Here is a 144,179-nt window from a genome sequence, read left to right on the forward strand (position 1 = left end):
CTAATCACCCTTTCTAGAACACGAATGGGGCAGTGCCTATGAGTGTAACAGGATTCATCTGCGACTGAATAAACAAGAGATGCTTTCAGCTTAGCCTGCAGCCGAGAACTGATGCTGCCAAATGTGCCCAGCGGATGACAACTCTCTGGTGACCCGATTGCTGCAGTTATCATCTCTGATTATTTAATTCATGGTTCTCCAGTAAGGTGCCCAGAACTGTCACCATAATTCTTTCATCACCTCTTTTTACATTGTTCATGCCAGAATTGAAGCAGTTTTGTTCCTGGCTGAAGTTCCAGGTTCTGAGGATGAAAGGAACTGCATCAGTACCCTGACTCTGTTTTAAATCAAGAAATTTCATGTACTCCTTTTATACAAACAAGTTACAAATTTTCTGTCAGCTTCGGAAGCTGCATGTTTGAAATGTTTCCTCAAACAATCGATCATTTTCTTCTAAGTAAATGACTTTCTGTAGAGCAGCAACAAAATGTTCAACTCTTATAGGACTTCAGTCCAACTTTCCCGCAGTCTCAATTGTTTTTGTGTCAGATTGACATAAAATCTACTGGCAGAAATTGTGGATATTATATAATATCTTTTGGCAGATGTATCCGTTTTGAGATCCACACAGTTCCTCATTTTGCTTTCTTTCAAGTGACTTGCTAATTGCTCCAGGTTTCCTTCCACACTGGCATTGGATCTGTGGGTTAAAACAGAGGAAAACAAAGGATCTCCAATCTACATGGGATAAAATGGACCTGGTCTCTTGGATTTCAATTAAACCAAGATTAGAGCAAAAAGCATTTAGCCTTCTTCAGAAATGTCGGTCTTATTATAGATCCCTGTGAACATATAGACAACATTTCTACGATATGGTGTGAATTGCACATTGCAGTTAGCATTATCTCAAGCAGAACGTAATATGTACCATTCTTGGCTTGCATGCCCATTGAGATGGACTTGATCATAGTATCTCTGAGGCCACTTAGTAACAGTCAGCACCTCTTAAAGATTGGACAGGCCTATTTTTACTTAAATGAGAAATGGCTGAAACAAGCATCACGTTGACACCAAAATTCTTGAGTGCTGCTTTGCAGATTTTGGTGAAAGCTAGAAAAAGGAGGAGAAAGGGACAGCCTGTTTCTGCCAGGAGACAAGACCCACCAAGCCTTAGTTGCGCTGAGAAGGGGAGAAAATTACAGAGAATGTCAACGCCAGGAGTTTAGAATCTGGATTTGGTAGAAATAATAGAAAAGTTCGATCACTATCGTTGTCAGGATGAGAAAATGCCTCTTATTCACTGCTCACCCTTTACTAATTACCCTCTCACACTTTACAAGACTCACAGCAGTCATAAGACTCCCCTCCCTGCACCCCTTAACTTCCTTATGACCATTAAACCACACATCAATATACTTCCTTCATCCCTATATCAATCCAAAGTGAATCCTTATACGCACAACTCAAAGAGGAGTGAAATGCTATGGAGGAGAAGCAGCAAAATGGACCTGAGCCAAGATCAGCCATGATCTTATTGAATGGCAGAGCAGGTTTAAGGGGTCATAGGGTCTAATCCTTTTATCTCTTATGTTCTTATCTCTTGCACATGGATTATCACGGCAGGCACATTCTCATTAACAAACTCCATTCTTGAGGTAGATGACTGCAGACAGCTCAAGGCAGCAGTCTCTTCCTTTCATCCAAGTCTGCTGCCCTGAGTTGTATGCAGTGATCTTCTGCAAACCTCCTCACTGCAGAAGGTTGATTATTTTGTTCCATGATAGCCAACAGAATAAAGGGTAGGAACAGAACTGAGGTTGAGCCAACCAGAAATGTTGAAGGAGACATCACACAGGACTTGTTGACACCTTATCCTCATTATTAAGGAGGTTACAAGCAGGTTAGACAAAGGAGAGTCAGTGGGCATAACTTAACTGGATTTTCAGGCAGCTTTTGACAAGGTGCCTCACACAAGGCTGCGAAACAAGATAAGAGCCCATGGTGTCAGAGGCAAGGTACCAGCATGGATAGAAGATTGGCTGACTGGCAGAAGGTAGAGAGTGGAGATAAAAGGGCCCTTTTCAAGATGACCGCTGGTGACTAGTGAAGTTCCGCAGGGGTCAGTGTTGGGATCGTCACTTTTCGCGTTGTACATTAATGATCTGAATGAAGGAACTGATGGCATTGTGGCCAAGTTTTCAGATGATACAAAGATATGTGGAGGGACAGGTAGTGTCACAGAGGCATGGAGTCAACAGAAGAACTCAGACAGGTTGGGAGACTGAGCAAAGAATTGGCAGCTGGAATACAGTGTAGGGAAGTGTGGGGCTATGCATTTTGGTGGGAAGAGTAAAGGTGAAGACAATTTTCAATTGGGGAGAGAATTCAGAAATCGGCGGTGCAAAGGGACTTGGGAGTCCTAGTTCAGGATTCCCTTGAGGTTATCTTACAGGTTTGAGTCAGTAGTAAGGAAGGCAAATGCGATGTTTTGAGAGGACTAGAATATAAAAGCAAGGATGTACTGCTGAGACTTTATAAGGTATTGGTCAGACCACATTTGGAATATTGTGAGCAATTTTGGGCCCTGTATTTAAGGAAGGGTGTGCTGATTCTGGAGAGAATCCAGTGGAGGTTCACAAGAATGATCTCAGGGATGAAAGGCTTAATGTATGAGGAGTGTTTGATGGTTCTGATCCTGTACTCAATGGAGTTCAGAAGGATGAGGGGGGGGGGGGGGATCTCTTTGAAACCTACTGAATAATGAAAGACATTTCCATTAGTAGGAGAGTCGAGGATCCAAGGGCACAGCCTCAGAATAAAGGGATGTCCCTTTAAAAGTGAGGAATTTCTTCAGCCAGAGGGTAGTTAATTTTTGGAATTTGTTGCCACAGAGGACGATGGCCAAGTCATTGGGTGTACTTCAGGAAAGGGTTGATAGGTTCTGATTGGTAAGGAGGTCAAAGGCTACAGAAGAAGGTGGGAGAATGGAGTTGAAAAAAAATCAGCAACGATTAATGGTGGAGAAGCTCGATGGGCCAAATGGATAATTCTGCTCCTATGTCTGTTGAGTAGTATGGAAAATATCAGTGTAACTTGACATAAAATTTTACTCAGAATGTAGTAATCTTTCAGTCCTACATAAATCAAGTGTAATTTCTATTAATGCAACTGTTTCGCCTACCATGATGCAGCCTTTAGTAACAACTTCAACATCTAATGCAGGTTATCACTTTTTGGCATTACAGGACTCCCTGATGCATTACAGTCATCCTATACTCTGCTCTTGCACAGATCCATACAAGTGCTAGGAGACCATTCCAGGACTATGGTCTTGGCTCCAAGTATGAAAAACTTGAGATCCCACTCTGGATGAGAACTTGTTCACTCTCCTGTCAACAACTGATTCCTTGTTAGTGCCACATATCTACCAGCCCAACCTAGCACCACTGTTTCAGTCAGGCCTCAAGTCCCTAAGCTGCTTGAGGCAGCCTGTCATAGCTGACTGAAATATCATTGAAGACTCCAGTGTCTTCCACCTTCCATACTGTTACAGTAAAGGAACTTTAGGGGAGGAAAACATGCACAGGCTTGCAGAAGGATATTTGTAAATTATTTCTGTTAACTTCTGTTAGAAATCAGTTCACATATTTGTTTATTTTTTCCCCAATTTAATGCAGCTAATATGTAAATATTGCAGAGAAACAAGAACGAGCTATGATTTTGGACTAAAGCAAGAGTAGGTGTGGGAATAAGGGCTGTGGCAAGGACTTTTTGCGTTGAGTTGCTGATGTAGAAGTGACTGTCAGTGAACTTTGGCAACCAGGGATTCTTCCTCTCCTCCTCCTCCCCTGATTCTTGCTCCATTTCCTGCACATGTTGTAGCCTCATGATGTTAACTTGGTGATTAAGAGAAGACAAGGCAATAATGGAGTAGTCAGTGGAAGGTTGGATAATGAAAAAGCACGTGAGTTAAGTCTACTGCTTGTTGTCCTATGTGTCCATTCATAAAGAGATAATGTGGGCAACCTTGTGATCCCCCGATTAGGCAATCCATTACCAGCTGGGATAGGTTAGTAATGCTGCATGCAGAACCAAGAAAGGATGAATGCTAAGGGCCAAGGCCATTGTAAATTGTCCCTAGTGTGTAGGTGAGTTGTCGAATTGATAGGACTGAGAGGAGAATAAAATAGGATTGGTGTAGGATTAGTGTAAATGTGTTCTTGGTCGTCAGTACAGACTCAGTGGGCGGAAGGACCTGTTTTCATGTTGCATGACTGACTCTGTGAGAAGTGCTCCATGAATACTCACTATGAATACTCTACAGGCAGTGCCTTTCTGCTCTCTCTTCTATCCTCCAGCCCAAAAGGCTGCCAAATGAAAGCATGATTGAGAGAAAACTATTGTCAAGGCAGCATTCATCAATGCATCAGCAGCAGAAATGAATGAAAAATCACGAACTGTAGCAAAGTTCTTGGTGGATGAGATTCCCTATGTTTGTAAAAGTTAATCAATCATGTTTATCAGTCATGTTAATTGGGAACTATAAGGCTTAAATTCTCCTGAATTATAAAGTTTTCAACAATTTTTATATGCCAATAACGCACTTCAACTAAAAATAATGCATTGGCTTATTATAGTTTGCAATGTGCTCCTCTTCAGCTTGCAGACTTGTATAGAACTGTCAGCTAACATCATTGATTGTGTCAGTTCAATTCAAATACTGTACCTGTACATTGCAGCATCAAAGTATGGAATGCTTTAAGGGTCATATGACAGAGCATCCTTCACGAGTGGAAACAGCATAGAGGCAAGGGTTGGGGGCTCTGCATTTACAGCCCCTCAGCTTGTCATCAGCTGGTGTGACCCCATTTATTTAAATTGGGATTGCCAATTTATATGGAAAAGGCAAATATGTTAAGCGGTTTGGTCTTTTCCCCCCTTATTTTACTTAAGATTAATGCTTTGTATTAATTTACATAATTTGAATTGCTTTTTAATAGATATATTACTTTTGAAGAAAATGTTAATTGTTTTAATTATTTAAATCTACTTTAACCACTTTAAATGCCCCTGATTATCAAAGCCATTTAGAAACTATCAAAAGGGCCTTTGATGGCATCAGGGTAGTTTGGGTCAAGACCTCAGGATCTGTAGCGTGAAGCCTAGTCACTGCTCATGGCCCACTCAGCTTTGTGCAACCAGAATGGACCCACAAAAGGATAGTGCAGTCACAGGGATTGAACAGGAGTGGTGACAAGCATGAGGCATAAGCATGAGGCACAAGACAGGTCAAGCATGATCTAACTCCATGTGGACTATTTTATGAGAATATTGATTATTTAAAGGAAACAATTAGAATCATCCAATGCTTCGGTTCAGTTTTGTTTTGAATGATCAAAGATTTGTAAATAAGCACCCTGTGGCAAGGTAGTTGTGATTAGGCCCATTCAAAATAAGGAAAGAAATGTTATCAAGAAGGTAGTTAGCTTTGCAAAGCTTTGAGTAACAATGTCCTTTCTAGAGGAAACATCTGCAAAGCTAGATTCATACAGCCAGCTTTCTGTCTCTTAATATACCATTTTGTTTGCTAAGCCTTTTGTGTGTTTTTTTTAATCACATGGTTACAAAATATTGCTTATATTAAGTTGTAACATTATTTGTATTTCTATTTATGAGTGGTATAAGGAAAAGGTTAAATTAGCCATAAGTCTAATTTTAAAATATTTTCATTTCAGGTGGTTAAATCAGTTTCTCTGCCCACTGCAATTTGTTCTTTTGTAATCTTTAGTTTTAGTCAAAGCTGTTAAGAACTAAGTTGGAAATTGTAAAATAAGAACAAAGTGGTTTGGCTTTTACCCCATTATATATCTTGTTAGGTTAACAAACAAACAATATAGATTAAATATTTTGAGAGAAAATATCTTTTAATATAAAAAAATTATAAATGAAGTATCTCCTAAAACCCCTTCATTTGATATAGGCAACATGTGCTATAATATGCAGGCATGCATGGGACATTATGATTCACAATGCATGTGAGTTAGTGCTTATTACATAATACTGTGATCACTGATGCCCTCTTGAGTTTAGGACACTCAATTACATTTGACTTCTCAGGACTAAAATATTAACAAAATATTTTTGCAAAATACATTGTTTCCCAGATTGTTAATCCCAGGGGATTAACTTTGTTTTACTAAAGTAAAAATCACTGATGTACTCATTAATGCAAACTTGCTGGTGTATCTTCCACTTAATATGATACCCACAGCAGAAACTACATGTTTATTAAAAGCCAGTCTGGCGAATTCTGTCCCAAAGTGGCAAAGAAGGACCACCACCAAGGCTTTTCTCCACGTGAAGTTGAATATTCATCATCTTCATCTTCATATCTCCCCTCAGTCCTCTCAAGATGATCTAGCAGATCTATTTCATCCATGTCTTCCTCCGAAGGCTCAATTTCAATATCAGGCTGCAGGCGACGCAGAACAAAGTCCACATGACCAGCCCCTTCCATCTTAACAGGTAAATATATTTTCTTCAAAACCCGCGTGTGACCTTGAGCATATGCGCTTACGTAGTGTGTGCCTGGAGGGAGCAATCTCCAGTACTCTCCATTGGCAACTGCAACCAAAAGGAAAAACAAACTTATGTGAATGAAGTAAAAACCATGAATGTGTTACAAGTGAATAGTTTGAAATATTGAAGAGGAATTTCTCCAAAATGTAGTTACAATGGGCAAGAACTCACTGGAAAATGCTGCAATTCCGCAACAAACTACTGGTATATATTGGGAATTCTGAGCTCGCTGGCTGAGCTCTGCCCGGGTTTCCTGGTTTTGCTCTGATGTTGTACTCCTCAAGGACTCAAATGCCAGAGCACCAGCTTGCTGAATTCCCCCATGGTAATGCTGTTGAGCCCAGGCCAGGCTACACCAGGAGCAGCAGTAGAAGGCCCACTCATTTGAATGGAAAGGCGCAGATCTCAGCGAGGTAGACAAATGCAAAGTAATTCTGTTTTTGAATTACATAAATTTGCTTTAATAAGGTGTTTTGTGATTTCCTTTTATCACATTTTTAATACCTAATCTTTCAACTGATGTTTCATAGTATTTCAATGCTTTTGAATGTGAAGTAGAGACTAGGGGTGTAGCTGCACTGGTCGCCAATACTTTTCTCATCCATTTTGTGGATGTGGCTTGAGGTGATGAAATAATCTTACACAAGACCTTGCCACTATGCAGGGCCTTAACATTTTAGATCTGAGCTTTAATTACCAACAAGGTGGTATCACAGTCCTGCAAAAAGTAATTTATACATTTTCTATGTTCGAAGCAAGTGTGGGCATCTCAGTGGTACTTCCTAATATCACTGTCTATGGGCAATCAAAGGAACCACTTTCCCCACAACTTGTTCCAATTTTCCATTTCTACCTGAAAGGATATCATGTCGGATCCCTCTAACTTTGATTCGTGCTCCTTTAATTCTTCTTCCTCTGTCATCCATCACGATCCCTTTTATTCCTTGGTGCACCTACAAGAACAACATGGTGGTGTGAGTTAGTCCCTGCCCAATAGGAATGATTCTCATGTCTCTGGAAGTTCATGTGGAGGCGTTTTAAATGGACATTCACCCACTTTATGTTCCATTAATAGACTGGGATCTGGACATTGGAAATCCAGGCCATAGTCTTGCACATTAATTTTGTACAACAGTGGCCAACTCTGGAATCCTAGATCCCCACCTGCAATTGGTGGGGCACTACTAAATTTATACAGATGAGAGTCTTCTCATTTCAGCTTATGGTATGGTCATTTTGACTGGTAGGGCGGTCTTTTGAATTGGCTGCTGTGGCTGATGTTGCACTTTCTCAACAACATATCTGACTGAACCTGCACTAGAATTTTCACTAAAATTTGTGTCAAACTTCAAGCAAGCATAAATGAGGTTAGTACAGATCTCTGCTATAAATTTATTGTTTTTTTTTGGGGGGGGGGGTGGTTGTTGGTGTTGCTGGCAAGGCCATTCCCAATCGCTCTTGTTTGGTTGGTAATGAGCTACCTGGAACCACTGAAGTCTTTTTGGTCGGGGTTCTGCCACAGTGCTGTTGGGTACAGAGTTCTTGGATTTAGACTCGGTGACAATGAAGAGATTGGTGATGCACTTCCGAGTTAGGATGGTAAGTGGATTGGAAGAAGAACTGCAAGTGGTGGTGTTTTCATTATCCTGCCCTTCTTGGTGGTAGAGGTCAGGGGTTTGGGAGGTGTTGTCAGAGTAAGTTTGATGAGTATTTCAGTATGCCAGTGGTGAAGTAAGTAAATGGGTAGGGTACTGGATGGGATACTAATCGAGTCGGCTGCATTGTCCTGACAATGTTGAACTTTATGGATGTTGCTGAGACTGCAGTTATCAAAGCAAGTGATGGGTATTCCATCATGCTCCTGATTTTTGCATTGAAAATAATGTTAAAGCTTTGAGGTGTCAGAAGGTGAGTCACTTGCTGCAGAATATCCCATCCTTGACTTTCTCTGGTAGCCATAGAGTTTATAAGGCTGGTCCAGTTGATAGTCAATAGAGACCCTGAGGTTATTAATAGTGGGGGATGCATTAACGTAATGCCATTGAATGTAAAAGGGAGGTAATTATACTCCCTGTTATTGGAAGAAGTTATTGCCTGGTGCTTTAGTAGCACAAATGTTAATCTTCATTTAACAGCCTATGCCCAACCATTGTTTAGGTCTTGTTGTATGCAGGCATGGACAAATTCATTTTCTGAGGGCTTGCAATGGAATTGACCACAGTACGATCATCAGTGAACATGTCCATTTCTGACCTTATGATGGAAGGATGGTCATTGGAGGAGCGGTGAGGATAGGGAATCAAGTTGCATATTAGAAGTGCAGACACCCACTCTAACTCAAGTAGCACACTGTCCATCATTGTCTTTGGATAGGCTCCAACAACGTATTGGCAGGATCAGGACAATAACCATACCTGCTACAACTGCAGCATTCCACTAAACAAGAAGCCTTGAAACCAATCTGTAATTTTCTATGGCCTCCAGTATTTCATTCCCCATTTCCTTCAGGATCTCTGGATATATCCAATGAAACCTTGGCATGTACTTCTATAGCTTTACTTTCTTTTTTTGTTACATATTATATCTCATTGTAACCACTTTCAGCATTTACCTCTTTCCCAATACCTTTCCTTTCTGTAAATTGAAAAGAAGCTCTGTGGAATTTCTAAAACAACATGTTTATTAAACTAACAATTTGAAGATATATCTAAAATATAGGTGACAATCTTACTACTTTCCCAGGGCTACCCTAATGAATATTATAAAAACTCATCTGTTTTGCAACAACCTTCCCACAAAAACAATATTAAAGGCCAATGCTAATAGACTTCCTTGTCATATCCACTACTTTACCATACCCAGAGATAAAGAGAAGACAGACAAGCTGAGTTTACAGGAGCTTATTATAAGTAAGTTAATAATGAAAAAATATATATTTAAAAATAACTCATAAATAGCAACAGGTCAAAGTTAAAAGTAAATAAAAATGATTGTTTTAAAGTCAATCTTAATAAAATGTTATTTTTGGTAAACAATCCTTCAGTATCCTTACAGGATTCACTAATTAAACTTGAAAAAAAGTACCATTTCCATGTAGGTCAAGAGGGCCTCCTTGTTTTGTTGCCAGGCTGTTTGGAGATCCTCATCAGCGGGGTACTTCTCACAGCCAATTTCTAATGTTATCTCAAAACAGTTTGTGTGCAGGTAGTTAAAATCCTGCATCCCTGAAATTGCAAAGTTAGTATGAATGCTTTAAAGATGCATTATCATATACAGAAGCTGCATTGTTTTATGAGAGTCTTATAATGTTTATAGTATGGCTACCCAGGACCAAATGTTTTAAGGATTAATTACATGTGAATTCAGATGACAGAAGCTGTGGGTTAAGTTCAGCAGGGCAAGTATATTGATAGTCTGATGGTTGAAGATTGGTGTCCAGAGTTGCAGGGGGGTCAGACATACTTTTGTCAGCATTTGTCACCAAGGAAGCTTTTCGTAACTTGCCTTCATTGACTGCAGTGACGACAGCTAAACTTGATAGGGTATTGGCAACAACTCTTTATCAGGAATGCACTAAAATCACAGATACACTGGAAAAGGAGCTGCTCCATTTTAACTGCTCCTTCACTGTTAATTTGGGATGGTGAAAATCCTCCACTTTATTAAGCATCTGAAAAATATAGTTTGCTTTCATATTGCTGTCCAAGGTGTTTCTGAGGTCAAAAAATGGCTCAAAAAAAGTAGAATGGTTATACTGCTCCCTGCTTTTCTCGTGGAGTTGTCACGCAATGAAGATCATATTCACTCGGCCTCGAGATGGACAGACTCCACACTGTTATTCAAGGAATTGCTCTTTGGCCCCTGGGAGAAATGTTGAGGCAGAAAACCAACAAACTGCAGATGCAGAAATAAAAACAGAAAATGCTGGAAACACTCAGCAAGTCAGGTAGCATCTGTGGAAAGAGAGACAGAGTTAATATTTCAGGTTGAAGACCTCTTGTCAGAACTAGGAAAGAGAGAAACCAAGTGCTTTTGTTTACTAAATTGTTTTCTCTCCTGAGTTCAGACAAAGGGTCAACATACGATGTTAACTCTGTTTCTCTTTCCACAAATGCTGCTTGATTGGCTGAGTGATTGAGGGGGACCATGGAGACGACTTGCTCTGCAACAGAAATTGAAAACTTAAATTGAAAACAGAACAAAACAGCCACTTAAATTGAAAACAGAAGAAACATATTATTACAGGGACAGGTAAAACTGTGATACAATAAAGTTCTAATTTTAAAATCTAAGCAGTAATGAGTGCTAATGTAACATAACCTTACTGTATTAATTCATAATGGAATGCACATAAACCTTCCTTTTTCTATGGAATAAGCAAGGTTTATATGTGTTTCATTATGAATTATATTCCAAACTCTAACCACCCTCTGGGTGAAAAAATCTTCCTTATATCACCATGCTAGACCTATGAAACTGTACTACCTCCAGCAAAACTGTACCACTGTGCTCCATTTACAATGCCTCCTTCTTCAGCAAAGTTCCCTCCACATCTTTCCTTTAACGTATCTGACATCACAGGATGTGCATCTGCATAGGTCTTAGCCAACAACTTGAACATCTGGAATCATAAATACAACAATGAATATGGTAAATCAATTTACTCATCATCAAAGAATGACTCAAATGTGGTAAATAATGTACCTGATCATCTGGAGTGGGTGAAAAATACTTGTCTTCTCCTGGAAGTCTTGATGCATCAAAGGGATAACTAGCCACTAAATCTCCACCATGAAAACTTGCTGACAGAACAAAAGGTATTTTCTTCATCCATTTTATCACTGCTCGTGTCTCGGGTGCTATCTATAAATATTACAAAAGAAATAAAATATAATCAAACTTTATATAAAATTTAAATACATTTTATTATTTCATTTAATTTTATTCATACACGGTCATAACTACATATATTGGAACCAGATTAACATTCAGCCAGGAGGAAGAGGCAGAGGCCTGGATCTTTGAGTCATAGAGTCATATAGCACAGAGGCTGTTCGGCCCACCAAGCATCAAGTAACCATCTACACTAATCCCATTTACCAACACTTGGTCTTTATCCTTCTATGTCTTGATGATTTAAGTACTGACGCAGATACTTTGTAAAGGTTGTGATATGACCTGCCTCTACTATTCTCTCATTCCAAACTCTAACCAATCTCTGGGTGAAAGGATCTTCCTTATATCCCCTCTAAATCTCTTACCCCCTCACCATAAACCTATGCCCTCTGGTCCAAGACAACTCTGCTATGGGGAAAAGTTTACCATTGTCTACCCTATCTATGCTCTTCATTATTTTGTAGACTTCTATCAAGTGACCCCTCAGTCTTCTCTGCTCTGAAGAAAATAAGCCCAGCCTGTCCAGTCTCTCCTTATAATTGAGAAATTGCAACCCAAGCAACAAACTGGTGAATCTCCTCTGCACCCTCTTCAGAACAATCACAAACTTTTCATACTGTGGAAACCAAAACTGCACAAAATATTTCAGATGTGGTCTCAACAATATCTGTAAAGACCAATCATAACCTCACTGTTCTTATATTCAATGCCCCCGCTAATAAAGGCAAGTATCCCATACGCCTTCTTTACCATCCTATCTATCTGTGCTGCCATCTTCAGGAATCTTTAGACTTGTACACCAGGCTTCCTCTGTTCCTCAACACTCGCTAGGGCTCTACCAATCATTGGGTGTGACCTATACTTATTTGACCTCAAAAGATTACTTTGCACTTATCAGGATTAAATTCCATGTGCCAATGCCCTACTCACCTTACCAGCTGATCAATATCTTTCTGTAGCCTGACTATCTTCCTCACTGTTCAAACACCAAATTTTTTCTGTCATCTGCAAACTTACTTCCTACATTAACACCTAAGTTGTTAATGCATATAACAGTAAGGGTCCCAGCCCCAATCACTGTAGTACACCCCTCGTCACCATCTCCCAAAGCAACCCTCCCTCATCACTCTCTGTCTCCTATTACCAAGCTAAGTTTGGATCCAATTTGCCATGGATCCCACAGGCTCTGACCTTTTGGACCAGCCTTCCTTGAGAGACCTTGTCAAATGATAAAGTCTGTGTAAACTACCTCAACTGTCTTCATCTGTAATACCTAGTTACATCTTGTGTCACATTAAAGCTAACATCAAGCTGGTTTCCATCATGAAAATGAGCCTCCCCTCCATAGACTCTATCTACACTTCCCACTGCCTTGGGAAACAGCCAACAGAATCAACGACCGCTCCCACCCTGGTCATTCTCTCTTCTGCCCTCTTCCATCTGTCAGAAGATAAAAAAGCTTGAAAACACGCACCACGTTCAAGGACAGCTTCTATCCCACTGTTATAAGACTCTTGTATGATAAAGTTGAACTCTTGATCTCATAATCTACCTCATCATGGTCCTCGCACCTTATTGTCTACCTGCTCTGCACTTTCTCTGTAACTGTAACATTATATTCTGCATTTTGTTATTGCTTTGTACAACCTTGATGTACTTATGTTTTGAAATGCTCTGTATAGATGGCATGCAAAACCAAGTTTTTCGCTGTATCTTGGTACATGTGACAATAATAAACCAATTACCAATGGAATACATCAACCAGCAACTTTTGCTATTTGCACATCTACAATTAATCACAGAACTTGGAAGTTGCCATCAGAGATATTCATCAGAGGAAGAGGTCAAACAGCAGCACACCAATTGACTCATTAGTAGAAGCAAAGCAATGGCATTAATTTGCTGCACTTGTCAGAAATGTTGAAGTACATTCTAGACAATATGACTTTTCAATTTGACTAAAGTGGTTATTTCTGCCAAATATCCCATTGTGAGCACGGTGTCTGACTCCTGGGGAGACCACTGCATTGGAAGGGTGGAATAAGCAAATCAAGTGGAATGTAGGCAATAGATTGCATAAAACTGATTATTTCAAGTTTCTATGGTTTAGGTCATGATTGGACGTATACATATGTTTTTGAATACTGATTTGTTTGGGAATTGTTTGAATAATTCTGGTCAAGTGGACGCTGAGATGATCAGTGACAGAGGAAAGGAAATATGAAAACAGAAGCTCACTCATGAGAAATAGATGTTGCAAACCTCAGTTTCCCTTGAAGAAGTGGCATTAAGATGTCTCTTTTTTTAAAAATTTTATTTACAGCGTGGTAACAGGCCCTTCCGGCCCAACAAGTCCGCGCCGCCCATTTTAAACCCAAATTAACCCACCCATACGTCTTTGCAATGTGGGAGGAAACCGGAGCACCCGGAGGACACCCACGCAGACACGGGAGAACGTACAAACTCCTTACAGACAGCAACTGGAATCGAAACCCGATCGCTGGCGCTGTAATAGCATCGTGCTAACCGCTACGCTACCGTTTCTAAACTATTGCAGTCCCTAAGATAAAAATAAAATTCTGAAAAAGAGTTCTATACAGCCACGATGAAGGTGCACTCATATATTTCTAAGTCAGATTAAAGTGTCCTGTGCATGGGTATGTATGTATCTATGTTGACTTCCTGCCCCTGTTCTGCTATGGCTTGCAAGTTTTGGAAATGATTTTGAAGAAGCCTTAGTGGGTTGCTGCAGAGGGTTTTGTGCACCATGCACACTGCATGCACAGGTGGTAGAGCAAGTAAAGGTTTAAGGTGTTGGTGGGGACCCAAACAGTATGATGGATGGTATGATGCTTCCAGACTAGTCTCAAGAGCCACGTGTTCTGTGGCTATCCCTTATCCCCAAGTAACAACCTTTTGGCCTGGCACAGTGGTTCAAAATTACAGAGCACACCGGATGATCAATTCATGACTGATCCCCCAGTACTGGGGATTGGTCATCATAATTTTGGGAAAATATTTATGGCTCAGTTTCACATTCAGCGATATACAGCATTTTCTATACATCTCTCCTGGTGCCCTCAAGGAAATGTGCATACAGTCGATGGCTCCTTGTACCCTTGGGGAGCATGTAATCTTTGACGGCTCCAATGGTTGTCTTCCTAGGGAAAAAGGGATGAGCTTGGATCCCCCTCATATTGAGTTTTCTTTACATCTCTAATCCAATGCTGTGCTGATATGTTACTACAGAAATGTTCCTTATGTTTCCAGCACCAAGCTGGAAAATCAAAATAATTCATAGCCACTATTACCTTCAATACTGTTTATAGTTTGGGTATGGCCTTGTCCATTGGCTGCAGTTGTGCGTCCAGCATGGGGCAAATCCTTGAGCACTTCCTGCACATTTCTCCTCACTCAGATGACTTGCATCACTTCACAATTCTCCACATTAAACTTTATCTGCAAGGTCTCTGCCTGTTCTATCAGCCTGTTAATATCTTGTTGTAATCTGTCACTATTTTCTTCACAGTTCAGAATACTGCCAAATTTTGTGTCATCAGTAAACTTAGAAATTGTGGCTTGCATCCCCCATGTCTAGGTCATTAATATAGATTTTTAAAAAATGGCTTCAACATCAGTCCCTGGGGAATGACATATTAACCTTTCTCTGGTCCAAAAAACAACCATTCACCACAACCTTCTGCGATCTGTTACTTAGCCAATCTTGTAACAATGATATCAATGTCCCTTTTATACTAAGTGCTTCAATTTTGTCCCTTCATACCAGGAATCAATCTGGTGAACCTTTTCTGCACTATCTCCATGGCAACCACATCCTTAAATGAAAAATGCTGCCTGACCTACTTAGTTTTCCACCATTTTCTGTTTCTATTTCTTCATACATATCTAGCCTGCTGGACAATTCCCAGCACCTTACCATTAACAAGTCATTACATAAGCCAAGTAGATGATGTGCTGACAACTGTCCTCATTAAACCATTTCAACTCATCCTCTCATAGACACTCCTTTTGTTCTAACTCCCAACTCCCACTCTCGCACTTTCCTTCCTACTGAAAACCTACTTGCTTCTATTTCTTTCCCAATGCTGATGGAGAGTCACAGACTCGAAACCTCAACTGCTTCTCTTTCCACAGATGCTGCCTGACCTGCTGAAATTTTCCAGCATTTTTTGCATTTATTCCTATTCTCCATTTTCTGTTGCTTAATTCGTCCCCTTGCCATATTACCCTCAATACTATAAAGGCTTAACTTATTCAATACACTTTTATTTGGCTCCTTATTAAACACCTTTGAGATATCCAAATACACCACAAATACTGGATCCATTTTATTCACATGAGCCTCAAAGATCTTTCGTAAATTTGTCAAACTCATTTTTGCTTGCATAAAAGTATATTGAAACTGCCTGATCATAAGTTGAATTTTTAAATATCCTGTTACTGCTTTCTAAATTATGAACTACAGTATTTTCCCAATGGCAGATGTTAAGATAACTAGCCAATGGTATCGCTACCTTCTATCTCCCATCTAGAAACTGCTATTCTACATTAGGCTAGACAATCCACAGTATGCTTGTTACAGAAAATAGCGAACTGAAGCACCTTTCCACAAATGTTGTGGATAAGCAAAGCTTCTTACTGGAAATTAAAAGATGGAAACAGCCCATGCAGTCTTAGTAAGCAACTTAATAGCAGTATATGAAAACAGTAAGAGTGGAAATATTAGGAAAAGGACCATTGATTTTGTCCTCTGAATGAAAATCCAATTCATCATCAAATGCAACAGAATAGGCTAAGCATGTCTAATTTTTTTACAATATGTTAACAGCTCATACCTTACCATTCCAGTATGACCTTGGAATTGGAATGTGATCAATGCGACCTCTCCTTTTTCTTCTTTCTCGATAAAACTGTGATGTTAGATCTGGAAAATTTCTGTTCAAGTCGATGCTTTGAAGATTTGGCCGTCCAGTAGCCCATCCATTATACCCAGGGCCCTGAATTATTAGAATAAATACATAAATGTTTCCTTGGTGTAGTGATAAATGAATTTCATCAATTGTGGTATACATTGAACCATGTTATTTACTGAAGTGTTCTCCTGATTGCTAGTTTTCTCCCCCATCCTTCTTAAACTTCAGGTCATACAAAGCACTGATGCCATCAATCCAAGCCAAGCTAAATCCTACTCAATCATTACGCAGTTCTCCCTGGCCTATGTTTTCTCCAGTCCTTAATTCTCCTAATTTAAATATAAAATTCCCATTCATTTCTTCATGAAAAAAAATCCTCTTTGACACCTGTCCCTGGTGATGGAACTCTGAACTTTGCCAGAGGTTTAAAGCCAACGGCAGCTACAGTTCATTATATTTTCTATAAAATAAAAGCAAATCCAAATAATTATTAAAAGAAAAATCAAATGATATGCATAATGGAATGAAAATCCTCTTCTATCAGTTTAATATCCTTATCAAGTCGGTTATTCCATCCTACAATGGTAAATTACATCAGCCAAATCATTAGTAAGATCATATTTTACTCCATTAAAGCCATTATTAACGCATCCCTCAATGATGCAAAATTCCATTCCATCCTTCATCTTAAAAAACAACACCCCTTAACAAATGCTTTATTGCCTTAGTCTTGAGACAGCATCTCTACATTATGGATGCTGGATACATGTCAGTTGTTATCGGATTCTTGGATTATCATACCTTCAAAATCACGTGTCATTGTTTTTATGTATTTTTGTATTATCCATAAAAAAACAATGGTGAAATTGATGAATGGAGAGAGAGAGAAAGTTGTGCTTAAATATAATTGTCCCACCAAACTTCCTTTAGGTCAATCTAGATGTTCACATCTCAGTGGTGGTGTTAACTACACCAACATTTTTAATCCCAGTGGCTCTATGGCTCCATTTCAGTTGTTCAGAATGTACCATTTTCTTTACGGGTTGTTTCAAAGTATTTACTGTGAATCAATTTTATTACACCCACCCCTCCCCCCCCATCAGAGCTACATCTTTTTATAATTTATTCTTATGTGCTCTATTGAATTAGTAATTATTTTAACTGGAGTAATCTTGTAATTATTCTTTCTTTTATGCTTATTCACTTCTGCACTGGCAAAGTATCAAGCATAACATAAAAATAATAAGGCATTGTATTTATGTAGAGCAAAAATGAAATATAAACTAATGCAGAAATTACAAAGTATGCAATACAACACAAACACAATGATTGATAGATAGTTACTTTGAAGTCCTGGAACAACATCTTGACATCAAATACAAAAATTAGCATTTCTGACCACTATTCTGATTCAATCACCAGTTCAAAGAAAACCTTTTACGGTATCAACAATTTTGGATTTAAAAAATATTTTCAAGATTAGTGCTTCAAACTAACTGCACTTCTGTCCAAGCTCTTCCCTGCAGTCCACTCTCAATCATCAATGATGAGTGGTGCCAGGATCTTTTAGAAAATGTGGGCATTACTGGCAAGGCCAGCATTTAATACCTATCTTTAAATATCCTTAAGAACATACTGGCAAGCAGCAGCCCTGAACAGTAACCATCCTCTTGCACTGCATTTACAGAGAAAGTTCCAGATTTTAGCCCAGCACCAAAAAGGAATGCATTTCCCAATCATTTGCAAGGTTGTTGTATTCCTATGCATTTGCTATCCTTGTTCTTCAAAGTATTAGAGGTCATAGGCTTGGCAGATGTCATTGAAAAGCAGCTGGTGAAGTGTTGCTGGACATTTTCAAGATGGTAACGACTGTAGCCATGTTGTATCAGTGATGGTGTGCATAAATGTTCAAGAAGGTGGATAGGAATGGTGAGCTTCTTCAGTATTGTTAGCATGGTTTCAGTTAAGTGGAAAGTATTTTGTATTTGGCAGATAGACTTTAGAAATCAGGAGGGAGGTTCACTTACTCCAGGATAAGTAGCCTCCAACCTGCTCTTATATGCACAGTGCTTATTTAACTATCCAGTTAATTTTCTGGTCAATGATGACACCAAGGTGTTAATCGTGAGGAATTAGGTGATGGTGATATCATTGAATGTCAAGAGGGGATAGATAAACTCATTTTTGCTTAATAATTAATGCTTCTTTTGTAGAATGAATCTTAATTGTCACTTAACAGGCTATCCCTGAATGTCACCCAGGTGTTACAGCATGCAAGCATGGGCTGCTTTATAATTAGGAGTTGCAAGTGAAATTGAACATTAAGCATTCAGTGAACATCCTACTTCTGTCCATAGGATATCACTGGCAAAACAGATGAGGATGGTTATGCCTTTGCAAGTACCTTGAGAAGTCTCTTCCCCCTCCCCCACCCCCACCCCCAAGATGAAGAAAATTAGTCTACAACATGCATAAGCATCCACCTTTCGCTGTATATGACTCTATCCAGTGGATTCTTTTCTCATTGATTCTCACTGAGTTCAATTTCATCAGGACTCCTTGACGCAACAACTGGTCCCATGCTGTCATGATATTAAGGGCAGCCATTCTTACCTCCCCTCTGGAATTCAGAACTTTGGTTGACATTTGGATCAAATTTGCAATTTGGTTAAGAACTGAATCCAAATCAGGTATCCAAGAGCATGTTATTGAGAATTAAATACTGCTTGATAGTACCATTGATGACTCTTTCATCACAATGCTGATACTGGAGGGCAGACTGCTGGAATGCTGATTAGATGGACTGCATTTCTCCTACTTTTTGGGGAGATATTTCATTATGTGGAAAATTCCAGTTTTTCATTTTACTGGGAAAAATATTGTTACATCTTGATTTTCTACATCCAGAACAGTGTTGGGACTGCTTAAAACACCTTGTACTAAATTAAAATATAAATATTTAAACTTATTTACTTTCAGAAAATTACTTGAGCAGACAGCATTTCATTATCAGAGACTCAGCAGATATGCATGAGGTAGTAGGATGGAAATACTTATCTATTATTAACCATAGAACCATAGAACAATATGGCACAATACAGGCCCTTCGGCCCACCATGTTGTGCTGCCCTTCAAACCACACCTATGACTATCTAACCCCTTCCTCCCACATATCCCTCTATCTTAAATTCCTCCATATGCTTCTCTAACAATCTCTTGAACTTGTCCAATGTATCAGCCTCCACCACCACCTCAGGCAGCGCATTCCATGCACCAACCACTCTCTGGGTGAAAAACCTCCCTCTGACATCACCATTGAACTTCCCACCCAATACCTTAAAGCCATGTCCTCTTGTTTTGAGCATTGGCGCCCTGGGAAAGAGGCGCTGGCTGTCCACTCTATCTATTCCTCTTAATATCTTGTACACCTCTATCATGTCTCCCCTCATCCTCCTTCTCTCCAATGAGAACAGCCCTAGCTCCTTTAATCTCTCCCCATAATCCATACTCTCCAATCCAGGCAGCATCCTGGTAAATCTCCTCTGCACCCTTTCCAATGCCTCCACATCCTTCCTATAATGAGGTGACCAGAACTGGACACAGTACTCCAAGTGTGGCCTAACCAGAGTTTTGTAAAGCTGCATCATCACTTTGCGGCTCTTAAACACAATCCCACGACTTATGAAAGCTAACATCCCATAAGCTTTCTTAACTACCCTATCCACCAGCGAGGCGACTTTCAGTGATCTGTGGATAGGAACCCCTAAATCCCTCTGCTCCTCTACACTGTCCAGAATCCTGCCATTTACCTTGTACTCCGCCTTGGAGTTTCTCCTTCCAAAGTGTACCACCTCACACTTCTCTGGATTGAACTCCATCTGCCACTTGTCAGCCCAGCTCTGCATCCTATCAATATCCCTCTGCAAGCTTCTACAGCCCTCCACACTATCCACAACACCACCGATCTTTGTGTCATCTGGAAACTTGCTAACCCACCCTTCCACCCCCTAAGTCGTTAATAAATATCACAAAAAGCAGAGTTCCCAGAACTGATCCCTGCGGGACACCACTAGTCACAGCCCTCCAATCTGAATGCACTCCCACCATCACAACCCTCTGCTTTCTACAGGCTAGCCAATTTTGAATCCACACGGCCAAGCTTCCCTGGATCCCTTGGCCTCTGACCTTCTGAAGAAGCCTACCATGCGGAACCTTGTCAAACACCTTACTAAATTCCATGTAGACCACATCCACTGCAATACCCTCATCAATCTTCCTGGTCACCTCCTCAAAGAACCCTATCAGGCTTGTGAGGCAAGATCTTCCCTTCACAAAACCATGCTGGCTGTCCATGATTCTCTGAATGATCATAGATCCTATTTCTTAGAATTCTTTCTAACAGCTTACCCACCACAGATGTAAGGCTCACCGGTCTGTAATTCCCTGGACTATCCCTACTACCTTTTTCGAACAAGGGGACAACATTCGCCACCCTCCAGTCCTCCGGTACCATCCCTGTTGATAATGAGGACTCAAAGATCCTAACCAACGGTTCAGCAGTCTCCTCCCTCACCTCACAAAGCAGCCTGGGGAATATTCCATCAGGCCCTGGGGACTTATCTGTCCTAATATTTTCTAACAACTCCAACACATCCTCTCTCTTAATATCTACATACTCCAGAACATTACCCTCACCTACACTGTTCTCAGCATCATCAAGACCCCTCTCCTTGGTGAATACTGAAGAGAAGTATTCATTGAGAACCTCACCCACTTCCACAGCTTCCAGGCACATCCTCCCACCTTTGTCTTTAATCGGTCCTACCTTTACCCTAGCCATCCTTCTGCTCTTTACATACAAGAAAAAAGCCTTGGGATTCTCCTTAACCCTGCTTGCCAAAGCCTTTTCATATCCCCTTCTCGCTCTCCTCAGCCCCTTCTTAAGTCCCCTCCTTGCTACTTTATATTCCTCACGAGCCCGGTCCGATCCTTGCTGCTTACACCTTAAGTATGCTACCCTCTTCTTCCTAACTAGTTGTTCCACTTCTCTCGTCACCCACGGTTCCTTCACCCTACCATTCCTTCTCTGCCTCACCAGGACAAATTTATCCCTAACATCCTGCAAAATATCCCTGAACATTGACCACATCTCCATTGTGGGGAAATATTGAGGAAAGTGGAGAATTCCAAAACAAGCCTTCAGTCCCACCATTCTGTGTCAACTATTTTGCCTACCTACACTAATCCCATTTGTCTACATTGGATCTGTAACTATCCATGACTTGCCTCTTCAAGTGCCTGATAAAACACCTCTTTGGACTACCTCCATTGTCAGTGCATTCTTCTTAAAATAAGGAGACTATAACTTTGCATAGTATTCCAGGTATGGTCTCAACAATACCCTGTGCAATCATAAGAATACTTACCTATTTCTAAAGCTACAACCTTTTTGAAATAATGCCAATATACCACTAGCCTTCCTAATCTCTTGCTACACCTAACTGCTAACTTTTTGTAATCGATGTACAACACCCCCCACCCCCCACCAGATTGCCAAAGGATACAGCAGGATATAGATCAGTTGCAGATATGGGCAGAGAAATGGTAGATGGAGTTTAATCCAGCCAGTTGAGGGGTGTTGCTCTTTGGGAGATCAAACGTAAAGGGACAGTACACAGCTAATGCCAAGATCCTTAACAGCGTTGATGTACAGAGAGATCTTGGGGTCCAAGTCCATAGCTCCCTGAAAGTGGCTGCACAGGTTGATAGGGTGGTAAAGAAGGCATATGGCATGCTTGGCTTTATTAGTTGAGACACAGAGTTCAAGAGTCAGGAAGTTATGTTGCAGCCTTATAAAGCTCTGGTTATGCCGCATCTGGAGAATTGCATTCAATTCTGGTCACACCATTATAGGAAGGATATGGAGGCTTTGGATGTGCTGCCTGGATTAGAGGGCATGCGCTATAAGGAGAGGTTGAACAAACTTGGGTTGTTTTCTCTGGAGGCTGAGGGGAAACCTGACAGAAGTTTATAAAATTATGAGAGGCATAGATGGAGTAGACAGTCAGTATCTTTTTCCCAGAGTTGAAATGTCCAATGTTAGAGGGCATGCACTTATGGGGTGAGGGGGAAAGTCCAAAGGAGATGTGTGAAGCAAGTTTTTTTACACAAAGACTGGTGAGTGTCTGGAATGTACTGCCTGGTGTGGTGGTGGAGGCAGACATGAAAGAAGCGTTTAAGAGGCTCTTAGGTAGGCACATGAATATGCAGAGAAAGCAGGGATATGGACATTGTGTAGGCAGAAGTGATTAGTTTAGTCAGGCATTTAATTACTAGTTTAATTAGTTCGGTACAACATCATGGGCCAAAAGGCCTATTTCTGTGCTGTACTGTTGTATGTTCTGACACCTTCATGCCTTTGTTCTTTGTTCATCTGCAATCTTTTCCCCTTTAGATAACAGTCAGCCTTTAGATTCCTCTTACCAACAGCACAACTTCACACTTTCCTGCATTAAACTCTATTTGCCAAGTTTTGCCCACTCATTCAACCTATCCGTAGCCAGTTACAGAGTCCAAATATCCTCAATGCAACATGCCCTCCCACTTATTTTTGTGTCATCAGCAAACTTGGATTCCTCATACTCATGAATAACCTGGAATATTGAACTCCCAGTCCTGCTCATCCTGCAACCACCTCTCTATAAAAGCTGCTATATCGTACTCCTTTGTTTCTACTGTATTTGTGCTGTTAATTCATCTACCTTGTTGCAAATGCTATCTTCATTCAGATACAGAGCCTTAAGCTTTGACTTTTTACGATTTGTACTTACTCCAGAGTTACTTTCTGCCATACACCTTTTGCTTTATATTTTTGAAGCTATCATTAAGGAAGAAAAAGTGAGACATCCGGATAGAAGTGGTTCCATCAGCCAGACACAGGACACAGCATGGATTCAGGAAGGGCAGGTCCTGTGACAAACTTACTGGAGCTCTTTGAGGATATATTGAGCGCAGTGGATAGAGGGGAACAGGTGGATGTTGTATACTTGGATTTCCGGAAGGCGTTCGATAAGGGGTTGCATAAAAGACTTATCCATAAGGTAAGGATGCATGAAGTTGGAGGTAATGTATTGGTATGGATAGAGGATTGGTTAACCAGAAGGCGGAGGGTTGGGATAAATGGGTGTTTCTCTGGTTGGCAATCAGTGGCGAGCAGGGTGCTGCAGGGGTCGGTACTGGGTCTGCAACTGTTCACGATATACATTAACGATTTGGAAGAGGGGACTGAGTGTAGTGTATCTAAGTTTGCTGATGACACTAAATTAGAACATAGAACATAGAAAACCTACAGCACAAGTCAGGCCCTTCGGCCCACAAAGTTGTGCCGAACATGTCCCTACCTTAGAAATTACTAGGGTTACCCACAGCCCTCTATTTCTCTAAGGTCCATGTACCTATCCAAAAGTCTCTTAAAAGACCCTATTGTATCTGCCTCCACCACCGTTGCCGGCAGCCCATTCCACGCATTCACCACTCTCTGAGTAAAAAACTTACCGCTGACATCTCCTCTGTACCTACTCCCCAGTACCTTAAACCTGTGCCCTCTTGTGGCAACCATTTCAGCCCTGGGAAAAAGCCTCTGACTATCCACATGATCAGTGCTTCTCATCATCTTATCATCATCATCTATCAGGTCACCTCTCATCCTCCGTCACTCCAAGGAGAAAAGACTGCGTTCACTCAACCTGCTTTCATAATGCATGCTCCCCAATCCAGGCAACATCTTTGTAAATTTCCTTTGCACCCTCTCTATGGCTTCCATATCCTTCCTGTAGTGAGGCGACCAGAACTGAGCACAGTACTCCAAGTGGGGTCTGACCAGGGTCCTATATAGTTGCAACATTACCTCTTGGCTCCTAAATTCAATTCCACGATTGATGAAGGACAATACACCATATGCCTTCTTAACCACAGAGTCAACCTGTGTAGCTGCTTTGAGCGTCCTATGGACTCGGACCCCAAGATCTCTCTGATCCTCCACAGTGCCAAAAGTTTTACCATTAATACTATATTCTGCCATCACATTTGACCTACCAAAATGAACCACTTCACACTTATCTGGGTTGAACTCCATCTGCCAATTCTCAGCCCAGCTTTGCATCCTATCTATGTCCCGCTGTAACCTCTTACAGCCCTCCACACTATTCACAACACCTCCAACATTTGTGTCATCATCAAACTTACTAACCCATCCCTCCACTTCCTCATCCAGGTCATTTATAAAAATCATGAAGAGTAAGGGTCCCAGAACAGATCCCTGAGGCACACCACTGTTCACAGACCTCCATGCAGAATATGATCCATCAATAACCACACTTTGCCTTCTGTGGGCAAGCCAGTTCTGGATCCACAAAGCAATGTTCCTTTGGATCCCATGCCTCCTTACTTTCTCAATAAGCCTTGCATGGGGTACATTATCAAATGCCTTGCTGAAATCCATATACACTACATCTACTGCACTTCCTTCATCAATGTGTTTAGTCACATCCTCAAAAAATTCAATCAGGCTCACAAGGCAGGACGTGCCCTTGACAAAGCCATGCTGACTACTTCTAATCATATTATACCTCTCCAAATGTTTATAGATCCTGCCTCTCAGGATCTTCTCCATCAGCTTACCAACCACTGAAGTAAGACTCACTGGTCTATAATTTCCTGGGCTATCTCTACTCCTTTTCTTGAATAAAGGAACAACATTCGCAACCCTCCAATCCTCTGGAACCTCTCTTGTCCCCATTAATGGTGCAAAGATCATCGCCAGAGGCTCAGCGATCTCCTCCCTCACCTCCCACAGTAGCCTGGAGAACATCATCTGGTCCCGGCGACTTATCCAACTTGATGCTTTCCAAAAGCTCCAGCACATCCTCTTTCTTAATATCCACATGCTCAAGCTTTTCAGTCTGCTGCAGGTCATCACTACAATCATCAAGATCCTTTTCCATAGTGAATACTGAAGTAAAATATTCATTAAATACCTCTGCTATTTCCTCTGAATCCATATACACTTTCCCACTGTTACACTTGATAGGTCCTATTCTTTCACATCTTATCCTCTTGCTTTTCACATACTTGTAGAATGCCTTGGGGTTTTCCTTAATCCTGCCCACCAGGGCCTTCTCATGGCCCCTTCTAGCTCTCCTAATTTCCTTCTTGAGTTCCTTCCTGTTAGCCTTATAATCTTTCAGATCTCTAACATTACCTAGTTCTCTGAACCTTTTGTAAGCTTTTCTTTTCTTCTTGACTAGATTTATTACAGCTTTTGTACACCACGGTTCCTGTACCCTATCATAACTTCCCTGTCTCATTGGAACGTACCTATGCAGAACACCACGTAAATATCACCTGAACGTTTGCCGCATTTCTTCCATACTTTTCCCTGAGAACATCTGTTCCCAATTTAAGCTTCCAATTTCCTGCCTGAAAGCCTCATAATTCCCCTTACTCCAATTAAACGCTTTTCTAACTTGTCTGTTCCTATCTCTCTCCAATGTTATTGTAAAGGAGATAGAATTATGATCACTATCTCCAAAATGCTCTCCCACTGAGAGATTTGACACCTGACCAGGTTCATTTCCCAATACCAGTCAAGTACAGTCTCTTTTCTTGTAGGCTCATCTACATATTGTGTCAAGAAACCTTCCCGAACACACTTAACAAACTCCACCTCATCTAAACCTCTTGCTCTAGGGAGATGCCAATCGACATTTGGAAAATTAAAATCTCCCATCACGACAACTCTGTTATTATCACACCTTTCCAGGATCTGTTTCCCTACCTGCTCCTTGATATCTCTGTTACTATTGGGCGGCCTATAAAAAACACCCAGTAAAGTTATTGACACCTTCCCGTTCCTAACCTCCGCCCACAGAGACTCCATAGACAATCCCTCTATGACATCCACCTTTTCTGCAGTCGTGACACTATCTCTGATCAACAGTGCCATGCCCCGCACCTCTTTTTCCTCCCTCCCTGTCCTTTCTGAAACATCTAAAACCCGGCACTTGAAGTAACCATTCCTGTCCCTGAGCCATTTAAGTCTCTGTAATGGCCACCACATCATAGCTCCAAGTACTGATCCACTTTGTTCACAATACTCCTTGCTTTAAAATAGGCACATCTTAAACCATTGGTCTGAGCCCGTTCCTTCTCTATCACCTGCCTATCCTCCCTTGCACTGTCTACAAGCTTTCTCTGTTTGAGAGCCAATAGCCTCTTCCCCAGACCCTTCTGTTCGATTCCCACCCCCCAACAATTCCTGTTTAAATTCTCCCCAGTAGCCTTAGCAAACCTCCCCACCAGGATATTGGTCCCCCTGGGATTCAAGTGCAACCCGTCCTTTTTGTACAGGTCACACCTGTTCCAAAAGAGGTCCAAGAATTGAGTGGAAAAGCAAATCATGCAGAGGATGCAGAGAGATATAGATAGGTTAACTGAATGGGCAAGGGTCTGGCAGATGGAGTACAAAGTTGGTAAACATAAGGTCATCCACTTTGGAAGGAAAAATAGAAGATCAGATTATTATTTAAATGGTGAAAGACTGCAGCATTCTGTTGTGCAGAGGGACTTGGGGATGCTGGTGCATGAATTGCAGAAGGTTGCTTTGCAGGTTATCAAGAAGGCAAATGGAATGTTGGCCTTCATTGTTGGAGGGATTGAATTTAAGAGCAGGGAGGTGATGCTGCAACTGTACAGGGTACTGGTGAGGCTGCACCTGGAGTACTGCGTGCAGTTCTGGTCTCCTTGCTTGAGACAAGATATACTGGCTTTGGAGGCTGTGCAGAGGACGTTTACCAGGTTGATTCCAAGGTGAGGGAATTAGCCTATGAGGAGAAATTGAGTCACCTCGGACTGTATTCACTGGAATTCAGAAGAATGAGAGGGGATCTTATAGAAACAGATAAAATTATGAAAGGAATAGACAAAATAGAGGCAGGAAAGTTGTTTCCACTGCTAGGTGAGACTAGAACTTGGGGACGTGGCCTCAAGATTCGGGGGACTAGACTTAGGATGGAAATGAGAAGGAATTGCTTTTCCCAGAGAGTTGCGAATCTGTGGAATTTTCTGCCCAGGCAAGCAGTACAGACGGACTCGTTAAATATATTTCAGACAAAGGTGGATAGATTTTTGCATAGTAGGGGAATTAAGGGTTATGGGGAAAAAGGCAGGTAGGTGGAGCTGAGTCCACGGCCAGATCAGCCATGACCTTAATGAATGGTGGAGCAGGCTCGATGGGCCAGATGGCCGACTACTGCTCCTATTTCTAATGTTCTTATTATCCTTCCTGCAACACTTTGATTTTCATCTTCTCCTTCAGTATCCTTTACCACTGCTCTCTTATTTCTTTTCACTTGTTAAACTACCCATCACAAGAACCCTCTCCCCTACCAAATTAGTTTAGAGCCATCTACAGCCCAATGTATATGATTGGCCAGGATGCTGTTTCCAGCAAACCTCAGATGAAGTCCACCCCAATGAAACAGATCCCTCCTTCCTCAGTACTCAGTGCCCAATAAATCAGAACCTATTTTTCCCATAACAATACATGCAAAATGCTGGAAGAACTAACTCAGCAGGTCAGGCAGCATCTATGGATGGAAATGAACAGTCGATGTTTTGGGTTGAGATCCTTCATCAGGACTGATGAAGGAAGAGGGCAGAAGCTAGAATAAACAGGTGTAAGGTGGAAAGTGGAGGGTGGGGAAAGGCGGGAGGGGGAGAAGCATGAGCTGGCGGGTGGTAGGTGTCCAGGTGAGAGGGGGAGGTAGGTAGGTGGAGGAGGGGGGGGGGGAAGTGGGAATGATGTGAGAAGCTGCAAGGTGGTAGTTGTCCTGTCTATGTGGGCTGCATCTTTCCAGTCCTGATGAAGGGTCTAGGCCCGAAACATCGACTGTTTATTTCCCTCCACGGATGCTGCTTGACATCCTGAGTTCCTCCAGCATCTTGTGCATGTTGCTCCAGATTTCCAGCATCTGCAGTCTCTCTTGTGTCTCTACTTCTCCCATAACTTCTTTAAGCCACATATGTTTTTCTCTCATCTTATTTATCCTCTTCCAATTTGCATGTGGTTCCGTTAATGATCTGGAGATTATTATCCCTGGGGTCCTGCTTTTCAACTTTGCCCCAAGTTGTTCATTCTTCTTCAGCAGAACCTTCTATCTAGTCCCACCTATGTCATTAGTGTCTATGTGGGCTACAACAACTGGATCCTCCCCTTCTCATTCATAGTTCTTCACCAGCCTGGAAGAGATGTCCTTATCCTCAGCACCAGGCAGGCAACACAGCCTCTACGACTTCTTATGTTTGCTGCAGAAAATAGTGCCTGTTCTTCTAACTATGCTATGCTCTATGACTCCTACATGAGGGGAGAGTGTGGGCTGGGTGTGGTTGAGTGGTGTGACACCAAGACCGATGAATGACTATGAAAACACACAGCAAGCAGCTCTCTGAAAGTAGGTGGCCAGGTGCAGCTGCTCCCACTACACACTTGCGCCTACTGCACATGCACCCACACTCACTCTGGCGAGGCCTGTTGCTATAGCTCTGAGTACTGCTTCAGTTTGCCATACCTGTGCCATTCACTGTCACACAAGTGAAGTCAAAATGAGCAATGCATGCTTATTGATACCACTGAGCCAAATGAGCATATACAAATGAATCAGATTATATTCCATTAAGTGGCATACATTGTGCTCTGCAAGGGAATTTTATATCACTACTCATTTTTGCATGTACAGGGGCAGGCGCTCAACATTGAAAGAGTGGAGCCGGAATGAGTGCACATGAATGTAAACTCAATATAGATATAAATTGTCAAACATTATTGAAAGTACAAAGGTTCCAAAACTTTCAAATACAATCTTTGAATCATATTATTTCATCTGGTTTGCCTGATTTTGTTTGTGAATGGCATTTGCTTTGTCAAAAACTCCTAATTATGTTCTACACATTTTCTAATATGTGAAGTAAGCTGCTAACTTGCAATAATATGTTGAAACAGTAAATGATAACAGCAAATATATCAGAGTAACTGCATTGAGTGTGGGTGTTTTGACAACATTGGGGATTATTACAGGTTGAATAATGAAGATGTAGTAAAGAAGATGCAGTAAAAGAAATATTTGCACAAGGAACAAAGCAGAACAGCCAGTAAAGCAAATCATCAAATGAAGGAGATGGTTAAATAATATTGCAATTGGCAAAGCTTGCACTTTGCTGTAATTGTAGGTGATGAGGTATATGGCAGCAGAAGCATGAAAAACTGGTGAACCATTCATTGGCTCAGGAGCCTGAGAGAAAAAAAAAGCTGGTAATTTCCAAAGGTGCGGTGTACGAAGTCAGCATTGTACTTTCATGGAGGATTGTCATCCAAGCATCAACACAATTCTTTCTCCAACTCTATCTCACCCTCCCTCTGTGCTTTTGGACAACACACCCATCCCATTTCGCCACTTTACCAGCAGTCACTGCCAAGAGAAAATAGTATCTTTAGTTAAACTGGATGTTATTAATAATAGTAGTAGGGACAGATTGCCAAGCACCCAGGATTGTCCAAGGCTTCCAGAAATTAAAATATTAATCATCTGGAGATTCCCATGCTTGACCCAGGAACAAAATCGTAGAGTCCACACTGACCATCAATTTACATTAATTCTACCTGGTCACGGGGGGAACGTGCAAACTCCACGGATATAGCACTGGAGATCAGAGTTGAACACAGTCACCCAGAGCTGTGAGACAGCGTCTATTAGCTGCACCACTGGGCCACTCCTTATGGGCCTTTTTAAGGGGTATTTCTAGGGAGTTTTTTAAAAAAATATCTTTTTCATCTTGTTTAAACATTTTCAGATGATGTTTTGAAGGATTTATCCGACCAAAGTTAACATCACTAGCCAGACTAATTGACAGAAAAGTTGCTGTTTCTTGTTTTTATCTTGAACTTTGGTAAAACAGTGAGAATAAAAGTAACAAGTGGCAGGGATTTGGGGATTACAGATGTGAACAAAGCAGAGACATTAGATAAAGTGGACAAATAACTGAATGTGCTCAGGGTGGAGTAGAAGGGACCACATGGAAGCACCAAGCAGCAACTTCTCTCTCACCTGGATGAATTGCTATGAGCCCTAATTAATCATGCAACGAGAATGATATCTGATAACAGGAGTAGTGGAAGAACAAATTACTTACTTGGAAAGCGAAGAGCAAAGGGAGTCAAGAGTTTTGTGTCCAATGTTGAAAGAGAGTTATTGACTAAGTTAAAAGGAGAACATTTCAAAATCTTTGGCATTAAAAGGAGATTCAATAAGCAGCTGAAACACAGATAGTAGGACAAAGATAATGGAGTCATTTAGAAGCATATATCCAAGTAGTTTTGGGAGTGGGTAGAGTTATATTTTAGTCGACATTGTAAAGTTCTGCATCAAAGAAAATAGATGCAAGTCTGGGAAGCGAGGGAAAGGGGGTAATTGTGTTGTGAATATTTGAGGCAGAATTCACATAAAAACAAAAAGAAACCATAAATCATTGGCCTCTAATAAAAAGGAATCAATACGTGCTACAAATAGACAGGCACAGGGAGTTCTTGTATTCTTTACATTCGGAGTGGGTTCAGAGAGGTGGGAAGGTAGGGACCCATTGGGTTGTTGCTTGAGAAAGTCATTCAAAGGCTGCAGGTCGTCTGAGGAGGGTAGAATATGTAGTGAGACTATATATCCAGAGGGAAGAGGAGATGGCTAGGGCTGGAAAAGCAGAATGTGTTAGATAGTGGAAGGTGAAATCACAAATGATCCAGACATAAGTGAGCATGTAATAGATTAATAGAGGGAGTTGGTGTGAGGTGATGATGGGGGACAGGGAGGAATTAATTCAAGGCAAAAAGAATTAAATTTAATAGGGCAGGAGCAGGATTGGTCCGGCAGCTGACATCTTCAGTTAGTTTTTGTAGTCTTACCATACAGGTTAGCTTACATGAAAATAATGCAATCTGCCTCACATGATATGATTGATTTATTGTGAGCAATTACACAAGAAATCTGTTGGTATTTGTTACTAGGAGCTCAAAAAGAAAAAAAAATGAAAGCAATACCTCTTCAGATGCTATTTCATAGCCATCAGGATTCATAGAAGGAAAAAGATGGATTCTGGTGTTATTGATTAAACTCTGAATCCTTTGGTTTCCACTTAAATACTCAGAGCACAAATATTGTGCGAGATAAATCAGCAGCTCTCTTCCCAATGCTTCATTGCCATGCATATTTGCAATGTATTTAAATTCTGGCTCAACTGAAAAATAAAATGAGATATCTGGTTAATACACCACTTATAAGGTTGTTTAGATTTCTTTTGTCAATGAAAGGGGTTTTTTGAACTAATTTCATGACAGAAAATGACAGGATCTGTCTGGACTCCTGTTGGTACCAGAAGTCAAAGAAAAGTAAAATCAGGCCCTTTCTTAAAACACATGACATGATCTGACTCTATCAGTTTCCTTCCTGACAGGTAGGTTAATTTTGACCAAAGTGATCTAAATAATTTAATTTTATATGGAGCCTAAATTATTTCATGTAAAATTTACACACGCTGATTTTCAGCTCCCCATCCTGCAAGAATGGAATAAGGGTTTTAAAAATTCTACATTCAGGTTCTAAAATATCATTTTATAGGCCATTAAATTATTACTTCCTCCCAAGTGTAGCCCTTGACAGCCTCATTCAAAATATATGTGGAGGGTCAGGCCAATATTCAGAAGTTGCATAAGTTAACTCAATGAGAGGGGGAGGTCCCACTGTCAGCTGCTCATAGCTGATTTAAGTCAGGTTAGATACATGCCTTGAAAACTTCTTGTTGGCAGGAAGCAGTAGAGCTGCCCATACCAGAGACTTGTTGCACCTACCCATCTCTGGCCATCCCTCTGATCCTGCTGGAGCCCTGATCTCCTGCAAAGTCCTTCATGCACTGACTGTCCAGGACTGTTTTCATAAGTTCTTGGCTGTAGCCTGATGTTTCTAATTTCTATTCCACAGCCTCCCTTGTTGTGAATACAAGTGGGTACCAGACAGGAGTTATTTAAATGTTGCACTGTTTCAGCACTACTGTTAACACCAGGCACTGGGTTCAGGACACAAATGCTAGACACTCAGGTACAATTTAATAAAATCCATCAGGGCTAAATAAGAGCAGCAATATGTTCTTGACCTTTTGTCAGGTTTGATTAAAATTGCTCCAACAAAGATACTGAGAATAAAGAGTGAGAAGAGAATTGGCAAGATGAACAAATGAGTTACTTACGTATTTCATGCTCCCCAGGATTATCTGAGAATTCAATTACATGAAGGTCTTTGCCTTCATAACTACGGCCGATACTGTACAAAGTTGATATCTCTGCACATACGGATACAGTCTGTTTCAGCAGCTTTGTCATCTCCAAGTAACTGTGGTGTCTGAATTCTAGTGCGGTAAGTAGCACATCAGGCACCTCTGTCAAACTTGCATCTGTCAAAAAAATGGCTGTGGTTTATACTCCAAGCACATATACCTGTGTAATTTTGACAGATTAAACAAATAGTTCTTAAATGTACGGTGAATTAGATGTGTTCCACTATATCACCCTTGCTTTATTTTCCTTTAGGTACTGTTCAATATTACACATGAATTTAGCGAGAAAAAATCTGCTCCTGATTTTGTTCAAATCAAAAAATCTGGAGAACCTTACAGTAATGTCTGATCTGGCATTGTCCCACCTGTAGCTCCACACTAGTTGAGATGAACTTGAAATGCCTTCAGACCTTTCAGCTGGAAGAAATGTGAGATGGTTTCATTGGCAACTTGACCAGCCAATCCTAAACAAAGATTGGCTCAAATTCAAGCCAGCTAGCTTCCACTACTGACCAAAAAGCAGGGCAACAATATTCCAGCTCAGTTACATACAAGACAGAAAGAGGAAGTTTTCAAGACCAGAGAAGCTCAAAAGTGAATATTTAGATGTGAACAGTTTTTAATTATAGAATAAAGTAGTTTGGAGATTCACATTTGGCTTGATCTTACTTGGTAGCACTGATGCACGAAGTGGTCAGGCATGCAATAGCACAATACATTTAACAAGGGAATTCATTGACACATTACGGGATCAGGCTGTCACATAAATAGCATTGAGCAGTTACAATGTGCTCATGACCAGGAGTGACTGCTGATACTGCTGAATCTGAGAGAATATCCAATGCAGAGTGAAAATGTATAAATTGTTTATCAGACTAGATAGTGTTTGCGATAACTACAGCATTTTGATTGTTGTTAATATAAATGAAAATTGGGGGAGATAAATGACAGATGGCTGAATCAATGTATTTAGGCATGCATTTCCATTCAAAGTCAACATTTCTTTAAGGGATCAGATCTATCTTTTACATGTCACATTTGCACAACACATGCCTGTTCTGATGCTGTCTGACCTGCTGAGCATTTGTAGAATTTTCTGTTTTTAGTTCAGCTTTGTAAAATGTTGTGTGGAAGCTGGAAACAAATGCTATTTCACAATTATTTGTCCTGTCTTAATGAAAATATACCCACCTGTGTATTTTCCTATAGGATCATAGCAACCTTCTTCCTCACTTACAAAGAACCGGTCGCAGTCCATGAAATATGGCCATGCCATTTTTATCATTTTAAATGTATGCTGACAGTCTTTTTTAAGTGCTTCGCAAGAACGTCTGCAAGGTTTCAGAATCACATTGTTTTCACATCGTGGCGCTATGATGGAACAGCCCAGCAACTTGAGGTCGAAAGTGCATTCTCCATTCAGCAAGTTGTCCAAGACACTAATAAGGACATACTCTGGACTTAATTCAGCTTCTGATCGTGACGTTTGACCAATTAGGTTGGGAAACATAATCTTTGAGTAAGACACACCAGTACAGTAACTTAGATGGTTGTTTATACATTGTGCTGTAGAAACATAAAAATGGAATATGCTACTTATGTTAGCCATTCAATGCCAAGCTCTGAGTTAAATAATGGAAAGAGATTGACTTAATCAGGTCTAAATGATATTATTAAAATTAATACATTATGCATGTACAGCATTTATCAAACAAAAAAAATCAGATTAAGCAGCACTTCACTTGGTTTGGTGATTTTGCATGTCCTGTTCTACATATTTTTACTTTTCGTTTGACAGAACCTGATGTAACTGGTAATGAAAAGCACCATTAAGGAATTAAATAACTGGGGATATTATTAAATGATTAGAAAAATTATTTATTTACACGTATATAGAATAGAATTATAATAATATTTCTTAAAAGGGTGAACATCAAGACATTTCAGTCACCAATATTGTACTGTAATGGCATTTTCTTCTGAGCTTTAAATGAAGCATCTGAAGTTGGGTCATGATTTACATAGTCACATGACTTATTTATGTTTCACTGAAATTTTAAAAACCATCAAGCTGATAAGATAAAAACTTGTACCCTTACCTGTCTCGACAGGCTGGGTCTGACATCGTCCTGAAAGAAATAAAGTGGTGTTTAATATAAATGGATAAAAAGCCCACTGCCAGACATGGGAGAGGTTACTTCTGATTGGAATCCGTTGAGATGAAATCTGGGAGACAGTCGAATTAACACACGTGCTATTCGTGAAGTAGTATCTGCTTTAGAAAGCCACAAACTGGCAGAGTGTAATTAAGCTCCAACCTCTGATTTTTCTTGATTAAGATAAAGCAGGCACTGCACATGCAAACTTAAGTCAAACGTATAGGCAGTATGTCCTTCCTTACAGACTGCCCCTGATCTGCCCCCTGCTGGCCAGTTTGTCTTCAGCTTCCACTTCTTTGCACGGATGCAGCCCCGAGAAAGCAGTTATCCTGCCAGAGACACAAGAGTCTGCTGTTGCTGGCATCTGGAGCAAAAAATAAACTGCTGAGAGAACTTAGCGGGTCAAGCAGCAATCTGTGAATGCAAATGGATGGTCGACATTTCGGGTTGAGACCCTGCAACAGGACGGAGAATGTCAAGGGAAGAGAGCCAGTATATAGAAGTGGGGGGGGGGGGGGTGAGACAGAGGCTGGTGGGAGATAAGTGGAACCAGATGATGGGGTTCATAATGTGCAGTTGGAGCCAGGTAGGGAAGGGTAGAGGTAGAGGCTGGTAGATAATAGCTGGAGCCAGATAAGGGAGGGGTGATAGGCAGATGGAACCAGATGGGGGAGGGGAGAACTCCAGGTAATGAGGGGAAAGGGATGGAAAAAGTGCACAAAGGGAGAGAGATGCTGAGAGGACTGGTGAGAATGGGAAAGGAAAACAAAGGATGTGGGTTACCTGAAAATGGAAAATTCGATGTTCATACCACACTAGACCACCCAAGTGGAAAATAAAGTGCTGTTCTAGTTTGCATTTGGCCTCAATGTGGCAGTGGAGAAGGCCAAGGATGGACAGGCCAGTGCGGAAACGAGAAGGAGAGTTGGAATGAGGTGCAACTGAAAACTCAGGAAGGTCATTGTGAGCAGAGTGCAGGTGCTCTGTAAAACTGCACCTATTCTACTCTTGGTCTTGCCAGTGTAGAGGAGGCAACATTGCAAGCACCGAATGCAATAGGCCTGGTTGGAGACGGTGCACCTGAATCTCTGCCTCACCTGGAAGAGCAGGCACAGTAGTGTAGCCATTAGCATAACATTTTACAGTGCCAGCAATCTGGGTTCAATTCCGACCACTGTCTGTAAGGAGTTTGTACGTTCTCCCTGTGTCTGCGTGGGTTTCCTCCGGGTGCTCCAGTTTCCTCCCACATTCCAAAGATGTACGGGTTAGGAAGTTGTGGGCATGCTATGTTAGCGCCGGAAGCATGGTGACACTTGCAGGCTGCCCCCAGAACACTCTACATAAAAGATGCATTTCACTGTGTGTTTTGATGTGCATGTGACTAATAAAGAAATCTTATCTTATCTCTTTAGTTCCCTGGCTGGTGGTGAGGGACGGAGCTGTGCAGGGGAAAATTCCAGATAACCGGAGAATTTGGTGGGAAGGGAGTCATGGAGAGAGTGGTCCCTGTGCTGGCCTTCATTAAAATTGTAAATTTAATCTGCTTTTGGTATATCCATCTTTGTTCACTGAATATTTATGTTGTTCATTACAGTAATGTAATGAGTTTTTGATTAAATTTATTACCTTTTTGTTGTTAATTATTTTTATTATTTTAATCAATTGTTCTTAACTGCCTCGGAGAAAACAATGAAAGATCCTTTGATCACAGTGAGCTGGGGGCAGGACCTCAGTTTTCACCACTCGAGGCCTGGTTAATCTGACAGCCACAGAGTTGAAGCCCCCAGCATGGCCCTGTCCTGTGTGTGCCGCAGCAGAGAAGTGCAGCTATGAGATTGGTGCATGGGTTGAGTGCAGCTTGTGCATTGGATGGCAAATGGCTCAGCTCAATATCCTGCTGAACAATGATATTTTCATGAAAGGTCAATAATCCCATCAACTCTTCAGTAAAAGAGGAAATATACATAGTCACCAGTCAGGTAGGGTTCTAGTTAGGGGTGTCTGCATGAATTTAAGTTTGATTACTTAGGCAGGGCACATTAAACACACATTTTGCAGATGTTTACATATACATACCCATTATTATCCTGATTATTGATAGCTGGGTGTATCATGTTTCTGGTGACCCACCTCTGTGCAGGCTTCTGGTTGAAAGCAGCCTCTACATAGATCTCATTTTATTTTAGTGCTGGGTTATTGCATTTTAATGTGTGTGCTGGTAAAGATTCAATAATTAATCTTGGTTCCCCAGAGCTACGGAGATTATTAAACAGTAATCTCTCAATTCCTGCAGGAATTTCATTTGGCTGGGATCACATAGTTAAGTATCACTTGGGCATCAACAGATAATAGGGAGCCTGGCAAATCCAGGGGTCAGGAGATCTTCCTAATCTTCATGTCTCATTTAAAGAAATATATGTGGTATTTCCAACAGTCAAACAGACTGACAGGCTTACTGGTGCATTGGGATAAGAATTTAGCAGCAGAAAGCTGCCACCCAGGAGCTCCCAAAAGCATTGCTCATCTGTCAGAGCAGGAGCAGGAAGGCTGAAGGCATGCTGGAGATAGAGGAGGCCTGAACAAGATCAGCTGAAAGGCAAGGCTGGAGATCGCAGAGATTTTCATTGGTAGACAAGAGTTTGGTGGGAAGGTGAAGGAGGGACAGAGTACTGAATATTTTGTCTTCTGCTGGCCCATTAGGACTTTAGAGATAAGCAAAGCTGGAAAATTTACAGAGATCCTTTTTAGCTAATTGGTTCCTCCAGACGCATTTCTGTTCCAGCCAATGGATAGATCAACGTTCTGCTACTGGAGGTGTTAAAAATATTATGGGGTTGATGATGTAGTCAGGCAACAACTACTGAACCTTAAATAGGTTCCAATTCGACTGGAAGGCACCCTGAACTCATGAAACCTTAGAAATCAGTTCCACCTTCAGAGTAAATGGCAAAACAAGTAAAACGATGACATTTCAAATTAATCCCAAAATGTTTGTGAGAAAGTTTTTGATGTATTTTCCTTTTTTTTAAATTATTAGTCAGGAAGTAAGAATAACTAAGGAAAGGTATACCACTGTACAGCTGACCAAAGAGAAATGGAGCATTCTGGGAAATAAGCTACAACTGCCAATTCAGATTACATAATTCACCTCACAGAATCATTACTTAATGACATTTATGTGCAAGGCTTTGAGAAATGATGAGACCTTCAAGTAAAACTTTAATAAAGAAAACTCTTAAAGGAGGCAAAAGCTAATTCAATAAATTCAATGTTATTGTGAAATGCATATTTTTGTTACATTTTGTTGAAAGCGTCATTTTAGATTTTAATTATTCTGAGACAGAAGTAACAATTGGTGCTAATTTTCAGAATACATTATGGATAGTGCTTGTGAGCAGATTCAGCAATTGTCAGCAGGAATACTTTCACAGTGGAGTGGTACCAATTTGTCAGACATGCCAATGCATTGAAGCCAATGTGTTTTCTACATTACAACAGTGTCTACATTTCAGAAGTACCTCATTAGCCATTACACATCATGGGATGTCCTGAGATTGTGAAAGACATAACCATGGCACAATGGCAGAGGCTAGCTCCATTGCCTCACAACTCCAGAAATGATCTTCATTTCAAATGCTGACTATGTGGAATTTGCACATTCTCCCTGTGACTCTGAATGTTTTTCCTGGATGTTCTGGTTTCCAAACACATGACAATGTTGTGCTGGTTGGTAGGATAATTTGCTACTGTAAATTGTAGGTCAGGAGAATTGGTGAGTTGATGAAGATGTGAGAGGAAAAGTGGTGCGGGGATTATTAAATATGGGTGCTTGATGGTTGGTGCGGACATGGTGGGCTGAAGGCCTACTTCCATATTGTATGACTCTGTAGATAAAAGAATTTCCTTTTTTTTCTAAACAGAAAGTTAACAGATTATCTTTGCACAGGGTATAATAGGGATCTTAAAGAAGTTCCCAAGGGAGACCATAAGGCTAAGGTATCTTTTTTAGTCACATGTACATCGAAACACACAGTGAAATGCACCTTTTGTGCAGAGTGTTCTGGGGGCAGCCCGCAAGTGTCGCCACGTTTCCGGCGCCAACATAGCATGCCCACAACTTCCTAACCCCTATGTCTTTAGAATGTGGGAGGAAACTGGAGCACCCGGAGGAAACACACACAGACACGGGGAGAACATACAAACTCCTTACACACAGCAGCTGGAATTGAACCCGGGTTGCTGGCATTGTAGTAGTGTTACACTAACCACTATTACAGTAAGGTTGGGCATTATTGTTAGATTGAAGATACAATGAGTTAAATTCTTAGGGTGCAATGGAATCTACTGGGAAGATGGATCCATTTGAAAAAAGATAGGCAACTCGAGATAAATGTCCTTTTCTCAAACCATTGTATTTGGTACAGATGTGCTAATTACGGCCATGTTAAATTATTGTCACAAATTTTATTGAGTACACTGCCAAAGACTTATCAGCATTAATGAAATCCCACGTAAAGTGTTTCTTTTTTACTGTGAATTCCCTGAACTTGTAATGTAATGACGAATTTCGATATTTCCTTATGACATAGACTGAGGCCATTTCAGCTCATTGAAAGTATCACAGAGCAATCTCATTCCCCCAGCAATTTCCCTGCAACCTATTCTCACCATATTCCCATCAATTCCTCCCTAGATTCTACTGTGCATGAGGGAAAGTTTACAGTGGACAATAAACTTATCAACCTGCATGTCTTTGGGATGTGGGAGGAAACCCAAGCACCCAGAAGAAAGCCAAATAGTCACAGAAAGAGCATGCAAACTCCACACAGGTAACACTGGAGGTCAGGATTGAACCAGGTTGCTGGAACTGTGAGGCAGCAGCTCTGATTACTGCACTACAATGTTGCTAATAAGTAGCCAAATACTTCATTTCATACAGAAATAATAAACTTTACAAAAAATAATATTGTTTTCTTACATTCTAGCCTCATTTTCACCTGTTCCAGACTAATTCTCATAGGATTCACCCTATATAACAATTTCTGCGAACATAGTCAGTATATTATTCAAAAAATGTAAAAGAAAATTAGATAATTATTGAACTGGTGTTATAAGTCTTTATATCAGAAACTATAATGCCACTTTTCTTCCTTAAACCCCACAGTTACTTCTGAAGCCATGGATGAATATTGACTCACTATCCTAGCTTCACTTATATTAATTATAGAAGATGCCCACTATATGTATGAATGAATCACAAAAAGGTAGCAAGCAGGTCCACCAAATAGTTAAGAAGGCAAACAACATTTTGTCCTTCATTGCAAAGGAGTTAGGGTTTAAAAATAGGAAGGTTTTGTTGCAATTGTTCAGGATGTTGCTGGAGGTTTGTGTACAGTTTTGGTCCCCTTAACTAAAAAAAAGATATGGTTATATTGGAGGCAGTATGAAGGAGGTTCACCAAACTAAATCCTGGGATGAGAGGGTTGTCCTACCAAGAGAGACTAAGTAATTTGGGCCTGTATTCTTCAGAGTTTAGAAGAATGAGGGGTGACCTTATTTAAATATATAAGATCCTTTGGAGGCTTAACACAGTAGATGTTGGGAGGTTCTCACTAGCACGAGAAATCCAAACAAAGGCATGTAACTACAAGATAAGGCCTGGTTATTTAAAACTGAGGCATGTGGAAATTTTTTCTTGCAGAGGGTGGTGAAGCTCTGGAAGCTCTGTCCCTAAAGTTGAGGTGGATAAATATTTGATAGATCAAGGAATAGAGGAGTGTGGAGAAATGGCATAGAAGAGGAGTGGAGGCTGGCATAGATCAGCCATAACCATACTGAATGGCAGGGCAGTCTTGAAGGGCCTAGAACATAGAACATGGAACAGTACAGCACAGAACAGGCCCTTTGGCCCACAATGTTGTGCCAACATAGCTAATCCCTCCTCCATACAAAATGCCCTTATCCCTCCATTTTCCTCTCATTCATGTGCCCATCCAAGACCTTCTTAAAAGCCCCCAATGAATTTGCCTCCACCACCCTATCAGGCAACACATTCCAGGCATCCACCACTCTCTGAGTAAAATACTTACCCCTCACATCTGTTCTGAACCTATCCCCTCTCACCTTAAATGCATGCCCTCTGGTATTGGTCTGGTGACTTATTCCTGCTCGTATTTTCTTATGTAATTGTATACGTACATGCACTGGAAAGAAGAGCTAGCTGCAGTGGAAATCAACTTATTTGTCATACCAGATTTGTCTGCTCCTTTCCTACATGTCAGTGGTGGAGTTGACATTAGTGCTTTGGATCCCTAAGCTCCATGTCAGTGTCTAATGTTAATCAGAGTAGATAAGGTTCCTCTCCCTCAGTTCCATCCATGTGATTCTTGTTGTTCAGTGATCACCGTCTCAGCTCATTGTAGGTGAGGATCTGCTTTTAAACAGCAATCTCCATCCTTTGTAACCAGCATTGAACTAAGCAGAACTGTATGACGAGGGAAGCAAGTTGGATGAAAAGCAAAAAATAAAATAATATGGAAGGGGGAAACTGTAAAGTGGATAAGGGGATGGCAATAAATGAAGTAGACAGCAAAGAGGAAGTAAAGCAAGTTACAGGAAAAAGTGATGTTTATTTAAAATGAAGATTAATAGGAATTTCTTCTCTCAGAGGGTGGTAAATTCTCTACCATAGAGGATTTTGGAGGCTACGTATTTAAAGAAGAGGGAGACACATTTTTGAAAGATTGGTGAATTGTCCATTATGGGAGCTGGCACAGGAGTTGAGTTCTGTGACAGATTCGCCATGATCCCCTTGAATGATGAGGCAGGCTTGAGGGGCAGAGTGGCCTGCTCCTGCTCCTATTTTCTTGTGTGTTCTTGGAATATTATTGGGAGCTGTGACAATCTTTGTGAAGCTATTAGTCAGTTTTGCTAGACATTTAGGTTGGTTATTTTTAGCGGCAGTCATGAGTTAACAGATAATAAGTTGTCATATTTTTCTTCTGGGGGTCATAAAACTAATGCCATTTCTCCGAAAACCTCAATGCTGTTCTTGTTCTGATGACCAGATATAGGAAGCTTGAAGCTGGACTTCTACAAATATACAGTACCTACGTAATTAAACCATTAACCTTTTCATGCAAAGGCATCTGCCCATTTTGTCAATAATCATGTCTGGACTGCTCACTGTTCATCTGGGGGTTTTGAAAGGGATGTGTAATGCAGGAAATTACTTTCATTATAGTTTTCCCATATGTATTCTTCCTTCAATCCATATGGCATAAAAAAAGTTTAAATAAAACTTAAACCCTGCAGCATTGTTCTTAATTCAACAGAGATTTAATCCTGATAAATTCAGCACCCCTCCTCTCCCAATCCCATCCCCACCAAACTGTGTTCAACATATTAGATCTTCCTTTGTTTCATCTGGAGCCATTTTAAGAGATTTGGTTTCAGAATGACTGGGGTGAATTACAGCGAGCAGCTCAAAGTGCTGTTCGGTCTTGGCTTGGTTGCTGTTCTGAGATACTTCAACTGAGAATACACAGTAGCAATGCCCACTAATTGGCCTCTTGTCACTTTGGGAGAGATCTAGCTATATGGTAAATGCAGCTCAACACATGAAGGAATGATATAATGTGTTTGATATATTGCTCCCAATCCATGCTGCAATTTTTTATCAAGTTTTTATCAATGCTTTCAGGATGCTACAGATGAAGAAATTGTGCAGAATCAGAGAACACAAGCATGTTATTTCTTGAAGGAACAAAACTAACTTCTTATAATTTTCTGCAGTCTGTAATATTGATGGTCACTGAGAAATTCTCAGCATTTTTAAGGAGACTGTTCAGCCCACTGAGTTTATTCAGGTTCTCAAAGAACTCTCATTAGTCCTATTCCCAAATTTATTTCTCTGCAACCTATTCACTCTAATATGGCTGTCAATTCTGACCTGATTTTTCTGCCACACACTTATACTAAGGAGTAATTTGCAATACCCAACTAACCTACCATAACAATTTTGGAATGTGGGAGGAAATTGGAGCCCACATTGGAACCCACACAGTCACTGGGAGCATGTGCAAACTCCATCCAGACAGCACTGGGGTTTGGACTGTATCCGGGTTGCTGGAATTTTGTGGCAGTCGGCCTAACTGCTGAGCTACTGTGCCATCCAAGTTAATTATTAAAGAAAATTGACATAATTTCCCAGCATTGATATGTTAATATTCACCTCCTTGAATGGGATTTAAATAGTGTAACTAGTGTAATAAGCTGTTGAAACGATGCTGAATTGTTAAATTGTTCAATCCTTTAATGTCAAATGTGTTTACCTCAAATGATTTTATGAAATATTTAGTAATACATTTCCCAATTAATCTGATCCAGATGATATGATGCTTCAAAATACAAGATTTTGAACTCAAAGGATCTTTCGTAAAACAGTGAATTGATACACTTGTTCATGATTGTGTACTTTATGTCATTGTTAAGTTAAGACTTTTGTGTTTGTGAGCTACAGAAAATATAAAGTGTGAAAAACTCAATGCATTGTAATTAAATCAAGCAATCATTTCTCTTGGGTTTCTCCACAGTGTGTCCCAATGATATAGTCATGTATTCAGCTACAGTCTCACACGCAAAGCTGACATGATACCTCCCGAAGTAGTATAAAATTATTACGTGTAAATTATGTCGACCAGAAAGCAAGTCTCCTTGAGCTGGTTACACAATCAATCTGCATAATGTAACACCCTGCCTTTATCCATCCTTTCACAAGTGCAGATGTGCATGCGATTCAGAAGAGAATCTGCATGTACCATAGCAATGATAGGTAGTATTCCCAATTTTGAAAGCACCCAATAAACTAGATATTTAATGCACCTCCGCCAGCTTTTTGTAACAAGACATTAATCAATCCTGAGTCCGTTATTCCAGTATGAATTCCACGTATATTTATTCATGTTTTCAGTAGATAACTCACAAATTGCCACTTTTGAAAGCCCCCTATTTTACACCAGGGTTCCATTGACTCACAGAAGGCAAACAAAACAATTTACTTATACCAAGAGACATGGCATCTTTTGTTATTCAATCAGGACACACTGGAATCCGACAGTTCTTCAAAATGTCAAAGTAAGAGCTACATGACCTTTTGTAAGAATTGTGCTGTTTCCATCTGCACTTAGGTGGAAGCTGATAGCACTCGAGTCAGAAATTTAGGGATTTAAGGGTGATACAGAGATTTAAAACATAAAATCTAGCCTGCAACACAGTGCCATAATGAGAATGCAGGAATGAATGTGGGAACAGGGAGATGGCAGATGAATGAACAACAACATTCCAGAAATAACAGTAAATCAGGAATTGGAAGGGAGGAACTCAGAAAATAAGAATCACTAGGGCAATGGTAGTGAGCCTGATTTGACAAATCCCTGGGTCCTGATGGACTTCATCACAGGTCTTAACACAAGTGGCTAGTGAGAAAGTTGATACACTGGTTTTAACTTTCCAAAATTCCCCAGATTGAGAAAGGACCATTAAAGTGGAAAATAGAAAATGTAACTCCTTTATTCAAAAAGGAAGTGAGACAGAAAGCAAGAAACTAGAAGCCAAACAGCTTAATATCTCACAGAGGAAAAATATTAGAAGCTGTTATTAAAGACATTGTAGAGGTCATTTAAAAAATTCAAGGTTATTGGCGAAGCCAGCATGGTTTTGTGAAAAGAAAATCATACTTTCACGAATCTATTATTCTTTGAAGAAGTAACGGGGCTGTGGATAATGGGAAACCAATGGATGAACTTTACTCTGATTTCTAGAAGGCATTTGATAAGGTGGGGCATCAAGGATATTGCAGAAAATGAAAGCTCCTGGCATTGGAGATTGATTGTCCAAGGTGAAACAGAGAGTTCACAAGATGTAGTGCACCACAGAAATCGGTGCTGAGGGCTCAATATTTTTTTACAATTTACAGAAATGACTTGACAGAAGGCACTTATGGGATGTTAGCTAAATTTGTTGATATCTCAAATGTAGTTAAAAAAGTAACTTGTGAAGAGGACATAAGGGATATTCATAGTTTTATAGATTCATGGAGTTATGCAGCCCAAAAACAGGCCCTTCTGCCCAACTAGTCCATTCTAACTAAGATGCCTAACTAATCTCATTCCATTTGCCTGCATTTGACCCATGTCTCTCTAAATCTTTTCTATCCATGTACCTGTTCAGATGTCTTTTAAACAATGTAATTGTACCTGCCTCTACTATTTCTCTGCAGCTCGTTTCATATACTTACCACCCTCTGTATGAAAAACTTCTCCCTCACGTCTCCTTTAAATCTTTCCCCTCTCACCTTAAACCTATGCCCTCTAGCTTTAGACTCTCCTACCCTGGGAAAAAGACTGTGACCCTATCTATGCCCCTCATAATTTATAAACCTCCATAAGGTCATAAGGTCACCCCTCAGCCCCCTTCCTTCCAGGGGAAACAGTCCCAGCCGATCCAATCTCAAACCCTCCAGTCTATATTGAAAGGTTACATGAGTGGGCAAAGATCTGGCAAATGGAGCATAATGTGGGAAATGTGAAACTGCCCATTTTGACAGAAAAAAAATTTAGAAAAAAGAATCATTTTATCTAAATAGTGAGAGACTGCAGACTTCTGAGATACAAAGTGTTCTTAGGTGTCCTAATGCATGATTTGTAAAAGGTTAGTGTGGAGGTTAATATGAACCAAAGGCTTAATTCTAGATGTGAGGTAAGAATAACTGCCTTTGATGTCAAAGCAACATTTGACCGAATGTGGTATCAAGGTACACTGGTAAAACTGTTTAATGGGCAGCATAGGGGAAAACTCTCCAATGGATGAAGTCATACCTCGCACAAAGGAAGGTGGTTGTCGGAGATCATCTCAGCTGCAGGACAGCACTGCCAGAGTTCCTTAGGGCAGTATTCTGGGCCCAACCATCTTCAACTGCTTCATAAAGACTTTTCTTCCACCATAAGTTAGAAGTAGGGATATTTGCTGATCACACAGTTCAGTTGTATTTGCAACTCCTCGGCAATTGAAGCAGCATGTGGCTCAATGCAGCAAGACTCAGACAATATTTAGGCATGAGCAGATGCAAATGGCAAGTAACATTCATCCACAAAAATACCAGGCAATACTATTTCCAACAAGACAGATTCTAACCACGCACCATTGACCACTTCCGAGTCCTAAACCATCAATACCCTGGGAGTCACCAATGACCAAAAACTCAGCTGGATGAACCACAAGACCAGGTCAGGGGCTGGGTATTCTGCAGTGAGTGACTCACTTCCTGAGACTCCAAGACTTTTCACCATCTACAAGGCACAAGCAGGAGTACAATGGAATAGTCTCCACTTGCCTGGATGTGTGCAGCCCCAACAACTCTCACAAAGCTTGACACTATCCAGAACAAAGCAGCTCGCTTATTGGCATCTTAAACATTCATTCCCTCCACCACCAGCAGACTGTTCACCTACAAAATTCAGCTACTCACCCAGGCTGACAGCATTTCCCAAACCTGTGATCTCTACCAATAAGAAGGACAAGGGCAGCAGGTGCAGGGGAACACTATTACCTGCAAGTTTCCCAGCCAGACGCGCATCATCCTATTGAAGTATTTTGCAGGTCCTTCATCATTATGGGGTCTACATCCTGGAACTCCCTGTGCAACAACATTGTGGGAGTACCTTCACAGAAGGACTGCAGTAGCACATTCCACCTTCTCTGGAGCAATTATGGATGGACAAAAATGCTGGCCTTGCTTATCCTGCACACATTCCAGAAATGTGTGTGTGTATATATATATATATTTATGTTTGTAAAAAATACAGCAAGTAAAAAGTAGGGAGACTATGCCTCAGTTACATGGGGCATCTGATGTTGAGAAAGGCATAATATAAATGGGGTGAAATTTATATTTGGTCACCAACCATTTACACATATACAGGTATTGGCCACAGATTGTACTCACTTCCATGCATTTAGATCCACTGAAGTCAATGAATCTCAGGACATGAACAGAAGCAGTGACCAACACATACGCTGATTTTTATCTGGACGAATAATGATTTATTCACAAGTTATTTAATTTCCATTGAAAGCCAATAAAAGAAAACAGGTGAATTAGATCAACAAATCAGACAAATATTTTGATGAATGCTTTATACAGAACAATGTTTTCTATGTGTTTATTGTGGGCTATAATAATGGTCTTCAGCATTGCATTTTCTGATCTAATCAGTCGTGTGATAATGGCATAACATTGTGCTTTTTTCCACCCTTTTTTTCTAATGCAAACTATAACCATGTACAACTGATATCTATTTTTTAATTTAACAGTTACTCTGAATAACTCCAGAGATAAACTTTTTTTAAATGAATCACTTAATAAGTTATTTTCAGCATGTCACAATCTGTAATTGGGTTAAAAATATTCTCATAACATCCTGATCTGAGAGCAAAATTTGAATGGTGCAAAACATGACAGTGGCTTAATCTATAAAGAACTTGTAGTGTAGCAGAAGATTGATTTTCTGTGGCATTTAGAAATGGCAGAATTTAAGTAGTTGACTGGTGCCAAGTTTATAAATAGCACAGCTGACAAGCAAAAGTTGTGTTCCATTAATGTTTTATATGGTCTGCAAATGCCTGCTTTCTTTGGGATTGTATAGTCAGGATGCTTCAACCATCATGGTCTGAAGCAAACTTGATGGGTGGACGGCCTCTTCAATTTTGTCTGTTTTTATGCTCAAGATCAAGGGCAAAAGAAGTCAAATCAAATAAAAACAAAAAGCAGCAAAATCTTACAAAGTGTAGCCAAGAAATAAAGACAAAAGCATGATCCACATGTGGGAACAATAAATAAAAGAGCTATAACATTACGAAGTATTGAAATATAAATATTATCATTTATATGCACATGGCATGAAATGTAGCAGGAGAACTAAGAAATATATGTATTGCTTCCAGAATATATAATACTCTGCAATCCTGATAATGAAGTCAGAGTGGAAAAAGCTGAGGCAGTAAATTGGCCTCTGTATTAAAGTACTAATCAGGAATCAAAAGTTCTTTCTACCCTCAATTATTCTGTTCATTGCTGATAGCAGATATCCTCACAAAATTGTCCAATGTGAGTCTCATATTGTGCTTGTCCTAGAGACAGGAACATTGCTAAAGTTGGAGAACGTATTAAAAGGAAAGTCTTTGAGCATAATGGGAAGGGCTAGAAAAAGATCACAAAAAGTGTTGCTGAACCACTCACAGAACTTTTACATTAAAAACTACGAAAGATACCAAGTGGTATTTCTGTTGAATAGTATAAAGTATTCATGAATATTGCTTTCAGCCTGTGAGAGATTTTTGGAGCTTAACTTTCAAGAATTTTAAAAATAGAAAAGCACATTTTATTTGTCTGTGTGGGGAATTGGGTTGTGCCTTTAAAATGTTATAAACTATGTCAGGTTTAATTGAATTACTTATTGAGCAGACCTCAAAATGGACCCACATCATTGCTCAGACAACGAACAGCTGGACTATATTTCCCAGAATCTACCTTTAATCATTTGGTATTCAACAAGGATTAGCTAACAGACAGGTAGTTGAGCCTCTTTATTCAGGCAGGCATACAATATATACCTGTGCCTCAGCTTTTTCCACTCCATTTTCATTATCAGGATTGTAAACTGAGTATTATATATTCTGGAAACAATACGTATATTTCTTAGTTCTCCTGCTACATTTCATGCTGTGTGCATATAAATGATAATATTTAGATTTCAGGTTCATGTGAGGGCAGGCATGGTAGTGTAGCGGTTAGCGTAATGCTATTACAGTGCCAACAAACTGGGTTCAAATTCGGCCACTGTCGGTAAGGAGCTTGTACGTTCTCCCTGTGTCTGTGTGGGTTTCCTCCGGGTGCTCTGGTTTCCTGCCACATTCCAAAGACGTATGGGTTAGGAAGTTGTGGGCATGCTATGTTGGTGCCAGAAACGTGGCTACACTTGCGGGCTGCCCCCAAAACACTCCACACAAAAGATGCATTTCACTGTGTGTTTCGATGTACATGTGACGAATAAAGATATCTTTTAAATTTGAACACATTAATACTGTAGCTTCGGGTGACAGAGAGTAAAAATTTGCAGAAGTTTTTTAATGTAAAATTATAATTGAAGACATAATTTTCTTTATTCAACATCAGTATGTTCTATGTTATATAATTTAAGTTTAAATATATTCAAGTCAGTCATAACCAAGATTGAAATTTCTTCAAAACAAAATATTAGGGCAATCACTTCAGTTGGTTGCGAAACAAAATATTCTTATGGATAGTAATCCTTCATTCTGATTGGCAACATTACTTTCAGCAAGGCAACATAATTCATTGGAAAGATTAAGAACATTTAAAATTTTTTTTAAATGTGACAAACTTAATTGAAGTATGGTATTCTGATTTGAATTTTAATTTTCCAGCTGTACACAAGCCTTAATTAAAGAGACATGGGTTTATTCTATCATATAAACCAAGCCCATGGAAGGTGGTTGAAATACAATTCATTGTCTATCAAGGCCCACAATCAGAAGGATTTTTTAGGGTTTTGGGCCCAGTGCCCACAATGGCAGTAACGGTTCCTAATATTCAATGGAATCTGATATTGAATGGAAAAAAAACATGTGAAAGAAACAGAAACTTTACACCGAAGCTGGTTTGGTTTAAGTTATATAGTTTAGATAACAGTGTTGTTCCGCACCTGGTTATATTAGGAACCATTTGCACAAATACTGGGGGTGGAGTTTAATTCCCAATATCAAGTTTCATTTAAGCATAAATAAAACTGAAAAATTCCATTACTTGGTTGGAACTGGCAATATTTTTTCCTCAATGAGGAAATAAGCTATGGGAATGGGACTTATGTTGTAAGAAAACATGAGAAAACATGAGAAAACAAGGAATACTTTGTTCCTTATATCTCATAAATGTAATCACAAAGCCATTTCATAGTTTTTGAAGAGTCCACCTCAAGTCAACTCCATCTACATTGGCCTTCACTGCAAATGGAAATCCTGTATTCCTTTCCCAAATCCTGATAGAAGTAATGTCCCAATGTTATTGTTGCCTTCAAGAAGCTCAGTTTTCACTTCATTTACAGCTTAACAACTCATACTTTCATATAATCTTGAGTCAGACTGAGATTTCAATAGTGCCTCCATATCTGGGAAAGCTATTTTAGCAACTCTCTTGTACTCTTGGATGTCTTACAAGAAGAACTAATCAAATAGGTCCCCTTCACTCACATAGAATCATAGAATCATAGAACAGTACAGCACAATATAGGCCCTTCAGCCCACAATGCTGTGCTGACCTTTAAACCTTGCCTAAGACTATCTAACCCCTTCTCCCCACATATCCCTCTATTTTAAATTCCTCCATCTGCTTATCTAGCAATCTCTTGAATTTGACCAATGCACCTGCCACCACCACCACCCCAGGCAGCGCATTCCATGCCCCAACCACTCTCTGGGTAAAAAACATGTACTCGCCAGTCTCTTTTCCCTACTGCACTTTTCTCTTGTTTGCAGTTGTTCTATTTACTCACTCTCAACTATAAAGGCTTGTGTCCCATTTCTCAGCATTTTACCTCTGTTCCATTGTTTACTTCTTAAATCCCTTGCTTCCCAAGAACTCAAACTTTAAAAATGTTCATATTCGATCTCTGACTTTTCTTAATTGTACCATTCTTTCATAGCAACAGTGACAACTTGTATTTATTTAGCAGTTTCACTATAGCACATCTCGCACACTATGCATGAATATTAATCACTGAAATCTCACACTTCACATATCGAACTTTAAAGATTTACACTTTGCTTCATAACAACATACCTCAGAAGTGAGGGAGAAAGACCATTATTTCTTACTGCTTTTTCTGATCTGAAGGAACTTCCAATTGGATCCAGAATGTTCTAATACAGAAATAGGCAAGTGGCTTTAAAAGAATATGGCAGAAGAATATTCTATTGTCCAGAAATTTTAGTGCGCCCTAGATGTGGTGGGACTGCACCATTTCAGTTACTGTCTCAGCTCATCAAAATTCAGTTGTGATCTAAATCCATATTCAAAAATAAAACCCACAGAAAATTGGCTGTGGTTCCAATCAGGCTTATGACAGGAGGGTGGTGGGGTTTGTTGGAAGGTTGGGAACTAACTGGATGTTTTCTTACAGTGACTGGTGACCCTGCTACTCTTACTGTGAGGGATAGAGAGAGGGAGATTGGGAACAACAGCACTCCTGTGGGGTTAGGGTCAGAGGCTGGGACATTGGCTGAGAGAGACTTCCAATGTTGGAGGGGCGGGAGTGGAGTTCATAGGTTTCGGTGCTTACAGATTGGAAGCGGAGAACTGCCAGGGAATTGCAGGATGTTAAGGACAGCTAGTCTTCATGTGAGATGGGAGAGGGGACTTGGGTGTTGTAAAGAATTTGTGTATTTTACTTACTGTGGTTTCCTGGGTTTTCACTCTTTAATTGATGCTGTCCCAGTAATGGTCAAAGATGAACATTCCCAGAACAAAGTCCAAACTCCCCTGCAATGCTCCAATAGGAGTGTTACATGGGGAGCATCATCCATTGCAATTTCTGCATCAGGTGTACAAGGCTTTGAATGTCACAAGTGCCTGTATGAATCTTTGAGGTGACATGAATAACCCAGAAATGGTTACTATCATGCTTCATGCATGGAAAAACCTGATTTCCATTTGCATTATGCTGAAACAGTGTTAGCAAATTGAATTTCCAGGCTACTGTATCACCCTTACTGCATAGTTCTGAATTTCTGAATAATTCTCTCATTGATTCTACTGGAATGATAGTATAATCCAGGAAAAACTGATGCAAGCACACATATTGCCTTTTACTTCACTGTTCGCTGATCTCCCATCCAAGAATCACTACAGAAATCCAAGCTTTGCATTTATACTGGCCAAACCCAGAGTGTAATTGAAACCATTGGTTTACTGTCTGTTTTTTTTAACCTAAAGCATTTTCTATCTCTTCACGGATGCTGGCAAACATACTTTGTATTTCTGGGATATTCAGTTTCTTTTATCAGATTTCCAGCATTTGGTAAGGATGTTTTGTTTTATTTTGTGCGTGTTAATTAAAACTTCTATGCAAGTTTGGTATTACAGAAATCAGCAGAAGCTAACAGCTGGACATTATAATGCACTATTATTTTGTTTAATTAATAACTAAGTAGGTAAATTATTTAATAAAACTAAAATATTGACTTATCTAAAAGTAATTGAGTGTATAAGGCAAGGTTTGTAATGGATGGCAGGACAGGATGTATGTCAAATCTGGAACATTTTGAACTGTGCAGAATGTTTTGCTGCAATTGTGATTGTAGGTGAGCACACCTGGAGTACTTTGTACTCTTTTGTTTCCCTTCCTAACTAAAAATATACTTACCTTGGAAGTGCTGCTTGGTATGTTCAACAGACTGATTGGTGGAATAAGTCTCATGAGACTGCAGATGCTGGAATCTGGAGCAACACACCAGATGCTGGAGGAACTGGGTGGGCCAGGCAGCATCTATAGAGGAAAATGGACAGTCGGCATTTTGCGTCTGGATGCAAAACGTCGGCTGTCCATTTACCTCCATAGATGCTGCCTGACCCGCTAAGTTCCCCCAGCATCTCCCATGTTGCTGGTGGAATGAGTCTGTTGTCCCAATGCTACAGATTGAGTAACAGTGACCTAAACTTGCTAGAGTTTAAGAGAGATGATCTAATGGACAGAGGCAAGATTCTGAGAGGGATTGCCAGAAGAGCTGCTGAGAAGCTGGTTCCTCTGGAGAACCAGGAACCAGCGGCATAGTCTCAATATTATGGGTTGTCTATTTAAGGCCTGTGATAAGAAAAGTCTTTGAAGGTTGTAAATCTTTGAGATTGTATGGACGCTTAGTCATGGAGTACATTCCAAGCTGAGATCGATGGAGAGAGTTTAAATGTGGCTGAAATGGAGAAGGTATGGGATCGGGTGGAGCATTGAACGGTAGAACAGCGTGTCTTCCTTTGCTTCTGCCTCTCTGGAATTCAAGTCGGATCAAGCTTACAAATTGCACAATGGACACCAGGTGGCAGCAGAGACTATGCCCGTTTAGGAAAACAAATCGGCTACCGGGACAACTAAAAATAACGTCGTGAGCAGTGGAATAAACTTCTGGAACTACAGTCTTTAGTGATCAAAATAGAAACAGGACGATTTGGGGATAAAAGAGCCTCAATGTGCCATCTGGTCGTTTTGTTTTCTTCCCTTGATTTAAAAATCCACCCTCTGCCTTTGAAAAGATGAAGAAACCAGCATCTGCTGGAAAATAAAATTGGTTCCACACGCGACCCAATGGAAACATTTATTGGCACCCTGCGTATAATGTGCGATTAGCCTGTGTGCAATTAATTCGGAATTAATCTCTTAAGTATTTCCATAAAGGGTTACTGTACTTCACTCAAAAGCAATCAAGAAATGATAGCCTTCAGTATTTAATATAGATATAACGTAGTCAGTTCAGCCATTCTCAATAGATTGCAAAGCGTTGCTAATTGAATCCTGAAGGCACTCTCAAGCTGTTGATATTTAGTGCTGACTGAGAGAGACGGTTCCTCAGGAACCTACTTTCGCCCACGAACATCTGGTGGAAGCAACCGGGGGGCGGGGGGCGAAGTCTTTCTATATTTCCCCCAGATGAATTTGAAAATACGCCCGCAAGATGTTAGCAGATATCCACTGACAATCTCAGTGGTGATGAAATGCTGACCCGAGTTTCGAACACTAGCTCTCTAAACTACAACTATCGTCCTTTCAAAATGGCCAAAGTATGGACAATAGTTAAAACTAAGAGATTCACATTCCTTAGCGATAAGGGCACTGTTACATCGATCTGGTGGCATGAGGCAAACGCTTTAGTTTTAGACTTGTTTCATCGCGATTTAGGTGCAAACCTCACGCATGTTTTGTTTATAAGTTTTTTAAACAATATAGCAGATTGTCCGCAGAACTGTGTAACCTGGTGGTCGTCGTATGGTTCCCCTGAGGAGCAGAAAAGTTTCGTATTCGGTGTTGCTTGATTGATGGGAACAGTGGCAATCCTTGCCTGAGATTACACTCTCTGATTTAGCAGGGCAGCGTCTAGTGAGAGATGCTTTCTAATCCATCAAAACATGAACTGAAGTTATATAAATACGCCTACAATATTTTGTTTTAAAAGGAAGCATTCGGCAGTGTAACTGCAGTATCGAGGTACGGGGTAGCACTTAAGATGGCCAGTTCTTTACTCCCGGAATGCGGTGCTAAATCAGACATGTATAGAGTTGTTTGTTTTTCTTACCTAGTGCTTGATCGACGGGCTCACACCTTGGAGCACAATGTACTATTGTGACAAGCAGGACGTGCAAAACAAACGGGACCAGGTTCATTTTTGCTCCGTTTGTCTGCACTGTTCTTTGATAACGCCGCTAGACGACAGGCTTCTATTATGTGTGCGTGCAGCTTTGCGAAATAAGATCTGAAAGGCAATGTGCATGTTTTATAAGAAATACGGTGGAATATCATGTTACCGTATTGCCACGTGGAAGTCCATTACAATGGTGACATTACAAGGGGGAAGCAGCCGTTGGAAAAGCTAGTAATTGCAAACATTCAAGACTCCAACTAAGTCTTCACTTAAACCAACGTATAAAAAGGTCGTATAACTGTAAGCTTATTCACGTGACATTTTTATGAGGTCGATTATTTTCCTCAAACGACCGACTAGTGTTTAAATAAAATTCTGTTCGACACACAGTGTTCTCATGAAAATTTATTGTTGCTTCGATTATCTGTCGTGAAGCTTACATAGAATGTAAACACCGTAAACACATTCAGAATTAATCCCACACCTCCACCAATCTCTCACACACCCAGTCGTCCTGAAATCTTGTCTAAATCAACTTTGATTTTGAGCATACGTTGCGGACTCCTTTCACTTCAAACGTTTGGTGGAGTCGCCCTGACCCATGACAAAGTTTCTTTTTTTGTTGTTTTTATTTAAACAGGAGTACAACTGTTTTACCCTTTGGCACAGGACCTGGACAAATTAATGAATACTTTCTCCTTCAGGAAGTTTATTAATCCGGTAACAGCTCTATAGAAAGCCTTAATGAAGTTTAAGTGATACAGTGCAAACAGATAGTTTCAATTTACAACTCCCCTCCTCAATATACAAATACTCAAGCTTGATAATAATTTGCACAAAACTGCGAAAATACAAATATTTACGGAAAAAGACAAAGAATTGACCATATTACATTCTTTCAATAAAATATTTATCATAAAAAGACGCTTGCCTTTGGCTCTAGTTTTCCTCGTAACACTGGAATGATCAAAAAGTGCATGTAGTCTCGCGTGCTTCCGAGTGGCCAAATTTCACTTACAGTGGGTGAAAGGGTCACTGCACGGCTGAGGTGGCTCTCAGGTTCTCTGTAGGCAGTAGTCGTTCTCGGTATCCAAGGAGCTGTTGTGTCCAGAAGAGGGGTATAAATCCCTTTTAAATATCCGGTTGACAATGTTGACTAGAGCCTTCTTGTACTGTTGGCGCAACAGCGAGTAGACGAAAGGATCAGCAGCTGCTTTGCAGTAGGCGAGGCACTTACTCAGAACTCCCCAGTGATAGTTTATAGACACAAAGGACAGTAGCTCTATCAACCTGTGTGAGGGTTGGGTGTGGGGGAGGAGGAGCAGAATCGTACAAGTTTTATTAGTATTAAAAATCTTTTTAACGCCCTGTAATTTATTTGTGGTCAAAACAGCAGCGGACCATTAAGATGCCGTCTTCCTATTGCACAGACTTTACAACAAAGAAGCAGACCGTTCGGCCCACATAGTGAAATATTCTACACAAATGTCTCCCCACCCTACATCTATCAGCCAATCACCACGTGGTTTTCTCAGCTGGGGGACTGGGTATTTGTCTGCTCTACACAAGCACGCTTGGCTAGAGATAAACGTATTCAACTATTTGAATAGTTCCGACAAGAATTGTCGAGAGGCTGGACAAACTTGGGCTCTTTTCTCTGGAGCGGCAGAGGCTGAGGGGTGATCTGTTGGAAGTGTATAAAATTATAAGGGGCATAGATAGGGTGGACAAGCAATATCTTCTTCCCATTATTGAGAGATCCAATACCAGAGGGCATGCATTTAAGGTGAGAGGGGATCAGAACAGACGTGAAGGGTAAGTTTTTTTTTACTGAAAGAGTGGTGGATGCCTGGAATGCGTTGCCTGATAGGGTGCTGGAGGCAAAATCATTGGAGGCTTTTAAGGAGGCATGAATGAGCACATGAATGAGAGGAAAATAGAGGGATATGGGCATTCTGTAGGTAGGAGGGAGTAACTATGTCGGCACACCATTGTGGGCCGAAGGGCCTGCTGTGTGCTGTACTGTTCTATGTTCTATTAAGAATTGAGTCAGATGCAACATTCGGGAAGGTACAACTTGCTTGTTAATTTGTGACTGTGTTTGTGTTTGTCTTGCTTTGATTTTAGGGGAGCGGGTGATGTGTGGTGCACTTCGACCTTTCGTGTGCATCAATTGAGTCTGTCTCGCTCTGCTCCGAAGCGAAGTGCGAAATGGGTCACATCAGGAGGCATAATTTTAACGCGATCGGAGGAAAGTACAGAGGGGAATGTCAGAGGCAATTTTTTTTTTACACAGAGAGTGATGGGTGCATGGAACGCACTGCCGGCAGAGGTGGTGGGGACAGACACATTAGGGACATTTAAGAGACTTTTAGATAGGCACATGAATGATGGAGATAGATCTCTGAGCAAGATAAAATGCCGGCACAACATCGTGGGCCGAAGGGCCTGTACTGCGCTCTAATGTTCTGTGTTCTTTCTCCAGCATCCCCTGTGCACATTACAAAGGCGCTCCCTGGTTCATGTACTCACAGCTCAAGAGTTACCACCTTGGGCACTTGGCCTACGTAAATATCACCTGGACCCATTGCATTTTTGTTGCGCATGTTGCCTGCATCCTAAACACCGACACATGCCCACACTGTCAACAAGTCTTTTGGAATGAATCTGTTTATTTTAAATATCTACAGGGGAGGAGTGGCGGGGCCTTTTTCTCTTTCATTTGCACTTCTTGCGGAGGTTGAGAAGCGTTGGATAGTGCTGTGATTTCACGGGTGGAGAGAATAATGAGGCACCCTCCCTCATTAATCTGCAAAAACATGTAGATATACATATTCGTGCGTCTAATACCCCCTCTCGCCAACAGCGATCGAATTTAAATTCCTGCTCACGCCCCTGTGATCTTGGCGAAGTAATGAAGTTTCAGTAGATCAGCGTCGGAGATTTTAACTATCATTAGTTGTAACGAGCTGACAGGGTTTAAGGAATGGAGGCATTTCTCCCAGCTCCTTTGATGGTTTAAGAGAATATTGTCTCTGCATTCTGGACAGAAGAAAAAAGGACCGGTACTTTCTGTGGGATGACTGCATGACTGAATTTTCCCTGCCGTGGGCCATAAACCAGAACAAAGAACTTTAACCACAAAATCAGATGGAACATTCTGATAGCGTTCCTAGGACATTTTGCATTAGTTTAAAAAGCACTGGTTAGAAGCTCTCCACCTCACCACCTTCCCAAAGACAAACACTCACAAAACTGCTTAAATTAACCACTATTGCAAGTTTCAAGTAAAATCCATCCATTCATGAACCTTTGAGGTGTTTCTGAAGTTTCACTTCACGTTCAATGGCCCTGACAGGTAGCTATTCCGAAATAACGAATTTAAGAAACTAACCGGTGTGCTGGTAAATTGCTTTATATGGTTTTATTCTTAAGTCAACCTTGTATTTGCAATGAACTTAATACATGCTTTGTGAGGTCTCTATTTTCAGCAGTATTAATAAAACTATAGCATGTTACCACTTAATTATTGTAAGGCGTGTTTTAAAGCAGCGGGAAAAGATCCATGTACTGAAACATGGCACTGGTCCGAAATCATGTTTTCGGTTATATTTTGGAATATGCAAGTGAATTTGAGCGGAAACTTTAGCAAAGCGTTTGATTTATAAAACCAGTGCATTTCGAACACGATATTTGATTTGCTCACAAAATAGAAACTGTTCTTTGTCCATTATTGTTGCCTGACCTGCTGAGTATTCCTATTATTATCTGAGTCTATTTTATGCTCTCTTATCTATACAGTCAGAAAACCACCCACAATGGCTTGCCCGCCCCTCTCTGGATGTTAAATGTTCCCAGGCCTCCTGCTAGTTCTCATCTGTATGCTGTCTGTGGGATATTACCTGAGAACACGGTGTCAGTTGCCACTTGTATAGTCACGATAATCATCTAACCTACCAGAAAATTAGTCATTCAAAATGGTGCTACCCCACTTTCCACTAATCCCCTTCATCCCTCTCTGTCTGGAGATCGACGTTGAAGCAGGGAGAAATAATGCCTCCATTTTAAATCTGCCACCTCACTTTTCAAATCCTTGCAAAGCTTTCCCCTCATTCCCCCTCATTACCTCGCAATCTTCTGCAGCCCTGCATCTTTAAGATGTCTGCGCTCCTCCAAGACTGTCTCCCCAGAGCATTTTAGTCACTCCATAACTTAAGGCCATGCCTTCAATTGTCAGTGGCCTCTCTGGAATTCCTTCCCTAAACCTCTCCACGTCTTTTACCGACCTTGAAACAATCTTAAAACCTTTCTCCTTGGCCAGCATTTTGATCATAAAATCTTAATGAAGCGGCTTAGTGCCATATTGTGATTATTTCTGCTCCTGTGAAGCCTCGTGTCTTTTCGCTACTCAGAGGAACTGCATAAAGACAACTTTATAAAGACAAATAGTTGTTGCTTCTTCCGTCTTATTTTACTCCCTAATCGTTCTCAGCTTGGTGAGATGGAGCGTAAGGGACCAGGTTATAATAAGACAATCCCGTGGATGTTTCCTTCCACATTTTTGATTGAATTCAATGGATGACTACGAAATTCATTCCCGAATCTCAGGTTACAGCGAAGCTCTCTGTTCTTAATTAAGTCAGTGAAGGTCTGCACAATAGAAAACCTGAAAACTTGGCAGAACAGCTGTGAGTTCGGTGAGCGAGGAGGACAGCCCTACTTCAGTGATAAGGATTTTCATGTGGAGGGAGCGGTCTTATTAGTAATATTGTCTTCTGTCAATGTCCTGCACAGCACTGAAAGCATAGGTCTGCCATCCAGCCTTGCCATCTCACAGTCTTAATTATTTCAATAAGGAAAATAGTCCTTGTCATTTAAAAATGGAGGATCCCCATGCAGATAATCTTTACTTTTCTATAGAACTTTAACGGTCTGATTGATAGCTCCTTTTAATGAGCTTTTCATGGAGAATACTTCCAAAACTCAAGACAGTTAAAAATAGACGAGGAATTGTAGGCTTGGAATAACTGCCCAAGGATATTACTTCCAGGCGCTTCATTGTTAAAGTGAATTTTACGAAGCTGAAACTGCACCTCCATATAAAATGGGGCCACAATGGCTTTTCCCTAGCCAATGTATGATAGTCGTTTGACTAATGACCGGTGCATAACAGTAGCGCTGTGTGGCTCATGCCCAAGATCCCTTCCAATATTAGAAATTAAAACCAAGTAATGAAACTAGTGGTAGGAGTCAAATGATCCACCCCAGGTGCATCTTAATTTAAGTAGCAAAAATTGTGAGATATTTAATATGCGAAATTACATTACAATTAATGTTCAAGATTTTTAAGTTTATGACACATTCTTAAAGCAAAGATGCAATTATGATGCAGTGGACTTCTACAAATTGATCCTGAACAGAGGGCCTAAGACCTCGAGAAGTTTGCTCATAGCCTCAGACACTACTACCTCGCCAAAGTTTACTTGTTATTTTAAGCGTGGGGCTGCTTCTTTCCGCTGAACTCACGTATCAATTTCCTATCAGTTGAAGTTTCTCTCCGTGTGTGTGTGTGTGTGTGTGTGTGTGTGTGTGTGTGTGTGTGTGTGTGTGTGTGTGTGTGTTGGGTGGGGGTGGAGCATAACAGTACGGCAGAGGCTCAAAATAGATAACTATTTTGGCCTTTCCGGTCGGCTGTCACCACATGCTTGGTGCGATACGATGATCTATGAAGCTGTTTGGAGAGGGCTACTGCTTGTGTAAAATACTGATGCGATCAATCTTTATGGGTTCGGGGGGGGGGGGGGGTTGGGGGCGGTCATCTCAATTGCCCATGTATTATCACCTTACAAGAAATTTTCCAGCGCATTTTTTCGCAATAGGAGACAGCAGGAAACCACTCGTTTTAGACCCAGCGCGGTAAACTTGAATCTGATTTCTCTTTCCCGACAGCCCCTTCATCTTAATGTGAGCCAAATATCATATTTGTACATTTCAATATTTGCACCCACCATAGAAAACATGCAACATTCATCATGTACTCATCCGAAAGTTCCATTGATAGACTGCGAAGGACAGAATGCTGCATGCATGTTCGCCGAGATGTTACGTTGCGGATCATATAACACATGTAGAACGAAGATGCAACCAGCATTTGATACGGACAGTCTATCGGTCTCTTCAACTTCATGGATAACAACGGACCGAGAATAAGGCATTCAAATAATTTCACCATTGTGATACAGTAGCGAGGTGTGTTAATTGGCAAATATGAAGGATGCCACCTCCAGAGTAAGGGGTGGCAATTGACCCGTCATTAACAGAGACAATGAATTACTAGCCCGCACGAGAGACGCAATGACCTAAATGCTGCTACCAGATGTGAAAACATATTGCAGTTAAACTGAATATACTTGAAGGTGGTGGACACGTGCAAATGTTAGACAATCCAAAGTTTGAGCAACAGCTGTGATTTCAGCTTGTGACTGTGTTCTTTCAGTAGAAACTACCCCATGACTGCCCTCTCCTGAACTTGTACCACAGCTAGCAATGCAAACGAAGTGGATGTTTCATGCGACAAGAGCACTTTCAATAAAACACCACCACCTTCTGATTTTGGTTTAACACTCTCAATTAATTATTGCATCATCGTTCTCTTAATAAAATAAAGTCCAACTCAGTTACTTTGCAAACTACCGAAACCCATGGAAGTTGAATGGTTGAGGTACTTTACCTGGTTATAACATAAGGAGCAAAACAGACAATAAACGACCCTATAAAAATGCTGATCTTCTTGGTTGCACGCTGTCTTCTGCTCTTTTGCTCCGCGATGCAACGCTGTTTAACACTGAAATGAGAAATCCGACACTTAGTTCCATGGCGCAGCCGTGAGGTTAGGTCCGACCATCTTATCAGCCAGGAACATAATTACCGAGTAAATGTTACTGCAAAATGTTATCTATGGAGAATGATTGGATGGACTGGGGTATTCTGGTTTGAACAGATGAAGCTGAGGCGAGACTTAATTGAGATGCATAAAATTATGAGGGTCTGGCTAGAAATAAATGTGAATAACTTATTTTCCTTATGGAGTAAAGCCAAGAATCAGGAAGCACGGATTTAAAGTGATTGATATAAGGACTGAGGGATGATGAGTTTCTTTTTTGGTAAGGATCACTGTCTGAGCTCACTGTTTGAAAGGACGCTCTCACCACATTTAAAAAATGCCTGGATGTATACTTGAAGAGACCTGACGTGCAAGGCCATTGCGTGGTACTGGGGAAAATGGATGGCATTAAGTGTTCTCCTTCGCCGGCACAGACAGGATGGGCTGAATGGCCTCCTTTGTCGAAGTTTTCCTACCATACGTTTAGCTACTTAATTTATTAAAACAATCAGTTAGCATGAAAAGATGAACAAACTTAAATGATTCCATTTCTTAACCTTTCACGCCTGCTGCATTCATGTAACGTGCCTTTGTTTGTGAACAGGTCATTTTGCAAGGTAATATTGCCCAAGTTAACAACCCGGAGACCCACCTTAACCCGTCATTTCTTTCCACGTTTCTAAAACAAAACCAGTGGTTTCCCAACCTAAACTTCGTGAAAAAGCGGAAGGAATAAACCAAACCGATGTACTGTCTGTAAACTGCATTTAGGATACATGTTAATTCTAAGTTCACACAAATGGCGTTCATTTCACTCAAAATGTGCTCGGCAACACTTAGACCGTGCATTGGCAATACAAGGTATTCAATAGTTAGGATGGTAACATCATTGAAAACCTGTTGCAACAAACTTAAAACATGGTATTACCTGGGGTGGATATCCACCAGTAAAACCAAAGTCTGCATGGTGATAATGTCTATTCTTTTGCAATGAAAACGAGCAACCTTCAAAACCTTCAGGTATGTAAAGCATAATGTAACAAGGGAGAGCATAAAGCTGGTGGAGTGAAAGACGACGGTGAATATTGTGAACTGTCTTCTCTCCATCTCTTGCTGCAGGTGCAAAGTGCACGATGCGTAAATGTTATTGAAACCGACCCAGGTAAAGAACATTGCGACGGCGGGGAAAGAGAGAGAATGGAGCCAAGTGTAGCTTATCATGAGTACGGCATCCTTGTATCTCATCTTACTGACATAACTTAAGGGGAACACCACGGCAATCCACTTGTCAATGCTTAACGCTGCCATACTCAGCATAGTGTTCGTGGCGAGAAAGGTTTCCAAAAATCCAACGGTTTGGCAGATGCAGTCACCAAATGGCTGTTGCTTTTTGACAATCCCCAGTAACGTCGCTGGCATATTCAGAACCGTGATAAGCAGATTGCAGAAAGACAAGTTAACTATAAATATGCGCGGCACCTGCTTACGGATGTCGGAACTGTAGATGAAGCATATCAACACCAACAAGTTAGAGAGCAAGGAGACTATCAGCACCACAACGATGAACAGCACCAGAAGTACTTCTGCCAAGTCCATCTCTCAAAGGGTAGCCTTATACCAGTAGGTCAGAGCCCATCCTCTTGCCTTGACAAAGATTCAATGGAAACATCAGTCCTGGCGGTGATAATCTTCTCTGCTACCTATTGCTCTTGTTCTCAGCAATCGCACTCAAGCGATACCCAAGAAAGCTTACGGGAAGCGGAGCTGTCCAAAGTCCCGGAGCCCACTCGGAGAGAAGAATGGAAAGTTCAAAAGGTCCAAGCGGTGTTCGAATGAAGTAGCATAAATCTCGGTCCTCGGAGATGCCGAATGCCTTGAAGAATGGCTTCAGCACTGCAGGACCAACCAGCCCCTTTCTCCACAAGTACCCCACCCCCTCCCAACCCCCGCCCTCAGCAGCGCTCAACGGAGCCGACGGGCAACGCCGATCTCTCTCTCTGAGACAGACGCCGCTTGTCACCTCCTCAGCACCAGCTCCCTCCAACAACAGCGGCCGAGTCATGCGCACAGGGAATCCTGGCAGAAATACAGACCACGCTGAACGGCATTAAAGGGAGATAAACGAGGCAGGGAGTGAGAGCTGGAGACCTGTCCAAGTCCAAAACACTGGAAGGGAATCTTCCGAAGGCAGTGAGCTGGTCATCAAGGCGTTGTGTTATTTCTATTTGTTGAAGTTGTTTTATTTCCGTGCCAGCTCCAGTTAAGCTCTCCTGTAAATTTTGTAAATGGTTAAGTCCTCAGAACAGGTCGAGCTTCACAGTCTGAGACCGCTGCTGAAGTATCGCGCCGCGTTTTTCAGTCATCAACTTGAACTGACTGGAACTCCAGCGGAGTTTAGTCTCAGAGCCTGCTTTAAAAGTAAAAAAAAAATCCATTACGGGTAGTTCAGCAAAAGAGAAAGAAAGACAAGCTTACAATGCCCACCTGCTTCTGTTGCCTCTGAACTGGCGGAGGAAGATGAACGCTAAACTGCTCTATAATTGAAATCAGTCTACACTCTCACAACATACCCTGACGTGTGGTGTCACCTCATTGACTGTAACACGGTTGCTGCTTTCAAACATTCCAAATTAAAGCTGCTTCACAGAGAGGCATTCCATATATCCGACCCCGGTTATTTATACACCCATGAAAATGTACTGCTTTGTATTACAGTACTCTGTACAATATCGATTTCATTTGAGTACACTGTTATACTACGGGATTAATGGTCTGGTTTAGGGTCCGACGAGTGGTTGGTTAATCTGAAATCCAGAGCAAGGTCATAACAGGATGATTGGCTGCACCAGTTGATGCAAAATTTTAACGGAACCATTTTATTAGGGGCCAATGATTTTATTTTCCTTATGCCCAAACTCTTAAATTGTGGCACATGATTCCAAATAAATTAATGGTCACAAGGAAGAATCTTTAGCCTCGTGTCTCTACCAGTAATTAAGCCAATCTTTGTCTTTAAATTTGTTGTTTAACGTGTGAAAGGCAAAATTACCAATTGAAGTTGATCCAGAAGAAAGCACAATTCCATTAAGTTTTAATGGGAGAAAAAAACTAATTGAAATGCGCAAGTTTAATGAACAAATTAATATCTGCAAATAATATAAATATGAAAGTGGGAAACTTAATGATGAGTTTCAGCGAATTTCTTTTGATTAATATTGTCACTATTCTAGACGCAACTCCTAAATGAACCATGGGAAAAGTAAATCAAAATTACTCTCAGTTTGCGAGATAGTAAGTGAGCAATGTATATCGGAACCAGCAAAACAATTTTCAAAAAAATTTTTTATTTCATTTTGCGATAGATCCAGTTTTAATATGGAGAGAGAGAATCATTTTGTGTGAAAATGTTTGTAGTGCAGGTCGGTTTTAAAATGAATGTTTAAATATGTGTTTTTATTCTCAATTTACTTATTCTATCTATCTATCTATCTATCTATCTATCTATCTATCTATCTATCTATCTATCTATCTATCTATCTATCTATTTATTTATTTACAATAAGAACAAATTGAATTTAAAAATGTCCCATGGTCCACTATAGGGCTCTTCTCAAACAGAAGTTGACACTGATTCACATAATGAGATATTAGAAAAGAAATCCAAAAGCATGATTAAAAACATGTCTTTTTTTAAAAGGTGTCTTAAAAGATGAGAGATCAATTGAGAAGCAGAGTTAGAGGGAGCAAGCTCTGCAGCTTAGCACTTAAACATCTGAAGGTATAGTGGAATGGAATGGTTAGTATAATGAATGTGAATGTGGTCAGAATTGGAGGAACATAGAGATTGGCAACATATAAGTATGCATGCATATATGTATTTGCATAGTTATGAAAATATTTATGTCAGTATGTCTGCAGCTATCTAACCAATTATGTATTAATTTCTTATATTTGTTTTACATTTAGAATGCAATTTCTATGCACATATGTTATTTCAATAATTTCTTGACACTCCATAATACTATTTCCTTTTCATGCCACAAATATCTGCCTTCCTAAGGTGGCTGAAAATAAATACAGCAACCAGAGTTCTAGAGGTAAGTGATATAGGTACAAGTGTTGGAGTTGGATTAACCTTTTTTTAAAATATGGAACTAGCCTGCATTTAGATTCCCACTGCCATTTTCACAGTGGTGAGTTTCATGGTGTGTGAGTACCTTGCCGTTGACAGAACAGTTCAGTTTTATAATTGATTCAGAGTCCTGTTGTTCAGTTTGGAACCTATTATAATCCAATGGTTAAATGCAAGGGGGATGCAGACACTGTAGCCATGGTACAGCAGTAGTGGAGGGAGTGAAAGTTTTGGGTGCCAGCTAAGTGGTTGCTTTGTTCTGGTTGATGTTGAGATTCTTGTGTGCTATTAGAGCTGCGTCATTCAGCATCATCCCTCAATCACACTTGTGACTGGCAGATGAAAGGCTCTCGAAGAGTCAGAAGTCAAGTTACTCACTTCAGGATACCTGGCCTCTGACCAGCCATGTAAGTCATTGGACTTACGTGGCTGGTTCATTTAAGTTTATGATCAAAGTTGATCTCAAGGATATTAATGCAGGGGACTCAGTGACAGTTTTAGCATTGAATATCAAGGGTAAATGGTGGATTTTATTGCAAAATAAAATTACTTGGCTCTTTCGTGGTATGAATGTTATTTCCATATCAATCCATTGAGGCATTGCTGCACATAGGCTGGGACTACTTCATTTTCTGAGGAGTTGAGATGAAATAGAACATAATGCAATTGTCTGTGATTGAAAGGAGCTTATTGATGAAGCAGCTGAAGATATTTGGGCCTTAGACATTGCATGAGGGACTTTGGTAGCAATGCTCTGGGCTTGTGGTAGTTGACTCCAAAACTACAACTATCTTCCTTTGTCCAGGTGCAATTGCAGTCAGTGGAGAGTTTTCCCTTTGACTCAAACTGATTTGCATGTTACCAGCTCCTTGCTGCAACACCCAATAAAATGCTGCATGTGGGAAGGATGTGATTGCACTGGAGTGGAGATTCAACAAGATGCTGCTTGGATTGGAGGATTTTAATTATGGGGAGAAATTGGATAGGCTGGGCTTGCTTTTCCTGGAGTAAAGGAAGCCGAGGGGTGACTTGATAGAAGTATATAAGGCTATAAGAAACATTGATAAGGTAGATAGTAAAAATCTTCTTTTTTTCCATGGTAGGAGTAATCAAAAACAAGAGAGCATGAGTTTATTATGAGGAGAAGGAGTTTTCAAGAAGATCTGAGGGGTATGCTTTTCACACACAGGGAGTGGTTGATATCTGGAAGGTACTGCCAGAGGAGATGCTGGAATTAGATACAGTCGATATGTTTAAGTGGCATTCAGACAAATGGATAAACAGGCAAAGCATAGAAGGATATGGTCCAAATGCAGGCAAATGGGATTGGTGTAGCTGGCAAAAAGGTCAGCAAGGATGTGATGGTCCAAAACATATGTTTCTGTGCTGAATGGCTCTAATACTCTATGTCAAGGGCAGTCACTCTCACTTTGTTTCTGGAATTCAGCTCTTTTGCATACATTTGGAGTAAGGTTGCAAGAAGGATTGCAGTTACGTATTTCTTGCAAACACAACTGAAAACGAATGAACATGTTCTTGGCACCTGATAGCACTGTCAACAAAACTTTCAGTAATTTTCTAATGATTGAGGGTTGACTGATGGGCAGTAATTTGGACTGAATTTGTCCTGTTTTTTTTCTCGACAGGATGTTCCCTGAAAGTGCCGTCACAGGTAGACAGGGTGGTGAATAAGGCTTTTGGCACACTGGCTTTCATCAGTCAGGGCACTGAGTAGGGAAGTTGGGATGTTATGTTGCAGTTGTACAAGACATTGGTGAGGTTGAATTTGGAATATTGTGTTCAGTTTTGGTCACCCTGCTATGGGAAAGATGCCATTAAGCTAGAAAGAGTACAGAAGAGATTTACCAGGATGTTGCTGGGACTCAAGGGACTGAGTTATGGAGAGAGGTTTAGCAGGCTAGGACTTTATTTAATGGAGTGTAGTAGAATAAGGGATGATCTTATAGAGATGTATACAATCATGAAGGGCATAGAAAGGGTGAACATACACAGTCTATTTCCCAGGGTTAGGGAATCAAGAACTAGAGGACATAGGTTTAGGGTGAGAGCAGAGAGATTTAACAGGAACCTGAGGGGCAACATTTTCACCTAGAGGTTGGTCCGTATATGGAATGAGCTGCCAGAGGAAGTGGATGAGGCAGGTACATTAACAACATTTAAAAGAAAGTTGGACAGGTACATGGATAGGAAGGGTTTAGAGGAATATGGACCAAATGTGGGCAAATGGGACTAGCTTAGATGGGAATCCTGGTTGGCATGGACAAGTTGGGCCGAAGGGCCTTTTTCCCTGTTGTCTGACTCTATGACTCTCTGACTCTATGATATAGTTGAACAACTTTCCACATTGTCAGGTAGATAGTAATGTTGTAACTGCACTTGCACTGTTTATCTACAGATACGATTAGTTATGGAGCAAAACATTTCCATGCTGCAGCACCACATTAAATGCAATGACATATTACTGTTCATAACTATAATCAATCAATAAAATCAGGAAATTATTCAATGAAATCAATGAATAAGCTGACAGTTCTTCACTGCCTGTCATTTTCTTCTCACAATATTGAATGCTTAATCTCCTGTAAAGTACTGTGGCAAGACAATTTTAAAATGTATATTTCAAATTAACATGCTCATATCTAAATTATTTTTAAAAAGTCGATGAATATAAGAGAGCACTTTGTGGTAACATTCTCTCATTAAAGTGACCAACTGTTTATTCAGACAAGGGTGTTAGCTGAGAGAAAGATTGAGATGGAAAGAGAAAGAGATGATTAGGGTCCCTTAAAAATGTTTTTCTCAAGCAAATTTGAAAATTTGCATAATTGTGTACAATATTTGAATAATTCAGATTGTTCCAAGCATTTCAAACAAGATGAAACATGATTTTCAGAGGTCTTCTGGCAGTTTTTTTTGCTTTGTTGATAAAGAGGATTGTAATAGATACAGGCATAGAGGGCAATAAGGTGGGTGAGGTAGATGCTAAAATGCCTATTATTTATTTATTTCAGTCAGAATTTAAAACTTATGATTATTTATATGAATATTTGGATGTAGGGATCCAGCTACTAAAAAATACAATTTATTTTGCAGGAGCCAAACACGATTTCAATTTCCTGAATTGATTCTGGGCCAAAGTCTTAGGTAATTATTTCTAAAATCATCCACCAATGATATGCTTCCATGCCCAGCACCAACAAGATAACAGCTTTCTCTTCTTGCAGGTTTACTGTGGCAATTACACTGATGCATCCTGTGGAATTTCTGATTATTAGAATAACACATGTCTCCTATATGTCTGTGTCTGCAAAAATGGATTCATTCATTTCCAAGAACTGATCATTACTTTAGTACTTCTTGTATTATTTCTTACTGTATTTTTCCAGAGCTTTCAGTCATACAAGGTTGTTATTTTTGTGTGGCAGATTCTTCTCATCTCCTTCCTAACCCAACCTCTCACACACAGACACACACACACATGGGCATTCATGCAGGCAAACACAAATACAAACAATACATACAGCAGGCAATGACACAAATGTGCAGACTCATGAGCATTACAAATGATTAAGATTTCCTTTTTATATTGTTGCTTAACCTAAGTAACCTCCCTACAGCCAACACCAAAACAAGTCATTTCTCATTCTCCTAAACATGAGGACATGCACCACAGTGCAGAGTCCAGCTCATTAATGACATCAAACTTCACAATGTCTATCTCATGTTATCAGTCTCAATGCCAGTACTGACAAATCTCAGAACAGTGTTAGAAAGCAAAAGACCTCCATTGCCAACTTCTTGATGCCTTGTACTACTGTGCTGCTATAGTACAGTTACACTTACCCTAAATCTAATGGATCATACTTGCTTTCTTGTGGATATATTTTTTTCAGAAGAAATAAACCTACAGAATGCAAAAGTAAACAATTTTAATAAACCATTAAATAAATAACAATCTTAATTCTGGGTGGCACGGTAGCATAGCGGTTAGCACAACGCTATTACAGCGCCAGCGGTCGAGGTTCAATTCCCTCCACTGTCTGCAAGGAGTTTGTACGTTCTCCCTATGACTGTGTGGGTTTCTTCCAGTTTTCTCCCACATTCCAGAGATGTACGGGTTAGTAGGTTAACATAGGTGTAATTGGGCGGCGCAGGCTCTTTGGGCCGGTAGGGCCTGTTACCGTGCTGTATAAATAAAAAGATGTTTAAAGCTAAGGACAACAATTAAGGCTTTCATAATGAAATTGACAGGATCATTGAATGTATGTCTAAAACGTTTATCTCAGAATACTGCAAAATGTTATCTTAATTTTAAATCATCTTAAGTCAGTGACATTTGTGTTACATAATGTTAATACCAAAGAAGAGCAATTACAGCAAATGGGCAACTAAATCAAGTAGCAAGAAACAAAAAGAAAAATTAATCACAAAAATCAAAATAAGTGGAAAAAATAGTAGTGATTACAACTGTTGCAACTACAAAGGATATGGTATAATCAATCAAAACTCTCAAAATATGTTTTTCAAAATGCCTTTGGCAGCATACACTTCTTTCTAGGTAACCAAAATCACTAAAAATAAGGTTAAATAAGATTTGCTCATAATCAGACATTAAAAATATATTCACCCAATGGATTAATTACATTTGTTGTTAATATCTTTTGAGTTGCTGAGTGTGAAGAGATTGAAGCGGCATTCATTTCAGGCCCTGGCAGCTGAGGGCATTTAACAAATAAAATCTCAGCAAACATCTGTTTCCAGCATTCCCAATATGTCACAGTCTGAGTGTCTGCACTGTGGAGCAATTCACAGCATGCATCGGTTTCATTTTCAGCAGCTAAATTGTGTCGTGGTACTGGAAGTCTGACACTTTAACAGTGATAAAAATGTGTTTGTTTTGGGCATCCAAACAAACACAAGCATAAACTTCAAAACTTTTCTGAGGCAAGTTTTGAAAGCAAAGCCATTTTAAAAAATATATTTTTACCTTTAACAGACCATGGATGAGGAGAGAGAGGGAAAATGTAGGTAAAGACAGAAATGGAGACAGAGACAAGCGACTCAAGTGATGGAAGCAGGGAGCAAATAAACAACAGTCAAGAGAAACTTGGTCAAACAGGTATAGTACAACCATGAAAGTGCTGGCTCTCTTTTTTTGTGGTGCTTCACGGGAGACCTTGGAGGAGCAGGTAGAATGGAGGAATGACACGATCTAACCTTGGAAGCCAGGACTGCAGTTAAGTCTGCTGCCGTCGTGGCTCTGGATTCCTTCTGACAGCTTTTTGTATTCCAGTAACCAACCATTCAACTAATTCCTTGATTGCTAGGTTGTGCCTCAGTGTAATGTGAATCTACTGACCACCCTGAGATTAACAGTGATTATGACACCACCACTGGCATGCTGATCAGTGTCCTCGATGGGGTCTGTCTAGCAACCCAGAGTATCGCCCCTAATGCTAAGAAGGTACAGTCTAATGTTGGATCTTCTCGGCTCAGAGCTGGTTGGTGTCTGCTTTCAAGGTCATCAAGTTAGGAGCCTTCTACCTGCCATTACAACCACCTGAGGGAGCACCAGTTCAGAGCAACAAGACAAGCATAAGCATGCAGAAGATAGCTGCTGTGGAAATGCATGAGTGTTATTAATTGCTGTTTGCGTGCTATTTACCACACCATGATCATTGCAGTAGTTTGGTATGATTATCTTATGCTGGCCGAACAGATGCTGCAATAATCAACAACAGCACAGTGGAGATAAATGGAGATTGGGGAATGGCATTGATCAGATAGTTGTTCCAGAAAGTGGCTGTCTCTTTCCTTCATCCTCCAGCCCTTCCTCCTCCCTCCTTCTCCTCCTGCCCAGCAAGCTATATGTCATTTGTCTGGTTAAATGAGATATACCCATGGTAGCATCGGCTTCTCAGTCATCAATGGTACATTACATCATTGGAAAATAACTATATCACAATATCCTCCAGGATACTGGGAAATGACAAGCATCATCCACTATTATCATTGCGCACCAACTGGACACATAGAGTCAAACCCCTTCTGGTTGTGGTACATCTCCATTTGATAGAATGTACCCTCAAAATGACAAGGGCATTGTTAACGGCATCCTGCCTCATTATGAAGCTCACCAGCCCAGCAAAACACATGATCCTTTTGCTTGTTGCTTTCCTTCAGTCTAGAGAACTTTTCCCAGAATATTAAACTCCTTTTGAAGAATTTCAGCATCCCACCCACTAAAGTCTGAAACCTTCTCATCTGATGTCAAACCATCTCACAGATGCACACAAGTAGATAACTAAATGAGATTATTGCCAATCAAATCTCTTGATATATTACAAAGGTCCAGTTTTAAATAGTAAATATGTTCATTCAACTGGCTTATTCATCAAATATCCTGCTTCACATAAGCCAAACCACAACATTCCACCTTATCCATGTCCATGTCTTAACTTTAAAAGGAGACTTGTCATAAAGCTGCAAATACAAGAGAGACTGCAGATGCTGGAAATCGGAAAGCTGGAAATGTCTTGATTGAGAAATGTAACAAACAGATTCACACATTAACTCTGTCCCTGCTCAGACTAGCTGACATTGGATTTCTCATCCAAGCCCTTGTTATATCCAGATGTGACTAACCAGAGCCACTCCACAGCATCACATTTCCTAACCTCAGAGATCAGCTAAAACTCTTTTGTCCATGTCCTATCTTGCCCTAAATCCCCTTCACCCTTCTCCATAGTGGCTTCTGGTTTAAAACAATATTTGACCATTTTCCTTTACACATAGGAGGCCATTTTAGTCCATTGATTCTGTGCCAGTTCGCAGGGCACTAATATTCTTTGCAGCTTATTCTCCCCACATTCCCATCAGCTGACCCCAGATTCTACCACTCGCTTACACACTGGGACCAATTTGCAGTGACCAATTAACCTACCAACCGCTCAGCTTAATGATTATTATATTTGTTTTTAAATCTTTCCGTGCTTGCCTCTTCAATTGCAATATCTCTTCCAGCCATACAACCTCAAAGATATCTGCACTCCTCCAATTTTGTGCTTTTGAGCACTTCTGATTTAATTGCTCCACGTCAGTGACCATCCCTCAGTTGCCAAGCTCCTTGTCTATCCTCTCTTCAGGCACTTCTTAAAACCTACCTCTTGACCCAAGGCCCCACCCCATCATGATGCTCTGTGTTAAGTTTTGTTTAATTACGTACTAATGGGCCACCTTGTGATGTTCTACTTTACCAAAAATGTTATACAAGTACAAATTATTGCTACAGAGTCATGGAGTTATAGAATTGTACAACATAAAAACAATTCTTTCGACCCAGCACGTCCATGCCGACAATCATGTGTATCTATACTAATCCTATGTGCCTGAATTAATTCCATACCCCTCTATGCCTTGTTCATTCAAGTATCTGATGCAGATACCTCTCAAATGTTGCTATTGTTCCTGCCTCCACCACATCCTCTGACAAGTCATTCCAGATACCAACTACTCTTTGTGTGAAAAATTTGTTCCTCAAATTCTCTCTAACTTTCCTCCCTCTTGCCTTAAACTTCCACTCTCTACTTTTAAGATAAGATAAGATATCTTTACTAGTCGCGTGTACATCGAAACACACAGTGAAATGCATCTTTTGCGTAGAATGTTCTGGGGACATCCCACAAGTGTCGCCAAGTTTCTGGCGCCAACATAGCATGCCCACAACTTCCTAACCCGTACGTCTTTGGAATGTGGGAGGAAACCGGAGCACCCAGAGGAAACTAACGCAGACTCAGGGAGAACGTACAAACTCCTTACAGACAGCAGCGGGAATTGAACCGGGGTCACTGGTGCTGTAATAGTGTTATGCCAACCGCTACACTACCGTGCCTGCCCATACCATGGGAAACAGATACTGGCTATCTACCCTCTCATAATTCTATATACCTTTGTCATGTCATCTGTCAGCCTCCTTCAGTCCAGGTAAAACAGACCCAGCCTATCCAGTCTCTCCTTATAACTCAAGCCCTCCAGTCCAGGCATCATCCTGGTGAATCTTTTCTGCACCCTATTGTTGCCATTGCAATATCTGAAACAGCTCTTGTGTGAATATTTAAAGGAAGAGGCACCTGGGAAAGGGGTGAATGTTTAGGATAGGCAGATAATCAGAGTGGAAGAGTGAGTAATCATATAAGAGGAATAGAAAATTATGCCAAATGAGAAGACAGAGTGAGGATGTGGAGGGAAATGGGTTGCTGGGAATGAAACAATGGTCTGCAGTGACCTATGTGCGGTAGATAATTCACTACTTCCACTTCTGGATTCAGGTAATCAAACTCGAATCTCTTTAGTCTGTGCACTAGTCTCCGAGGAGGTATAAAAAAAATCCAACTCAAAATTTGTGTTGGTGAAAAATAAGCCAGGTAGCATACTTCTGCTGGCTTCCTGCATATTGAATTAAAGACTGAGGTAGCTGTGTATTGCTCATGTTGCTCTAAGCCTTAAATTAAAGTCTAATGACTCCTATTGTTGCCACTTCATGATATGCTTTCCTTCAGAAACCAACTTTTATCCTGAACATTTATGGGTTAACACTGCATCTGTTTAAAAAGCGTGTTCTTCGGTGCATTTGAAGTTATCAGAGATCAGAAATGATCACAACGTTTCTAAAGGTCACTCTATCTGAATGGCCAGATTTTGAAATGTTAGATTTTTGTGTGGGTAGTTCTTACTGGAAAGAAGTAGAGTTTTGAGAACTGTCAAATTCAGTTTTAAATATAATTTGAATTTGAAGCTTTAAAGATGTTAATTGCTGTAGTAATATATATTTGAACTGAAAGTTACATCAGTTGTTGTATATGCCATTAGTTCATGGATTGATGCTCAGAACTGTGCACCTCAGTGCTTGGGTGCATTGCATATTATTGTGCAATTTGTGCAATATGCAAATTATCTGAAATGTCACAGGCCTAGAGGTTAATAATATCACTACTCAAAATAACAGTTGTACCAAGGGTTTGGAATTATTTCATGCAAATACATTCAAAAGTGCATCATGTTTGCAAAATTATGCATCATTAATTCAGCAAAAAATCCAAATTTTGTGATGGAAATAATATCAGAATCTATGGTAATAACTATGTCTAAATTTCATACATTTACATACATTTAAGTTCACATAACAATATTGTTATCATTTATTGTTTTTAATTTGCAATATTTAATATATGAATATCTATATCTAGACTATAATCAGCCACCTATATCTTCAGCCAAATTGAATTTGTACCTCTAACTTTGTTTCCTTTTTCACAATGTTGTTTAAAATCTATCTCTATGAACAAACACTCAGTCATTGGTTCTATTACCTCCCTATGTGGCTTATTGTCACACTTTGTTGAATAGCGCTTCTGATAGTACAGTAAAACAGCATGGGATGTCTAACTGCATTAAAGGTGCTATATAAATCCAAGTATTATTCTCAGTGGGTGCAGTATGATGGATAAATAAGTCAATGCAATGTGTCCAAGATATTTTGCAAATTAAATCAATAAGATATGGTTTGCAAACCTTGTTACAAATGAAAATGAATAAAAACAGTAATATTTACAATACTAGATTAAATTGTCTTTTACTTAATTATCCATTTTTCCTTCACAATACAATGATTGGCAGTGTGAAAATCAAGAATAAATAAGAAATAGCAGCACGACATGGTGCTTGCTTCAGTCTCTGGAGCAGTAGCATGCTCATGCATGCTTGGTGTGTACTAAGGTCAAGCACTTAAGAAGTATTGGCTTAGGAGCTAAAATAGTTGTTGATATTTTTCAGAATTAACCATCTGCTGATATTAGACTTCAGTTGTGATACGAGTGAGGAATTTGAAGGGGGCTCAGGCTGCAAAGCAGCTGAAAGGATTTTATTTCACACATCAAATTTAGCTGCAAAGGTATAATTACTGTACCATAGAGTGTTTTGGGAGTTCGAAGGGATTATAAGTTTAGACGAAGAGTAACAAGGAGCTTTTACGGTGTCTCTGAAGCTCCAAATATTATGGTGAAACTACACTCTTTGTTCTTACATGCTTACACTTCCTCTGCTTCCCTGACTAGCCACTTACATTGCTGAGCAGTTTTAGATCACCAACCGCTTTGTTCGTAGAAGTAACTGAATACTGGATGAGGAAGAAGGGAACCGAACTGTAACCTTCAGGAGGACCTGTCCTTTGTTGGCGAGAGACTGCATTAATGGGCAAATGAGTTTGCCATTTATAATTTTCAGCCATAAATCATAATAGTATCATGTGCACACTTTGCCCATTTGAATTAAGGTTTGTGACTGAGCACCAATACTTAAAGGGACCAGTGGAGACTTCTCAATAAACAGACAGGGGCAAGTTTAACATATTTTTTGGGACTACTGTATTGTGCAACTCACTGGACCACCTTCAAACTCACTCTTGCAACCTCCTGCATCCACTTGAGGATCACAATGTCTCCTCATCCTCAGGCTTGAGCTGTCATTTAGCTCAATATTGGATCTAGCTGGCAGGCATGGTAGTGTAGCAGTTAGCGTAACGCTTTACAGTGGCAGCGACCCGGGTTCAAATCCGGCCACTGTCTGGAAGGAGTTTGTGCGTTCTCCCCATGCCTGCGTGGGTTTCCTCTGGGTGCTCCAGTTTTCTCCCACATTCCAAAGACATATGGGTTAGGAAGTTTTGGGCATGCTATGTTGGCGCCAGAAGCATGGCGACACTTGCGGGCTGCCCCCAGAACACTATGCAAAAAGACGTATTTCACTGTGTTTCGATGTACACGTGACTAATAAAGATATCTTACCTTATCTTTTCATATATCATCTTATCTTACATATAATTACGTAGAAAGAGGCCATTTGGTCAATCAAATCCATGCCGTTGCCAAGTCCCATTCCTCCTCCTCCTCAGTTCCCTGCACCCTTGCAACTTGTTCCCTCTCACACTTGTCCATCTCTTTCTCTTTGATTCCTTAATCCTTCCACCTACATTAGTGAGTACTGTACATTGGACGATTATCTTAACAGCACTTCTTTGGGACATGGGAGGAAGCAGGAACACCTGGAGGAAACCCATGAAATCATGGAGAGAACCTGCAAATTCTGCACAGGCAGCATCCGAGGTCAGGATCAAACTGGAGTTGTGAGGCAGCAGTACTAATTGCTGTGTCACTGTGCCACACTCACTGACACCAAACTAGCACCTGTGGTTCATAATTAGCACCTCAATCAGCCCAAATCATAAACGGCTTGGGCCTCCCATGTCTACCTTGAATGTCAGTACTGCCACTCTATCAACTTTGTTCCCATTTTAAATGGATCAAGAGTGATCCCAATATCACCTAATATAATATCATTGACCCCATAGGGTGTCTTTATTACAAAATATTGGTGGTGCACTAATTATAGGGATAGAAAGCATTAAACTAAACATTAGTTCAGAGGCATATATTTTTGTACCATCCAACTTTCAATAATTCTCTATATTGAATTGTTAAAGCATTGAGTATTAATATTTCCAGTTTCATTTTGAATGTATGTTGCCTCTCAGTGTTGCTCAAGCATCAAATTGTCCTGTTCTCCTGCATCTCCATGATCCATTCGTTTATTCTGGAGTTAGAGCACAGATGGCCAGAATTTCCTCGCAGATAATACCAGAAAATTGCTGTAACCCTAGTAGCAGGGGACAGAATTTGGAACAGAACAGGCTTACACTGGATCCCTGTCTCTCAGCCACCTGTCAAAGTCTCCAGCTCTTTTAAGGACAGTCATAATATGCCCACCCACATATGGGTGAATGTATCCTGATAATATGCAAATGAGGGAAATTCAACATTCTCTCAGTCTAAATCCAAGATCTGAAATGCTCAGTGGTGCAGTAATTGTACCTTTCAGCTAAATTTGATGTGTGAAATAGAATCTTTTCAGCTGTTTTGCAGCCTGAGCCCCTCTCAGATTCCTCACTCGTACCACAACTGGTCTAATATCGGCAGATATATATTTTAGCTCTTCAGCCAATACATTTTAACTGTTTGGCCTTGACATTTATGTGCAGTTGACATATATATACACTAATGTAAAGTTGCGCTGTTATTTATCTTTTTGGTTTGCACATTGTCAATCATTGCATTGCGAAGTAAGGAAAGGAAACAAAAGAGGATGAAATGTGATGGTGTAAATTATGAAGTTGTTAATGATCATATATTTTCACACCGATTTTGTAAACCTTTTTTGGCATCTCTTCTTCCTTAATTTATTTTACATAATAGCTTGGATGTCCTACATTGAATTGTTCATTTTTCATAGTATAGCCTTTGAGATCAAGAGACAAAGGAAGCAAGAGTAATGTTACTTCAAAAGAACACTGCTATGCTAATTGCCATAGGTTGAATTGTCAGCTTTGGCTCATTGTGGCAATCAGTGTCAGTTGTCCCAATCCAGCTGACAAGCGTTATGGCACTGAGTATCACGAAGTAGGAAGTGCTGTCTTTTTGAATGAGATGTTAAACCTTTCCTCTCAGGTGGATTTTAAAGAACCCATGACAGAATTTGAAGCAATGAGGTGATATTCAAGTTCCCTGTGCAGCATTTATCTGTCAGCCAAAATCAGTTTATTTGATCATTTATCACATTTGTGAGACTTTAGTGTGGAAAAAAAGACTGCTTGAGGTTACAAGATTGAAAGCCTTGTAGTTATACAGGCTTTATTGGCTGTGAAGTGGTTTGGGATATCTTGAAACTGTATAACTACAATTGCAAACCATTTATTTGCATTTGACAACTGTTCTATTTCACTTTTCAAAACCTTAGGCCTGGAATGTGGCCTTATCAGCAGATGTCACAGTAATTTTCCCTTTTCCACAAAAGGCAACCCATGTTGAAGCAAATAAAGCTATAGGCACCCCTGGTGAAATATTTACATTCCTCTGCCTCCAGGAAGCGAGGTCAGGTTGAAGGTGCATCAAGTAGACTTTGTTTACTGTGGAGCAGAATAAGAGGAAGTTCATAATCTGCATCTGAAAAATTGGGATATTTTCCCACTTTATTGTTGCAAAGTAATATAAGCTGTTGATTTTCTTTTCACTAGGATCATCTGGATTCATTCCATTTAGTTCACTTTCTCTTTCATAATAAAATCCTCCCATTTTTTTCTTATTGACCACATCTTAATTAATCCTCGTCAGACAAATCAAATAATTCCATTAAAATGGACGTCTTTCAATGTTTTGTATTTTTTTCCTTGTCTCCCTTACTAGGGTACAAGTGGGGACAAAGCAGCTCCAACACCCTTAAAGGTATCATTGCCGACTTCTTCCAAACTTACTCCTCAGTCCTTGCTCAATAATAATAGCTGATGGTTGAGGAAGAACAGCACTTACCTCCCAACATGAGCTACAGGAAAACATTTTAATTAGCAGGTATAAAATGCTTTTGAAGTGTAAAAAGTGTTTACAGTAGTTTGTTGTTTCTCTCTTCAAAACAGATATGCCTTAATAGCTTGTACAAATCACAGCTAATAATAAAATCTCAGTTTAATTTTCAGTCTTATCCGCAACTCAGCCACAATTTTTTTTTGAAGTTCATCCCATAATTTAACATTGGGTTCCAACTGACCAGTCTCAAACACAAACAACTGTAGGGGGTGCAACACTTGTTCCCTTCCCACACCACTTCCCTCACCACCATGCTGAGACTTAAAACAGTTGAGGCAGTGATTCATTTGCACCTTCTTGTCTTCGTTCACCTTGCCTTTCACCCACACACCTATCCACCGATGTTTCTTCCCCCCTGGCCTAACCTCCTTATCTGGTTTCATCTGCCTGTCATCCTTCCTTTATCCGGTTACACTTATCTCTTTAGCCTCTGCCTCTACCTTACCCTTCTCACCCCCACCTGGCTCCATCCATCCATTATTTTTTGTTCTTTTTTATCTGCTTCTACTTTTCACTCATCAGCCCCTGTCTCTAAACTCTCCCCTTCCCCTGGCTCCATTTGCACTTCATCCCCTGCCACACCTGATTCCACCTATCACCTACCAACCCGTCTCACCCCTTCCTCTCACCCCTCTCTACTGGCTAACTTTCCTCAACACTCTCAAGCCTAGTGCAGGGGCTTGACATGAAGCGTTAACCATCCCTCTTTCTTCACAGATGCTGCCTGACTCACTGAGTTCCTCCATTGTATATTTTTGTTTGCTTCCAGAAATAAACAGTGCATGGTTAGGGGCAGTGGTGCAGTTAGTTGAGGAGCTAAACCACAGCATAAGCCATTGCACCAGACCTGGCACACTTAGTATTAATAAGACTGGCAATCTGGCTGGAGCTCACTCGCAAAGACTGTTTATCATCCATCTGAGAGCCAGAATGTGCACATTTTATCTGATCATATTGTTGGCAAGGTTGATAACTTCTGTTTTTCTATTGGTGAAACATGGATCCAAATTTTAAACTATGTAATACTAATCTGAATATGAGCCAACTATTATTTAAAAGGAGTTTCTTAAACAGGGGCTGGCTCATGTTTATTTTACAAGATCAAAAACAATTATTTTATTCTACAGTGAGACTGTAAAAGACAGGCTATATCTAAATTATTGTAATGAATCTTTTTGAATAACACTTGGCAAGTGGTGATTATGTTAATAAGGTTCTAGAATTCTACTGACTTCTCTTAACCTTGTTCTTCCTTGCACCAGTAGAAATCTATTGTGGTGCAAGGTCATGACCTGAAGTGCCAACTATCCCTCTGCCTCCACAGATGCTGCCTGACCCATCAGCAGTGTTTTTGCTCCTGGTTACAACACCTGCAGTCTATTGAGTCTCCAGAGAAATAGCAAACTTGGCTAAAAATTGAGTTATTACAGGAAACAGGGAGAATCCTAATGGAACTTCCAGGCTTGAATATCCAGACATTCTAAAGTCATTTGACAAGCTGCAATGGAGACCTGTTTCTAAAATGAAAGTCACTGGAATAATGGTTGAATATAGTATATGAGAAATTGGTTCAAGAAGCCAAGTGACATAGATCCATTGTCATTGTCTCAACAGGACAGAAGTGATCAGCAGACCATCCTGGGGATTAGCTCTGGGGAAATGCTGCTCACAAAGGACAAAACTCAGCAAAAGTGATAAAACAGGGACCAAATATTCCTGAGCTGCAATTGGTGGAGTGGGAGATTTATATGTAGAAAAGCAAAGGATCTGGGGCAGTATCCAGTTAATCAGTTTTCTGTCCCATTTCATCCATGTCCAAAACTCTATCCTCTGTTGGGGGAGGAATCACCAGCTATCCCAGTCAGAATCTTTGCTTTTATCCAACTGCACCCAAGCCAATCCTCATCAACTGAAAACTAACAAGAGTTCCTATCCAGGCCTCAAAATGCAAAACGTTTTACAAGACTAATTGTACAACATTCTGCAGGCCTATACTAACCATAAATAAAGAGAGTAAGTGGATCAACCCAATGCTGACATTAACATTTTTGGAATATCCTGTTGGTCATTGTTGTGCTTTCGCAATAAACAATGTATTTGAACAGCAGAAATCTCAAGCAGTTTGTCTTGCCAGCATCAACCCCCCCTACTCTAGTCCTTATACACTCACAACTATGTGGCCAGATTCTGCTCTAACTCCATCTACAAGTTTGCAGATGATACCACCGTAGTGAGCCGTATCTCAAATAATGATGAGTCAGAGTACAGGAAGGAGATAAAGAGGCTAGTGACATGGTGTCATGACAACAGACTTTCCCTCAATGTCAAAAAAAAAGAGCTGATCATTAGCTTTGAGGGTGGGGGTGGGGGTTGAGTGGTGGGAGTGGAGGAAATGCACATGTTCCTCTTTACATCAGTGGTGCTGAGGTCAAGAGGGTTGAGAGCTTCAAGTTCCAGGAGTGAACATCACCAATAGCCTGTCCTGGTCCAACCAAGTAGACACAATGGCCAAGAAAGCTCACCAGCGCCTCTACTTGCTCAGGAGGCTAAAGAAATTTGGCATAGTCCCCTTTCATTCTCATTAATTTTTATTGATACATGATAGAAAGCATCCTAACTGAATGCACACAGCTTGGTACAGCAACTGCTCTGCCCGTGACTGCAAGAAACTACAGAGAGCTGTGGACACAGCTCAACATATCACAGAAACCAGCCTCCCCTCCATAGACTGTCTATACCTCTCGCTGCCTTGGTGAAGCAGCCAGCATAATCAAAGACCCCACCCACCCTGGATATTCTCTCTTCTCTCCTCTTCAGTCAGGTAGAAGATACAAAAGCTTGAAAGCACGTACCACCAGGCTCAAGGACAGCTTCCATCCCTTTGTTATAAGATTATTGAATGGTTCTCTAGTACAATAAGGCAGACTCTTGACCTCACAATCTACCTCATTATGACCTTGCACCTTATTGTTTACCTGCACTGCACTCTCTGTAGCTGCTACACTTTATTCTGCATTCTGTTATTGTTTTACCCTGTACTACCTCAATGCATTGTGTAATGAATTGATCTGTATGATTGGTATGCAAGACAAGTTTTTCTTTGTACCTCAGTACAAGTGACAATAATAAACCAATTTAGTTCAAACTAATTAACAAAGTGATGGAAGGAGCAGTGGGGGTGGGTGGGACTGGTGGTTAGTGCGAGAATACTGTTCTTTACTGATATGACCACCTTTACACCCATGGAATCAGATCAGCACTTGGACTCTCCTGACTCCACAGAAAGGCTTAAAAATTTTTGTTTTAAAACATTTGCCTTTCATTGCTGTGCATGGTGCAGTGGGGAGATTCCAATACCAAACCTGCTCATCACTTTCCAGTAACTAACTCCTGGGTCCCCATATAGAGCTGCCTGATGTTGGTTGGTAGGTTAATTGGATTCTGTAAAATCACCCATAGTGTATTGAGCGATAGGAGAACAGTGGGGGGGGGGGGGGGGGGGGGGGGGGAGGAAGGTAGAAGTTGATGGGCACATGAGAGAGAATTGGTCAGAGGGCAATAATTGGGGAAATGGGATTGACGAGATTGCTCTAGGAGCTGGCATAGATGATGGGCCGAATCACCTAATCCTATTAGGAGAAATATGAAATATAAACGTGAACTGATATACTTTGTTAGAGAATAAGAAACAACTCAGTCTAAGTGATGCAGATCGAAGGGGAGTGCAGGAACACATGGACCTGAGTGCATTTGTGCACAAACCTCTGAAAATGACAGGCCATGCTGATAGAATGATTAGTAAATCATAAGGGATCCAGATAAAGGCATTCCAATCAAAAGCAAGGAATTTGTTGCTGAACATGTAAAGAATATGATTAAACAATAACTGGAGTAGTGTCCAATTTGGGTCACCTGACTTTAGGAAAGATTTGTAGGTTCTGAGGGGACAGCATGGGTGCGAAGTAGTTGCAGAGTGGATTTACTGGAATAGTTCCTGTGATAAGTGATATTGGCTATAAGGTTAGATTAGAAAAGCTGCAATGTTCTCCTTGATGTAAAGAGGTGTAAAAGATAGCTGGGAATGCAAGGGTTAATGACTGGCAGTGTAAGAGTATGCTTCTCATTGTAAATGGGTTCCCAAGGTAAAGAATGATCTCACATATGGTGTGATTCAGTTTTGTCTAGTTTCAATGCCAGATGCAAGTGGGAAAGTAGTAGTTTTTTTTAAGACATACCTTGTTATACTAGAAACTTTATGTAAACAATTGCCTGTGTAAGTGTAACTTCTCACCTAGTTTTCCCACAAAAATGAGTATAAAGGTACGCTGTGGCAGAGTCTGAGTGGGTTTCAGTATCGAGTTAGGGTTACATGGTTTACTCTCTCTGTATTCCCCCACTCCCACTAGCAAAAGCTAATAAAGCACTTATCGTAAGTTCTTTGGTTCTGCTGTTGTCTGATTTTGTTTTTACAGAAGCACAGGTCAACTTTGACAGAGGTTTGAGAGAGAGGAGATTTGATGGAAATGTGCAAGGTCATAACCAGTTTCGATAGGGAAAATAGAGGAAATCCACTCCTACTGGCAGACAGTTCAAGGAGCAGAAGGCACAGATTTAAAATTTTACATAAGAAATAAAAGGAAGATGCAAGGTAAAACTTATCTACAGAGATTCCTCAGTTATTTTTTTCAGCTTTAAAATGTTTTTGCTTGTCTTCCAAAAACTGTTTTAAAAAGCTCCAGAAAGATTGCAGTGTTACACAGTGGAGATTTGGAACCAACTGACTGCAGGGTTGGTGGGAACAGAATCAGTCAGGGATTTCAAAATGGAATGAGAAATGTATTTTGCGGCACATTGGTGCTGCAGTTAGTTCTGCTCCAGGGATGCGAGTTCAAACATGACTGTAGTTTGCACATATTCCCAGGAACCATATGGGTTTCTGCCTGGTGTTCCAGTTTTCCCCCACTTTGCAAAGAAATGCATGTAGCTTACTTGGCTACTGTAATTTGCTCTTTAGTGTCAGTAATTGGCAAAAGAATCAAAGGGGAGTTGATGGGCATGGAGGGAGAATAAGTTGCAAGGCAACAGAGGAACAAATAGAAGGGAAATGGGACTGATGGAATTGTTCTGTTGGTGTGTTGAAAGTTGGCATGGATCTGATGGGCCAAATGGCCTCCTTCTGTGTTGTAAGTAGTAAGAAAGACTTCCTTTTGAGGGGGAATAATTTGGAGGGCTATGTAGAGGAAATAGGACTGATGGCATTTTTCTACTTGGGCTGAATAGCCTCCTGAACTCTGGCATTTCTACAATTCTATGAATCTAATTATACTTTCAAGGAAGCAATTATTGGATACACCAAGGCTGGGAGGAGAGAGAAAGACTTATGGTAAATAATGTTTTCCACAACTACTGGATATTTCAAATGTTCTACAGCTAGTGCAATGCTGATAGAATGTTGTGATAGATGAAATGCAACAATCGATCTGAGCATCGCAAAGTTCCACAAGAGTAATGATAAAATCTGTTTAAACAACCTCTGAAGCAACAGAATCTTGTAGAAAAGCTAGCAAAAAATTGAATTATGAATTAATGCATAAGATAACAGGCTGCCAAGGTTATTTAAGTGCTGCTGCCTAGTCTTTGTTGTGAGTGTGTGATTCATCTTCATAGACCCAGCATTCCTCCTCTTACCGTCGTTATTTACTTTGAACCTGGTTCTTTTATTGTGCAGTCGATTTGATCATTCCTTCACTTTGAGAATTTTTTTATGCTGTGGTAACCTAGTCGCCTATCATTTTACAATTGAATTTTACAGTTGCCTCAACCAATTTGGTTTTAATTTTGTTTGCCTTCGTGGCTGCAGGAATCTGCAAATTAATAGTCTGTGACATTAGAGTTAATAACTTTGATGCTCATCTATTTTTCTGACTTAAAACTAAATTGTTCTTTTCTGAAATTGAGATTATTTCATTTGTCCAGTTTCACATTTGAGATATCGGAACCTTTCACAGACCACCACCACCACCACCCCCCCCCCCCCACCCGAGTTCATGTTAACTGGTGCAGGTTTTGTGCTTCGTGTCACCCTTTGTTATTTTATGATGGATAGAATTTCATAGGACTGACAGTTTATTTTATAAAATGACCTTAAGCATTAACATTGAGCTTTTCATTTCCTTCTAACAATTCTCATAATTAAAGGCATAGTGGTTAGAAATTTCTGCCCTCTGGAAACCTTGTGCTAAAATGGTGATGCTCAGGGAACACATGTCATTTTGTCCCAGAGCTGCTTGCATACAATTTTGTGCACACAACTTTGTGCAATTATTTTTATATACCATCATGATATTGTTTCTCACATCAGTACACAAAAACAGAGTAATTTGCAATTCATTTAGCTGAAAGTAATCTGCATTGATTGAAATCATACCTGCACTTCCTAAAGAGGAGCTCATCATCACAGCCACTGTCGGAGGTCACAATGCCACTTGGAAAGTAACAGGCAGAAGGATATCAAGGCAGACATGTACAGGGCACCTCATGCACATTCTTGAAGTGAACAGCAGGCAAGAGGTCCTACGTTCTCAGGAAACCAGGACGGAGGTGGAACAGCTGTTGCAGGGAGGAAATTGTAAAGTGATGCTTCTAGGAATTGGTCCCAGTGCATTAAGAAATTTAATGACCTAACATATTTGGTCAAGTTAAATGTGGTGACAAATTCCATCGACTAATAACTAAACAACCATACTCAAAGTCTGCTCCATTTCTACCAACACCCTACCTAGCAATCGTATACCCAACAGGGAGTCACAAATTTACTGCTACTTCAACATTCACACGCACATCTAATCCCTTAAACAAGCTTCCAGCTATTAAGCTATGACAGGCATATCACATTGTAGCACACTCACTGAGATTTCCTTCTTTCAGGAGGAGGTGAATAACAACCATTGAGTGCAGCAGCAGATAGTGTATGGGCAGGTAGATAGATGGGCAGGCACGGTAGTGTATGAGCAGGCATGGTAGTGCAGCAGTTAGCGTAACACTTTACAGGGCCAGTGACCCAGGTTCAATTCCAGCTGCTGTCTGTAAGGAGTTTGTACGTTCTCCCTGTGTCCGTATGAGTTTCCTCCAGGTGCTCCAGTTTCCTCCCACATTTCATAGACATATGGGTTATGAAGTTGTGGGCATGCTATGTTGGCACCAGAAGCATGGCAACATTTGCAGGCTGCACCCAGAACACTATGCAAAAGATGCATTTCACTGTGTTTTGATGTACATGTGACTAATAAAGATATCTTATGATAGGCAGGGCATCTTACCATTTGGGCAAACTTAGTCGCACTTAGGAAAGACCTTGTTATCACAGACCCAGGGAAATCATGGGTCTCAAGGATCATTGAAGATAACAGTATGCTTACATCTAACAAGAGTCCTGATGAAGGGTCTCGGCCCAAAACGTCGACTGTTTATTTCCCTCCATGGATGCTGCCTGACCTGCTGAGTTCCTCCAGCACTGTGTAATGCTTACATCTAATCTGTCTTCTCACATACAACTTCTTGCTCATTACATCCCCCCCTCCCCAGGTTTATAAAATGCAGATGGTTTAGTTGTGCCTATTTGTGATCCCATTCCACAAACCACCCCCACCACCCCCCATGACTATTCTCTTGTTCTCTATTTCAGGCACTTAAGAAATCCCACCTGTGGAGACAATGGCTTAGGAAGTTATAGACTCAGAAGACATTGTGTAAGCTGATTTGACATGCATGTCCATCAACTTATGTACACTGATGCTCTGGAGGATAGTTTAGAGGCAGGATCAGCAGGTGGTGAGTCATTAAGAATGAACAGGCTGTGACCTGGTAGGAGAAAAATATAGTTCATGAGTCATGGAGTCACAGCTATATAGCACGGATGCAGGCCCTTCAGCCCAATGAGTCCATGTCGACCATGGTGCCCAATTTCCTGAGTTCGGCCCATATCCCTCTAAGTTGTGCTCCTGCGTGTACCTATCCAAGTGCTTCTTAAATGATACTATTGTATCTGCTTCAATCACTTCCACTGGCAGCTCATTCCATATACTTACCACCCTCTATGTGAAAGAGTTGCCCCTCAAGTCCCTTTGGTTTTAAACTCCCCTGCCCTGGGGAAAAGACTGCTACTGTCCACCTTATCTATGCCCCATGATTTTATAAACCTCTATAAGGTCACCCCTCATTCTTCTGGGCTCCAAAGGAATAAAGACCTAGCCTGGCCAACCTCTCCTTTACTCAGGCCCTCTAGTCCTGGCAATATCTTCATAAATCTTTTCTGCACTCTTTCCAGTTTAATCACATCCTTCCTATAACAGGGTGACCAAAACTGTGCACAGTAGTCCAAGTGCAGCCTCACCAATGACTTATAATGTCCCAAATCCTATACTCATTGCCCTGACTGATGAAGGCCAGCATGCTAAATGCCTTTTTCATCATCTTGTCCACCTCTGTCACTGCTTTCAACAAACTATGCACTTGTACTCCCAGGTCCCTCTGTTCCATTACACTCCCTTGTGCCCTAACATTCATAGTATAAATCCTACTCTGGTTTGACTTTTCAAAATGCATCACCTCACACTTATCTGTATTGAAATCCATTTGCCAGTCCTCAGCCCACTTCCCTAACTGATCAAGGTCCCACTATAATCTACAATAATCTTCTTCATTATAAATAACACCTAATTTTGTGTCATCCACAAACTTATTCATCAAGCTTTGTGCAGTTATCATTAAATTATTTATATAAATAACATAACAAGGGTCCCAACACCAACCCCTATGGCACACCATTCATCACCGGCCTCTATATAGAGAAACAACCTTCAACCACCCCCTCTGCTTCCTAACTCCAAGCCAATTTAGAATCCATCTAACTAGCTATCCCTGGATACCACAGGACCTAACCCTTCAGACCAACCTACCATGCTGGTCCTTATTGAAGGTCTTGTTAAAGTCTGAAGAGACAGTATCCACTGCCCTCCCTCATCTACCTTTTTGGTTACCACTTCAAAAAACTCAAAAAGGCTTGTCAAGCGCAACTTTCCATGCACAAAACCATGTTGACTGCTCCTAATCAGACTATCTACCCAAATGCTGGTTGATCCTGTCCCTCAGAATTCCCTCCAGGAACTTCCCCACCACTGATGCCAGCCTATAGTTTCCTGGCTTGTCCTTGCTACTCTTCTTAAACAAGAGAACAACATTAATCACCTTCCAGTCTTTGAGAAATTCAGCATTGACTAACGATCAAGCAAATATCTCCACAAGGGCCTCCGCAATACTCCCCTAGCCTCCCATAGTCTCAGGATATACTTGGTTAGACCCTGGGGATTTATCCATCTTAATGTGCTGTAAGGCTGCAAATACCTCCTCCCTGGTAATATGAATGTTCTCCACAACATCTCCACTCTTGAGCAACCATGATTTTCTCCTCCATAAATAACAAGGAGAAATATTCATTAAAAATCCCACCCGTCTCCTGTGGCTCAAGACATAGGCAGCCCTGCTGATCTCCAAGGGGACCTGCTCTCTCCCTAGCCACCCCTTTGCTCTTTATATAGCTATCGATCCTTAACCTTACCTGCCAGATCCATCTCGTACCCTCTTTGCCCTCCTGATTTCCCTCTTAGGAGTGTTCTTAATCTTTTTATAGTTATCAAGGGATTCACGTCCCCAGCCTCCTAAATTCAATGTGTGCTTCCTTCTTTTTCTTGACCAGAGCCTCAATCTCTCTCATAAACCAGGGTTCCTTAAACTTGCCAGGTTTACTTTTCACCCCAACAGGAACATGCTGCCCCTGGACTCTTGATATCACACTCTTGAAAGCCTCCCACTTGCCATTCATTCCTTTCCCTTCAAACAGGTTCACCCAATCGACTTCTGCTAGATCCTGCCTAATTCTCCCAAAATTAGCCAATCTGCAGTTTAGGACACTCACCTGTGGACCTGCCTTATCCTTTTCCATCAGTTTCTTAAAACTAATGGAATTATGGTCACTAGAGCCAAAGTGCTCCATCACTGCCACTTCAGTTACCTGCCCTGCCTTGTTCCAAGAGAAAGTCCAGTATTGCATCCTCCTGAGTAGGGCCCTCTATATATTGATTCAGTAAACTTCCATGGACACTTTTCACAAATTCCACCCCGTCCAGGCCCTTAATATTCTGGGTGGCCCAGTCAATATCGGGGAAATTAAAATCTCTCACTAATACAACCCTATTACTCTTACAACTATGAGCAATTTCTCTACACACCTGCTCCTCAAGTTCCCACTGACTGTTGGGAGGTCTATAATACAGCCCCACTAGAGTCACCCTCCCCTTCTTGGTTCTAAGTTCTGCCCATGTAGCCTCGCTGGACAATCCCCCAAGAATATTATCTCTAAGTACTGCTGTTATGTCCTCTCTATCAAATAGACAACAACCCCTCCCCGCTTACAGGTATCTCTTTCACACCTGTAACATCTGTATCCTGCAACATTGAGCTGCCAGTCCTGCCCTTCTCTCAGCAATGTTTCTGTTATGGTTATAACATCCCAGTCCTCAGAGCCAAACCATGCTCTGAGTTCGTCCACCTTGCCTGTTAAACCTCGTGCATTGAAATAGATGCAGTTCAACTGAGTATTCCTTTCCCTGCCTTTACTGTGCCCCTGGCTATCCTGATTACTAAACTTGCTCCCGCAGGCTACTGCTTTAGCTCATGACTTGCTCCTGCACAGAGTCCCACCCCCCTGCCAATCTAGTTTAAACCTTCCTGTGTAGTACTGGCAAATTTCCCTGCAAGGATATTGGTCCCTTTCTGGTTCAGGTGCAACCCATCCTTCTTTTATAGATCGCCTGTACCCCACAGGAGAGCCTAATGGTCCAAGAACCTGAATACCTGCCCTCTGCACCAGCTCCTCAGCACCAGCTCCTCAGCCATGAACTCATCTGGCCTATCCTTCTATTTCTGATCTCGCTGGCACGTGGCACCAGGAGTAATCCAGAGATCACTACCTTTGAGGTCCTGCTTCTTAACTCCTTACCTAACTCCCTATACTTATTCTGCAGAACCTTATCCCTTGCTCTACCCATGTCATTTGTACAAACATGTACAATGACCTCTGGCTTTTTGCCCTCCTGCTCGAGAATTTTGTGCAGCTGCTCAGAGGCATCATTGACCTTGGCACCTAGGAGGCAACACACCATTCTGGCATCTCTTCTGTGGCCATACAGTCTCTTGTATGTCCTCCTCATTATCAGTCTCCTATCACTATATCTGACTGCACCCTTTCCCTCTGAGTCTCAGTGCCAGAGTCCTGACTGCTGTTGCTAGCCCCTGAAAGATCATCCCCCCAACTGTATCCAAACTGGTATACCTGTTAGTGAGGGGAATGGCCACAGGGGAAATTTGCACCGACTTTCCTGCTGGTCACCCATCTTTCTGAAGCCTGTATGTTGGGTGTGACCACTTCTGTAAGAGTCTCATCTATGAAGCTCTCAGCTTTCCAGATGATCCTGAGTATATCCAACTTCAGCTCCAGTTCCTTGACCCAGTCGTTCAGGAGCTGCAGCTGGGTGAACTTCCCGCAGATATAGCCATCAGGGAGACTGTGAGATTCCCTGACTTCCCACATCATGCAGGAGAAGCATTCCACTGCCCTAACTACCATCCTGCTTGCACTGAATCAAGTACTAAGGATCAACAGCAAAAAACCTTACCTGTGCCTCTTCACTAAAGCCCTTTTAAAGATCTGTTCCCACTCCCAACACCTGGGCCACTTACTCAGCCTCCCAAAGCCAAAGCCAAAGCCAAAGCCTCAGCTCCACACTCCTACACTGGCCACTGTCACAATGGCTGCTCCAAAATGGCCACTCCACTTGACCTTAGCTTCTTTTCATTGGTTGCTGTTAAAATGAGCTAATTAGCCAATCAACCATTAACTAACAATTAGCAAACTTGCCTCTTTTAAATTCCTATAGAGTGAAACTCATAAGCAAGCCCCGATACCTACCTCTTTTAAACTCTCCTGCTCTTACTCCAAGTCCCGAGTCCTGCAAAAGTGAAACTTACAAGCAAGCCTATGGAACTCACAACAAGGGAGGGCAAGATCACTCACCAGTTCAGTACTGGAGGACTGAGGGGACCATAAAGAGGCAGCAGATAGAGGAAGGATGATGTTCATGTACATCAAGATGCTTAAGGCATTGATAGGACTGCCTGAGATTCGGAATACTGGAGAATTTAATTCCAACATCAGACATGGCTTCCTGTGAAGCCTTGACCCAGTCCTTACCAGCATGGAAGTGGTGGTCAGGAAACCCATTCATGGTATGTCATCTATAACAGATGGTTCTTTAAAGTGCTTTTAGCGTGGCAGTTAGCATAAATGGTCAGCACTCCTGGTGAGACAGTGCAGTTGGACCATCATTTTATTTATGATCTATTTATGGGATGTGCACTTAATGGCAAAGCCAGCAACTGCTACCTATCTTGAATTGTCTTTAAGAAGATGAAGGTAACTACACTTTCATAAGATGTAAATAAAAGGTGTGTACATTCTGGGGAAAAAAAGGATGTTAATGTTACATGTTGAAGTTTCTGTACACTTGCTTTTTTGACGCAAACCTTTCACATTTTAGACTGTGATCTTTTGTGCAACATGCCTCCCTTTGTCCACAAACAGTGCTTTAATTTACTGATGTACCTAAGTCAGGAGGGGTTTCCAAGAATTAGATGGTGAAATGGCTTTTGAATGTCAGGGGATGAGTCACTCACCACAGGATACCTCATCTTTGACTGGGTCTTGTAGCCATTTATAATTTTGTGGCAGGTGCAGTTGAGTTTCTAGTCAATGGTGACCCCCAAAATGTTGACAGTGGCAATTTGGCGATGGTAATGCCATTGAATATCAAGAGTAGGTGGTTAGACTTTCTCTTATTAGACAGGTCATTGTCTGGCACTATTTTAGCAGAGTGTTACTTGTCACTTATTAGCCCATTCCTGAATGTTGTCTGTGTCTTGCTACATGCAGAAATAAACTTTTTCATCTGCTTGGGGTTGCAAATGGAACTGAACATTGGTGAATCATCAGCGAACATCTCCATTTCTGACCTTATGATGGGAGGAAGGTCATCAATGAAGCAGCTCAGATGACTGGACTTAGGACACTGCTCTGAAGAACTTCTTCAGTGATGAGCTGGGACTGTGATGATTGACCTCAAGGAACCACACCACCTACCTTTGTGAAAATCCAAAAACTGCAGACTCTGGAAATCTGAAGTAAAAACAGAAATGCTGGAAACACTCAGCAGGTGCACAAACCTAGCTTGTTTTCTCATTCTGACAATGGGTTTTTGACCTGAAATGTTAACTCCGTAATTCTTCCTACAGATGCTGCTTTCCCTGCTGAAACTTTCCAGAATTTTCAGTCTTTATTTCTCCTTCCTTGTGCAGGTTTAACTCTAATCATTAGAGCTCCCCCCCCCCCTTTAATGTTCATTGAAGCCATTTTTATCATGATTCCTTCATGTCTTTCTTCAACAATAGCTGCCCTGATATCAAGGGCAGTCACTCTCGCCTCTGGAATTCAGTTGTTTGATCCATATTTGGAATAAAACTTTGTCTATAGACAGAGTCATTTTTCTAAAATGAGAATCTGTGAGCAGATTATTGATGAGTAAGTGCCACTTTGGCAGCACTGTTGATGACACCTTCCATAGCTTTACTGATGATTGAGAGCAGTGATTTGTGGTAATAGTCTGATTGGATTTGTTCCCTTTTTGTGGACATTGTCAGATAATCAACACTATAAACTGCACTGGACCAGCTTGGCTAGAAGTGTTCATCTTCAGTAGCACAGCTGAGATGTTGCCTGGTCCCAGAGCCCATGTTGTATCCTGTACTCTTGGCTGTTTCTCCATATCATATGGAGTGAATTGAATTGCCTGAAGATTGGCTTCTGTGATGATAGTGATCTCAGCAGGAAATTGAGTTGGATCATCCACTTGGCACTTCTGGCTGAATATAGTTGCAAATGTTTTAATTTTGCCTTCGGCACTCACATACGGGGCCCCTCCATGGTTGAGGATAAGGACATCCTTGGAACCTCCCATTCTGGTTATCTGTTTAATAATCTGCCAACATTGACTGGATGTGGCAGGACTGTAGACCTCGGATCTGATCTGTTGATTGAAGGGATTGCTTAGGACTGACTGCTATATGCTTCTTTTCCTGTTTAGCATGAATATAGTCCCATGTTGCAGTTTCACTAGATTACAATTTCATTTTAAGGTACATTTGGTCCTCTTCCCAACATGCCATTCTGCACTCCTCATTAAACCTTGGTGGTAATAGCAAAGTGAGGGCTGTGTTGGGCTGGAAGGTTGCGGATTGTGGTGATGGTGGTTGACAGCACCTCATAGATGCCCAGTTTTGAGTTGCCAGATCTGTACTATGTCTTTCCCATTTAGGAGGATGAGAGTATCATTCAACATGATGGATAGTGTCCTTGGTATGAAAACGGGACTTTGCCTCCACAAGGAAAATGCAGTTGTCATTCCTGCCAGTGTTGTCATGGTGGATGCAAATGGCAGCTGGGTGAGGATCAGGCCATGTAAGTTCATTCCATCCCCTTACAACACTCGTTGATTCTTCCAAATGATGTTTAACATGGAAGGACACTGATTCATCAGCTTAATTAAATGGCTTTGGAATGATTTACTCAATTTTATTCATATTTTCATGGCTATTAAGTTCTTTTCTCATGTGAATAATTGTCTAAATGTTTCTCTTTTTGCCGTGATTTCTGGTGAAGTTATGGTAGCAACTTTATCCTTTGTAACAACTAACCAAACAAAAACACTAATGGAGCTTAAATTCTAAAATATAAGAAAAAAACAATGTATGCCTGTTGATTTATTTCATTTGTTAGCATTACAGATTCTGCAATTACTTTGAAAGCTATTCTTCCTAGTTCTCTCTGCTGATCTCCCACAGCAGATCTATTTGGAGACAGGGTGATTCCCAAGGTTTCTGGGCAAGAATATCACCAAGATTTCAAGAAAGGTGTATTTTTTATTCTTAGTTGTACATGATATAAACAAGGCAGTAATGACCAAGGAGTTTGGATTAAATTCAAGAAATGATTCTCTTTGATAATTTATTCCATTAAAATTGAAAGAAGATCATTGCAAGAGATTTTTGGTTGTACATTATATGAATGATGAAACAGGAGGAAAATTCCCTGATCCATTGAAACTATCTTCTCACTTCATTATTATAGAGGATATATCATCTTTTTACACTTTTAGCAGTCTTTTTTGGTTGACAAATCCCAAAATGTCTGTACAAAGATCTGCAATTAATAATGAATTCTGGTCCATATCATTGTCTTATCCAACATGTTTGAAGCTGAGGAACAGGATTAAGACCCACAGGAGCCATCTATTCTTAGTCTGCTGATTACAGCATTACCTTTCTCTAATTGCCTCTGCCAACATTTCAGCAAATTATTAGCATCTGTTCACTGGTATCTAGGAATTTGACATAACTTGGTTAATTTTTTATTCCCCCACAACAGGGGTCAAGCATGTCTTGCAAATAATAGAGCGCTATTTCATTGTATTGCTGGGGAGGAGGGAACATATTCTGAGTCAGAAGCCATATTGCCTTCAATCCTCTCCTTTTTTGTAACCCGAGGAGCTGCTCTCTGGGGTGGATTCTTCTGTTTGTGCGTGTTGATTTCTCATCGAAGGGGCCCACACTGCACAGAATAAAATACCTTTAGTAGTCAAATGTACATCGAAACACATAGTGAAATGCATCTTTTGCAAAGAGTGTTCTGGGGCAGCCCGCAAGCGTCACCATGTTTCCAGCACCAACATAGTATGCCCAAAACTTCCTAACCCATACATCTTTGGAACGTGGGAGGAAACCGGAGCACCCGGAGGAAACCAATGCATTCACAGGGAGAACATACAACTTCCTTATAGACATTGACCGGATTTGAATCCAGGTCACTGGCACTGTAATAACGCTGCGCTAACTGCTACACTATTGTGCCTTCCCTCTACACTACCATTAAACCATTGCTCTTGATTACAGAGGAGTGAATGAAAAAAGTATACTCCCCTTTCTCTTCATTCTGATCTTGAAAGGCATCCCATTTTTCCATGTTAAAATGCCTCAATGGATTCTGCAGACCTCTTATGCAGGCCTGAATCTTTAAATAACTCTTTCCCAGTGTTTTATGGATGTGTCGGCAACAGTTGCAAGATTTCCAGGACAATCTGTCTTGTTTTCATTTGCTTTCTGATTGTTTTTCTGTAGTCATTTTATTTAGAATAATACTTTTCATGAGTGTTTCAGAATTGTCATATTAAACAATACATTGTATTTTAGGTTTGAGTCAGAAGGTTACAGCTTCAAGAGTCTCCGGAGATTTCATAATCTTGGCTGACACTTGATGCAGTACATAGAAATTCTGTAACCTCGAATGTTCTTTTGTATCAAGCTAAACTGTCATTCCTATTTCCTCTCATGTGGGCATAAATCATTAAGTGGTACTATTCAACAAGGAGCAGGAGGCTTCTCCAGAACATACTTCTTGAGCAATGTTACTGAAACTTATCTCCTGGTTGCTTTTCCCTCTAAGAACTTGATGGTCAGATTTTGCATCATTAGAACTGTGCTCAGAACTCAAGGTATGTCATTACTGATGACGTGTTTTAGGACATCAATAAATTAAGGAAATATTTTATAAATAATAACTTATCTCATACTTACTGTGTTGGAATATGCAGGGAAATGCCATCATTTCCTCATGAATACCAGCAGGTTCATATTCCATAGAAGTCCCAAACATGCTAGATTTATAGTCACTTTACACATCAAATGGACTTTGAATCTGCCCATGTAGCGGTTGCTACCGCGGAATAAAACAAGACGCTAGTCGGAGGATTGCCGAACAAGAACTGGTTTATTTTCCCGCCTTGCGCGGGCCCTTTAAGGGAGACTGTTCCCGCCCAATGAAACCGGCAATGACGTAAGTATTACGTCATCAAGACTTTCCCACTCGCGGGTTCTCCCCGTCACTCGGAAAGACGAGGCCCACCGCCATCTTGGGCCTCGTCGCTCCGACGCCGCGCGACCCGACTGCCGAGCCGGTTCGCCCAACTAAATGGTGAGTCGCCACACCCAAAACTTTGTGTACCAGGTTGAATAGAATAAGTGCTTTTTATTGATAAAACCAACCTAAATTTCTCCAATGGCCTCTGCCATTTGGACAGAACTTTCAAATCTTTTAAAATGTATTTTATTGACTGTTTGACTTTCTGCAATGAAACGGCTGCTTTATTTCTGAAATGACTTTTTGAATATGAATGACTTTCTAAGCTTTTCCTGTGTGCTTGGCATGATGAAAGAAAGAGCCTGTGAGGAAAAAAAATGCTCTGGCAGATCTGATTCAAATCACGTATGGTATTTGTATGCTGAGACCTACTCAATGATTCTGTGATATTTTAAGTGATGACCTTGATGTCCCATTCTATTACCTTGTCCAATGTGATGAAAGTGACAATAGCATTTAAACTTTATGCAGGTAGGTCATTTCATTGGAAACTCATTCAATATTACCCAAAGTGTGGCAAGGATCTGCATTCACCTCCATATTCTGAAGGGTGTTGGATTTTGTCCATTTTGACATATCTTCAGTTCCACCATGTAGGAAGTCTGTCACATTCCACATGAATGTTCTTTCCTCACAGTCCCTGGGGCCTCTATGGAGCCTCCTTTGCATTGAAGGTGAATCTGTCACATCTATCAAATGCAGCTTGTTCCATTCATCAAATGTCATGATCACTTGTGAGACCCAAAGACAGATCTTCATTTAAATGTAGTTCATCAGGGAAGTATCTGTAATGTCTTTGTCCTCCTGCTCTTAGAGTTGCATGATATTGAAGGATCAAGGTGAATTTTAAGAAGCATGGGATAATCCCTGAGATGGAAGCTGTTGACACCCTCCTTCAAGATCAATTAGAATGATACAATCATTCACAGATGTCCAAATACAACAGGTCAGAGTGAGCAATTGGAGTACTGAATTCCCACTTCTGCTACCCATACAGATCACAGACAGGGGGGTTATTGTAAAACTTGCCTGCAACATTTATGAGGATTGTGGGCCTGCTGGTCGTCGAATAGTTATGCTCTGAGGGAAGGACCCAGGACATAATACTTGTATAACTGGAGAAGTTGGTCAAGGATGATCTCACTGATGCTTTGCCTTGAGGAGTGCCAGAGGAAGGAATTCCCACAGTAGGAAGGGCAGTTCTGGTGCACTTGGTGGCTGGTGCTTTTAGATGCTGAGAAATGGTTCACGATCCTTCTGTCTCTCCCCTGCAAACTTCCACCTCACCATTCACCCCTCCCCCTCCTTGCCAAATCCCCCATCCCATGAAAGCACACAAAGGAAAACCCAAGTCAAAGAGGGCAACAGTGAATTTTATTGAGACATGAAAGCAATAATTCTAACCATACTTTTCAGGAGCTTGTCACAAAAAATAATTGATTTAAATTTGATTTAAGTGCCGATTGTCAGCTATAAAAATTGGGTTGAGTTGCTTCTTGCTGACTTATAAACAGCTGTAATATTTACATGGTTGAGGTCAATAAATAATTATACAAAGCTGAAAAAACTTCCAGACACCAAGTTCTAATTCAAAATTAGTGGCAACTGAATTGATAGAAGTACAACAAATAACAATAAATAACACTGCCAGAATTTCAAAAATAACATAAAACTAAAAACTGACAGTCTTGCCCCATCACAAACAGGCATGAGGTTCAGTGGGATGTAGTTTACAGGCATCATGTTGGTTTCTGGCCATCTGCATTCTCTTTCCCTGAAATTTGCCTCCTCTTGTCACAATGTCATGGGCTGTATGACGTTCAGGTGCAATCAGAGCTAAAATGTGACTGCTGAAAGATTTGTTCTGTCATCCAGCTCCTGGCTCCTGTATTGTGTCTAAGCTGGAGATACAAAGGTTGGAGAGGGCTGTGCCATTACGCTTGCCATTTGAACTACTGCTGTCTTTGCCTCATGATCCGCAGTGGCTTGTGAAGGTGCCCGCCTAGAGTTAATGGACTGATTGATCAAGCTGAGCTGAGTGAAAATAGTCACACTTTGGTGGGCCTACCCTTAATATCTTGCATGATGGAGGCAATACATTGAACGTACTGGCCTCTGAGCTCAAGAATCAACTGCTTCGATTCTTCAGATAATTTTGACCTCCAAATGAGTGCCACAGGGGGATAATGTCTTCACTAACTCACTGGGGTCTGAGTACATCTACTGCAATGATTGCAGAATCCCCATTCCATCCCAGGCCAGTGTCATCCGTCATACCTTCAGTTACAAGCCTTCTTTAGCAGCTCGCCAGCTGACAGAGTGAGAAAGCTAAAGAGGTGGATTCAGCTCAGGCACGTAACAGTCGAGTGTCCCGTAGCTTCAGTGATCTCAATGTACATCCTTCTAACAAGAGGAGTGATGACATCACTATTAATTCCCCCACAGCAAGCATCGCCATTCTCCTCTCCAGCTGGTCTTTCAGACTGAAGTCAAGCAGGAAAGGACTGTGTGAAAGTGCCATCTCTTTCTCCTGTCTTTTTCTCATCCATGACCATCCGGAATGCGACATCAACTTTGGTTTAGGAACTTTAATCCTTTAGTACACTGAACCTCACCACCTTCTCTGAACACTCACATATATTGTGGACCATCTTGCTCTTAGCAGAAGAGGAAAATAAGTAGTTAAGCTTCTATCTAAGTACAGGATAGAAACAATATTTGAATGCCTTGGAGACCGGGAATGAGTCTAACTGAAATTTCACTCTCCATATTAAAGCAATATTGATGTAGATCTTTGCAAACAATTTGTCTCCAATGACAACTGAATTTTATGACCACTTGACTTTATTTTGATTGGTGACCACTAACTCAATGGATAAACAAGCTTGTCACTTTTCATTGCATCAATAACATCTGAAGAAATTTCAGCTTTAAAATGTGACTTTAAATCCTTAGTAGTATGTCAAGTCATTCATTTAATTGTGGCATTGCTTAGCACTTAGTTTTACAGCACAATTTGCACACATGCCCTAAACATCCCTCCACAGCTACGTGCTAACTTTTCAAGTAAGCCTGAATTTCTCATTTCCCAAGTGCAATGCTCTCCCTGCTGCCATCTCATTGGGAACTATCTTCACGTCTTCATCACTAAAAGCATGATCCCTCCTGCAATCATCTATATTTGACTGTTTTGTCTATGTAGGAGGATGTGTAGTACAAAATTTCTCAAAAATCACTTCATCCCCTTTTGAAGACTTGCCTTTCAGAACTTGTTCAGTTTGCAACAGTGGTAACATTTTTACAACCTTGAAAAAAATTGCTTTCCCTCAATTATTACTTTTTTAACATTCAAACGTAAGTTGACATGGTTGTAGGCACCTCCAGGCAGGTAGACATTCACATTTATACACAGGGAAGCTCAGCTGTAGATGCCTGTAGAACCCCTCATCCTTTCTTCCATCTCCCCATCCACCTTCCTCTTGACCCCTCTCAGACTCTATCCTCCCTGTTCCTGAATCTCCATCATTTGGGTTGGCAGAGAGGTACAGCTGCCTCACTGTTCCAGTGACCTGGGTTCAATCCTGACTTCCAGTGTGTCATCTGCGTAGAGTTTGCATGTTCCCTCGAGACCACATTAGTTTCCTCCGGGTGCTCCAATTTCCTCCTTCATCCCATAGATGAGTGCATTGATAGGTTAATTGGTCATTGTAAGTTGCTCCTAGCGTGTAGATGAGTAGTAGAATTTGGGAAGAGAGTTAATAGGAATATGTAGAAGATAAGAATGATTAGGGCACATTCAATGTAAAATGGGTGCCCTATGGTCATCAAGGAATCTGTGGGCTGAAGGACCTGTTTCCACGCTGTGTTTCTCTATAAATCTATTATCTCTGCTCTTGACCTCCTGCCACTCTCCTTCAAAACCCCAGGCCAACTATTTGGCCCCCTCCTTCCTTCTCTCCATCAGATAATCCCCTCTCCTTCCATGGGCTCGCCTCATCTTCCTCCTCACCCCTGACTCTTCCATGTCCATGTCATGCGCTCCAGCTCTGAGGAAAGCCCCACTGGCTGCAGTAAGCAATATTCCCGTAATAACAGGCTGCGCTGATAGCAGCTGCCTCAGTTTGGCAGAGGGGCATTGAGGTGGGCCCTGGGGGTGCTGTTGTAGATAGTAGGGCAGTGACATAAGTCCACAGAGGGAGACACAGACCGGTGGAGTCCATCCCTCTCTCAGCCCCTTCCCTTCTTTTCTTCTTAGACATAACTCTCTTCCTTTCCTTCTTCCTCAGCTCTCTACCTCCCCTCCCACCCCTAATTCCCAAATCTCCAGCTGCCGGTTGCTCAGACATCGGCCCAGACCTGCTAGTCTGGAACCTCTCCTAGGAAACCCTTGGGAGAGTCCTCAGGTATCTCCTTGAAGCTGTCTAATTTTTATAGATCAGGATTTCAATGCTCTGCAACAGTTGGTGGGCCCTGGCGTAAGGTAAATCATCATCAGTGATCAGCACTATCCCTGAAACTCAATGTAGATTCTGTCCATCTAGAGGCACAGTGGCCGTGGTCTCCACTACATGCCAACTTCAAGAGAAATGCTGGAACCGCCAGTATAATGTTGCCTTTTTTTTGACCCCACTAAAGACTTTGGCTCGGTTAATTGAAGGGTATCCTTCTCAAATTTGTCTGCCCCCAGAAATTTGTTTCCATCTTATATCTGTTATATGATGGCATGCCAGCCATGATCATACCTGATGGATCCTTAACAGAGTCCATTCCAGTGCAGACCAGTGTTAAGGTAAGGCTGCGCATTGCTCGACGCTTTTCTCAAACTTTTTCTCTGTAATATTGCACTTCACCTCTAACAGGTTAACTAGTTCCTGCTGGAGTGGAAATAATCTACAGGATAGATAGGAAATTGTTCACCCTACATTGCCTCCGTCTAGAACCAAGATCACCTAAACTTCAATCATTAAGTTGGAGTCCGCAGATGATGCTTGCACCTGCGCACATTTGAAGGCCAAGCTCCAAGTCACTGTCAACGCCTTCATGGACACATGTACTTAACATCTGCAAAAATAAAAGTCCTCTACCAACTTGCCTGTCGTGCAAAGAATCACCCTCTGGCAACAAAGGTCTAAGACAAAACCTTTCTGTATATAGGGCAACTTCCCATGTCTTAAGAGTCACCTCTCAATGAAATTGATGCACATGATGAAATTCACCATTGCCTTCCGTGTGCCAGCGGACTTTGACCATCTGAAGTAAAAAGTGCTTGAAGTACAAGACCACAAACTCAGTACAAAACTCATGGTCTACTAGGGAGCTGTGATTGCCCCCCCCCCCCCCTCCTTGTGTTCCTTTGAGACATGGGCTATGTATAGCAGGCACTCCAAAGCACTGAAGAGATGTTACCAACGCTCTCCCTGTAAAATCCTCCAAACCAATGCCAGTGCCCTCTCCCAGGCCAACATCCTGAGCTTTGAGGTACTGGTTACACTCAAATAAATGGCCAGGCCATATTATTTGCAGGCCTGACACCACACTCTCAAAGCAGATGCTCTCGTCTAATCTCCTTCATGGCAAGAGATTACCAGGTGAACAGAAGAAACAATTCAAGGGTATTCTCAAAGCCTCCTTGAAAAATTGTAACATCCCAACCCTATGGAAATCCCTGGCCCATGACCACTCAAAATGAAGGAGTAGTCAGGATGGCATTGACAACCTACAGTCTATTCAGCAAGAGCACAGAGAAAGCCAGCATAAATGGATGAAGGAGCACATGATCTCTGATTATTCCCTCCCCATCCGTCTCATAAAGCATCCCTTGCTCCAGTGGTGGCAGAGCCTGTGGATCTCACATTGGTCTCAACCACCACCTTAAAGCCTAAAGAACTGGAGTGGAGGCAATCAATCTTGATGCAGAAGTAAAAGGGAGAGCTTTTCAAATCTCCAAGAAATTTACTGGTTTTTTTTTAACATTTTATGGTCAATCAAAACCTTTTCTCAAATGTTGAATTAATTCAAATAGTTTTAAGCAAGGTAGACTTCTAAACTCTCCTCACTTCTACCTACAGCTCAGGCTAGCTTTGGAGGCATGCCTTTTTACTGGCAAGGCTTTGCTCAATGTCTTCTCACAATGCCTCATTTAGGCCTTTGTTCCTCTGCTGTTTGGGCCTTGCCAACTGGGTTCAGTATGCCTTGTGTTACACACACACCTCTCACCTAAAAATAATTTTTTTTCAAGAAAAAACTTAACCACGCATACTGTTAGTAATGTGTTAATAATTATCATTCTACACAATTAAAGAATATCTGATTAGTAAAGATACATGTCTCCCATTTAACATCAGGAAAGTCATAGGTGATTGCCTTCCATGTGACTATGTGACATATCACGTGTTCATACTTCCATTTTATCCATTTTCAAACAAAATTAATTCTCTCACGTGTTGACCTTGTTGCAATTGGAACTGGTCCAGTTTTGTTTCAAGGTTCTTCAATTCAATTCTATTTTCCAGTTTTGTTGTTCCATTGATTTGTCTAAACTGACCTTCATCAGTCACAACAATCATGCTTTCAACGTCAACAGCATAGGCCACAGCTGTAGACCTTTCAACCTGACAGGCTTTCTGCAGGATTTTAAATTTCTGAACAGAGTCCAGAAAATTAACCCCCTTGGCAATTTTAAAGTTTCTCTTTCTCCATGTCCAGACACAAATGAAAATATTTTGTTACGAACCAGCAACAAAAGAAACACACCAAGTCATGTATAAGTGTTTAAAACTACTTTATTAATAACTACATACGATAATAAGAAAAGTAAAAGTAAAAATGTTAGAAGTTGAGTAGGATGTTAGAAGTAAAAATGTTAAATCTTGAACATTAACCCCAAAAACTAAACTCGTAGTGTATGTGTGGCAAACTCCCAAACTTCAAGTCCAGGAATAGTTTTCAAAGTTCAGTTCAGCAAGCCGTAAGGTGAAACGTGAGCAAAGGCTTCTTCAACAACCACCGTTGACTGAAGACAAAACGTAGATGTAGAGAGAAAATAGAGAGTAATTACAAAATCCAAATGTTCCACTTTGGAACCCAAACGACACCTCAGTGTTTACTCAGCAGTGACCACTCCACCACATCTGCCTCACCCCGAAAGACTCTCGAATCGTGGCCGTCCACACAAGTACCTGTTCCCTTCTATAGGTCAACAACAAAGTGAACTCCACTGCTTTTTTCCGAAGTATCTGCCACCCCGAAAAGCATCCAAGATGTGGCCGTCTACACAAATATCTGTTTCCCTCCACAGGTTAACGACAAAGTGGACTCCACCGGATTACTCCAAAAATCCATACGTGGATTGTAGTGACAGGCACAGTTACTGTTTCTCATCCATCGATAGAGACTAGCAGGCTGATGTCTCTTTCTCTCTCTTCTCTCTCTCCAACTGACTCCGACTGACTGCTTCAAAAACGTCATTATGTCCTTTATCTTCTGTTGACGTAAGCATGCCAACACACACACACACACACACACACACACACACACACACACACACACACACACACACACACACACACACACACACACACACCACTATGCTCTATCTTAAAGGGACATTCACCAATAGTAACCCAGTTTGTAACATTTGACAAGCAAGCTTAGGCTGTCAGATCGAATCAGGTAAAGGCACTCAATGTACATACATCAGCGAAGAGCATGAGCTGCTTGCAGCCAGTCCATTAACTTAGGGTTTCAAATTTTATCATAATATAATATTAATTTAGACACAAACTTCATATAATTTCTCATAAATAGTTAGTTCAATCTGGAATTGACTTTTTGTAGGTTACTGTGATGATTTACATTGGGTAGGCAAGGCATAAATCCACTTAATCCATACGAAGCCAATTATCATTTCGACACCACCAATTCAGACGTGATTAGATAATGATGATCTGAAGCATGCAATGTGTAACAAGAAAATCTGACATTTTGAAATAAAAGAGAAAATAATGTTTTCATTGGGTGGAAGGAGCTTCCTGTAGAACTTCTATCAATACATCAAGCCAGTTGCAGTTTGGACACTACACAAGAGGACTTGGAATCCCACATATTTGAAAATACAGGGCTTGACTTTTCTGATCCAGTCCATATATGAAGGGTTCTCATTCATTGGATTGGGTATCATTGCCTATTGATGACGAATCTTTATGGAATTCCAATAAGAAAGATTTGGGTGGCACTGAAGCAGGATTTTCATTGCAGAAGAGGACATTGATATTTATTTCTATATTTCCTTATACTGTTGAAGGAGACCATTTGGCCCATCGAGTCTATGCCAGCTCAAAGAGCAATCCCATTTCTCATGAACCTATTCTCCATGCATTCCTATCAATTTTGCTACTCACAGTACACTAGGGCCAAATTGCAGTGGCCAATTATCCTACCAACCTGCACATCTTTGGGATGCGGCAGGAAAGTGAAGCACCTAGAGGAGGCCTATGCAGTCACAGGGAAAACATACAAACTCCACACAGACAGCACCAGAGGTCAGGATCAAACCCAGAACTCTGGAGCTGTGATGCAACAGCTCAACTAGCTGCTCCATTGTGCCACCCCAAATACAACAAAGATACAACAAAGAGATCACAGGACTTGGATATAAGATAATGGCATGCAGAGAAGGCCTTTATTTTCTGTACTAGCAGAGGGGGATAAAATTAGTCAGTGTAGGAAGAGCTTTACCCTCTTTCTAAACCTTTTCATTGAGGTGCTCTCAATTGATCAGTGTTTTGTTTGGCTTTTATCCCCAGGGCCCCTATTTTGTATGTTTTTATATTTCTAAATAATTTGCAACTTTAACAGCAACACTTAAATTAAAATTGTCATGACTTTAGCATGTATAGCATCAAATGAGTACGGGGCCCCTTCCTTACACTAGACCATTTAGCTGCATTCTAATGGCTACCTCCCTAGACTAATCCTATCACTATTTTACCCATTTTTACTGCCATAGTTCATTCAGTCAGACTGCAATAAAATGAACTCAAGCCCTGATGCAACTTGTATCATCAGGTTTTGGCAGGAAAGAAATGGTCCCAGCAGGAATACAGAAGAAAATCAGGTCAAGGCAGTGCCACTGCAGGAGATTTCAGTGTTTGGCCTTATCCTTTTTCCTGTGAATATTGTTGATTTCAGTTGGCATAGCAAAACTATTCCCTTATCCCTCAATCATTTTACAGCACAGTTTGAAGTTAACAGTTTTGGCTTAAAGGCTCTTCTTGCTTGGTTTTCTTTTTACACACTAACTTTGGCATCATTTTGAAACAGACTCTGATTTAAGTGTATAAAAGCAGCCTTAATTTGTGTAATATCGCTGAATGTGAACTCTACTTTCCCATGATCAAATAAAATCCAGAATAACCAGTTCTTCTGGTTGGAAATTAGAAAGGAGACTGTTAACACTGCAGATAACTGGGAAGTAGTGACAATGTGCAAAAATTGGCATGTGCATATGGGACTCCTCAGCATGTGTCATTAATGGCAAGAACTCATGCTGTATTTCTATTATCTCTGAAAGCATGCTGCCATTTTTCTCATCCACTGACTAAGGTATTCATTTTAAAAATGCATTGGTCTGACCTGAGTTCAACAAAAATTGACTTGTGCAACATATCTGGCTCATGATTAGGTTTGGAGCCCTTTGTCCTATTTATATCAGTATGTGAGACCACGGTGACTTATATTGAATTCATCCAACTCCAATGATAATCTTTCAGGCTGAACCAAACTGTTGGCAGCTTCTGCATAAATAAGAATAGAAAACGCTGGAACCACTCAGCAGGTCAGACTGCATCTGTGAAAAGAGAACTCAAGCCCTGATGCAACTTGTATCATCAGGTTTTGGCAGGAAGGAAATGGTCCCAGCAGGAATACAGAAGAAAATCAGGTCAAGGCAGTACCACTGCAGGAGATTCTTCAGAGGGCTTGGCTTCCTCTGAGGACATATTCTGGAGGGAGTTCTTAGTTTTGAAGAGGACCTAGCAGAAAAAAAAAAGTTAGGGTGAGTGAGGGAAGCTATATTTGAGGATGTGGATTGAAGTTTTGAAGCTTGCTGTTTTAATACCTAGTGTATAGAGGTATGCCATCAGACTTATTTCACCAATTAATCATGGCCCATTTTGGACCTGTGATGTCCATCCATATTGCCAATGACTCCAGAAGGACAATGATGCTGGGCTCTCTTTCAACCATCCTGTTCCTCTTCTTGGCATTGTCCTTGTCCTCCAGAAGGATCGGTGAATTAGTGCATGTACTCTGAGATAGTAATTAAAGCAAGTGTGGCTATACACTTGGTGGATATGGTGAGAGGTGTCAAAGAAGCAAAATGGAATGAAGATAGTTGTCGATTGAGCAGTGATTGTATAGAAGAAGAGAACAGTGTGTGGTGTGAAGAACTGAAGGGATGGGAGGAGTTGACTTGAAATGTACAATGCTTTCATACGATTGGACATTGAAGGGTGTGATGCAGGACATGAAATAGCTGGCAGTGATGGGGGTTCCCTCCCGCTGACTGCTACTTGGGATGAACAATATTGTTTGAAATCCTGGTATTTAGTTTGACTAAATGAGATCTGATCACATATCTCTTTCCTCACCACTAAGACCAACCTCCAGTGCCTTCTAACTCAATAACGTTGCTTGATTCCTGTCCTTTCAGAGCTCATCCACTGCTAAAACCTTCACCTATGGTTTTATGCCTGGACTTAATTATTGCAGTCTTCTCTTCCCATCTTCCTATATAAACATGAGCTCACACATATGTCTGCAATGCATTTCCCAATTTGGACTGTATCTTTTCACCCTTCATATCTTGTTTTGTAGATATATGTTTGTTTCCAGACTAGCCCATGCCACACTTCCAATATTTTCAAGCCATGCTTTCAAGTCCCTCCCTACCTTTGTAAGTTCCCCCAACCCTACTGCTGTTTGAAATTTTTGAGCTCCTCCTGCACTGGTTTCCTGTGCATGCCCTGATTTTAATTGCAACGTTGTCTTCATCCATCCTTGGCCTTACGCTTTGAAATTCTTTCCTAACGCTCTCCACCTCTCTATTTTTAAGGCACTCTTTAAAACCTATCATTTTGACTATTCATTTGCTCTATTATCTCCCACATTGCAAATTAACTTTATTCACCAAAAGACTTTACTGCTAATCTGTCCTCTTAAGATATTTTACTACATTGAAGGCAGATTATAAATGAAAGGTGTGACTGTTGTTGCTGTTGATGTTGAGGAGGAGGCGAGAGGAGTACTTGGGATGAACTTACTTTAATAAGCAAGTGCTGACTGGAACTGAAGCTGTGATGTACAGATCACAATGGCAAGCTGCCTGAATGAACAGACAATCTGCAGAACAACATACCCTTCAATTGATATTGTGTCCCATTAGTTAAAATGACCCAGGCCCATGTTGATAATGACATAGGGCCTTGCTGTCTGCATCATAGTCCTCCCTTCTCCCATCCCATGTTTTAAGCCAAAGTTTAGGTTCCCTTGTAATCTGACATTTTGATTGGATTTATTAATACCAACCCAAGGCTGGATTATCTGCTACAACACAACATGTCAAAATAAGATTTACAGCAAATGCTGTTCCACCAAGAACAGAATATTGAAATTGATTATGTTTCTATCTGCACTTATTCAGACTTTCTCTGATTGGTTTTAGTTGGCCACACATGCTGTGCTCCAAATTATTCTCAGCATCCTATTAAGAATTTATGTTAACAGGATATAAATCCATTTAGTTTGCTGTCTGCAGGATTTCATAAAATAGCAATTATAACTAAAAGTGCCAGCTGTACGTATTGTTGGCAGTGTTGGCAAGATAAACACTGAATGTCAAATTAATACCATTTAATGATATTAAGTTTTCGAGCAATGCTATATGAATATAAGTGGAAAGCTTACATATATTTCAATAAAAAGGATAATATCACTGAGGATAAGTATTTTGCTTCATCACGAAATACAAGGTTCTTACTGTATTCTGACATTTCATGTCCATTTGTCATCAAACATGGAAATCCAAAACAACATTGCAGTACTATGGTTAATATTATTATTTTCTCATGTACCACCTGCTCACATGGATGTAAATGTCAGATCGACCTAAAACTCTTTTCAAGTAAAGTCACAGATTATGACAGTTTTCTGCTGAAATTTCTTTCAAGATTTATCAATCACTTTTTTATTTTTAGGTGGCTTCATTACATTCCTAATGTTGCAATTATAGAGCAATTCAAAGATCAGCAACTAGTTCTTAAGAAATCACCACACCAGAGGAGTATGTCAATACATGTAATATAATGGATGAAGGTCATTTAGTTACTTAACAGTTATGTTGTCCACATGGAAATCCAGTTCCACTAACACAGCCAAATCACCTGATTCCAACACATCGGGATAAATTGTACAATTTGTCAGGCTTCAGTTGAGTGGTGCAACAGGAAGACCAATCTGAACAGGAGTCTGCCAACCTCACCTGACTTTATGGGGCACAAGAGTAATTTGGGCATGACTGCAACTATATTGAACGCAGGAGAATGAGGGAAAGATCTTATAGATGTATACAGAATTATGAGGGGTATAGATAGGATGAATGCATGCAGGCTTTTTCCCCCAGGGTTGGGTGAAACTAGAACTAGAGGACATACAGTAGGTTTAGGATGAAAGGTGAAATATATCGGGGGAATCTGAGGGGGAACTTCTTCACTCAGAGGGTGGTACGAGTGTGGAAGGAGCTGCCAGCAGAAGTGGTAGATGCGGGTTCAATTGTAACATTTAAGAGAGGTTTGGATAGATACATAGTTGGGAGGGGTTTGGAGGGATATGGTCTGGGTGCAGGTAGATGGGACTGGGCAGAAGATCAGGTTGGCATGGACCAGATGGGCCGAAGGGCCTGTTTCTGTGCTGTAGTACTCGATGACTATGTGGTAACTATGAACTGAGTTGACATTGTAAAGTGGCCAAAAATGGAAATCGAGATGTTGCATACAAGGGTTTCCTTTTTGTGCACATTCTGATAATTATAAAAAATGTTTGGTTTCCAAAATTAAATTTCAAGGGCTCGAAAATAATGGGGAGATAGGGAATCTGAGGTAGAATTTTTTCTTTTGTAGCTTGCCCATCAATGGTCTCTATAGCTTCAGTTGGCCATTGTATTCCTCTCCTGATAATCAATCAATTAACATGAATAAAATTAACTATTGAAAGAGGAGTACAGTGGACAGCAGATACCTCAGTGTTCATTTCGTGATCAAATACAAATTTCAGTTGGGCAAGCGATGTGCTAGAAAGGAGGAGGTGGATCCATGTGATATAACAGCAAAGATGATAATCTTCTGTTCCTCAAAGGCACCTTTCCCATAGGACAACATTGTAATCTAACTGATAGAAACAGATGTTGGGAGTATACCTGATAGGTATTGCCCCAGGGTATTAGCTGCCAATGTCCTTGAAGAAGATGTTAGGTCCTTTGAAGTGAGGCAAACCATCCATAAAAGGCTGATTTGAATCTGTCTGTAACACTCCTGCAAAGATGGATGCAGTTCACTTTTGGTGCAGTGGGACTTCCTTGGCCTCTCATCATTGCTTTTGTGATTATTCCCCCTGAAACCAATAATAAAGGAGATATTCCCAGAAGGTGGTCCGTCATGCAAATATTGTGGAGTCACATGTAGTTAGTAGTTGCGAAATAGCAAGACTGTTTTGGATTCCGCTCATTAACACCTTTCACAGATTTCTGCAGAACAATTACATTACAATTTTCTAATGGTTAGTAAAATAATGACAGCATCCAAACAGTTGCCAATGAAATTAAAAGAGAAAGGTTTCTTGTTCATTAAAATCTATACAATAATTTCTGGAAAATAGAGGAGTAAAAATACATTGTATAAATTTAATAGAAGGTGAACAGAATACATAGAAATGAACATGATAAAGCAACAGAAATACAATTAATAGGAAATAATCCATTAAACTGGAACCTGCAATATGGGACAAAACATGACTGAGATCACAACAGGCAGCTAATCATAGCATGAGAAATAAATAAGATTCCAATATGATCATCGAAATAAATGTGAGTGTTGAATTTCGCAATAATCAGCCAAATACAATACAAAAGAGGGTAAAATAAAAATGTAATAAGCAACAGGAGTAAAAGTTATTTCATGCATCGTACACATAAGATTAACATTTGGAAAGTGCCAAAATTAATTTTGTTCAAGAATTTATTCTTTCTTTGAACAAAATAAATATTACCAATTAAAATGGAAGCCAACAACATTAGTTTGAGTAATAGACAGTATCATTCCATATCACTGCATTAACATGCTTACTATAAATATCACACAATAAGATTTCAAGCTATACATTTTAAGCAGCAGCTTACTTTGATGGATACTGTTCTGGCATAAAACATTAATGCCATAAATATATCTTAGAAGTATGAGTCAAAAGTCAACAATACATTTCTTTTATTTGCATTCTTTCTTATGCTAAAATAGTTAACAGAGGAATATCAGATTAATGTGTTAAATTTTTAGATGTCTAGGTATCTTGGTTTCAATTTTAATTTTCAAATACCTCAGTTAGATAGATTTAATGGATTCCAGTTCAGCTGGTTCCTTTAATAAGGCATCAAATATTCATGTATCTATATTATAAGCTCTTTTGGAGTAGATTTTTTATACTCAACCAATATGCTTCTGAATTTCCAATTTGCATTATAGGTGGGCGAGTCTCTTTGCTGGCAGCACAGACTTGTAACATTATTCCTTTGATGTCATGAGATGTAGTTATACTGCCACTTTAGTGCCAATGTGAAGTAGTTTTCAATACAAATTAGTGTCAAATTGACTTCAAACTAAACAGTTTGGACCCTATCTGATTCCTAACATTCTAAACCAAAATCAGGATCACTTGCAGCATGTTGGAAATTGCCCTGTTTGAATCATGCCTTGTGTACACCCGAGTAAAGCTGTGGATTTTGTTATTGACAAAATGTTGTTTGGTTTATTCTTGAAGTATGTTGAAATGTTGATCATAAACATATATTTCAAAATGTTGGAAGTGAAGACCTGTATTAATTAGCAAATAACATTTGACCACAGCCAGGCCTGGGCCAGAATGTTATAATTTCATAGTCAAACTCTCCAAGTGATTGAGGTCAAATGGGGAGAGTTCACCCTCCTACGGTTACTCCCTTAAGTGTACAGACCTTTCATAAATTATGGACACTAGGAGGAGGTGGCTGTACACCCTCAATGCAATTGTCAATGACTGGTTTGCTGTAGGGGAATCTGAGTCCAAAGCTAAAAACCAACATAGCCATCATAATGGAAAATAAAAACCAGAATGGTCTTAAATATTTATTGATATGTCTTATGTCTGGAATTGATGGAGACCCTGTGTTCAGATTAATTAAGCAGCAATGAAAGCTGACATCTGGCAATTGGCAGATACCTTATTTCCAAGGCTAAATCAATTTATTAAATTTGATTTGATGCAAATGGAGCATCAGCAGGGGCCACTTCAGTTTTCCCACATAGCTGACTTCCCCAAAGTCAGCATTCACATTGGACTAAAGATCACCCATGAATCCTCATAGAGCTATCTGCAAGGGATGAGATTGCATGTCCTTAATATTCAGCTAACATGTAATGCCTGTTCATTAATGCTGGAGCAGCTCATGATATGCCTAGACTGAGGATCTTTAATTTAGCCTGAGTGATCAACTTGACTTTTGGCTAATTAGAAACAAGGCTTATTCCCTACTAACATGGATAACACCACCATTTTGATCAAGAGGTGAAGTAGAGGTGAAGTTTATTGAACCCAATGTCTCCATCAGGCATTTGTAGGAAAGTGCCTTTGGGGATTGCTAAGGAATTGTTTGAGTTGGTCTGAGAGGATAATGTAGTGATCCTTAGACTAAGTAGCCAGGATTAGAACAAGATCTGGAAGTGACTGATTGGATATAATAAGTGCACTGCCATGACAGTAGGACTGAAGGAAACAACTATTTTATTCATTAGAGGTATGACAATATGGCTTGAAGCATAAATTTGCACATAATGAGCCTCTCTCTATTACCTGGTCTCCATGCTAAAATTAAAAGAAGGTTAGGGCTCTGATAAATCAGAAGATTTATTCCAATCTCCAATGTTGTTAACTTCAAATTAAATTTACAGCCAAAACTTGTAGCTAAGTTTGTTTCATATTCGTATCCACTACAAAAACATTGATTTTTTTTTGGAATATTTTACGAAAAATGTGAAAAATTTCAGAATCAACAAAGAGTTGAAAAAGCAGGTAGAAATTCATATGGATCTGTGTTTTAGACCCAGTCTATTATTGCCAAATTATCTTATCAATAAATGATACTTTGGAGTTAGGATGCACTATGACTCTTGCTAGAATATGGAATAAATTTTGTGAAATGCTTTTTGGAATGAATACAAAGGTGCCTGATATCCTGATATTTATGGAGTGTCTTTAGGCAGTATTATGTATCCTCTACATTGTAATATTCTGCATATTTCACCCATGAATCACCCTTAGATGATTGTTTTATTGGTTTATTATTGGTTTATTGGTTTATTATTGTCACTTGTACCGTGGTACAGTGAAAAGCTTGTCTTACATAAAGATCGTACAGGTTAATTCATTACACAGTGCAGTTACATTGAGTCAGTACAGAGTGCATTGATGTGGTACAGGAAAAACAATAACAGTATACAGCAAAGTGTCACAGCTACAGAGAAAGTGCAGTGCAATAAGGTGCAAGGTCACAACAAGGTAGATCGTGAAGTCATAGTCCATCTCATTGTATAAGGGAACTGTTCAATAGTCTTATCACAGTGGGGTAGAAGCTGTCCTTAAGTCTGGTGGTATGTGCCCTCAGGCTCCTGTATCTTCTACCCAATGGAAGAGGAGAGAAGATAGAATGTCCCAGGTGGGTGGGGTCTTTGATTATGCTGGCTGCTACACCAAGACAACGAGAGGTAAAGATAGAGTCCAAGTAGGGGAGGCTAGTGTTTGTGATGCACTGGGCTGTGTCCACAACTTTCTTGCGGTCCTGGGCAGAGCAGTTGGTGTACCAAGCCATGATACATCCAGATAGGATGCTTTCTATGGTGCATCGGTAAAAGTTGGTGAGAGTCAAAGGTGACAAACCAAATTTCTTTAGCCTCCTGAGGAAGTAGAGGTGCTGTTGAGCTTTCTTGGCTGTGGCATCTACGTGATTTGACCAGGACAGGCTGTTGGTGATGTTCACCCCCAGGAACTTGAAGCTCTCAACCCTCTCAACCTCAGCACCATTGACATAGACAGGTGCATGTACACCACCCCCTTTCCTGAAGTCAATGACCAGCTCTTTTGTTTTGTTGACATTGAGGGAAAGGTTGTCGTCATGACACCATTCCACTAAGGCCTCTATCTCCTTCCTGTACTCCGACTCATCGCTGTTTGAGATACGGCCTGCAACGGTGGTATCATCTGCAAACTTGTAGATGGAGTTAGAGCAGAATCTGGCCACACAGTCATGAGTGTATAGGGAGTAGAGTAGAGGGCTGAAGACGCAGCCTTGTGGGGCACCAGTGTTGAGAATAATCATGCCGGAGGTATTGCTGCCTATCCTCACTGATTGCGGTCTGTTTATTAGAAAGTCAAGGATATTACTTTAACAAAGAAACTGCATTATGGACATTAGGGAATCGTTATTTCAAGGTGAAAAAAATGCAAATGTTAGAAATCAGAAGGATAAAACAGAAAATGCTGAAAACACTGAACAGTTCAGGCATTCTCAGTGAAATCAGAAAAGCAAAATTAGAACAAGAGTCTTTTGCCACTGGCTGTGAGCAATAAACATGCAAAGAAGTTGCCAGTTGTACTCACCTCCACAAATTCAGTTCTATTTACTTCATCGGAACCAAACAGAAGCATTTAGCTCCAGCCATTAATGAAGAATTTCTCCCCCATAATATTTCAGACTCATGACACTTCACTATAAATTTCATCCACTTTATTTTTACAATAAACAGCTTTTCTCCCAACGAAGACATCCTCAAGATTTATGCATCGCCATTCATTATTAAATACAACTGGGTTAATGCAATATTTTTTAAAACTCGCTTACTTCAAAAGTGGTGCAGCTTGCCACTGATCTCAAAATTGATGGTCGATAATATCTACCATAGGCCTTATCCTTTACACAATCAGTTCTTATTTGTTATCAAATATAAACTATCCCTGGCATCCTGCAAGAGGAATGTTATCACACAGGCTAAGTAGCCAATCACGTTGAAGATCTATCTTGGAGAGCAAACCAAACAATAAAATGGCCTATGTTTAACTAACTTTTAAAATATTTCATGGAAAGCAAAATAAATTGGAACTCCGTCACTTATCACTGACCATAAAATCGAAGTTTTTTGAACCTCACACATTATTTTAGCATTATAAAGTTAGATACATATTTTCAAGGAGGCACTTGTTCCATACCTTGAATCTACCTTTGTTCTGGTATATAAAGATATAAAGATTCCAAAAAAACTGCCTTAAAGGTACACTAACCAATCAATATTTTAGAATGGATCGTGATGCGTAAATCTTGAGGATTTCTTCACTGGGACATATGCATTAGAGTAAGATAATTGCTGAACTATTTGAAACAAACTTTTTAAAATAAGAAGAAAGAAAAAGTTTAAAATGCCAATAATTTTGTTTCTCAGACCTACACTCGACTTATGTCAGGTTCAGGTTTGACATGGTTGGTTCAGGTGTGGATTAGGTTTTATTTTTATACCTGGGTAAGTGTGCAATAAAGTACAACAAGCCAACATGGTGTTTTACTCTCCAAATAGTTTGTAAATAGTTGGTCGCACCGAATTATGCTAATTGTACTGGAGAAGATGAAATTATTTGTGGAAGGGCAGGCAGTCACTGACAGTAACTGACAGTCACTGACAGTCACTGACAGTCACTGACAGTCACTTCTAGTTAACTGCACTTCACCAGGCATGTGTGTGATCTACACATTGTTGTTATTGTCATCACAACACATTTGCTAGCTGTAATTCTCATCACAATTTCCTGCCATAGATTCATCACAGTGCAACTAGTTTGAATGGACATCAGTGAAGAAAAGGAGAACAGTTCCTGGGTGACATTTACAGATACCTCACCATGGAGGATTCTGAAGTTCTCATCAATATAATTGATTTCCCTTGATTCTGGTGGCAGAGGCTGCTAAACCATGCTCTCTGTGGAGGAGGGCTGAATCACTGCCAGAAGCCTTCAGATCTGTCTTTTAATCTGCCTTTTATTTATTATTGTTATAAATATGCAGTGGCAAATAAATCCCTTCCCATGCAGTGAAGACCCACGAGGCTGAGCCCCACAGTTAGATGTATAACAAGAGATTGAAATGTTTTGAGCATATCAGCATTATCAGAGTTGCCCAAAAAGTGATCTTATTTGGTTATTTATCATTGGCAAATAGCGTGACAAGTGATGTGGAAAATGTAAATCTGAAAATTACTTCTTTTGCAGTAGGACAAGATAGCAAATGTTTAGTCCAGTTAAAGTGATTTAGTCCAGTAGGAATGATTTAAGGGAATTTGCAGGAGAGATGGGATACTTCTGAATGGACAACCTAAAATCAGCCAAATGGTCTTCTCTTGTAATTGACCGATGACTTTGTGATCACATAATAAGCCACACAATTTGTGATGTTGAGCTGAGATTTCAAAGACATATAGGAAATCACAAATGTGTTCTCAGATAGAAACATTTAATCAGCAGATTGTCTGTGTAGTTCTTACAGATATATTCCAGATTACAGCGTGGGGAGGGCTTTATTGCCATTGTATGCTTACAACAAGAGTAAATAAAAGACAGATTTTAGTTACTTCTTTATTTACTTCTCCCTTTGCTGGTTGATTAAAATATATAAAAATCTTCTAGTTATCTTCTCAAACGGTGACCCTTCCCTCTTTTATGGACTTTGTTTTAAATGGCAGTTGCAAAGCATTTCCAGCAGGTGCTATATATCCTCGTCATTTGTTTTTTGAAATTTCAGACCCTAAAGTGGCTTCATTGCTTTGTACATCAGCTTTGTAACTTGAGATACTAGAGAGCAGTTGATCTTCTTCTCCCATCTGTTAGAATTAGCAAACTTCTATGAGTTTACTCAATAATATTACTGAAGGTAGATAGCTTAGGTGCTTGAAGTCAATGGAACCAAAGTTTACTGAGAAAGTACAACAGGGGGCCAATACACTCATAGTCCTAACCTGATTAACACTCTGCATTATTTCTAACCTGATTAACTCTCTAAATTTCCAGCCAGTTCTTCCATCTCACAAGTAAGTATACTTCCTGCATGCATGAAATAAGAAGTGAAGTACAATGTGAAATTAGAAGTGGTGTACTACAGCACAATTGACAACATATTTAATCTGCAAAAATATTGGGTTACAATGTGGATTTTCTGTGATGCCCAAGTTATTTCAACATTATATATCACAGAACAAGTTACCATGTTTTCTAAAATGCTTCTTCTCCTTGATTGACATTTCAGGAACAGTACCCAAGTATTGCTCTAGAAGTGACAAGCACACACAGATACTTTTTTGAGGCAAAGCCAATAACATTGTCAGATTAAATTGCAACATGTAATGATATAATGAAGTTATCAGCAAAGCTTCAGGCCAGCTGTACTTTTCATAATAATTTTCAGATGTTGTCAGCAATTTATTGTTTCCCCACCAGACTCAACTTCAATACTGACAGAAAATGACTTTTCTCCCTTTAGTATTTGCAGTTTTAAATATATGTGGCCAGAGATAAAAGTGGCCAGATAACTGTCAGAGTGCCTTTTTGCCTGGCCACTTTTGCATAGCCAAGTTGCTATTAAATAACAACAGCCAAAGGATACAGTTCCCCTTCCAGAGCATTTGGGACCTTTTTAAATAGTGGAAGGAATGGTATATCTCTTTAACCAATCAAGCTGAAGAATACTTAAAGACCGACATTGAGTCTGGACCCAGAAGTGTCAGTTAGAATTGTGAGTTCAGCCCCAGAAAGCTAAATAAGAGAAAAATAAGACTGGATTAAGAAGGAGGTTCAAATAAACTACGTGAAAAATACTTTTTTTTCAAATCATTGGCAATAATTGTAATTAAGATTATACCTTTTATTAACAAGGCTTTTGGCAACAATTAAATCCTATCATGATATTACAAAGGTATTTAGGCTGAAATGAACATTCCCTTTCCTGCTCCAGTAGCTTAAGTCCACATTATTGAGGTAAGTACAGCTTCTGATGAACAATTTGGAAGATCCGGAAATCTCAGGCAACAATCTCCAGATTTCTGCATCATCCTGGTAATGTGCACATCTGCCGTCTGATTTCCACATAAGTAATTGTAGGCTCATATGGCAAAACCCATCCCTTATGTTGTAAAACCCTGGCATTTTATCTCTAAAAACTCTCTAAAACGTTATTGCAAATGTAATCCATATTATCTAAAATATGACACAAAGTATATAAAAATATCACTTTTACCACAATGCACATTTTAAAGAGCTGCCAATCACTATTATTGCAGATACAAACAGTAAGTATTGTGACATTGTCCTCAGTGTAAGTTAGTTAATTATTAGCCTGTCTGCATATTTGCTACCACTTTCTTACAACATCATTGGATTTAGGTAACACCTTTCATGCAGAAAACTTTCCAAAGTGATGTAATCAGGCAAAAATTGACACTGAGCTAAAGAAGCTGGTGGGGTGAAAATAAACTAGTAAAAGAAGTAGGTTTGAAGGAGAAGAAGGAAGTGAGAAAGCAGAGTGTGTTCGGGATGGAGTTCCAGCTTTAAAACCAGGATAGCCAATGGTACAGCTGCTGATGCTGAACTGAATGATGTACAAGGGCCAGAGTTGGAGGAACAAAGACATGTCAGAGGTTTGTAAAGGTACAAGAGCTCACAAAGCAAAGAGGTGGGTGAGGCAATGAAAAGATTTGAAGATGAAGGTGAGAATTTGAAATATGACATGTTGATGAACAGAAGGCTACTGGGGATCGACAGATCAAAAACAGAAACCGAAGTTGACACAATAGAAAACCCTACAAAACTATGAGGAAACATCCTTGGGCTCAGCAGGTAAGTGCAGAAACAATTATTCTTATTTAAGCTCTTTAATGCATTAAAATATTCCAAGGTGGTTCATAGAAGAGTTTTTCAACAAAATTTGTATGTGCCACATCAGGAGATAATGGGGCAGATGACAAGAATCTTTAGTAAATAGTAAAGTTTTAAGGAAGTGAAAAAGAATAGAGAGGTGGAGAGATTTAGGGAGGGAATTCCAGTGTTTGGGGTTAAGAGCTGAAGGAAAGGCCACCAGTGGTACAGTAATTAAAACTGAGAATACGTAAGAGACCAGAATTGTAGAGTGGAGAGGTAAAAAAGAGGTGTTATGTAGATAAAAATAAAAGGTTATGTTGCTGAAGAGGAAATGAATGGAGGCTCAACTCAGATAGAACACAAAGGCTGTGAATTGTCTGTTTCAGCCTCGGACAGATTCCAAGGAGAGGTGAATCATTTATCAGAGAATGGACTTTGAAGGGAAGTTTGCAAAGACTTTAACATTTCCAATACTTAACTGGAGGAAAGTTTTGCTTGTTGCCATGAATTAATGAGCATTTTCTGCAACATTATTATATTTTGCCATTTTGAGATAAATTGCTCTTGTCATTCATTTAGTTCCCTCATCTATAATTCTATTCTTCAGTCAAAAAGACAGATGATCTTCATTTTTTTTTGTCAGGGAGATCCTTTCCTCTTTTTGAGAGATGCCATTCCTTTTAGACACCTGTTTTTCTCCATTGTCATTCAGAACCAACCGGACAGGTGCTCAGGATGCTGCATTAAAATTTACCATCATCAGGACCCAGAATTTTTGGGATCAAGAGTTCAAAACCTATGGCGCTTACTTCCCAATACATTTTTTTTAGTGTAAATGCCTGGCTGTTAATTCTCTTAACCAGGACAAGTTGCCCCTGTCTCTGGTTTTTCCACTTCCCTCAGACTCCTGGTGGCTTTTCCTTCAAATGATTCAAGTTCTGGTCATCTGGTCATAAGGTGGTGTCCAGCTCTGTGCAGAGGTAGGAAGGAAGTTGTGGTGGTATCACTGCATCAGAACCCATTTTTCAATGGGAGGTCATGTTGCTGTGGAGTGAGCAAGAAGGGTGATGCCATAGAGGTGAAAAATTTGAAAGACTATGTTCTTCAGGCTACTGGCTGGAGTGTCTCATTGTGGGAAGGAGCCAGGGCAATTAGCTAGCCTAGGTGTGCAACAAGAAGCTGATTTGCAATGCTATGTTCACTGCCCAGCGGTAAAAGTTAAAATCTACCTCAGAATGCCATAGGAAGATTTGGGTCCAATTAGATATTAAATTTTCTAACCTGAATGTTATTGAACTTATAGCTATCAGAAATAAAAAGTAGCACTAAAAAACACTGTTGTTGCTGCAATGAAACCTGTGGGAAGAAGGTTAACAAAAGGTGTAAGTGTTGCCATAACAATGAACACAATAGAATCTAAAATCAGAATGTTACATGACACACAGTAATCATTTGTCCCATCAAATCTTCACTGGTATTCTGTTCAGAAACACCTGATTTTTCTTTCCTGTTTTTTCTTCTTTAATATTCCACCTTTATAAGTGACTACTGAATAACCCTTTAAAAAATTTATGGTCTCTGCTTCAACAATCATTTTTTGACACAAAATTGTGCATTCGATTCCTCTAGAAATAAGATTGCATCCATATTTTTGTTATCAGTTATGCAAACTTTGATTTTATCTGGAGAAAGATCATTCTGGTGATTATTGCTGGGTGCTATCAATCCAATTGTGAAATTGGACCTTGCACTTCCATGCACAAACCATATTAGCACATCTGACCTTTTCCTGCCATCAGGCATGCACTTAATGACTTTATTATTCAGGTAAAGCCCATGTCAGTTGGTAACAACATAATCAGAGCTGAAAGATCCACACTTCAAACCTCACTGATGGCTGTTCAAATGCCTTCTAAGGTTTTCAGTGTGTGCCTGATGTTACGTACCAGCAACAATAGAAACACAAGGATCCATGTATAAGTGTTAGAAACAATTTTATTAACAGCTACTTGCAACAATAAGATAAATTAAAATGTTAGAGATTAAACATTAACCCCAAAACTAGACTCGAAGTGTGTGTGTGTGGCAAATTCCCAAACCCCAAGTCTAGGAATAGTTCTCAAAGTTCAGTTCAGCAAGTCATAAGGTAGAACGTGAACAAAGGCTTTTTCAAAACCACCGTTGACTGAAGAGAAAATGTAGAGAGAATGTAGGGAGAATTTACGAAATCCACATGTTCCACGATGGAACCCATGCGACACCTCAATCTCCGAAGATCTCCACTGCTTGGTTTCAAAGTATCTGCCACCCCAAAGGCATTTGATACGTGGCCACCCACAGAAATACCTGCCTTCCAGTACAGGTTAACGACAAAGTGGAGTCCACTTGATTGCTCCAAAAATCCATACATGGGTTGCAGTGTCAGACACAGCTATGGTTCCTCATCCATAGGTACAGAGACCGTCAGAGTATCTCTCTCTCTCTCTCTCTCTCTCTCTCTCTCTCCCTCTCTCTCTCTCTCTCCCTCTCTCCCCGTCTCTCTCTTCCCCCCCTCTCTTTCTCTCTCTCTCTCTCTCTCTCTCTCTCTCCCTCCCTCTTCTTGTTTTCCCATGTATCATTCCTTGTAACTAAGTCATCAATATAGGCATCTGTATGTTCTAACCCTTGAATTACCCTTGTTGCTGGAGCATTTTTCATTCCAAATGGCAAAACATTGTATTCATACAATCCAGAAGGTGTTGCAAAGGCAGAAATCTCTCTTCCTCTATCTGTCAATGTGACACACCAGTACCCTTTTCATAGATCAATCTTTGTATGAAATTTAGCCTTTCCAACTCTGTTTATACAATCATCCACCCTAGGGATAGGGTAAACATCTGACTTAGTTACAGCATTCACTTTTCTATAATCAGTGCAAAATCTAACACTTCCATCAGGCTTAGGCACTATAACACAGGGTGAGATCCAATTTGAAGTGGAATGCCTAATAATATCATTCTCTAACATATATTCAATCTCTTGGTCAATAAGTTTGCTCTTTTATACATTCATTTGATATGGGTGTTGCTTGATTGGCTCTGCATCTCCAACATCAACATCATGAAAAGCTATTGGGGTTCTCTTTGGAACATCTGGAAATAAATTTTGAAATTTTAAAATTAACTGCTTCATCTGTCGTCCTTGCTGAGGTTGTAAATGTGCCAACTTTGTTTCAATGTTTTCCAAAACATTTTCATTTCTCAGTCTCGCTGATACCATGTTTGGTCTAACATGATCTTCACCAGACTCAACTTCCGAGTTTTCAGACAATTCAGTGTCAACAGTTAGGGCCATAGCTGCAACTTTCTCAGAATAAGGTTTTACTATTTGGCAAGCCTTTTGCAGTTGGTTTTTAAATTTCTGAACATAGTCCAATAAATTCAAATGCATATCTTCATTAACCCATTGTTCCCTTAGTAATTCTAAAGGTCCTCTAACCTGATGTCCAAACACAAGTTCAAAAGGACTGAACCCTAAGGATTCTTGCACTGACTCCCTTACTGCAAAAAAAAAGTAAATGAATTCCTTCATCCCAACCCTTTGTGTTTTCAAAACAAAAAGTCTTCAGCATATTTTTGAGTGTAGAATGAAATCTCTCCAGAGCTCCCTGAGATTCTGGATGATACACAGACGATACAATCTGCTTTGCTCCCAGCTCAAAGACTGGTTGTTGAAATAACCCTGACATAAAATTACTGTCCTGGTCTGACTAAATTTCCTTCGGCAAACCAACCAAGGTGAAAAATTTTAAAAGAGCCTTTGACACAGTCTTGGCCTTTATATTTCTGAGTGGTATTGCCTCTGGAAATCTAGAAGCTGCACACACGATGCTTAACAAATACTGATTCCCAGCTTTAGACTTTGGCAATGGGCCAACACAGTCCACAATCACCTTTGAAAAGGGTTCACCAAAGGCAGGAATGGGGTGCAAAGGAGCCATAGGGGACTTTGATTAGGTTTACCTACCATCTGACATGCGGGACAAGTCCTACAAAACATCACAACATCCTTCCTCACACCAGGCCAAAAGAATTGTTTCAAAACCTTTCTTACAGTTTTATTCACACCAAGATGACCACCTAAAGGCATACTATAGGCCAGGTTTAAAATCTCATTCCTATAAATTTTAGGAACCACAACCTGGTGAACAACTGCCCATTCCTCACTGGTAGGAATATCAGGAGGTCTCCATTTCCTCATTAACACTCCATTCTTGAAATAATATTCAACTGGCATCTTCTCAATCTCATCACTTGAGAGTGCTTTTTCTCTCAATTCTGTAAGCTCAGGGTCTTTAGTCTGCTCCACTATAAATTCTTTCTTGGATAGAGACAAATCTTTATATTCAGACTCAATACAAGGATTTTGATCCTCAAGTGAAGATAGAAAAGTCTCTGACAAGTCATCATAACTTGCATCCTGTTTTGGGCTGTCACATGGAACAAAATCAGACTGCACAGGACTATCTGTCTTGGCTAATTCTTTAGCCCTAGGTCAAGTCACTGCACAGGATGGATAAACATCTGAATCGATCTTGGACTCATCAATAATTGGTTGGGCCGTTAACTGTACCACAGGGACAATTTTACCACCTGCAAGGTCATTCCCTAATAACAAAGAAACTCCTTCCACTGGTAAACTAGGTCGTATCCTCATCTTAATTCTACTAACTCTGACTTCAAAATTACCTTGTGCAGAGGTACAGACACAGTGTCACCTGTAATGCCTCACACTAGATTTACCTCACCAGTAGCAGTCTCTTCACCAAAATTTAAAACACTGTCTAACAAGATGGACTGGGAAGCCCCAGTATCTCTAAGGATTTTCACTGGCACTTGGGGTGACCCAAAGTTCAGTGAGACAAAACGCTATGACACAAAAGAACAGAATCCCTCCCTAACCTCATCCAACATTTCAGCATTTACCTCCGGCAAGGACTGAGCTTTAACAACATGTCCAAAACCCTTTTGATTTTTAGTTTCAACTACTTGCAAACAAGCATTTGGCACTGCCTCCTTTTCTTTTTTTTCTTCAAGAGGGAACAATTAGCTATCACATGACCAGGTTTCTTGCAGTAATAAAAAGTACGTGCAGCAGGTTTCTCCAACACTTGCTTCCGATCATCCTTTCCCTTTGGACTACTTCCCAATTTAACCTCCGGTTTACCTGGATTATCCTTATAACTTTTTTGGAAGGTCTTAGTTTGTCCCCACTTGGACTTATGAGTTAAAGCATACTCATCTGCCAATCTAGCATTTTCTTGCAAAGTTTCCACCTCCTTCTCATTCAGATATGTTGTTATTTCAACTGGGACACACTTTTTAAAGTCTTCCACTAAAATCAATTCTGTCAGTTTATCATAATCCCCATCTATATTTTTAGACATGCACCATCGTTCAAAACATACTCTCTTTCCATTAGCAAATTCCATATACGTCTGGTCCGCAGATTTCTTCAGGTCCCTAAACTTCTGTCTATAAGCTTCAGGCACTAATTCATAAGTTTTTAGCACAGCTTGTTTTACCTTTGTATAATCAGCTGCGTCCCTAACAGACAAGGCAGGATAAGCTTGTTGAGCCTTACCTTTAATCACACTCTGTAACATAAAAGCCCATCTGTCCCGTGGCTACTTTGAACTCTCAGCAACTTTTTCAAAATGTTGGAAATACTGATCAACCTGATCTTCCTCAAACGGAGGGACTAATCGAACCTCCCTACTGGCTATAAAACCATCATCAGAATCAGAATCAGATTCAGAACTCCCTCGATTCATTGCTAACTCATGCCACCTCTGTCTCTTCTTTTCCTCAGCCTCTAATTTTTCAGTTCTATCTGTGCATTTATCTTCCTTTGTGAGTGGCATCTGTCTGCTCACAGTGATCAAATTGTTCCCTGTGGACCTTGCTATCCCTTTCGGCTGCTCCCATGTGGTAGATCTCAGGTCTTTATTTCGATCACAGCATAGAAGCAGAAGGACTTCATGGCACCTTCACCTGTGCCACAACGGCAGATATCACCTGACAACGTAGGTGTTGTAATGGAATTGTTGTGAGTCCTTTCAAAGAAATGCACATCAGCTCAAGTATGGAGGGAGTGGTTTTCTGACTGTGCACAACCTCGTGCATGAGCTTGTAGATTGTATAGCACTCATTGTCATCTCCTTCATTCAGTGACGCAAATCTGATAGCACGCTCACCATCACAGTGTGCATCTGAATCAGTTTCATTGTGAAACCATCCCAATCATGGTCCTTATCTCAATCCACTCGAACAGTACGGGAGGGTATTGCTGCAGATGCAGCCCACCATGATCAGGTGTCTTTAACTGTGACATATGTCTCTCTAACCTATTCTGATCATTCTTCTCAGTGCCAGTCTCTGTGGTGAGGCTGTGAGATGCACGGTGCAGTGACATCATCATCACCATCGTCTCTATCCCATTCCTTCTTTCCTCTGTCCAGTCTTCCCTCTGCACCTTCTGGCCTTCCAAACTCCCCTATTCTGATTAATAATGTTTTAGAGAGGGCCTCCCCTGACATCCTGCAATGACAAAGTAAAGGATAGTAAAAGCAGGCATGGTAGTGTAGTGGTTAGCATTATGCTATTACAGTGCCTGCAACCCGGGTTCAATTCTGGCTACTGTCTGTAAGGAGTTTGTACATTCTACCCGTGTCTGCGTGGCTTTCCTCCGGGTGCTCCGGTTTCCTCCCACATTCCAAAGACATATGGGTTAGGAAGTTGTGGGCATGCTATGTTGGCGACAAAAGCTTGGCAACACTTGGGGGCTGCCCCCAGAACACTCTGCTCAAAAGATGCATTTCATTGTGTGTTTCGATGTGCATGTGACTAATAAAGATATCTTATCTTATCTTAGTTGCAATTGTAGGTTGTGATCAATTCACCTTTATTGATGATCAACACATATTGTAATGATGGCATCTACAGTCGAACAAATGAAAGGGCATGCGGTTACCACAAATGAGGGGGCATGTAGTTATCCTAACAAAAATTTGTTAGTGAACTTATATGGCAGATTTCATTTGTTCTTTGATTGTGTGGTAGTTTGATCCTCTGTGGGCTGTGCTCTCTTATAAATCGGGAGCAGAGGTCTATGTTGAGCGGAACAATCATGGCAGACAGACGTGGAGTTGGCACTGTGAGCCAGATATGCTGGCATCACATTACCTTTTCAAAGTTCGAATCATCATCTTTCATTTAAAAAAAAGAACGATATAATAGGGATGCTGGAAACCTGACAGAAGAACAGAGAATGCTAGGAATACTCAGCAGGTCAGCCTGCATCTGAGAAACAAAGTTAATGGGCTGAACAAGATTTAATCCAGCTTTCTGATTGCACTCAGTACCTCCCTCTTCCCCGTGCTTTTCCTGCTGCTGCATGTACTTTTTATGGACCTTGGGTCCAATTGTCCTTAAGCTCTTGCTACTGATGCTAAGCCACAAGCTGGAGTGGGCAGCAAGCACTTACTAGACCTAAGGCCCCAGTGCTGAACTGCCATGATCACCATTGTTGCTGTCATAGGCCTTTGAGAAATCTTTAAAATGTCTTTGAGGATCAGAAATTTAAAAAAATATTCAAATGAACGTAATTTTTCTTTAATTATAATTATGTATTGAGATTGCGAGCCACAATAATTTCTTGACAATTGAAAACATCAACATCATAGCAACTCAACATGACAAATCAGGGTAATACCTGTACCCTTTCTTAAAATATACAGTTGTTGGAATTTTTTAGTAACTATGGTAATATTGCATTTTTAGATGTCTTTAAAAATTTATAGCTTGTAGTTTTATAGAAAACATTTTATATTAAACATATTCTTGGCATAATTTAACCTAACTTGTTTGGAAATTATTTTCACTGTAATATTATTTTACACATCTGCCAGTTCATAAAACTGGAATTAAGTTCACTAAATTGTTGAATGTGATTTATTCTATAACAATGTACATTTATGTACTTAAGTTAGATATTATGTGTAATATGACAGTATGAAAACTGATATCACTCTCCAATGTCAAAGGTTCTCTTATCTACCTACGTAGTCTTTAGGTGTGTTCCATGATAAACATCTGGTCACCAAATAAAAGTATTTTTGTTTATGGGTTAGATTGGAATTGGTTTTATTACTCTGGTTATTGCACTCATTGAGCTTTAGTTTTATCCTTGTCATCTTGACATGAAGCTTGAATGGATGGAAAGTCATTGGAAGCACCTGACCAATTGTACGAATGGTAAACTGAGCTGGGAAAACACCATGCTGAAGATGAAAATCCGTAACAAATGCATTTTAAAACAAATTAAAATGCTCTTTCCAAACTTCTTATTTTATTTTGTTCAATATTTCCACCACAATGGAACTAATCTAATTTTACTAATTCAGACTGGGTAGAATCATATCAAAATACACAGCAACAGCCCATTCAGTCCAACCAGTTTCTGATGGTATTATACTCCATGAGTCTCCTTCTTTATCATCTACCTCATTTCAGCTTTGCAACATATCTTTCTATTCTGTTTTTTTCTCATCTGATCATGTTCTCTTTTTTAAAATCATCTCTGCCATTTGCTTCAAATACATCTTGCAGTAGCAAAAACCTAAATTGTAACTACTTTCTAAGTAAAGATGTTTCCCCTTATTTTCTTACTGGGTCTTTATTCTTGTATTTATGGTGTCAAGTTTTGAATTCTCCCATACTCTTCACATTTATCCTGCCTAGTTCATTCATTCATTTAAGAACCTCCATCAGGTCTCCTGGTCTTTGTGAAAGAAAAATGTCACAACCCGTTCAACCTCTCCTGAAAGTAGAAAGCCCTCAGTTCTGGTAGCATCCTTGAGAATGTTCTTTGCATTTTTTCCACTGTTCGTGCTTCTATTTTATAGTGTGGAGATCAGGACAATGCCTAGTATCCAAGCTTGGTCTGACCACATTGAGAATAACAACTACTTTTGAATTGAATACCCAGAGAAATAAATCCCAGTGCTTTTTAGATTTGGAATTACTTTGTTGATTTGCCTTTGATATTTCTAAGGTCTATTGATATTTCTAGTTACATATCAAAATGTATCACCTTCCATTAATCTGCTCTACTACCATTTAATTGGCTCCTGGATGTTTTCTAAGATCTCCTTCTACCTTATGGTTCTCCTCCTCAGTGTTAGTTATATTCCCAAGTATGATTTTATCTACAAAGTTTGGTTTTGAGATAGTTATTCCTAGATTATGAAAATAACTTATGAATTATTATGATTCAGAACTGATTGTTGTTTCTGCTTTTCCAATTTACATAATTATATTTTGCCTCTTCTCTACTTTTTATTTGGCACTTTGCAACCTGTTTATATCTATTGTTCACTGACTCCCCAACCTTTCCCATGAGCTTACTATAGAAGTTAATCAGATATATTTTTGAAAATCCAAGCATATGATATCCCTCCAATTTCCTTGCTAATCTGTCAAATTCATTCTGCAGGACTTGGCTTTTCAGAACTCCTTGGACTGAAATTTCCGTTAAAAAGCTGAACTGTTGGTTGTTCAGGCTCAAGTGAAAGCATATGCAAAGTCCCAAATTGTTGATCACCACTGTCATCTCGACACTGCAGTCTAATGGTGAAACGTGAAGGTCCACAGTTTCTGAGCAGCTACTCTGTGAAATTTGCTTGGTGACCCACAGCAGCTTAGACCTGGCACAGGTTTAGTGACTCCATTCATTTCAATGGAGAAGAACGTCTGTGATGAAGAAATGTAACTTTCAGATAACTTACATTTTAAAATTAATTAATCTAATTTATATGTATTTAAATGTGATTAATTGAAGGTTTTTGAGATTATTTATTTTTAAATGTTTTATTACATTTTAAATTATTCATTTAATTTTTGTAGTGGTATGTTTTTAACAGTTATCAATGTTTGTGAATGTCAAAGATGGTCATAATCATTTAATCTCTGATGGTTTTAACAGCTGGGAAGTCTGGAGGCATGGCTGAACTAGCTACTAAACATATTTCAGTGGGATTGCCGATCACTGGGCCCTACTTTGTTTGAGGCCTCATCCATCAGCTTGGAACTAGTTTTTTTATATGGAAATGATGCCAAGAGAACGCTCATAGTAATAGCGGGTTGAGTGGGTAGTCAAATGATGAGCACAAACAGCATGAGCTTTGCAGATATTTCAGGCTGTTATATATGTTACTCAATACTGCCGTGTATCTCATAGAGTCATAGAATCATAGAGCAGTATAGCATGGATACAGGCTCTTTGGCCCAATGAGTCCATTCCAACCACATTGTCTTCCCAGTTAGTCCCAATTTCCTGCATTAGGTCCATATCCCTCCAGGCCCCTCCCCTCCATATACCTCTCCAAGTGCTTCCTAAGTATGTCTACAAGTTTATCTTGCTTACTCTTTAGTGCCTCTATCCTTATTTAAACACAGTTCTACTATTTCTTGATAAAATGATTTCTTAATTTTATCTTCCTTGTCATTTTTAACTTCATTCTTTCTTTGTTTTAATTCCCTTTTGTTTATCCCATGAGTATCAAGGGACATTTATCTTTTTATATGTGTACTTATTTAGATTCCATTTTCTTGTTTTTTCCAGCCTTGAGGCTCAATAATTACATTATTTCTGATTTTTAGTGGAATCCATAGTCTTCCAGCACTTTTATTGTATATCATTTTCCTAATACTAATATTAATATCAGAGATTATGCAATCTCCATTTTAGTATATGGCATCAACATTAGCTTTTTACTGTTATTTGACAGTCTGACTCTCCAAGAAACATTCAAGCGATACTCCTTTGCTGTCTTTATTGTTTCCAGGTGGTACGGTGACACAGCTGGTAGAGTTCCTGCTGCATAGTTCCTCTGACGTGGGTTCAATTCTAACCACTGGTGTTGTCTGTTTGCATGGTCCTCTTTGTGACTGCATGGATTTCCTCTTGGGTGCTTCAGTTTCATCCCTCATCCTAAAGGCCCGCAGATCGGTAGGTTAATTGGCCACTGTAAATTGCCCTGAGTGTTCAGATAAGTGCTAGAATTTGGAGACACAAGAGACTGAGGATGCTGGAATCTGGAGCAAAAAACAAACTGTTGGAGGAACTCAGCGGGTCAGGCAGCATCTGCGGAGACAAAGGGATGGTCAATATTTCAGGTTGAGACCCTGCAATTTGTAGGGAGTTGATAGGAATGAGGAGAGAATAAAATGGGATTAATGTAAATGGGTGCCCTAATAGTGGGTGAAGGGCCTGTTTCTATGCTGTCTGACTCTATGACTTATGATTGAGCTGGATTAAACTGGAATCAGCTCACTGCTGAAATATGCCACTGACAGTACCTGACCATTGCACGCAACTTATACAGATATGGAGGGCCAGCCTTTCCTGATGGTCATCCCTGAAGCAGCAGCTCTGCTGCTAGATCCACATGTCTGGCTCCAGGACTTCTCTGATGCCCTTTTGACAGTTTACCATTGTCAGAGGCCTTTGAATTATTTTTAAGTGCATCTATTAATCAAAGACATTTAAAAGTAGTATGAGAAGGTTTAAGTGTATTTTTTTAAAAAGATTATAATGTAAAAATAATAACTTTAAATAAAACAACTTCAAATGCTGAAAATTAATGAAAAATAGCAAGATACAGTAAGATGTAGAAAAATAAATAAATCACTTAACTCTATTTACCTCTCAGGGTCAGTGACCCCATTGTAATGAATTCAGTGGCATATCCAGTGGTGGAGTGGGTGGCCAGATATGCCATTGTGACTCTTCAGCTTGACTCTGACTTCTGCATTTCACTGTGAGAGCAAGGAGGAGATAGACAACGTTTCTGTACTAAACCACTGGCCGGGGGAAATGATTTGGCTCATCATTCTTTTTGAAGCTCATCTTCAAGTGAATTGACTATATTTCTTCTTCAGTATAAGCTGAGCAGAAATAATTATTCAATGCTGGCTTGTATCTACAGTCTATGTTTATCTTGCTTATACTTTAGTGCCTCTATTGGTATTAAAATACATATCTACTACTTCTCAATAAAGTGATTTCTTAATTTCATCTTCCTTGTCATTGTTTAACTTCATTCTTACTTTCTTCTAATTCCCTTTTGTTTTTCCAGTGAGTATCAAAATACATTTTATCTTTTTATATGTGTATTTCTTTAGATTTTGCTTTCTTGTTAATACAGCCTTGAGGCTCAATAACTAGATTATTTCTGATTTTTAGTGGAATCCATTTCTCTTGAACTCTATCGGTTACAATCACATGTACTTGCCAGTTCCTTTCTGCTTTTAGACATTTTTGCCTCATTTACCTTCTTTATTTCCACCCTCAATACCCCATAATTTGCTCTTTTCCTTATTCATTTTCCTACTCCAGTTACTCTTAATCTTGAGTTCCACAAAATAAACATAATCCATCCCCAGAGCTTTGAAGGTCATCAACAGCTTTATTTTGCTGAATATTGCTTTCCTTTCTGAGATGTCTGTCATAAACACATTCATTTTGTGCAACTCAACTCAAGGATCATTTTGGAGAAAAAGTATTGAAATGACAATTACATTTCCCTATTGCAAACAAATGACAATTAGCCTTCTGAAATAATTATGATTCTTTGCTATGCTGTATGCATTATACACATTTAAGTACTTCAGACGATCTTTCACTCTAAAAGGATTTTTTTTTCTCCAAAATGAAAATAAGTGAATTTATGAAAAATATTCTCTGAGCACTAAATATCATGTGGGTGTTCATATGTTGAAGGCTTTCACCCCACAGGCAGTTAAACAAAAGTCTTTCTTCCAAATAACAAGCATGCATTAGCAAACCAATTCATAAAAGCTTTGAAAGGCCAACGAGAAAAGCAGAATAGCATGCAGAGTACTCATTAATGTTTACATCTCTGCCATCCACAGCCAGTGCTCACAATCATTAAAGTTTAATGAAGCATTTGTGTAGGTAGCTTCCTGTACAATTATAGCTGTTTTCAGAGATATTTGTTTTTCACATGGGGAAACTGTTGAAAAGATCAACTATCTTGCCAACCTGCTTTTTCATTAACGAAAGCTAACAGCCTGGTCAAAGCAAACTACTGTCAAAGAATGATTTAACCCCCCTTCCATTTTATAAAGCAAGTTTAGTCAAGACAATCATGCTATTATTTCTGTACAATTAGATTAGAATATGAAGAAGAATCAACTGATAAAATTTTCCACTAACTATTCCTCCTTCCTCTTAAAATGCACAGACTGTATATTTATCTGCACCAGAGGCTCCCGAATTGAAGGTCACCAATGACAGATCCCTCTCCTCCTTTCCCAGGCAAGGTACCAGTGAGTCTAATTATGTCAGATCTGCTTGCTGTTGCACAAAATTTGGCTGATTCATCAACCTTCTCTCTGCCAACCTACCCTGCTCAACCCAGCAATCCCGCAAAAAGGACATTTACTTTTTTTTTCAAATCCCTCCATTGAGCCACCCTTTCTTACTTCTGTACCCTCCTTCAGTCCTATCACCCCTTCAGATAGTCATCTTGAACAACCCTAATTTATAATGCCTTCAGCTGCCAATGCCCTAAGCTCTTTTCGAAGATTCTCCTTAAAATTTTTTGCTTTAGAGTCATTGTCACAGAGAGACAGAGCACAGAAACATGTCCTTTGACCCACTGAGTCTGCTCTGATCATCAACTGCCTATTTCTTTGTCTAAGCTTGTTGCCATTTGCCCTAATATATATTTTGATGATTCTATAATTCCATCTGATTTAGTGTTAAATCTTGCTTGATAATGCTCACAGAAAGTTCTTCTGGCTGTTTTATTGTGGTAAAGGTCCTATACAAATGTAAGTTTTTTTCTTCTTGGTAACTGTTATTACCATATATATGTGTTACACTTTGCAGCACTGTCCATTCTCTGCATTTTTCAGGCCAATTCCCAACACTGATACCTCAAGAATAAAGGTATTTGCAATAAGTCAATCTGGATGTATTTAGCTTTCTTCTATCTGTTCTGCACTTCTGTGGCATTTAACTATTTTTAGAATTGGGTTTGAGTCTTGCTTTTGTACATAAGCCTTGCTACCTCTACCCACCCTCTCAGCCCATTCAACTCAGCTTTAAAAATATGTTAAACATACATACTATACTCTGCAGCTATATGGATGTTGTGTGAAATTGTTCTTTGCTGTCTTAAGGATCAAGGACTCTGAACACGAGCTTTGTAGGCCAAAACTAGTTTAATCACAAAGGGAAATCGGGACAGAATGGATGGGAACAGACACACGCTCACTCACGCACAGGATGTCACAAACACGAGAGGGGAAGGGCAACTGGGGTAAAATACACTCACACACACACAAACGCACACTAATACACACAAGCACACAGTAACAATGTACAACTTCAGGATATAACACTTCAATGCCTGTCCCACACCAGCGTTGGCCCTTAATGCTCCCTGAGTCTGAGTGAAACACTCCCTGATCATATGGTGATGCACTCTTACCAATGATCTTTGCAGTGTTGTCTCACTACTCCTGGGGTCATCAAAAGAGTAAGGGCTAGTGGATGCAGCCCTTTTTATGGTGCTAGGAGGCTAGGTGGAGCCTCACTGTTGTGATTTAAATGAGCCAATGGTGTGGGAGTCAAAGACAAAAGTTCCTGCCACAGCCAATGGTCAGGCAGGTTCAGAGACAAAGGGTACTGGTCAAGCAAGTTCAGAATGATCAGGCAAGTTTAGAGGCAAAAGGTACTCCCACACCTGAGGGGTGGGTGGAGCTGCACCTTGATTGACAGTAGTATCATTTCCGATCAGAGGAGCAATGCTGTCCACCGGTCAGCGGGGGTCATTGTCGTTACTGTCACGTGACAGCCATGTGGATTTCTCACAACAATGGCCAGTTCAGTTGTTACTGATGCTGTATCAAAGACATCAATATTCTGATGATGCATAGAAACAATATAAGACTTCTTTAAAAGCTAATTTTATTCCTAAAACTAATATTATTTCTCTTTGTTTTACATCATTCTATAAAGGTTATTTTGTGTTGTTTCGGGTCTTGTGTTGCTGCCAGCTTGGCATCATAATCTTAAGTGCAATCAATGATAGTGTTTGCATTTATTTGTATCCAATGACATAACTTATCTTTCATTCTAACAGCTTGTATCCCCATACAGCCCAAAAAGTCATACACTATCCTGGTCTGGAAATAAATCACTACCAGTAATTCAAAATCCTGAGAGCAATGTTGGAATACCTTCACCACATGAGTTGCAGGGGTCCAAGGAGTCATGGAGTCATCAAGTCACAGAAATAGGCTCTTCGACCTACTGAGTCCACACCGGTCATCAATCACCATTACACTTATTCCACATTGATCCTATTTTTTTTCCTCATGCATTCTCATCAACTCCTGCTAGATTCTACCTCTCATCTACACGCTAAGGGCAATTAAGCTGCAAACCAGATCAGTGCAAACTCCATTCCCTCTCCACTAATCCAGCAAAGCAGTGGCAGCAAAGTGTGCCTGATCCAAGGAGTTTTCTCTGCAGTGACTTCCAGTGACACAATTGGACTTCATATTAAAACTCCCAAAAGTGGAAAGGAATAGGATTTAAATAGCCAAACCTTAAAAGCTACGAAAGTATTCAGTATTAATCATTTTCTCTATATTAACAATAACTATGTCAAAATACAGTGTCTTAGAACTCCAAACACAAAAAGAAATTAGAAACTCCTGTCCTACATAAATAAATTTAGTTATTGAAATCATATTATTTTTGTTTTTGTTCCAGTGAACAACAAAAAATAACCTGTAATGAATAAAAGCAATGAAAGATAAGAGCCTTTGTCATTTCCCCTTTGAGATAATGGTTGCCATCTGCATAGGTTGTCAGCTGGAGGTGGCTTCAATGAAACAGGTTTAACAGTGTTAACTCTGCAACTTGTGGGAATGCCCCAAAGCACAGAATTATTTTGACTACAAATTAGCAAGGCAGTAACTTGCTGGTCTTCTTTGGTAGCACCTCCCTAGCTTTTGATCTATCCCGGCTAAAACAAGTAGGGTGACAGGTACATGGGACACCATGACCAGCACACTAATACCTGCCTGACCCCTCACTGACTGTGTCATACACTTGTGTGAATAGAATATATTCCTTAAATGCTGCTATCTCAATATCATGGAATTACCTGTACCAGAGCATTATGACAGTAGTTTCACCACATGATCTCCAATATTTTAAGAATAGGAATCCCCAGCATATTCTCAAGGATAAAAAAAAATGCTCAGAAAATGTAAGGTTAAAAAATAGCAGGGAACTGAAAGATTTCTCCATTGTTATATGATCTAGTCTCCTTCAAAACTTCTTAGCAAATTAAAAAGGAAATACGTGATCACACAAGAGATTTTGCAGATGCTGGATGCTGGAGCAATACACACAAAGTGCTGAAGTAACTCAGCAGGTCAGGCAGCATCTATGGAGGGAAATGAACAGTCGACATTTCGGGTTGAGACCCTTCATCAGGACTGGAAAGGAAGAGAGTAGAAGTCAGAATAAAAAGGTAGATGGAGGGAGAGAAGCACAAGCTGGCAGGTGACAGGTGAATCCAGGTGAGGGGGGAAGGTAGGTGGGTGGGAGAGGGGGATGAAAGGGAATGATGTGATCATCAGCTTTTAAGAGAGCAGAACAAAATGAAGGCTGCAATAAACCAAACTGCTGGACAGATTCAGTGGGTCAAGCAGCAGCTGTGGAGGCAGGAGGATAGTTGACTTTTTGAGTCAAGACCCTGCATCAGAACTGAGAGTGCAGAGGGAAGATAGCCGGTATAAAGAGGTGGGAGGGAGGAATGAGACAGGGGCTGGTAAGTGGTAGGTGGAACCAGGTGAGGTGGGGGATGATAAGATAAGATATTTATTTATTAGTCACATGAACATCGAAACACACAGGGAAATGCATCTTTTTGCGTTACTGAGAAGGTGCTGGGGGAAGCCCACAAGAGTCGCCACTCTTCCAGCGCCAACATAGCATGCCCACAGCTCCTAACCCGTACGTCCTTGGAACGTGGGAGGAAACCAGAGGAAACCCACGCAGACATGGGGAGAATGTACAAACTCCTTACAGACAGCGGTGGGAATGGAACCGGGGTTGCTGGCACTGTAATAGCATTATGCTAACCGCTACACTACTGTGCCATGTGATGAGCAGATGCAACCAGGTTGTGGAGGGGCTGAGGGGAGTTTTGAGACTGGAAGGTGATAAGTGGAACCAGATAAATAAGGGATGATGGTCAAATAGAAGCAGATGGCAGGGAGGGGGTGCAGGTTAGGAAAGGTAGGCCAAGGGAGGAGAAACCTAGTTGGATAGGTGTGTGGGTGATGGGCAGATGCAACCAGGTGAGGGTAACAAATCTAGGTTATGGAGTGAGGGCGGGGATGGAATTGTGACAGGTGAACAAAGGGATAGAGAAGCTAGGTGGACTGGTAGAAGTGGGCAAGGAACACTGGAGTGTGGGTTACTTGAAATGGTAAGTTCAATGCTCATACCATTGTGTTGTGGGCTAACCAAGTGTAATATGAGGTGTTGTTCCATTAGTTTGCCTTTGGCCTCATCATGGCAGTGGGGAAGGCTAAGGACAGACAGATCGGTGTGGGAATGGGAAGGGGAGTTGAAATGATATGCATCCAGATGCTCAGGATGGCCAGAGTGCAGGTGCTCTGCAAAACAGTCACCCTGTCTACCTTTGGTCTTGCCGATGTAGAGGATGCCATATTGAGAGCACTGAACACAATAGACGAGGTTGAAGGAGGTGCACATGAATCTTTGCCTCACTTGGAAGGGTTGTTGGATGGTGGTGAGGGAGGTGATGTAGGGACAAGTGTTGCACCTTGTATAGGGGTGGATGGGGAGGCATGAGTGAACAAGGGAGCCATGGAAAGAGTGGTCCCTGCACAAAGCAGAAGGGGCAGGGAGGGGAGAGGGGAAGACGGATTGGCAGTGGGATCCCATTGCAGCTGGCAGAAATGGCAAAAGATGATATGCAGCTGAGGAAGAGCAGAGGCTCCCCCCCCTCCCCCAATGTGGAACATCAGAGGCCTATAATCCTCAATCCTCACTGACGACCTCTTCTCCAACATTCTCCTTCCTCTGGACCAGCCCCTTCTGGCCTCTTACCCTTTCTCAATCTTTTCATTTCCAATTGCTAACATGACATCAACTGCCTTCGACTTTTCCACTCCCTTCACCCACTCCAGTGTCACCCCCTCTGAACGCACAGCTCTCCATTCACTTTGCACCAATCCTGACCTCATCATCAGACCTGCAGACAAGTGCCGTGCTGTTGTGGTCTGGTGGACTGACCTCTATCTTGCAGAGGCTAGACTGCAGCTCTCAGATACCTCCTCTTACCTGCTCCTTCACCATGACCCCACCAGTGAACACCAGGCCTCTTGTCTCCTGGACCATTACAGATCTCATCACATCAGGAGATCTCCATTCCACAGCTCCACCCCAATAGTTCCCCAACCCTGCACTTCCATCTTCTGTCTCTTACTTTGGATCTACAAATGACTATCCTGGTAGATCCATTGTTTCTCCATGCTCTTGCCCCACCAAACTTATCTCTTCATATCTCGACTCTATCCTGTCTCCCCTTGTCCAATCCCTTCCCACCTACATTCGGGATACCTCTCATGCCCATTTTGACAACTTCCAATTCCCTGGCCCCAAATGCCTCACCTTCACCATGGATGTCTGGTCTTTGTACACCTCCATCCCTTATACAGAAGGTTTTGGGGCCCTCCACTTCTCTCTGGAACAAAGACTCAACCATTCCCCTCCACTAACGCTCTTATCCACTTGGCAGAAATCGTTCTTACCCTCAACAAATTCTTTTCTGATCCCTCCCACTTTCTACAAATCAAAGATGTAGCAATGGGCCCCAGATAAGCCTGTCTTTTTGTTGGCTACGTGGTCATTGTTCCAAATCTACTCTGGAACCTCTCCCCAACCCTTTCATCGATGACTGCATTGGTGTGGAACTTGTCAATTTTATCACCTTTGCCTCTAACTTCCACCCTGCCCTCGAATTCACTTGGACTATTTCTGAATCGTCTCTCCCTTTCTGGATCTCTCTGTCCCCACCCTCAGGAGACAAGCTATCCACTACCTTGTCTCTTGGATAGACACTATTCTTTTCTCTCAGTTTCTCCATTTCTGCCACATCTGTTCTCAAGATGAGGCTTTCAGTTCCAAGATTTCTGAAATGTCCTCCTTTTTCAGGAAACCTACCTTCCCTTGTACCATTGCATTTTCTCCATTTCCTGGATACTTGTTCTCACCACACCCAAGCCCCCCACCACCCCCCCACCCCCCACCCCCACCAGAAAGAACAGAGACAAGTGTTTGCTTGGTCCTGACTTTACCCCTCATTACCCTCCACACCCAGCATATCATCCTTCACCATTTCTGTCAGCTGCAATGGGATCCCACCACCAGTCACATCTTCCCTTCTCCCCCACCACCCCCCGCACCCCGCCCCATTCTGGTTTACACAGGAAACACTACTCCATGACTCCCTGGTTTGCTCAAACCTCCCTACTCACTCCTCCCTGTCCCCAGGCACTTTCCTCTGCTACTGTAGATGTAACACTTGTCCCTGCACCTTCTCCCTCACCACTATCAAGGAACCTAAACAGCCCTTCCAGCTGAGGCAGAAATTCAAGTGAACCTCTTCCAATCTTGTCTATTACATTCAGTCCTCTTGATGTGGCCTCCTCCATATCGGCAGGATGAAGCATAGACTGGGCAACCATTTTTGCAGAGCACCTGCACTCTGTCCACAACAGCCATGTCATTTCAACTTGACTCCCCAGCCCCACATTGACCTGCCTGTTCTCAGCCTTCTCTGCTGCCACGACAAGGTCAACTGGAAACTAGAAGAACAACACCTCATATTCCACTTGGGGAAGCCTACAACTCAATGGGATGAACATGAATTTTCCAATTTCAGATAATCAACTTGTCCTGTATTCCTCTTCCCCACCTGATTCCAACTACCCGTCACCCACACACCTGTCCACCTGGGTTTCTTCTCCCTTGGCCTACATTTCCTAACCCCTCCTTCGCTGGTTCCATCCTGCCCATCATCTCCCCTTTATCTGGTTCTAGTTGTCACCTCCTAACCTCTTTCTCTACCTTCCCACTCCCCAACCCCCACCCGGCTCCACCTTTCACCTGCCAGCCCCTGTCTCATCCCTCCTTCTCGCCTCTTTATACTGGCTGTCTCCCCCCTACATTCTCAGACTTGAAACACCGACCGCCTCTTTGCCTCCACAGATGCTGCTTGACCTGCTGAGTTCCTCCAGCGGTTTGTTTTTTTTATTCCAGATTTGAGCAGCTACAGTCACTTGTATCAACGTGCAGGCTGTGTGTCCTGTAAAATATTTCTGCAGTGAATTTCATTGGAGAGCTCGAAGAAAAGATGTGGATGACTATAGAACTATGTATGATAACATGTCAGATAAGAAAGAGTCAGAATAATGTGGTGAAACTTATCAGGTCTTGCAGTTAATAGTAACTACAATGAGATGCTGTACAGACTAGTTATTTTCACTGAACTTCCCTCCCTCTTCTTTTACTCTCATTCACCAAACTTTTTTTGTCTTAATTTTTGCTCTGAACTCCTCAAGATGTTAAAGTTCCTGAAGTTGTAGCTTTTATGTTTCTCATACCACACATTTACACATTCCTATGTTTCTAACCCCTGAGCATTCAGTGGAATTTCAAGAATTTAACAAGGTAAGGCATGGTCTAGAGGAATGCAGTTTGTGGTAAGTTCACTTTTTTAGCATCTTCAGTAAAAGGTCACTGCCTTAAAAGATCTGTCATAGGACAGAAAAAGCAATTCAAATTACCTCCCCTAACAAGGAAAAGATGTGGTGACACTGTGTTATGAAACTATTCGTGAGAACATTCGGGGAATCACTCTGTTTCTCATATAAGCAGTCTGTTCGCGGTCAGATCACAAGCATTTGATGTAGACAAATTATAGCTTCCATTCCCTTATAAGGTGAGACACACCTTCCGATGACCTGACAGCAATTCTGAGATCTGTCAGAAGGTGGGCAGGCAGGCTTATTTCTCTACATTCCCATCCATCTCCAGTCAAACCAGCAGGAGCTTGCAATGTGACTATATACTCTCTGGAGAACTCAGCACCCCAGCAGAATCTCCTGACACTTTTATCGGTGAATGGCTTCCGCTACTAGTGGTACATGCAGTGCCAATCCAGCATACCTGGAATGATCAGAGAATGAGGCAGTGAACCTGGATGGAGTGAGTGGGGTGGGAGTGGATGGTGAATGTGGCAGTGGGTGGGGTGGGGTGGGAGTGAATAGTGGGAGAAAAGCGGAAAATGTCTTCATTAGATCCTAGGAATGGGTCAGGTTGGGAGCCTCTGAGAGCCATGGATAGCCCCTGTGTTGAAGAGGAGCCTCGTAAACTTTTCCTCCACCCTTGTATAGCCTTTGCCCAATCTATGTGCTTGTCTGAAGAGAGGGCTCTGATACTGAGAGCCTGGGAATGGTGAAGTGATAGCCTGACAGTGAGGTCTCCAGAAAGGTGAATGCGGCCTTGACATTGAGAGCTGAGAATGGGGAAAAGGGCTCTGACAGTGAGATCCCAGGAATGGTGGAGGGAGTTTGACAGTGAGTCCTGGGAATGGTAGGGAGGGTTCTGACCATGAAACCCTGGAAACAGCGAAGGGTGTTTGACAGTGAGGCCCAGTAAACAGTGATGGAACCCAGGCAGAGATATCCTGGGACCAGTAGAAAGGCCCTTAAAAGTAAGATACTCTGAAAAATGGAGGAGGCTCTAATAGTGAGATCAGGGAACAGTGGAGGAGGCTTTAACCATGAGACCCTGGGGAGGCAAGAGACTGCAGATGGAATCTGGAGTAAGAAACAAACTGCTGAAGGAACTCAGTGGGTCAAGCAGCATCTGTGGAGGCAGAGGGATGCTCAATGTTTTGGGTCAACACTTTGCATCAGGACCATGAGAATGTTGGAAGAGGTTCTAAGAAGCTCCGGGGAATAGTGAAGGGGGCTTTGACAGTGAGACTCCGGGAATGGTTGAGAGTGGTCTGACAGTGGGATGCTGGGAGTGAACCAGTGTACGCTGGATACCATCACCGTGATAGGATCTGACTGTAGATGCCGATCGTGAAGTGAAATTGTTTTGAAGGAACGGAGAGAGTTACAATTCAGCATCCATATTCAAGTTGAAGTGTATGTCTTGATGTAGGTATTTCTATCGAGAATGCTTGGACAGAGATGGGTCAGAATTTTTAGTTCAAATGTTGAAATATATCTGAGTGACAGCTGATGAGCCCAAGAGTTGGGCCTCACTGGTTGAGCCACATAGTCAGAAATACCCTGCACTACATATGGCCTTGGCCATCTGCTGGGAGCCCCCTCCCCTCAGAGGGATAGACCCTGGGACTTGCTGGAAGGAACAACGAGCAACTGGCAAACCTGGGATCCTCGATGCTCATTGGAAGGTCTGGGTCATTGCTTGTAACTTCAGGCAGTAAAAAGGAATTTAAAAAATGAAGATGCTGAAAATCTGAAATAAAAACAGAAGAAGCTTTGACCTGAAAGTGTAATACTTTTTTTCCTTTCCACAGATCTAAGAGCCTGATCTGCTGAGTCCTTCCAGCATTTTATGTTTTTATTCCTAACTTCAAGCAATTTGGCAGATTTCTAAAAGGCCACTAGATTTAATGTCTCCATTTATCAAGCTCTTTCCATAAATGGGATGAAATAGCATTTTGACTAAGCCTTGTAGATAGCTCTTGGTTAAGCTCACTGCATTTAGAGTCATACAGCACAGAAACAAATCCTTCAGCCCATCAAGTCCATGCCCAATCCTTCAGCCCATCAAGTCCATGCCCACCATCATGTATCCATTTACACTACTCCCATTTTTTCCCCTCACATTCCCATCAACTCTCCTTAGATTCTACCATTCACCTACACACTAGAGGCAATTTACACTGGTCAATTAATCTACCAAACTACACGTCTTTGGGATGTGTGAGGAATCCAAGAGCCCTGGGGGAAACCTATGCAGAGCAGACACCACTGAACCCGGGTTACTGGAACTGTGAGGCAGCTGCTCCACAAGCTGTGCTATTGTGCTGCCTAATGTTTTATTTCATCTTTTTTATTTGTTCACCAGTCCATAAATAGCTTTATCTAACCTCAGCAAAAAAGAACCAGTTACAGATTCCCTATCATCTATTTTTTGCCTGGCATTAAATAGGCTCCAATTACCTGTAAGCCCAGTTTTTGAAGGAGAAAGCAAACTGCAAGAGTAGCTGCTCAGGGACAAAGTTTCCTGACCTTCTCCACTATCCTGCCTGGAAGACAAACACTGGGAGCAGAGACAATGAGGTTAACATACCAAACAGATTCATCACAAAGCAGCACAAGGAACTTAAAATGCCATTCAGATGTCTCAGCAGAGCAGAGGACACATTACAATAAAGGCTCACTTGACCTAAGAACCATCACTGTTTCCTGCGTATTTTGTTTTTGCACAAAGACACAGACATGAAAAAAAAGAAGGGATGCATGACAATCGTGAGCTTTTTAAGGTGATATCCAGTATATTAACTCATGTGTAACTGTGTTATTAAGCGAATCCCTTGAATACGGAGTCTGATGTCAGTCAAAGCTGTTAGTTGTGTGGAAACTTGGGGCAAAATTGTTTTCCACAGTACTAAACATTCTATAAAGATAGTAAATGCATGTGTAATTTCAGGCCAGAAATCTGAGGCCTTGGTGTAAGTAAGATATAAAATAAGATATTTATTTATTAGTCACATGTACATCGAAATACACAGTGAAATGCGTCTTTTTGCATTACTGAAAATGTGCTGGGGACAGCCCGCAAGTGTGGCCACTCTTCCAGCACCAATATAGCATGCCCACAACTCCTAATCTGTATGTCTTTTTGGAATGTGCGAGGAAACCGGAGCACCCGAAGGCAACCCATGCAGACACACGGGGAGAACCTACAAGCTCCTTACAGACAGCGGTGGGAATCGAACCCAGGTCGCTGGCGCTGTCATAGTTCAAGATTCAAGATTCAAGATTTGTTTATTGTCATTTCTCTGAGTAATTACATACACAAAAAAACGAAATACTGTTTCTCACCAGCTCATATCAGTGCAACAAAAAGAACAGTGATAAATATCTAAAATAGTCTATAAAAACATCTCTAAAACAAAACTAAAAACATATCAACACATATTCATATCTGTTAAAGTGCATTTATGTATTAATAAGTGCTTATTCAGCTTGAGATAAAGTTCAACGTATCAGGTAACTAACTATCAAACTGTTTCTGTATTGATGTGAGTATGTATGTGTGTGTGGAGGGAGAGCTTGTCGGTGGAAGTTGAAGGGGACACAGTCCGTTTATGATCCTAACTGCTTGTGAGGAAAAGCTGTTCAGCATCCTACTAGATCTAGAGTAGATGCTCCTATATCTCTTCCCCAACGGCAGGAGGGAAAACAAGTCGTGAGAAGGGTGATGAGAGTCCTTAACGATGGCCGTAGCTCTGCGAACGCAGCGTTGCTGATGGATCCCCATCAAAAAGGGGAAAGGGGCACCAATGATCCTGCTAGCTGTCTTCACCATCCTATTGAGCTGCTGTTGTTCGTAGGCCTTGCAGCTACCAAACCAGGAGGTGAGGCAGTAGGTCAGGATGCTTTCAATGGTGTCCTTGTAAAAAGTGATGAGATATGGAGTAGGGAGGCCTGCCTTTCTAAGTCTCCGGAGGGGGTGAAGCTGCTTCTGGGCTTTTTTAACGATGGCTGCAGTGTTAATAGTGGAGGTCAGATCATCCGCTAAGTGAACCCCCAGGAACTCAATGTTGCTGACCCTCTCCACAGCAGCACCGTCAATAGTCAGCGGTGTATGATCATGCTTGCCAGCCCTCCTAAAGTCAATCACCATCTCCTTTGTTTTGTCGACATTGAGGGCGAGATTGTGGAATCTACACCACGCTGTTAGCTGCTCCACCTCCATCCTATAAGCAGACTCATCATTGTCACTGACGAGCCACCACTGTTGTGTCATCAGCGAACTACACAGAACAGAGGGCAATTGAATGACATAGTATGATGTGCACCAGTTGTGTATTTCTGCCTTGAAATATAAAGCCTATTCTTTCTTGCAAATATGTAACAGCTCCCTTTTAAAGTCTTCAAGTTCCAGACCACATTATAGATCTGGACCCCATTCCAGCCAGTAGGTACCCTGTGGGCCTGCCTTTCCTCAGTCTTCAGAATCACAGTAGGCTGCTAATTTTGCTGGTAAGGGTGATGGTTAGAAGATGCTTCCAGTTCTGAGCATTCTGCCCTCACCATGGCCTCTGGAGCATATTCAAGATTAGCAGAAAATCCCCGCTAAACAAGGCACCCAAAAGTTGGTGAGGAAGACCAGGATCTGGCCTACATTTGAGTTCTTTCATCATACCTTATATCTATGGGTTTCTTTGTGTTGCTGTGAGTACAAACAGAGGTACAGCAATAAACAAAACTTTCTTTAATGAAGAAGAACTTCATCCCTTAGTCTCTTTGTTCACTGAACTCTATACTGCAAGCTGCATTTTACATCTCTCAAGTACCCTCTCCAGGCACTACTAATTCCATGAATTACTTCCCCATGTGAGCCTCATACCTATC

General features: G+C 40.7%; 2 protein-coding genes across 2 annotated transcripts; both read right to left on the reverse strand.

Annotated features, from left to right (window-relative positions):
* Positions 1-5,908: 5,908 nt before the first annotated feature.
* cpz (carboxypeptidase Z) lies at positions 5,909-55,537 on the reverse strand. Its single transcript, XM_052041300.1, has 12 exons — positions 55,500-55,537; positions 54,416-54,592; positions 34,940-34,969; positions 34,032-34,406; positions 32,754-32,957; positions 31,552-31,748; positions 16,332-16,493; positions 11,284-11,442; positions 11,065-11,200; positions 9,664-9,803; positions 7,433-7,532; positions 5,909-6,624 (listed from the first exon to the last, which is right to left on the reverse strand). The coding sequence occupies exons 2-12, from the start codon at positions 54,501-54,503 to the stop codon at positions 6,278-6,280; spliced, it is 1,938 nt and encodes a 645-aa protein (XP_051897260.1). The 5' UTR covers positions 54,504-54,592; positions 55,500-55,537; the 3' UTR covers positions 5,909-6,277.
* LOC127584544 (G-protein coupled receptor 26-like) lies at positions 55,446-62,960 on the reverse strand. Its single transcript, XM_052041315.1, has 3 exons — positions 62,293-62,960; positions 61,212-61,325; positions 55,446-55,771 (listed from the first exon to the last, which is right to left on the reverse strand). The coding sequence occupies exons 1-3, from the start codon at positions 62,958-62,960 to the stop codon at positions 55,537-55,539; spliced, it is 1,017 nt and encodes a 338-aa protein (XP_051897275.1). The 3' UTR covers positions 55,446-55,536.
* Positions 62,961-144,179: the final 81,219 nt, after the last annotated feature.

This window comes from Pristis pectinata, chromosome 2 (assembly GCF_009764475.1).
Source record: "Pristis pectinata isolate sPriPec2 chromosome 2, sPriPec2.1.pri, whole genome shotgun sequence".
Classification (NCBI taxonomy): domain Eukaryota; kingdom Metazoa; phylum Chordata; class Chondrichthyes; order Rhinopristiformes; family Pristidae; genus Pristis; species Pristis pectinata.

Excerpts from the sequence above, each read along its gene's own strand:
- cpz (XM_052041300.1), bottom strand. The coding sequence starts at position 54,503 with ATGAACCTGGTCCCGTTTGTTTTGCACGTCCTGCTTGTCACAATAGTA. Across the intron at positions 32,958-34,031 it reads TCCTATAGGAAAATACACAG|ATGCAAGTTTGACAGAGGTG; the intron begins GTGGGTATATTT and ends TTTTTTTGACAG. Across the intron at positions 11,443-16,331 it reads GGTCATACTGGAATGGTAAG|ATAGCACCCGAGACACGAGC; the intron begins GTATGAGCTGTT and ends TAATATTTATAG.
- LOC127584544 (XM_052041315.1), bottom strand. The coding sequence starts at position 62,960 with ATGGACTTGGCAGAAGTACTTCTGGTGCTGTTCATCGTTGTGGTGCTG. Across the intron at positions 61,326-62,292 it reads CTGGTGGATATCCACCCCAG|TGTTAAACAGCGTTGCATCG; the intron begins GTAATACCATGT and ends TTCTCATTTCAG. Across the intron at positions 55,772-61,211 it reads GCTCCTTATGTTATAACCAG|GTTGATAGAGCTACTGTCCT; the intron begins GTAAAGTACCTC and ends ACCCTCACACAG.